The sequence below is a fragment of the Sminthopsis crassicaudata genome, chromosome 1 (assembly GCF_048593235.1).
Source record: "Sminthopsis crassicaudata isolate SCR6 chromosome 1, ASM4859323v1, whole genome shotgun sequence".
Classification (NCBI taxonomy): Eukaryota; Metazoa; Chordata; class Mammalia; order Dasyuromorphia; family Dasyuridae; genus Sminthopsis; species Sminthopsis crassicaudata.
This window is the reverse complement of record NC_133617.1, coordinates 701485669-701612719: the sequence shown is the minus strand read 5'-3', so window position 1 is coordinate 701612719 and position 127051 is coordinate 701485669. Positions and strand designations below refer to the sequence as shown.

The window sequence follows — 127051 nt, the reverse complement described above, 5'->3', positions numbered from 1 at the left end:
CACTGCAATACTCTATATACAAACACAACAATGCAAATTCCCCTTCATGTCTGAAGACATTGATTAGATATAAAATTCAGATAAAAAAGAACATGCTATTATTTTTTTAGATGCCATCACGCATACAAAGTCGATTTTCTACAGAGCTGGGAGAAAGCAACAGCCTCCAGCAGGTTTGAAACCTGGAATTTAAATGTAACGGCATAAACAACACTTGCTAAGGATGAAGAGCAGAGGTTACAGAAAAGGTCCCATGGCAAACGACGCCTGATGTCTGGAGGAGCACTATTTCCTGAGACTGAAGATGCAGCCTCGGGTGCAGCACAGCTAGCAGCAGGGGGAGGAGGCCAGGATGGGCCTACAGAGTGCGGGTTGTCAGTCCGAAAACCAAGGGGAAAACAGGTTGACAAAGCATTCTGGAGAAGAGCGGACTCTTCAGAGACAGTCCAGTCCTTGAATTTTATGTGGCAGCAGCATTTTTTTTCATGGTGTTATGGTAATTTAAATGATTATTCTACTTCTCCTACATAAGACCTCTGCTTAAAGTGAAAGCTCTCCATTTCATTGTTAACTAAAACACAAAATAAACATTCTGAGAAAGCAGTAATGGCAGATCATCTCCAATATGGCTTCCTAGGTGCTAGGTGTATGTAAATATACAAAAAAAGGTCTTCACAAACTTCCTGGGTTAATCAAAAATGTATCTATGAATTAAAAAAAAAATATACAAACAAAAGCCTTGATACACTCTTCCTTTCCTCACCCATCATACCACTCACTATATGAGTGCCTTTTCTTTAAAATCCAGTTTATCTTTAAAATGATGTCAGTCAGTATGATCAATGTACTTTTAAGGAAATTTGATATTTTAAAAAATTATGTTTAGTCATCAAAACTTCATTTTTTGTACCTCTTTTTTCTTTTACCCTCCCTCAGAAAGAGTCAATGGGATGATTGTTATTAAAATGTTATGATAAAACCTAAAATGCTGAAAAGCAGTAACTCCCACAGCCTATTTGATTAGGGAGAGCCATCCTTTATTACTTTTTCATAAATGTCGAAACAATTCAATAATCTCTGTGGTAATTTATTTTGTATTTTTAAAAAATCCTATTGGATTCTATCCTTATTTCCTTCAGTCACTAAAATTGTTGCAGCATACCCTTTTTTGTAAACCAATTTCCCACAAGGGAATTCTTCCAAAATTGTTGCCTTTTTTTTCTTTTTTTAAAAAATTAAACTGTACCATGGTTGATGTGGATAATAGTTTTCTCTTTAGGTGGAACTTCTAATTGTAAATCCAAATAACAGTTTGTTTTAAAAAAAACTAAACAAAACAGAAAAACATCAGTATGGAATCTAACAGGAATGGTTTTGCATTTCTCAAGAGCCATTTGTAGCCCCAAAGTTGAAAGTAAGCATAATTATGGGCAGTAAACTCCCTCCCCGCTGATCAAATGACTAAATGTAATTTGGCTAAAATAAGTGCCACATAAAAGTCAACAATAGTAAAAATATTCATACATTTTTTTCCTCTTTCAAAAATGAATACTTGATTTAAAAAATTACATATCACCTTCCAGAACTGCCCTTCCCTATAACATCTTTTGCTTTGTTGGCTCCCCTTTAACTCAACTCCCCAAGCCCATCCCCACCAGGAACCTTAGAAAACAGCACCCCTCCCACTACCACCAACAGACATAGTTAACATCCTTCTGACTGAGGCACCAAGCAGAGTGGAAACACCACACTGGGAAGCTGAGTCCACATCACTGAAATAACATTCTTCATGTCTGAATCTGCAGTGGGACAACTAGGTGACAGTGGGATATTCCCAGTGTGCTCCGAGAAATTTGCACTCCACAATGTACTTCAACTTGAGCACTGAAGAAAGCAGGGAGAATGACCATATTTTAAACACAGTGAATTAGAATGCCCCCTGCCCCAAGGCCCTCTGAACTCAAGCCATTATCCTCTTCTACATAATTAGGGAATAGATGGACATGTGCATTCTACTGGAATAGTTTTTATTTCATCTTGTTTTCCTTTTTTTTCCTCGTACAGTTAGGACTTAGCTAACTTTTCTTACCCTGGGTGTGTATTGCCCCCTACCCCCAATCCAACCACCCAAATAAGAAAAATATAAAAAGGTTTAGGAAACCCTCCAATGCTGAGGGATTGTATAAACATTGAGGACACTTTAGCTCACATTAGCAACTCAATCATAAACTCTCTTAAACATAAAAATGTTTGAATACATGGCTACATAACTGTATACATAATATACATATATATATAAACATACACACATATTTACACTGTACATATATATAAGATATAAACACTTATAAAGTCATTCATTCATACACACGTACATACAAATCTGTACACGTACATAGTTGAAGTGATTCCTAATACAGGACATGCAGAAATGCACAATTTTGGGAGGCACAAAAAGAAGATATTTATAAACCTGCATATAAAACCCACCCCCCCAAATAACCCCAAATCTATTAGGGTTTTCTCTCTTTGTCTTTAAATCTTAGTTGAGATATTTCTTTTAAAAAGAATCTCCCATAATCCAAAAGGTTTGAAAAAGTGAGATCAAAGGAAGCATGTAGAGTTGAATATTCTACTTTGCCAACTGGGACCAACTTCATAATGAACTGAGAACCTGTTCCAATTTAAGTTGATTGTAATGTATCTACATGAGAATCTGAAATGGAAAATAGGGATGATTCACAGCTAGACTCTATTCTGAGTAAGAGGTCTGTCTACCAAAATGGACAACTTTCTGAACTGGAGCTGTCCTAGCTTCAAAAAATGACTACAATATGCACATGTGGTATGGAACAAGTGTTGGATCTTAAGATGGATCTGTAATATAATTCTGCCAGAAGGACAAGGATTTCTCTTCTTTCCCTCTCCCCCAGTCTAATGTACTACACATATCCAGCCAAACGGTTATAAAATTCTATCTCTATGCATCAACCCCATAAGTAAATTAAAAATATAGGTCTGTAGTGTGGACACAAATAAATTATATAAGGGGTTGCTAAAATATAAAAATGCTTGTAAGAGAGCAGATGCAGCTATACTGTCATTAGCCTGGCATCTAAAACATCATGAACCCAAAGTTAATTACACTGACTCTGACAAAACCTAAAAAAACAACAACAACAAAAAAATCCCTAAATTGGAGAATTATACACCTAATACACAACAATTTACCTTAAAATGCAAAAACAAAATAAAACAACAAAAAAACCCCACACAAACTCATAACATCACATTCTTGGAAAAGAATTGGACAATAAATAATATTTAAAAAAAAATCTTCAGAACCACAAATTTCACAACTAGAGAAATGATATTTACTTTAAAAAAATGCTCAGTATTGTTTGGAAATTCTGATCTTTGTAAACCTAATAGAAATCAGAAAACGTAATTCTTTTCTTATATGATTTAGACTATTCCAAGTGTCAAGTCACTGTCTTCTAAAATCCACTGGTTTTACAGAAGTCTTCAAAGCAAGGTTTTATTTAGCAGAAGTAATAAAGGGCATGTGTTTGTGAAGGAAATGAAGGCCTTGAGACTCTGGAAACAATCTCTTTCCTGACTGCCATCTGAGGGAGGAGGGCAGTAAGTGGAAGCCTGGCTGAGGGACAGCCATGGTATAAATATCACAACAGATTTCAACTTTTTTTGTACTTTCATTGAGCACAAAAGTGTTCAGGGTTAGGTTTCTTTTGAGATTCTTTCTTAAGTGTATCCGCCTTCTCCCTCTTCCTCCATTTCCAAGTCAGAGAACCAAACAGCAACCTTTTCTGCATTCAGGTTTTAAGAAAATATCTGGAAGCATTCATTCTCCCGGACCAAATATCTTCCTGGCAATTTCTATGGACTGGTTTAGGATATAATCACTTCTCCTATCACCAAATGCCATATCTTTCTTTAAGTGGAGGTACTGAACTTCTGAAGTAGGTATTTTTTACTTTTATTCTTAAACTTAAGGCATACTCTTTTTATCAGTAAAGATATCAGCTTAATGTTTCCTGGATGTATGACTGCACTACAGCAGAATGTTATGTGTAAAGCTGGGGAAAATGTCTCATAAATTGCAAAAAAAAAAAAAAAAAAAAAGAAAAAAAAAAAAAGAAAAAAAGAAAAGAAAGAAAGAAAGAAAGAAAGAAAAAAAAATCTAAGTATTTATGGCTCTATCCCAGGAAAATAGGTAACAGCTAAACTATCTGGCCATTGTTAAGAGCACTCTCCATCTTGAAGTCATTCTCTTTATGAATGTAGACTAAAATAACTCACTGTCTAAAGATAACTTTTGTTTCTACCATTCAGATTATTTAGTGAATAGAGACCCGATTTCTCTTCTTGCTATATTTAGTATTTCATAACTTAAGGCTTAATCAAAGTTTGAATTCAACCTTTTGGAAGGAATTCCTTTAAAGAAGTCATGATTCAAGAGTTTGTTTTTCTTTGTCCAATGGCCAAAAATAAAGAGGCTATAAAGGCTATCCTAAGCTCTTGACAATTTCTGTCCTATTCACTTGCAATAGTCCTTACAGAAAATTATTCTTTGATAAATAAGCCAAGAAGAACCTAGGCATCAAGGAGAATATTTCAAAAACTTAAAATATTTTGTTTCCTTAAAAGCAGTTTGGTGAGCGCTGGCAAGGAAGTTTAAAATCATGTAAACAAAGAACCAAAGCTGACTTGTTTTCTTCAGGCACTGTGAAGTCACTGTAGCAGAAATCCTAATCTTTCTTAAGGTTGAATCTTTACCAAAGTGTTAGCATTTGAGTAATTAAAGAAAAGAAAGATAAATTTTATGGTGATCTCTCTGTTCCATTCTTCTAACGTATCTGAAATAATTTTGTCTCTGAAGACATTATTCTAAGTCTTATGATGACCTAACACAATTTGATAAGATAGTTTAAATCAAAACAACATAATGAACATGGAAAGCATCCCCCACCTTACTCCTCAAATGAAATGGGACTCAGGTGAACTAGCATGCCATCACTGATCAAAGGCACTCCCAAGAGGGAGCTTAGCACCATCATGGCTCCTTGAAAGACAACAGAAAAGATGTTCTTCTAAAATTACACCACATGATCATCAACGTGCCTGTTTTTAAAAAGGGTATTTTTTTTTTTTATAGGACACCTACTGTTTACAATTGACATTTATCCACATTCTTTGAATTGTTACAGATAGCCATCAACTCCATTATTTTGGCCAAATTTCTTTTTTCCTTTATCATTCAAAGCATAGGGGAGGAGTCAACAAAAAAAAAACAAAACAAACCTTATCCCCAAAGAGAAAAATAATATTGTTTTTCTTTATATTTACATAATTTAAAAATGCTCAAATTTAAAACCATGAGGTATTCCATCCACCAAAATTGAAGTTCAGAAGTGGGGGGGCTGATGTCTTAAGTGAACGAGCTTCCCACTAACAATGGCTGTCTTAAAGAGTGACTAATACTGGTTGATTCTGAGCAGAGATTCCAGAAAGCTTTGGCAGCTTTTGCTTTCAGTTCATTTAACAAGGTGGCACAGGGAACTACAGGCGCATTTAGAGGGGTGATGAGTTTTCTCTGGCACCTTGTATATAATACTGGGCAGTTAATTTGTCCAATTGTTATGAAAAGAGAGCTATTGGAATGTGGCAGACCAAAATGAGGAAGAAGCCGTACCCATAAGGCAAAGGACAAGTGTGGCCAGGGAAAAAGTCTTACTGTGAATGGGTAATGTTGAAGCCTGTACAGCCCATTTAGCTACCTAAAGAAAATATTTGTTACTTCCAAACAGCCACTTGCAATAGCTAACAGACCCTTCTGCCAAGGGATGCAATAATGAATTCCACATTATGGGATGTTTTTCTTAATCTGCATGAACACATAAAAAAGGAACAGTGGTGAATCTAGGTTCACTTTGGACAAATCACTTTGCCCTTATTTACATATTTCTGAGTTAATTTAAATGCTCTATGTCCTATCATCCAGGGCTGCTCATTTTTTAAAGTAATAGTGGACATATTCTTTGTTTGAATCCTTATACCCAGGAGCCCAAGGTGTGAAACTGGTCATTATAAAGGTAGATGAACAAAATTGCACATCAGGTATCTGTGCCCTCATCTTCGTGACTGGCCTTACAAACAGAAAAGTTACATTTTATCAATGCAGTTTGATGAGGACACAATAAAAACAATATGACTGGTGTCTGAATGACAACAGAAAAGAATCCCCAGTCACACATTCTATTCAGTTTAAAAAGGAACTTTTATCAATACCAAATCAATACCCTGATACTGTGAGTCACTTCTCCAGGACAAAAGCCAAAGACATTAGTAACCTCAATACAATTAATTAGTCATTAACTGCAGGAGCACATGATTTTTTTTTTAATAGAATATAATTCTGAATGCCAACCCAAGTGGGACATCAATGTAAAATGAAACGGGAGAATTCAGGGAACTAATGCAAGCAATGGAAAATTTGTACTTATCTGGGACTGATCAAAGCAGCACTACTGTGGGCCTGCAAAAGCCAACAAAATACCCACCACTATGGGAAGCCAATAGCAGGAAGGAATAAACTGGGCATGTGTTCAGTTACTGGAAGGCTGGATGTCTATCTTGGCAATTAATCACTGACTAATTGCACTGCAATTTAGAGTCAGCTATTAGAACGAGTCTTGGTTTTCCATGATCATATCAAGAGCTGTCTGGGGCATCCATGATCACTGACTGTCCCTGCGTGGGCCATGGCTGTGGCAGTTATTTAGCTGCTAATTGTGCTATAGACATGCTGCAAAGAAACCACATCCTTAGTAGTTTTGAGGACTCTAAACGCGCACACCACCAACATGTGCATACAAACTCACACTGCCTATCTGCCTTAAGTAGAAGTGATTGTCTCTTTTTTTCTGTCCCCCTTTAAGTTTTCATAGAAATCATCATTTTGGCCAAGGACACAGAATATTTTCTCCTTGCCTATTCACAGGCAGGATACTGATAACATTATCAAGTGGACAAGAAGTTCTTAGAAAGTGCTCATGTCATTACCCTGGTAGTTAATTGCTAAATATTCCCAAGGACACTGTCATATATGTATATACAGATACTGTTTTTAGTATTCTTTAATACTAGTCTCTGACATTATAAAACATTTTTTTTTTGCCCTTTGTCAACTTCTAAATACAAAGTAAGTTAAAAGGTTGCTCAGAAATCTGACGCCTTGTGTTTTTTTTTCTTTTTCTTTTTTTTTTGAAATCAAAAGTCATTAAAATATTCCTTGTGGCAGAAAAGAAGCCTATGCTTTCAGTAGCTAGTCTTGGGGCCTCCTAGATGAGAAGAAACCAGGTAGGAAATGGTTAACATACGGGAACTATCTGTACATACCAAAATATCGCTATTTTTTATTTTCTCTCTATCTTAATGGTAGTTACTGGTTCTATGAAAATGAGTTTGATCCACGAAGCTGTGTTGTTCCCACTATAAGTTCGTCCCTGTTATCTGGCCATTGTATTCTGCAGTCTCCATCTTCAGAATGTAGGGGATTATGCTGTCTATTGAAACATTGCCAATAAGACCAGTAAAAAAAAGTTCTTCAGTAATACTGGAGCTCATCAGCCTGAGTGCTGGGAGACGAACAAGAATCCGAGCCAGCCTGAAAGAGAAATGCATAACATTAGGAAAATGAAATTATGGAGCCTGTTATAACTGGAAAGGGACTGTCCTTTCACTTTAGGGTCTCTTCCTCCTGAGTGTTTTGATTACTGGGTTGTTGCTTCTTTTAATGGCATCACATCTTCATTTTAATACATCAGGGGAGAAGTGGACATCTGCTCTATTTTCACCCACAGCAGATCCTCTTTACCCAAGCATAAATCATGGATTGCAGTGGCTAAAAAAATACATCAACTGGTGGCCAACCTTTCAATGACTGGTCTTAGTTTGATTCTTAGACGACAATCACTTACTGAGGCTTGTTAGAGAGAAAAAAATGCCCACATTTATTCACCAAGTTAGATGTCATAGACAGGAGCTAGAGCATGGGGAATAAAACTGCAAAAGAGATGGGAGAAATTCCTAAGAGACATGTGTATATACAAATGTAGAAATATAGATTTAAAAAATATGGGCAGTGTGACCAAGAGATCCTAACACCAGGAGACAAATTAGATAGAGTTATTGCTAAGGTTGGTGGGAAGGGACCTGGGATTGGAATATGAATCAAGAAGAGTATATATTATCCCAAAGTTTCCTATCAACAGGCAGCATTATATATTAAAGACATATAGTTAGTAAGGAAAACTAGGAACTGGAAGGTATTTTAGTGAAGATCAATAGGGGCAGAAACAGACCTGAAACTACAAATCACCTGAAGTGAAAGAGGAACTAGATGAGGGAGTTGGGAAACAGAGATCACAAAAGCAGATCAGCTAACTTAATGACATGCATTGTTGGTAATTCAATTTTTCAAAACTGGAAGGACCAATAAGACAAACTTAATCCTAAACCTGATGCCTACCTAGAAAGATTAACTGGTTGTTAGGGTAGAAATGATGAGAACTTTGAAAAAAGTGGACATGATTGCCCCATCTTAAGAGTCTGTGATGGGTTGACTGTGATGTGCAAATCAGATTTGGGGAGCACAGGTTTTTAAAGTTTCAGAGGAATGGGGGCCTAGGATAGATGAAAAATTCTCAGTAATGAAAATATGAAGACATAAAGAAACAAATTCCAAATAGGAAGAAAAGGGAGGATAGTCTAAGGAGTATGGTGTGGATATATAGCATATAATCAGTCAGCTAAGATTTTAAAATGATATGTGCATCATATACATACAAGGCTGGTCAACAAGAATGAATTCTAGGTCATGGGCTGGTTCTGTAAGAATAGTGTCCAGACCAGCAGGATGATTTCAGAGAGGCTTGAAGAGACTTACATGAATTGACGCTTAGTGAAATGAGCAGAACCAGGAGATCATTATACATGGCAACAACAAGACTAAATGATGATCAATTTTGACTAATGTAGCTCTCTTCAACAATGAGATGATTCAAATCAATTCCAATTCTTCAGTGATGAAGAGAGCCATCTACACCCATAGAAAGAACTGTGGGAACTGAGTGTGGCACACAACTTAGCATTCTCACTCTTTCTGTTATTGTTTGTTTGCTTTTTGTTTTCTTTCTCTTTTTTTTTTTTCTTCTTGATCCAATTTTTCTTGTGCAGCAAGATAACTGTATAAATATATATACATACATTGGATTTAACACATTTTAACATATTTAACATGTATTGGACTACTTGCCATCTAGGGGAGGAGGGAAAATTTGGAACAGATAGCTTTGCAAGGGTCAATGTTGAAAAATTACTTATGCATATATTTTGTAAATAAAAAGCTTAAAAAAATTAGTGTCCAGAGGGCTAAAATTCAGAATGAGCTGAGGCTGATCAGGAAGGGTGAGGCAACAAAAAGAGACTTTTTAAGTTCTGGAGAAAAGAGGCCATCAAAATAGGGACAGGAAAGAATGATGACATTAGACAAATGATGATTCTGTTTCTATTTTCCTCTACCAAGTATATGGACCAGAAAAGACTGAAAAAAGTAGCCGAGACCCAAGGAAAGAAGAAACTTTTTAAAGAATATTTAAGCTGCTCTTGATGAATGCAAGGTGCCAGACCTGAATGAACTATATATCAGGAGTGGCAAGAATTGGCAGATAAAGTGTCCAGTGACTATCAGTGATCTTTGAAAAACTTGAAGGAAAAAAAATGCTGGACTAGAAAAGGACAAACATGATAAAAGTTTTCCCAAAATGCAGGTGAATGGAGGCAACAAAAAGGCAACAAGATGTAGTAGATAATTCTTGGATTTGGACTGAGAGAATCGGGATCAAATCACCCTTTCCTGGGCAATCAATCTCAAGGGTCTCATCAATAAAGTGTCCCTTTACCATACCAACCGGTCAAAAGGAATATTGGGTCAAAACAAAAGTGAAAAGTCTTACAACTGGGTGGAATGTGGTTATTATAGTTTATTTAAAAAAAAAGAAAAAAAGATAGGGAGACAGGAGTTTAGGGCTCAAAGCTGAGCACGAATTGACATTGTGGTATGGGAAGTGAGGGTGTATATAAAAGCCACAGTGGCTATGGCTTGAGAGTTCCATCCCCAAATACGTAAAGAGCTTTGACCCTGGGCACTGGGGCTACAAAGAAAAAGTGACAACCCCGGGCTTGAGAAGTTTTCATTTTTCAAGGGGATGATGTGACAAGTTGGATTTGAATCTTCCATGCTTTACTAAGGCAACAGGTGGACTTCAGGGAAAGGTGCACTGGTATCTGATGGCACTTTCTCATCTATAAGCAAGCTTCCTGAAGCCCCTGGTCAAGGGTGGTGGGGGAGCTTGACAAGTCACCTCTCTTTCCAAGATCTCCTTTGTAAAATGAATAGGCAATAAGAGTGCCCAACTTGAAATCCTTGGAGCCAACGGGATGCTGCCTCTTTGAGACTGTCTGTAAAACGGAACAGCGGCCCCGACCTCAGAGAGGCATTATAGAAACCAAGCGAGCAAGGACTCAGTCAAGTCTACCGAGTGAAGAGCATTGGACTATTTCTAAGTGACTAAATATATCCTCCCATGATGACATCTGGCTACCATAGAGGATATTAGAAAGGACGAGATTGAAGTTAATTTCCAGTGAAGAACTCCAGTGATGCTTTGGGAAATATGGAAATAACCAGAATAAATTAGTTTCCCAATGGGAAAAAACATTTGAAAATACAAGTTCTGGTGATTAAAAAAATTTTACTTGAAAATCACACCCTATATACAATGATCATAGTTTCTATATGATTTACATTTGGCAGAGAACTCAGATATTATCTATCCAGCCCAAACTTTTCATTTGCAGATGAAGACAATGAGACCCAGAGAGAAGTAACTTGCTCAGAATTACCCAGGTAGGAAGAGGCAGTCAGGCTAGACTCTCTGGCTCCAAATCAAGTCCCTTCCCATCAGTGTATTGCACCCCCACAGTTCACCTCATTTTCTTCTGGACAGATTTAGAACGAGGGGCCAAAAAGCATAAGGAGTGCCATGAGTGAGTGAGACTATAGGAGGTGCTACCAGGGAGGGGAAGGCACCTTCCACACTCTCCCCTGCCCAAGACGGGCACATCCCACACTAGCAGGGCTACAGCAATATGGGTTCCACTGAAAGCCTTCTTGGCCCTCATGACAATGACATTAAGACCTATGTTCAAGCCTATACCAAGATCAGGGATATATAGTGACTGTAGAGAGACAAGCGTTTATTCAAGTGTCTGCTCTATGCTAGACAGATCCAAACCAGGGGATAGAAAGATCCAAACCAACAGTCCCTACTTTTAGGGGGCACGTGGATGCATGCATGGGTGTGTGTGTGTGTACATACACAAAAAATGCATAGAAATATATGCAAAATAAAAAATAAAAGGAAAACTTTTTTTTTTTTTTTTTGGTGGCAAGGGGATGGTGCAAGTAGCTGGAAGGATCAAGAAAGACTTCATGAAGACATTGGCACCTGTACCGTGGGTGCATTGTGGCAGTGGGGTGCAGTCAGTGCAGAGACCGGGAGGAGGAAGATCAGAAACTTTGGGCAGGACTGAGGAGGAGAGTTAAAAAAGCACAAACCTAGAGAGGCAGGTGGCAGCCAGGCTTGATCATGGGAGTAAGAGGAACCAGGGAATTGACTGCCCCTGGGGGGAAGGGAAGTGACCATCGCTTCCAGGAAATCACTCAAGCAGCTGTTTGGAGAATGGATCTGGAGGTAGAGAGCTCCATTAGGAAGCTCCTTACCCAAGTGAGAAGCAATGAAAGAAGCTAGTAGAGTTCATACAAAAAATTTAGCAGCTCTTTTTGTTCTGGCAAAGAAATGGAAAATGAATAGACACCCATTAACTGAAGAATGGCTGAATAAGCTGTGGTATATGAAGGTAATGGAATATTATTGTTCTATTAAAAAATGATGAACAAGCAGATTTTAGAAAGGCCTGAAAAAATTTACACAAACTGATGCTGAGAGAAACAAGCAGAACCAGAAATACATTGTACACAATAACATCAAGAATGTGTAGTGATCAACTATGAAAGATTTACTTCTTCTCAATGGTTCAGTGATCCAAGTCAATCCCAATAGACTTTGGACAGAAAATGAACTATGGAGATTGAATGTTTATCAATACATGCTATGTTCACTTCTTTTTTCTGTTGTTTTTTTTTTTTTCATCTCCCATGGTTTTTCTCTTTTGCTCTGGTTTTTCTCTCCCAACAATGATTTATAAAGGAATGTGCATTAAAGATAAATTTAAAGAATGAGGAGGAAGAGGAGGAGGAGGAAAGAAGTGGAGAAGAAAGAAGAGGAAGAAAGAGGAAAAGGAGGAAGGAGAAGAAGAAGAGTATAAACAGGGTCCCAATTCTAACAGCAAATCCCAACTTATAATTTGTCATTTGAACAATTTCAGAAACTTGTATGTGAGTGAGGTTACTATTATTTCGTTTTTTAGACCCCTAATTCCTTTAGATAGTAATGATCTCACTTCTTTCAGTGAAATACATCCATATATCAAAAGATGCTGCCTTAAGACCATAGCTCTTCAGCCAGTCACCCTCTCTTGAGAAACTTTATTAAAACAGCCTTTTCTGAGCAAATCTTCTCATCATAATAAAATGTTAGTGTTGGGAAGAAACCTCAGAAGGAATTCCCTTTTATCTTCTCATTTTACCATTTACAAAACTAAAGACCCATAGCTAGCCTGTGGTGAATAAAGAACTAGAACTCAATTCATTGATTATTGTACTAAATCACACTGCTAAAAGCATATTATCATAACAATAATGAATACAATTATAGTTACTTAATCATGTTCACCATTTGCTAAGCAACTTTAATTTAATGTACATTTATAATGAAACTAAATTATCCATAATTACTAAAATTATCCATGAATTATCAGATTTTCCCAGTCAAGCATTTAATATTTACATACCTGTATGTGTCTTCTGAATAGGTTTTCTGTACATAGTCCTGTAACTCCATCTGTGCCTTCTCTTGGAATTTTTCTATTTGACTTGTACTGGTCAAACCTGGATGATCTGAAAACAGAAAAGACTCATATTCTTAGAGCTTTTCTGTAGAATAATTTAAAATATTTTCAGTCCAGTTTATTATAGGGAATATATTCTGAGACATAATAAAATACTAGATGCTGAAGATTTCTGAGATAAAGAATATAAAATCTGTGTCCATTTGAAAAAAAAAACAAACTACATACTATTAGACATTAGCACCTATTCTGAACATATTTGATCACATAATTTTCTACTTCCTTCTTTTTAACAATATTTTACTATTAAAGAGGTAGAGAGCAAGAGTAGGGGGAAGGAAGAAAGGGAGAAGAATCACTTTAGTAAATTGCTGTTAACTGCTGTGGGAAGAAAAACCTAATCATCGCAGCTTGAAATATCAATTCATTTAATATCAAAAATGTTTATAATTTTTGTAAAATCTCATTCTTTATCAGAGAAAGTTTCTTTGGTATAGGCCTCATTTCATAAGTATACAGAGGACTGAGTCAAATTTATAAAAATAAGTACTATTCCCCAGTTGATAAATGATGAAAGGATATGAGTAATCAGTTTTTAAAAGAAGAAATAAGTTATTTATAGTAATATAAAAAATGCTCCACATTGTAGTTGATTAGAGAAATGTAAATTAAAACAACTCTGAGGTATCACACTTCATATCCATCAGAAATGACAAGTAATAGTGGGAATATGAGAAAATAGGGACAGTATTGCCTGGTTAGTGGAACTGCGAATTGGTCCAACCAAATAACCTGGAGAACAATTTGAAACTATGCCCAAAGGGCTATCATACTATCCACACCCTTAGATCCAGCAATACTGCTATGAAGTCTGTACCCCAAAGAAATCAAAAGAAAAAGAACAAGAACCTATAATACAAAAATATTCAGAGCAATTTTTTTTTTTTTTTGAGTATAGGCAAAGAATGGAAATTGTACAGGTGCATTGGGGAATGGTTAAACAAGTTGTAGCATATGATTGTGATGGAATTTATTGTTCTCTAAGAAATAACAAATAGTATAGTTTCAGAAAAAAACTGGGAAAAACTTATATGAACTGATGCAAAGAGAAATGAGCACAACCAGGAGATTATTTTGCATAGTAACTACAATACTGTAATGAGATCAATTGTGAAAGACTTAGCTACTTTGAATAAGACAATAATATTAAAATAATTTCAAAGAACTCATGATGAAAAATACTTTCCATCACCAGTTTGAGAATTGATGAACTTTGAGTGCAAATTGAAATATAATTTTCTCACTTTCTCTATTTTTCTTGTTTTTTTTTTTCAATATGGTTAATATGGAAATGTTTTCCATGACTTCATATGTATAACTGATATACTGCTTGCCTTTTTAGTGGATGGGAGAGGGACAGGAGGGAATATAAAACTCAAATTTTAAAAAAATGCTAAAAATAAATACATTTTTGAAAATGAAAAACAAACAAATATCATTTCACTTGAAACCACAAAACCTGACGAGAGTAGCTGAAGCCAGGTGAATAGTGATTAAACACATGCAGAAAGGGAAGAGGTCACTTAAGAGTGTTGCTAAGGAGAAATGGATTCCTAATTTGGTAAGAAGGTAATACCTTCCTTACCAAACCAAATCTTCCCATTCTCCAAACTGGGTCCCTCACTTCCCTTAACCTGCTTTTACCAATCCTTCAGCTCTTGATGTTATTAACAGGCACAATAACACAGGACAGGGTAAATTATGAAGACAAAAAATGTTGCATATTTCTTCCTCAAAATTTTTTGAATTGAATCTGTGAGGGAATAATGGGAGGGGGGAAGGAACGATGAAACAAAAACATATGGAATTCCTTAACATGTAGAGAATCAGCCCTTGTCTATCCCTGTATTCTATAATCCTGTTTAGTCACCTACATGTATGTTTTAGAAAGTAATTTCAAGGAAAATACTGATTTACACATGCTAATGAATTCTTCTTCTTCTTCTTTTTTTTTTTTTTTTTTTGGAGGAGTCCAGAATTATTGTTGGTTTTTTTTTTTGTTTTGTTTTTAATTATTATAGCTTTTTATTTACAAGATATATGCATGGGTAACTTTTCAGCACTGACAATTGCAAAAGCTTTTGTTCCAACTTTTCCCCTCCTTTCCCCCACCCCTTCCCCCAGATGTCAGGTTGACCAATACATATGTTAAATATGTTAAAGTATAAGTTAAATACAATATATGTATACATGTGCACACAGTTATTTTGCTGTACAAAAAGAATCGGACTTTGAAATAGTGTACAATTAGCCTGTGAAGGAAATAAAAGATGCAGGCGGACAAAAATAGAGGGATCGGGAATTCTATGGAGTGGTTCACAGTCATCTCCCAGAGTTCTTTCCCTGGATATATGCTAATGAGTTCTAAAAACAGATAAGGAAAAAAGATCACAAACATTTACCTATCAGAAAAGACTCTATAATGTAATAAATAATGTAACAAAGAAAATGACTGGACTTTGTATATTCTTGTGCTTTAGGTGTTTTTTCCCCCTCTTCAAACAAATTTAGGGCATTTGGGAAAAAAAATAAATGTTGCAAAAAAAAGAATTTATAGACAGACTGGTATGGCTTCTTGGCTGATGAAATCATTTGATATACATATTAAAAGTTTGATGGAAGTCTTGTAATAACTCTTACATGTCATCTTACCTGGGCTAAAGAGTACGATAGCCTTAAGATATGCATATTCATACCCATCGATATCAAGCTTAGCCATACTGTTGCAAAACTCCTGGAGTTTCCATATATGTTCCATGACTTGTTTTATTCTGTCTCCGGAAAGTTTATCTAGAAAATACAAACAAATAATAATGAATGTTGGAGGGGCTTTGGGAAAACTGGGACACGGATGCATCATCGGTGGAGATGTGAAAGAATCCAACCATTCTGGAGAGCAATCTGGAATTATGCCCAAAAAGTTATCAAACTGTGCATGCCCTTTGACCCAGCAGTGCTACTACTGGGCTTATATCCCAAAGAAATACTAAAGAAGGGAAAGGGACCTGTATGTGCCAAAATGTTTGTGGCAGCCCTTTTTGTAGTGGCTAGAAACTGGAAGATGAATGGGTACCCATCAATTGGAGAATGATTGGGCAAATTATGGTATATGAATGTTATGGAATATTGATGGACAGAATCAGCTACACCCATAAAAGGAACACTGGGAAATGAGTGTAAAACTGTGAGAATTTTTTTTTTTTGTTTTTCTTCCCAGATTATTTTTACCTTCCAAATACAATTCTTCCTTTGGAACAACAACAACAACAACAACAAAATTCGGTTCTGCACATATATATTGTACCTAGGATATACCATAAGATATTTAATATATATGGGAATGCCTGACATCTAGGGGAGGGAATGGAGGGAAGGAGGGGAAAAATTCGGAACAGAAGGGAGTACATGGGATAATGTTGTAAAAAAAAAAAAATTACCTATGCATATGTACTGTCAAAAAAATGTTATAATTATAAAATTAATAAAAAAAAAGAAAAAGAAAATACAAACAAAATCATCTAAAAAAGGCAAAATGAATATACCCAATGAAATACTTTTCTCTTCTTTTATGAAAAGTTCAACAGAAACTAGAAAATAAAATAAATTTTAATTTTAATTCTAAAATTTCAACAGGTTCAAATTCTAATTTTTGAACTGAGACAAAATGCAAGAGAAAAAGTGATAATTCAGAATGCAAAGAATTCCTGTCTTGCAAAGTAACTGCTACCATTCTTGCCAAACCATTATCTTAACATCTAAAATTTCCCTCATCCTTATCACCTTGAGGAGTTAACAGGCTTTTCACCATATTTTCTTTAGTCATCAAAAATTCACATCTATTTTCTCTGATTCTCACTCTAATAACATTAACATACACAATTCTATTATTTTTATTTTGTTCTCAAGTTCCAGAAGTATTTGTCTACATTGATGTCACCTGTTTTAATTTGTAATTTCTCAAGAATGGCAATCAACTATGTAGAGTTCTTTTAGTCCTGGGATCTCTACTTATATCTCACTATAATCTGACTTAAAGAGCTTATCCTTTCTTAAACACACCAGCAAAAGCAAACTTTCCTTATTTATTCAGCTTTGTCAAATGAGATAATATGGGTAAAGCACTATGTAAATGTTAGCTCTCTTCTTCTGCCTATATTCTGGGTTGATGCCCTCAAAATTATTTCTTCTAAAATTTTAGTGCCACATGTGATGATTTTATAGCATCAGAAGAGTGAGGTTTGGAAGGGATCTTAGATATGATTTAAATTAGCTTCTTTTTTTCCATATTTAAAGAAGGATGCAAACTTAAGTAAGTGTTCTCATTTTAAATCAAGTACTCTTCATAGCTTGCTATTCTTCTCACACCACTAACCTGCCTTTTATACTACTAATGGCAAATTCTCCCTTTTACACAAGCCTGTTTATGCTATTCCTTTTCTGATTAGATGTTTTCAATTTCTTGTGAACTAACTCTACACAGTAGCAAATTTCTTGTTTTGGAATTCAAAATGTGCCACAATCTGAAGACACCTTTCTTTTCTCATCTCATCTTAATCTTTATCCTTTGTACCAAAATGGACCTGTGTTCTGAACATCTCATGCCTCTCTTATCTATGGAGACATTAGTTATGCACTATCCTATTAGTGTAACAGACTCTCTTCCCTTTTTACCACATACTGAGTAGACAGTTTTATGCACTGTGGTCCAATACAAAGAAAATGGAACTTGAAGGCATGTAGAATCTGAGCCTTAAGCTCCTCAAGTGAAAAAAATGGAGATAATGTAGGCTACTATAGAAAAGTTGTCAACTAGATTGTCAACTATCAATATTATAGGTTTTACCAAAAGTTCCATCACTATAACTTTTAGTGTCACTATTGAATTGAGCATTGAAAGTTTTTTTCACTAATAATTTTCCACATTCAGAGGAAACTAGAACAGTTAATATAAAAAATTCAATGTATGGACTGGTAGCATTCTTTCCTGATTAAAATAGCCAAATTAAATTATTTTTGGCTTAAAGAGAAAAAAATTAATAACATACTATAGAATTTTAAAGCAATGTTATTAACAGGTAGCAATTCTTGAGTCTGAGAAGCTGTACCTTCCTTAGAAGTTGACCTTACCACAAAGATATGCATTATTCTAGGGCCATCTTTTATCTGTGAAAATGACTGGAAACTGAGAAGCCCAAATGCAAACATTTCAGAAAAGCTGTAATGACCCCACTTACCTTCCTGTATGCTGTTCTGTAGGTGGTTCACAATAGCTGCTAGAATAGTGGAAAGGCTCATCACTTGGGAACATTGGGCTAGTCCCAAGGTGAAGAGCTCATTCCAGCAGGCACGTACCAGGCTTGTATTACAGTCCTGACTAGAGAGAAAGATATAAAAGTTATTTTTAAAGGGCAGATTATGCAGTTTATATTTTCCAGATATTTCTTCAAATATCACTATTTTAATGATCAACACAGAAGTGTTTCATTTATAACTCTCTTTTCACGTCTTTAAAAAGAACTTTATGAATTTACATATTCTCTCAAGATGTGTTAAGAGGAACTTCTCTAATAAGATAATCTGGGTCAACTTCCAATGTTTTGTATTCTTTTAATTATTAATACTGACAACTCACAGTTCCTTGCACTTTATAATTCCTTTTCTTCACAAAAATTCTGTGGGTTTAGTACTGAAACTACTTTTAGCTCTATTTTATAGATGTGGAAACTGAGGCTTATAGTGGGTAAAGTAAGTTGTCATCAGCCTACTAACAGTAATGTTAATGACAATGATAATAATAATAATAATAACAATGACAACAGGAGCTCATAGCACTTTCTTCAAATTCAAGTCCAGTGATCTTTTTGCTACACCACAGCTAACCAGACCCATGAGGTGACTCAGCAAACCTAGGCCAGGGTAAGTGGAAGGACCATCATTCACATGCAGTTTCACAATGATGTTCACCTTTCTCAAATGTCAGAATAAGTTTAGCATTTCAATCCTGCATTTCAATTCTTAAAGACAGATTTCATATTTTATGTGAGATTTTAAATAAGATAGGTTCCAGATAATACAAGTAAAATCATACATCCAATGAGAAATCACTCTCCCTCCACTTTGAAAAGTTCTTTAGCAATGTCAGATGTGAGCAATCCCAGCCCCTGGGGAGGCTGAAGCTGGGAGGTCTCAGTCTGAGCAGTCATGGGCCACACAGCTCAGAGGCCCACATCAAGTTTGGAATCAATATGCTCTCAGGAACAGAAGGGGCCACCAGATTGATGTAGGAGGGTGAATTGGGCCAGGGTAGAAACAAAACAAGTGAAAGGTCCCATGTTAATCAAAGCAGTACTGGGAAGACCTATGAATGACCCCTATCTGGAGCTCTTAAAAACTCTTCAAGAATAGTTCTCAATATCAGTGACACTGAGGTTATGATAGCAAAGCCTGGGGCCACTGGCAGTGTGTAGATAGATCTCCTTTCACCGACTAGATACAAATTTGGTCATCTTACTATCACCAATTAAGAATTATTTTAGTAGTCACTGGCTACTATCTGACACATTCTGTATAGTTTACCTTAGAAGATATGGACAACAAATCTCTTTCCTCCTCCTATTAAAGAAAATGAATCTGCTGTCTTCTCACTATAATCCTCCTCGGATCATTTCCATTCTGTTGGAAACTTGGGACCTCCATGACACTTGCCAGTCTTGACTCCCCAAGGGCATCGTCCTGTCCCTTCCCTTTTACTCCAAGCCTGGCTCCCTCTGCTTTTCAATTTCCCTCATTAGAAAGCAAGATCTGTGAACTCTCAATGCTGCTTTTATTGCTATTCCCAGCACTAAATATTGAATAAATGCTTGCTTTCTCTTTCTGAAAGCTATCCTAACAACTGAAATGCTCAATCATCTCTTCCTTCTTTGCCTCTTATAACCTATCATTCACTCTATTATTTATTGAGTCCTCATGTTATATGGCTTTGTAACATTTAGAGACAGAATGTTTAAAGTGGAAGAGATCTTGGTGTTTCTACTGATCTGTTAGAAAGCACGCTCTTGACATAGGCTTGTGCCACTCTTGGTCCTGAGATCTGCAGAGGTTAACACCTGGCTAATAGCCTGGCACAGAGGAGACACTTAATACATACCTGTTGCCTGATGCCCTCATTTAAAAAGAAGGAAACTGAGCTGAGAAGTTCGTGGCAGAACGAAGATCGGAAGAGTCCTAACTCTAAGATCTCTTACAGTAAGAGTATAAGAAATCATCTCATTTTTGATGTATGTATAACCTCCTTGTTCTGTACCTTTTATATGTTTAGCAGAGTGTTTTGCAAAGGGGAGAACACGAATTCTTAAATTAATGGAATCAGGACCTCTCTGTCCTTTGTGCTGCCACTCTCCTCTTAGGGTTCCTTGATTTATGACACCCAGTGATTAAATTACTCATTCAGAGAAGAGGTTCACTTACCCAAGGGCCTGAAAGGCAGGAATGGATCTGGCCCAATGCATTGAGAGGAACAGCAGCCGTGATGCTGATTCACAGATGTAATGCACATTGAGGTACTCTGGCATCGGGCTGGGCATTGTGAGCTGGGAAGGAAGGAGGCACAAGGTGTGTAGTGTCAACAGCAGACATGTTTGTTTTTTTTTTTTAAAACTTATATAGTCAGAATTAAACAACCTTAAAGCCAGATTTTATTCTGAAGGTAGTACTTCTGACAGTAATTAGTAAGGTCTGAGCTTCTCCAGGATGGCTGATTTAACTACACTCCTCTGCTCCCTCTCTCTAGGGACTGGAGGTTTCTGTATGTGAATTAAATGGCCAGGTCATGCTAGTTAACCACACGGCACCAAGACCTGGCTCATTAAGGTCTCCTCCTCCTCTTCCTCTTCTTCCTCACCACTATCACTCCCACCACCACCATCTCACATTTATGTAATGCTTAGGAGTGTAGACAGCACTTTTTTTTGTGTGTTGTTCTTACAACAAACCCATAAAGTATTGTTATTTCCATTTTGTAGAAGAAGAAGCTGAGATCTGGAGAGGTTCTGTCTTAAAGTTAACCAGCTACTGGCATAGCATAAGCTGTTCTATGTCAACAGCTCATGAAGATGTGATGAAAATCTTTATTTAAGATAAAAGAAATAGGGTAAAATTCACTCATAACAGTATTAATAGTACTCATTGGCAATGATATGAAAGAAGCTTTATAATTAGCTATGAGATAATACTGAACACAAATTTAGGAAAGACAAATAACAAAAAATTTCAATTTTGTCTGGGAAAAAGTCTGGGAACTCTGATGGATAGAGGTCGCTAACAGGTTCTATAATAAATTCTGGGACTGAATGGAAGATATGTCAACTCAAATGACAGGAAGAAAAGAGGGACATATTTGTAATGTGGCTAGATCATCATCAAAAGTTTATAAAACCAGAAAAATCAGTTGTTAATGAAGAAAAGGAGTTTATCAGGATTTAATGAAAGGAGCAGACTTTAGTCACTGAAGGTTGTGGTCTAGAGAATCTTGGACTAAAGAGTAAACATATGGAAGACATTCCTAAAACAAACCTTTTGAAGCAAGCATAAAAATGAAACGTCAATTCACTAAAAAGACCTAACTTCAAGATTGGACCAACAACAATTCAAACTAACCCTCATTACTTCATTATTATGACATCATAAATGAGGACAACACAACAAAGAAGGCACATACTTTAAATGTGACATGTGTATCTGTAAGTAGGGGTCCCTCTACTTCGATGATGGGTGTTGACTGATCTCTACTGATGACATGAATGTTCCCTCCTCCTGTAGGATCCATCCCATCTGCTAAGTTTGGTGGTGAAGAGCCATCTGTGGTGTTAAGTGCTTTTGCCAAGGTATCAAATGCCCTTAAAGCAAAAACAAATCATATACAAGTATGTGAATCAATAATTTCCCAGAGGGAATAAAAATCATAAACTTTGGGCAGCTCCAGGATGACATGACACTTTTCAACATTTTACACAACATAACAGAGAAAATAATCATCCTGAATTTTAATGCAGCTTTTTTTTTTTCCCCTGAACAACTAAAGATACTTAAAGATTGGAGTCTTGTTCAAATATACAATATACTTTTGAAGTAGGGAAAGGACAATGAATTATACCAACTGAATGAAGCCACAACATGAATTCTAGTTTTCTACCTCAGGCTGCAAGTGAATGGGATCCCAATCTAGTTCTCATTTTTCCACTTAGAAAATACAGCAAATAACAAGGTGGAATTGACTTGGTTACTCTTAAAGAAAGCTGATGACAAGAATAATCTGGTTGCAAAGCATTTGGTATAACATATAACAGTGGAATTTTGGGAGGGAAATAGCTACTTTTTCTCATTTATAGAGGCTTGGAACCAACTGATGCTATTAGTCTATAGTTACTTAGGAAAAAGAAAAAGGAAAACTCAACGATAAAATTATTAATAGCAAAATACAACAAAAATGCTGAATAGCATGCAACATTCATTTAGTAAAGAAAAATGTTAGAGTTGGGGTTTTTTGGTTTTGTTTTTTTGTGTCTGTCACTAATTGCATAATTATGCAATTCTGTTACTGCAACCACTTTTGATTGATTTGCTCACATAGTTAACGATCTTAATAATTATTACGTAAAAAAGAGACAGGCTCTGGTTTCACAGTGACAACTTCAAAGTTATAACATGACAGTCTAAAGAAGAGCAGAAAAATCCAATCACCACCTTCATGCACACTGCTACCCTGAGTTCCTACCGAGTGATCTCACTTGCTGATTGGTCCTCTTGTTGGATTTCTGAAGGGTCACCATTATTCAGAGATTCATTGAGATTGGCAAGGGATGTCACTACGTTTGCCAATGTGCCTAGAGCACCCTGGCTTGTCTCAGCCTAGAAAAAACAAACACATGAAAACCACATGGTCAAATGCAGATACGTGCTCACTCTGTGGCATCCATACTGCTTGAACCGCAGTTAAAGAGACAGAGAGGATGTAAATTGTTTGATTTCTCTGCTCCTTTCATTTGAAAAAGGATCCAAAGTCTTCAAATAGGTCCTCTTGCTCAGGGGAGCCACACCACATTTTCTGAGGTAGATTAGTGAAGGAGGAAGCTGAGATGAAGTTAGCTGGGACTAGGTCTGGGGTCTCCAAGCTCACATTTTGGTATTCATTAGTAGAGTACCATGAGACCCTGCTGTGGATTCTTCAAAACCTTGACACAATCGCTTACCTTCCCTCAATGGCACATGGTAGAAATGCTACAGTTTTACCTACCTACAATCATAAACTTACTCCCTGCCAAAAGACCAAGAGTTTGTTGCACAGCAGAATAGACCACCTCCCCCCTGCAGGCAAGTTTGTAAAGAACCCTCACTTTTTGCTTTCTCTTAAAAATGATTTTTCTGAGAAATGTTCCTTGGTGAATCTGCAACCCTTCAGGCTTTTCACTGAATGTGAGACAAACAAAAACTACTAAACAGATACTAGAAGGAATCTTTTTAGGTAGTATCAAGGACAGAATTATTTTAATCACACAGTCACCAACTTATGTTCCATTTAACATAATTTACCAATTATACTAAAAGTCTAATTTTAGTTTATTATTTTTACACTGCAACACCAGAAAATACACTGGTCAGACGGCTGGGTATGCAGAGTGATGTGTGATGTGGACAGGATAATCTCTAAGGGCCCTCCTAGTACTGCAAGTCTCTAAGGTCCACTGTGAAGGGTGACACAAGAAGAAAGCTGTATCAACGTAATAACTGCTATGAAAAAAGCAATTTTGCAATCCAGTATCATTTAGGATACTGTCTTCTCATGGGATGAAACTGTTTTTACTTTTCCCTCTGAGTATTTGTTTTCCTAGGCCTTTACTTTAGCTGGTTTTAATTCAGACATGTCTCTCAAATGATACAAGTACCATTTTAGTTTTGTGTCTTGCCTTGTATTCAATTTCAAACAGCTAACATACCTACCACCAAGTTCATAATTTTTTTTTTTAGAAACCTAGGTGAATATATGATCCTAGAGCAATTTTATAAAAAGGTAATAATAATGGGTTTTTTCAAAAGGAATTCTGAACAAGTGAACATAACTACTACATAATAAATGTCTATCAATTTGTGTGCTAGAAAGCAAATTATTTTCATCAGAATAAAGCCATGGCACTTTCAATAAATAAAATCTACATAATAACAAGTTTTAATGATTATGAGATGACAATAGTAATGCAGACACACACAAAAATTGACTTTTTCTTAAGATAATTTACATTTTCATGAGTAGTACTGAATTGAGAGATGCTGGTTATTGGTGATGGGTACTTATTATAATCTAAATAAATAGCAAACTATTTCAGTGAGGACAAGAAGGTGATAATTTGTTAAAAATCTGTGATATATTTATTTCAAGTAAATAATAACTCCCATTTTTTATTGTTGTTTATGGCTACAAAATACTTTCACATGCTTCAAATCATTTGAATGTCCCAATAACCTTGTAAAGTTGGCAGTAAAAATATTACTTCTATGTTATAAAGACATTCTGACTTTTTTGGATACTGAGACTAGAACTCAAGACTGGTAAACTGTGGCAATTTGCCTAGACACTAAGGATGGATGCAGAGCCAAATTACAAACCTGATTCTCCTGACTACAAGCCTAGAGTTCTCTCAAGGAAAGTTAAGTTCCAGGGGATGGCTGTTACCTTGGAGTCAGCAGCAAGAAGGACTGTGCCATCATCACGGATCAAAGGTTGCTGGATATTGACAAGCATTCCTGGGTCAAGGAGACCTGTTTGTCTAATAGAGGCATAAAGACAATGAGAACAGTTTCTGGTGTTGTGTTAGTTACACTATTAGGATTTGCTTATGTGATAAACTAAAACTTTCAAAACTCTTAGCAATAAGGTTTGGACTAAGATGAAACATCTTGACAAAAATCTCTATAATGAATAGATGACTCTCCTTTTCTTGGGATGTGGATATCTGAGGCAACAATCTACAAGACTGCTTTGAAGTGTTGTGAAGTTTCTAATTTGGCTGTAGTTTGCAGAAATTCTGCAAGGAAAGGGAAGTTCCCTTCAGCATATCACAAATTTGGTCTCAATTCTATCTTCCTCTGTATCAGGGATTCTTAAACTTTCTCGTATCTTAGACCCCAGGTGAAGCCTGACTTTGGACCCCTTCTCAGAACCAATTTTTAAAAATACATAAAATACATGAGTATGAAATGTAATTATTTAAATAAAAATCCTAAACCAAAAATAGAAGTTCATGGATACCAGCTCAAGAACCAGTGCTCTCCATAGATCTTTGACTTCCTTGTCTTTTTTGAATCTTTTAAATTGTTTGACACAATAATTAATTAGACTAGTCAGGTGTCACTATATAATTTACTAGGTATCCAATCTGATCTGGAAGGAACTCAGCAAAGAAAATTATTTTAGTCTATACTTGGTGAAAGTCTCAGATATTGAAATGCATGTAGCAAAAAGTTCTGATATTAAAAAAAAGAGAGAACAGCCAAATGATTTCAAAGTTTTTTGTTTGTTTGTTTATTTTGTTTTGTTTTGTAGAGGTATTATGACTGTTACAAATAAAACATTTTAGGCACAATTCCTTACCTCATAAAGGTATAACTGGGAGGGTATAATGGGAATCAGTTGAAGAAGAGATAGGACAGAGAATGACAGAGCTCATCTTCCATTAGTCAGCAAGTGGAGACAGTGAAGCAAGAAGAAGGTATGATATGATCCATTTCAGGAGGTCTGACTCCTCAAGTATCCTGAGCCTCCTACCTCTGGCATAGTTTTATACCTTCATTCTTATGTCCTGCAAAGGGGCAGGGGGTTCAACTGACCTTGTTCCATCTTTGTCTGCTACAAAAGTTGGTGTGGCTATTAAGGGACTTCTTAAGTCTTTTCTGATGTAGATTTTTTCTGTTGAAGCTGCACAATTGGTTGGTTTCTCCCGTTGCACATCAAAAGGCTTCCTTTCACTCTGAACAGCTTAAAAAACATAAACATGTGTTTATTTTTATTTTTTTATTATAGCTTTTTATATGCAAAACATATGCATGGGTAATTTTTCAACACTGACCCTTGCAAAAACTTCTGTTCCAACTTTCCCCTCCTTCCCTCCACGCCCTCTCCTAGATGGTAGGTAGTCCCATACATGTTAAATACGTTAAAGTATATGTTAAATATAATATATGTATACATATTTATACAGCTGACTTGCTATAAAGAAACATTGGATTTTGAAAGAAGGTAAAAATAACCTGGGAAGAAAAACAAAAATGCAAGCAAATAATAACAAAAAGAGTGTAAATGATATGTTGTGGTCCACACTCATTTCCCAGTGTTCTTTTGCTGGGTGTAACTGGTTCTGTTCATCACTGATCAATTGGAATTGATTTGGATCATCTCATTGTTGAAGAGGGCCACTGCCATCAGAATTGATCCTCATATAGTATTGTGTATAATAATCTCCTGGTTCTGCTCATTTTACTCAGCATCAGTTCATGTAAGTCTCTCTAGGCCTCTCTGAAATCATCTTGCTGGTCATTTCTTACAGAACAATAATATTCCATAACATTCATATACCATAATTTACTCAGTCATTCTCCAAATGATGGGCATCCATTCAGTTTCCAGTTGCTAACCTCTATAAAAAGGGCTGCTGTGCCAAAGCAGTAATAAGGGGAAGTTTTATATCTCTACAGGCCTACTTGCATAAAATAGAGAAAGAGAGGGCCAATGAATTGGGCTTACAACTTAAATTGCTAGAAAAGGAACAAAGTAAAAACCCCCAGACAAACACAAAACTTGAAATTCAAAAAATAAAAGGTGAGATTAATAAAATTGAAAGTAAAAAAACTATTGAATTAATTAATAAAACTAAAAGTTGGTTCTATGAAAAAACCAACAAAATAGACAAACCCTTAGTAAACCTGATTTAAAAAAGGAAAGAGAAAAAGCAAATTGTTAGTCTTGAAAATGAAAAGGGTGAACTCACCACTAATGAAGAGGAAATTAGAACAATAGTTAGGAGCTACTTTGCTCAACTTTATGCCGATAAATTCAATAACTTAAATGAAATGGAAGAATACCTTCAAAAATATAGCTTGCCCAGATTAACAGAGGAAGAAGTAAGTCGTCTAAATAGTCCCATCTCAGAAAAAAAAATAGACCAAGCTATTAACCAACTTTCTAAGAAAAAGTCCCCAGGACCAGATGGATTTACATGTGAATTCTACCAAACATTTAAAGAACAACTAATTCCAATGCTATGTAAACTATTTGAAAAAATAGGGATTGAAGGAGTCCTACCAACTTCCTTCTATGACACAGACATGGTACTGATACCTAAACCAGGTAGATCGAAAACTGAGAAAGAAAACTATAGACCAATTTCTTTAATGAATATTGATGCTAAAATCTTAAATAAGATATTAGCAAATAGACTTCAGAAAATCATCCCCAGGATAATACACTATGACCAAGTGGGATTTATACCAGGAATGCAGGGCTGGTTTAATATTAGGAAAACTATTAGTATAATTGACCATATTAATAATCAAATTAATAAAAACCATATGATCATCTCAATAGATGCAGAAAAAGCATTTGATAAAATCCAACATCCATTCCTACTAAAAATGCTTGAGAGTATAGGAATAAATGGACTATTGCTTAAAATAATAAGGAGCATATATTTAAAACCTTCAGTAAACATCATATGTAATGGCGATAAACTAGAACCTTTCCCTATAAGATCAGGAGTGAAACAAGGTTGCCCACTATCACCATTACTATGCAATATAGTACTAGAAATGCTAGCCTCGGCAATAAGAGCCGAGAAAGAGATTCAAGGAATTAGAGTAGGAAATGAGGAAATCAAATTATCACTCTTTGCAGATGACATGATGGTATACTTAGACAACCCCAAAGACTCTGCTAAAAAGCTATTAGAAATAATTCAGAATTTTAGCAAAGTTGCAGGATACAAAATAAATCCACATAAATCCTCAGCATTTTTATACATTACCAACACAATCCAACAGCAAGAGATACAAAGAGAAATTCCATTCAAAATAACGGTCGATAGTATAAAATATTTGGGAATATATCTACCAAAGCAGAGTCAGGAATTATATGAGCAAAATTACAAAACACTTGCCACAAAAATAAAGTCAGATTTAAATAATTGGAAAGACATTCAGTGCTCTTGGATAGGCCGAGTGAATATAATTAAGATGACAATACTCCCTAAACTAATCTATTTATTTAGTGCTATACCAATCAGACTTCCAAGAAACTATTTAAATAACCTAGAAAAAATAACAAGAGAATTCATATGGAACAACAAAAGGTCGAGAATTTCCAGGGAAGTAATGAAAAAAAAATTAAATGAAGGTGGTCTAGCTGTACCTGATCTAGAACAGTATTATAAAGCCACAGTCACCAAAACCATTTGGTATTGGCTAAGAAATAGACTAGTTGATCAGTGGCATAGGTTAGGTTCACAGGGCAAGATAGTGAATAAAAATAGCAATCTAGTGTTTGACAAACCCAAAAGATCCCAAATTTTGGGATAAGAATTCATTATTTGACAAAAACTGCTGGGAAAACTGGAAATTAGTATGGCAGAAACTAGGCATGGACCCACATTTAACACCACATACTAAGATTAGATCAAAATGGGTCCAAGATTTAGGCATAAAGAACAAAATCATAAATAAATTGGAGGAACATGGGATGGTTTACCTCTCAGACTTGTGGAGGAGGAAGGAGTTTGTGTCCAAGGGAGAACTAGAGACCATTATTGATCACAAAATAGAAAATTTTGATTACACCAAATTAAAATTTCTGCACAAACAAAACTAATGCAAACAAGATTAGAAGGGAAGTAACAAATTGGGAAAACATTTTTACAGTTAAAGGTTCTGATAAAGGCCTCATCTCCAAAATATACAGAGAATTGACTTTAATTTATAAGAAATCAAGCCATTCTCCAATTGATAAATGATCAAAGGATATGAACAGACAATTTTCAGATGATGAAATTAAAACTATTTCTACTCATATGAAAGAGTGTTCCAAAGCACTATTGATCAGAGAAATGCAAATTAATTCAACTCTGAGATATTATTACAAACCTGTCAGATTGGCTAAGATGACAGGAACAAATAACGATGAATGTTGGAGGGGCTGTGGGAAAACTGGGACACCGATGCATTGTTGGTGGAGTTGTGAAAGAATCCAACCATTCTGGAGAGAAATCTGGAACTATGCCCAAAAAGTTATCAAAATGTGCATACCCTTTGACCCAGCAGTGCTATTACTGGGCTTATATCCCAAGGAAATACTAAAGAGGGGAAAGGGACCTGTAGGTGCCAAAATGTTTGTGGCAGCCCTTTTCATAGTGGCTAGAAACTGGAAGATGAATGGGTACCCATCAATTGGAGAATGGTTGGGTAAATTATGGTATATGAATGTTATGGAATATTATTGTTCTGTAAGAAATGACCAACAGGAGAAATACAGAGAGGCTTGGAGAGACTTACATCAACTGATGCTAAGTGAAACGAGCAGAACCAGATCATTATACACTTCAACAATGATACTGTACGAGGATGTATGCTGATGGAAGTGGATATCTTCAACATAGAGAAGAGCTAATCCAATTCCAATTGATTAATGATGGACAGAATCAGCTACATCCAGAAAAGGAACACTGGGAAATGAGTGTAAACTGTTATTTTTACCTTCTGAATCCAATTCTTCCTGTGCAACAAGAAATTCGGTTCTACACACATATATTGTATCTAGAATATATTGTAACATATTTAACATGTATGAGACTGTAGGGGGTTGGGAGAGGAAGGGAAAAAATCTGAATAGAAGTAAGTGCAAGGGATAATGTTGTAAAAAATTACCCATGCATATGTACTGTCAAAAAAAAAAGTTATAATTATAAAATAAAATAAAAATTAAATTAAAAAAAAAAAAAAAAAAAAAAAGGGCTGCTGTGATGGTGATGACCACGTTAGCACCCTGGATACGTTAGAATCAGCCGGAGTCAGGAGAAGCAAAATCCCTGGTCTTTATTCTTGGTCTTTAGCAGTAGAAGTGAAGGGGATGTGTAAAGGGCTAGAACTGAGCAAATGCACTTGGATAATGGAGCATGTGAGACTAATTGCCAATTGGACGTTTCTCTATTAGTTTGAAGGTTGACCCTCTTCAGCTGTTCTGTGCTGACTTGATTGGTGGGACAAAGAGAGGGAAGTGACTTGTGTGGGGAGAGTAGGAGGAGGAAATTGAGGCATTCTGTCTCATGGCAGTTGAGAGAGGAAGGTGGTATGGAGATTACTAGATCTAATCCCCTGACAGTGACCTCAAGAGACCAAGAATAAAGACTTTTTGGTGATCCTGACTCTGGCTGATTTCTGGGAAGAAAGAGTTCCAACAGGGATGGGTCCAGGATCTCCATGACCTCACCTCTTCATCTCCATTTCAGAAGTGACTCTGCTAGTCTTACTCCACCCCCTAGTCCCTCCTACAATTCTCTGTACACACCAAATGATTGGGCCAGCACAGGATAGTGGGAAGGGCGATTTTCCAAGCATATTCTTATAGTGTATGTCCAATGGGTAATTAGCCTTAAGTGCTCTATTGTCCGACCTCAGTGCACTAACTCAAGAGTTCTAGCTCTTTACAGGCTGCCACAAACATTTTTGCACATACGGGTCCCTTTCCCTCCTTTAAGATCTCTTTGGGATATAAGCCCAGTGGAAACACTGCTGGATCAAAGGGTATGCGCAGTTTGACAACTTTGAGTATAGTTCCAAATTGCTCTCCAGAATGGTTGGATCCGTTCACAACTCCACCAACAATGCATAAGTGTCCCAGTTTTCCCACATCCCCTCCAAATTCATCATTATCTTTTCTTGTCATCTTAGCCAATCTGACAGGTATGTAGTGGTATCTCAGAGTTGTCTTAATTTGCATTTCTCTGATCAATAATGATTAGGAACACCTTTTCATATGGGTAGAAACAGTTTCAATTTCATCATCTGAAAATTGTCTGTTCATATCCTTTCACCATTTATCAATTGGAGAATGGCTTGATTTCTTATAAATTTGAGTCAATTCTCCATATATTTTGGAAATGAGGCCTTTATCAGAACCTTTAACTGTAAAAATGTTTTTCCAATTTATTGCTTCCCTTCTAATCTTGTTTGCATTAGTTTTGTTTGTACAAAAAGCTTTTTAACTTGATATAACCAAAATTTTCTATTTTGTGATCAATAATGATCTCTAGTTCTTCTTTGGTCACAAATTCCTTCCTCCTCCACAAATCTAAGAGGTAAACTATCCTATGTTCTTCTAATTTATTTATAATCTCATTCTTTATGCCTAGATCATGAACCCATTTTGATCTTATCTTGTATGGTGTTAAATGTGGGTCAATGTCAAGTTTCTGCCATACTAATTTCCAATTTTCCCAGAAGTTTTTGTCAAATAGTGCATTCTTATACCAAAAGTTGGGGTCTTTGGGTTTGTCAAACTCTAGATCGCTGTAATTATTGACTATTTTGTCCTTTGGACCTAACCTATTCCACTGATCAACTAGTCTATTTCTTAGCCAATAACAAATGGTTTTGGTGACTGCTGCTTTATAATATACAGCTAGGCCACCTTCATTTGATTTTTTTTTTTTTGTTTCCTTGAAATTCTTGACCTTTTCTTCTTCCAAATGAATTTTATTGTTATTTTTTCTAGGTCATTAAAATAGTTTCTTGGGAGTCTGATTGGTATAGCACTAAATAAATAGATTAGTTTAATATTGTCATCTTTATTATATTTGCTTGACCTATCCAAGAGCTCTTAATATTTTCCCAATTGTTTAGATCTGACTTTATTTGTGTGGAAAGTGTTTTGTAATTTTGCTCATATAGTTCCTGACTTTCCCTTGGCAGATAGATTCCCAAATATTTTATACTATCGACAGTTATTTTCTCTCTTTGTATCTCTTGCTGTTGGACTTTATTAGTGATGTATAAAAATGCTGATGATTTATATGGATTTATTTTGTATCCTGCAACTTTGCTAAAATTGTGGATTATTTCTAATAGCTCTTTAGTAGAATCTCTTGGATTCTCTAAGTATTACATCATATCATCTGCAAAGAGTGATGATTTGATTTCCTCATTACTTACTCTAATTCCTTTAATCTCTTTTTCATCTCTTATTGCCAAAACTTGTGATAGTGGGCAAACTTGTTTCACTACTGATATTATTGGGAATAGTTCCAGTTTATCCCCATTACATATGATGCTTACTGATGGTTTTAAATAGATGCTACTGACTATTTAAAGGAAAAGTCCATTTATTCCTATAATCTCTAGTGTTTTTAATAGCAATGGTTGTTGGATTTTATCAAATGCTTTTTTTGCATCTATCGAGATGATTTTATGGTTTTTGTTAATTTGGTTATTGATATAGTCAATTATGTTAATAGTTTTCCTAATAATGAACCAGCCCTGCATTCCTGGTATAAATCCTACTTGGTCATGTTGTATTATCCTGGGGATGATTTTCTGTAATGATTTTGCTAATATTTTACTTAAGATTTTTGCACCAATGTTCATTAGGGAGATTGGTCTATAGTTTTCTTTCTCAGTTTTCGATCTACCTGGTTTAGGTATCAGTACCATATCTGTGTCATAAAAGGAATTTGGTAGGACTCCTTCATTCCTTATTTTTTCTAATAGTTTATATAGCATTGGAGTTAATTATTCTTTAAATGTTTGGTAGAATTCACATGTAAATCCATCCGGTACTGAGGATTTTTTTCTTAGGGAGCTGATTAATAGCTTGTTTTATTTCTTTTTCTAAAATGGGACTATTTAGCCAATTTACTTCTTCCAATGTTAATCTGGGCAACCTATGTTTTTGAAGGTATTCATCCATTTCATTTAAGTTATCAAATTTATTGGCATAAAGTTGGGCAAAGTAACTCCTAATTATTGCTCTAATTTCCTCTTCATTGGTGGAAAGGTCTCCCTTTTCATTTTTAAGACTAACAATTTGATTTTCCTCTTTCCTTTTTCTAACCAAATTTACCAAGGGTTTATTTATTTTGTTAGTTTTTTCATAGAACCAACTCTTAATTTTATTTAATTCAATAGTTTTTTTTATTTTCAATTTTATTAATCTCTCCTTTTATTTTTAGAATTTCAAGTTTAGTATTTGATTGGGAGTTTTTAATTTGCTCTTTTTCTAGCTTTTTTAGTTGCAAGCCTAATTCATTGATTTTCTCTTTCTCTATTTTTTTCAAGTAAGCCTCTAGAGATATAAAATTTCCCCTTATTACCACTTTGGCTGCATCCCACACATTTTGGTATTATGTCTCATTATTGTCATTCTCTTGGGTTAAATTATTAACCTAAATTGTATCTATGATTTGCTGTTTTACTCATTCATTCTTTAGGATGAGATTATTTAGTTTCCAATTACTTTTTAGTCTATTTACCCCTAGCTTTTATTGAATATAATTTTTATTACATCTTGATCTGAAAAGGATGCATTTAATATTTCTGCCTTTCTACATTTGAATTTGAGGTCTTTATGTCCTAATATATGGTCAATTTTTGTATAGGTTCCATGAACTTCTGAGAAGAAAGTGTATTCTTTTCTGTCTCCATTTAGTTTTCTCCAAAGATCTATCATACTTATTTTTTTCTAGTGTTCTATTTACCTCTTCTTTCTTAATTATTTTGTGGTTTGATTTCTTAGAGTGCAAGGTTGAGATCTCTCAGGATTATAGTTTTGTTATCTATTTCTTATTGCAGCTCTCTTAACTTCTTTCTTTAGGAATTTATATGCTATATCACTTGGTGCGTATATGTTTAGTATTGATGTTGCTTCATTATTATCTATACTGTCCTTTAGCAAGATATAGTGCCCTTCTTTATCTCTTTTAATTAGATCAATTTTGGCTTTTGCTTGAACTGAGATCAGGATGACTACCCCTGCTTTTTTGACTTCACCTGAAGCATAGTAGATTCTGCTCCAGTCTTTTATCTTTATTCTCTATGCTTCAAGTAAACATGTGTTTAAAGAAAATATCAAAACTAAAGAAAAAGTACCCAGGGAGAGTGTATTCCAAACACCTAATCATTACGAAGAATCCAGTTACTAGCAACAAGATTACATGAAGATCAATTCTGATGGCGTGGCTCTTCAACACCAAGATGATTCAAGCTGTTCCAATGAATTTGTGATGGCAAGAGCTGTCTGCACCCAGAAAGAGAACTGTGAGTGTGTGGATCACAACACAGTGGTATTTTTTTTTTATTAAAGCTTTTTATTTTCAAAACATATGTATGGATAATTTTTTAACATTGACCCTTACAAAACTTTGTATTCCAAATTTTCCCTTCCCTTGGATGGAAAGTAATACAATATATGTAAAACATGTTTAAAAAATGTGTAAAATCAAATATATGTATACATATTTATATAATTACTTTGCTACATAAGAAAAATCAGATCAAAAAGGGAAAAAAATGAAAAAGAAAAAAAATGCAAGCAAACAACAACAAAAATAGTGAAACTGCTATGTTGTGATCCATACTAAGTTCCCACAGTCCTCTCTCTGGTGCAGATGACTCTCTTCATCATAAGATCACCGGAACTAGTCTGAATCATCTCATTGTTGAAGAGAGTCACATCCATCAGATTTGATCATTCTATAATCTTCTTGTTGCCATATATAATGATCTCTTGATTCTGCTCATTTCACTTAGCATCAGTTTTTTTTTTTTTAGCTCTCTCCATGCCTTTCTAAAATCATCCTGCTAATCGTTTCTTATAGAAAATAATATTCCATAACATTCATATACCAATGATGATATTTTTCAAAACGAAAAGAATAAGAAAAGAAGCCAGATAATGTATTACTAAGATTGTATCCTAAGTTTGCTGCTACATCTGTTATTTGGAATGTGTTAACTCTGGCCACTGCTGTTGCTGCTGCAAAGTAATAACGACTAACTTAAAGGTGACACTTAGGTGATCTGGGCCAGGTCCCTGCTTCATCTTTCAATTGGTCATCTCTTAGGAATGCCTTCAATGGGCAACCTTCAGGTTGGTACCTCTCCAGGTACTCACGTTCATTCTCCTGAGTTTATGTGCCATTAACCAGCTTTCCCAGAAGACTATATAGGAAAAGGTGAAAGCGAGCCCATTAAGTAGTTAAGTCTATGGAGTGATCATATGCAAAATGATTACTAAATATATTAATATTTATAATATATAATATAATATATTACTATAAAATAAATTACTAAATGAACTTAAAAAAAAATTTCTGGTCCTATGTATAATATACCAAGTATTAGTACAGAGATGGTGACTGGTTTCTTTGTTAATCATTTCTGAATTTGCCTAGTTAAATTTAAAAAAGTTCATCATCAGGATGACTGTTGGCTGACTTTTTTCGACTGTAATAAGAAAACACAGATCATTCAATTATTTTGGTTCACTGTTGGAGAACTTACCTGGAAGCATGAAAGTTTCTTCCCTGAACAACTCCAGAATAAGTTAGCCCTACACAGCTGCCCCTCTTTTACATATAATTCATATAACTTGTTGTTTCCACTGGACTAGAACCAAAGACTACATTTCACATAATTATAACTCTGAATAGTACGAATTCAAATACATGTGACTATCCTGCAGTTTCATTACGTACATAACTCAGGACTTAGATGTAGTAGAAACCCACCTCCTTTTTTCATGGATGAAAAGTATACTTTTGCACTGCTTAAAAAAGAACACAAAAGATGTTGATATGCACTCAAACTGTCAATGTATCTCTTTCTTCCCATATTTAGAGAAAAGCACTGATGAATAACTCACTACAGAGATTTAACATTTTTCTAAAAGACTGATAAGCCCACAGCATGAATGTTATGCAAGACTACTTGAATAGAATCAATCTTCATTATCGCTAGTCTTAGTTCTTAAAGAATAAGAAATAATGTCTAAAACAGAATTTCTTTTGTTAAATCTCCCTAAAGAAACTAGGGTAGTGTCCTATCTATAATGAGTGCTACATACGATTACTCATTGATTCAGTGCTTCAACTACCAAGTTAATTTTTAAAAATACCTACTGCTTTAACTACCAAATATATACTGAAAGTAAAATGAAGTGGCTGCTGTTTTTTTCCCCCCAGAATGTTTTAAAAGTTTTCATTTTCTGAATAGGACCATACTAATTTTTTCTTGCAGCAAGTATACCATTAATTTTTAGTGCTACTCATTACTCACATTCCATTTTCATTCCCATCTCTAAGCACTTTTTAAGTCTACAAAATTGGCAGCGATTCCGATGATGTTTATTGATGATACAGTCTTGGTTGCTTCGGCAACTGTAAGTCAAATTCTTCCTTACACTTCTTTTAAAGAAACCTTTGCAGCCTTCACAACTGACAGCCCCATAGTGACGGCCTAGAGAGAAAAAAAACGAATGAGAGTTCACTGAAAGAAAGTTAAGTTCCACCCCCACACCCAATAATATTTCTATGTTAGGCTTTGAAGAGCCCCACAGTTAAATCATTTAAAACATAATTTCCAACAATGAAGGAGAGAAGTTTATTAGTTTCAGACTATGTCTTTGATCACAAATGCATATAACTTTTCTTGGAAGAAGTAGAATGCTAGATAAGGACATGATGTCACCAAAGACTTTTTGACAAGTGTTATGGCTAAGTGGCCCCCTTTTGTTCTGGGATTCTGAGGAAGACAGAGTTGCTGGGGTTCTGGTCATCCTAGAATACAATTATGAAATGCAATTCAACATCCCAATCTTTCCCCCCCCCCACTTCCTTCCTTAGTTCCCATCCCCAAGTTTCCTTCTATAATTCATCCTGCATATCTGTCCATGGGCTGCTTTTCCTGATCCCTCACTGTTTTTTGAATGAGATACAAATTTCTTGGACTAGCAGTCAAGACCCTTCTTAATCTTTCCCACTTTATTTCACATTACTCTTTCTGCCCCACTCCACCCCCAGTGCTTTTGTTACTTGATATTCTCTCCCCATCTCATCCTGCCACCATCGAACCCTGTGTCTTTGCTCATGCCACTGGTCACACTACACTCACTATTGTCCCATTCCTTTCCTTTTTTTTTTTTTTTTTTTTTTTGCTGAGGCAGTTGGGGTTAAGTGATTTGTCCAGGATCACACAGTTAGAAAGTGTTAAGTGTTTGAAGCCGCATTTGAACTCAGGTCCTCCTGACTTCAGGATTGGTGCTCTAATCCACTGTGCCACCTGGCTGCCCCATCCTATTCCTTTCTTCCAGACTCATCATCTCTTCCATGAAGGCCTTTTCTGAACCCTTGGGCTATATGGAATCTCATACCCCAGCCCTACTTTCCCAAATCTCTCACCATCATTTCTGGGTACCTCAGATACACTTACTAAAATGGGCCTTGTAAGGTTCTTCGTGTATCTTAAACCCTGACTGGAACTGTGAACTTCCTGAGGGCAGGAAGGGTACATTTTTATGTACCCAAGGTCTGTCTAAAATTGTATATAGCACATAGTAGATATTTTGGTACTTTTTCTGAGTGAATTTTTATACTTCAGTAATATGTGAAAGTACCATTAATACCTTACATTGAGTTTTTTTGCTCTTGTATAAGACCAAAAAGAGAACTGTGAAGATTGGAAACTTCTGATCATTTCAAACTTCTTGCTATGCCACTTTTTCCCTTTTACATGAAGACACCACAAATTTTATGTTGTGCCTTGAGTTGTTTTCTTTTTCTAACTTTTAAATCTAAAAATATATTCACAACTTTTGAGAAATTAATATCACTCCTTCAAAAAATTTTGTAATATGGACAAAATGCCAAGAAAAATTAGACAGGAGCCAAAGCTGAAACAAAAACATTTGCTTGACATATACAAATTTTAAAAAGCCTATTATAGGCAGTATAAAAGTAGATTACATTTAAAATATTTAAAATGAGATAGCTATAAATTAAATTATGGCAAGACTGTTAAGAATAACTATAACATTCACTTTAGTGAATTTTCTTTATACATATATTCAATGTCTGGTTTTGTAAGATAAAAAATGAATTTGCAAATACCCTTGCTTATTATACAAATTAAAATATTTTTAAAAGCCACATGATTTGTAAAAATACAGAAAGAACTTACATCTCTACTTGTATCTTGATCTTCCTAGGGTGCTGAGGAAGTACACTGCCATTGTTGTTAGAAAAAAACTACTAAGAAAACTAGACAACAATTTGGGGACTGAAATTATACTTGATCCCCAGCAAAACCAAGAAGTGCAATCGAATTTAGGGACATTTTGCTCCCTTGGCCTTTATTCATAGCCTTGAATTGTTTTCCCAGAAGCAAGGATGGATTTGCATTTATCTATCCACATTCTCTCATCTAGTCTTCCTTAAGAACAATAGCATACAACAGTGAGCTTACTGGGCAGAGTTCAGGGCATGGTCTGTGGAAATGAAACAGAGTGAGGTTAAGTGGCACCGTGTTCTAACCACTGATAAAACTGGTCCTAGATCCTAATGTAACTAACATATGTGTGTTTGATAATCACAAAAGAAATATGGAATTGCTACTACTAGAAGCAGTATCAGAAATTAGGCAAGTCACCCAACAGTGGCAAACACTGTGGCTGTGTTCACTCGGTGTTTTGGGGATTGAAAAGAAACAAGGACAGGTCAAGCACTCTTAAAAATGGCTCTGACGTTAATATCTATTTTCTATAAAGTAGACTCAGGCAGGGCTGTGTGCATAAGTGATCTGGAAAAAGGAATAAGATGTTTTCTGGGTCACAGGAACACATATTACTAGCTTGCCAGGTTTCTAAGTGATGGCAAAAGACAAATCAAAGAGAGGCTAAGTCCAGGAGGTGAGTCTGGGCCCTATTCTTGTCTGAGTGATAGTGCCAGAGAACCAATCCCTGCATCCACATGGGCATAAGAGCTGGCTCATCACAACTGGTTTGTCTACCTCCCTTTCACTTTCTCAGGGTCTGCAGTAACTAGGAAAGTTGACTTTGTATTTCAAAATACAAAATGAGAAGTTTCCTAGTTTCTTTCTCTGAACTCTTACCAAAATTTGGCTCATTAGCTTTTTTTTTTTTGCAAGTTTTCCTACAAAGTCCTTATTTTCAGTATATTTACCTGATGCTTTGTCTCCGCACACCACACAATATTCTACCACCTGAGGCCGCTGGACATCTGCTTTTCCCAATAAGCGCTCAACAGAAGCAGAATCGGTTACAATCTAAGAAGAAGTTTGGAAACAGTTAAGTTGTTGATTAACAACTGAATCACCTAGCATATAGGACTATTTAACCACAAAGTCCTAATCCTGTGTGTCTAAACAAGGGGCAGTCGATATGAATGGCTTTAGAGGTTTAATTTTATACTGTTTCCTCTGACCAGTCATCAATAAGAATGGGCAGAAAAGGAATATATGCACACCATCTTTCTAACTGTTTCTGTCTGACAAGGTCGCTGCAGTCACCAAAGGCACACACTTGTAAGATGAGGGTCCATAGAGTGGAATGGAAACCTGGTCTACATGAGGGCCAGAACCTGGCGGCTACCAAGATCATCCACATGAGAGACACTTGCCAAGTACTCCTGATAGCTTTCCTTCTTTTACTGTATAATATCTTATTAGTGTGCAAATAAATACACTTCACAAAATACTGAGAATTCTCTCATCGATAAATTCATGGAAATGAAATGCCTCCAGGAGTCACTTGACAATAACAACAATAGTACCTTATATTTTTCTATGATGCTTGTAGATCATAAGAGTGTCTTCCCTTGATTAACAGTGTGACCTGGATAGCACAAACATCAGTACTCTTTTTGAATACCAGGAGACCATGACATGAAGTGTTATGGTTACCCAGTCCCACAGATTACAAGTGCTGTAACTCAGGTCTTCCAATTGCATCCATTGCGTCCTTCTAGGGTGTGATGCTGTGTCCAGTAAACATTTCTACCACTCATGCTTTCTGGATGATAACTGCATGGAAAACCTCCGTGACAAAATCCTAGGCAAGCAGTGGCCTTCTGGCAGGCAACCCTACAGATGTGATTACAGGTTACATGGCAAGTTCAGTACTCTTTTTTTGAGGAGCCACATTACTTCTAAAACCTGCTATCTTTGGCTTTCTTTTTAAATGCACCAATAATATATGCAATCAACTCACTGTATTGACAGGATAATGCAAAAAGGGATCATGTCATACCCTTGATTGTGGCTACTGTTAATGCTGACAGTACATACATTTAAAAAATCACTAATAATTCATTTGGGGGGAGTGAGATTTATAAAAAAAACCAAATCATCAAAACTATATAAGCAAATAATTTAGTAAGACAAAAATAGCTGATGGATTTCCAATGAAGTGAAAATTCTCTGAAAAAGAAAGAAAAAGATTAACTAATTTTCTAAAAGTGAATCTGAAGTAGATATTTTACAGCTTTGAACTCTGGTTCATCCTAATATGTCATTCCTACTTTTTCTCTTAGTGCTTACTAAAACCAGAAATGGTCTATAGAGACTTATGCTGGTTCTGACCTCAGGAGCTCTATGGTATACTTCATGGCTAGGGGTGATGGAAGTTTCTGAATGTTGGGGGTTTTTTTTTTGGAAATCTCCATATTCTGGTGTTAGATCATGGGGGGAAATGAAACAGTTGTCCTATTTCCTGTAATCTAGGTCCTTGAGGGGAGGGGGTTCTTTTTTTGTCTTTATTAAGCCTAATCCAGAGCACAGTGCCTTACACAGAACAGATTCACAACATGCATGTGCTATTGAAATGACTTCTGGCCCAACTCTATTGACAGTTTTCTTTCCCCTAACATTTCCACAGAAGTCTTTCTTCTGCCTCTGCCTACAGATGCTTTGAAGCTTCCAAATACTGAATTGCCTAAGTAAGTCTAATAAAGAACTAGGTGGTAAAGACCTAATGGCTTTTGGGCTACATGATCTTTCAGGACCCCTCAGCCTATAAAACGTACGAATGTACACCCACTCTCTAGTAGTGCTCAAATGGAACGGTACAGAGATAAGCAAGCATGCCAAGTACTGGGATACATGGTAAAGGAGGCTGGGCAAAATCCACTATGTGGACATTCAGCAGATTTGGAATCAGAGGCCCTGGGACTTGCCACCTTTGTGAGCTTAAGTATGTCACCAACACAATTGACTCATCAGGTATATACAATTGGGGAAAGGCTAAGACCAAAGCCTCCCTCAAGCTTCAAAACTATAATCCTATGCTTTTAGACTGAAAGTGAAAATTAAGACTGAAACACAGGATTGAAACTAGCAGAAAGCAAAGAGTCAGTGGTGGAAATCAAGATGGAAGTGTGATTAAGTGAGGAGAGCTGAAATAAATAGAAGGCATCTACAGATAGAACATGCAGCAGACAAGAGGACTTGGAAATGAAGCTAGTCTATTTCTGGCAAGAAGGTTTAAAATATATTTCAGCTAAGGTAGGAGCTAGTGACTGGCTGGAGCTCAAGGCCTGGGGCGCTAAGGGCTGCTGCAGGACAGTAACTTGCTAGGCCTGTCCCTAGTCCTACTAGAAGGGGTCAGCCCGAAGCCCTCGTCTAATGTCTGCTCACATGATACACCCTGGTTCCTGCTGACTGTGCTTACTTGGATTCTGCCTGGAACCAGGTTGTCCGTGGTGGTGAAAATAAGCTGCTTGGCACTGGATGTCTCAGGTGATGCCAATATCACCTTTCCTGTTCCAGTTCCATCTGGACTGGTCAAGATAAATTGCTGTTTCGGGGATACGGAGGAGTCCACTGCAGTCACTATCTGGATTTTCTGTCCTGTTTGCTGATCTGTCACAATCTACAAGATAAAATGCAGGAAGGAGGGTTTTGAGAAGCACAAGATGACATTGATATTTCTAAATGCTGCTACAGAAGGGAGATGGGTTTGAAATGAAACAATATAAGTAACTGAGGTTTTGGCTACTACCGTGATGGCAATAATAACTTACCATATAAAAATGTAGAATGCTTTAGAGTTGTCAGAGCAGTTTAGCTCACATTACCCTAGCTGATCATCATAACATCCCTGGAGGCCAACAATATTTTCTCTATTTAATAGATGAGGAAACTAAGGCCCAGAGAAATTAAGTGACTAGTATAAACTTAACACCATTGGATTAAGAACTGGATCCCAGGGTAGAGCTCAGGTCCAGTTCTCTCAGTCATGGATGTGGAGATCAGGGTGGCCCAGGAGGAATTAGGAGGACCTCAATTCCAGGTACAACTGGACACTAGTTAACTGGTGGTGTGATCCTGAGGAAGGCACTTCACTTAGCTTGTAGAACAGGAATAATGGATACTGGCACAACCCACTTTCTAGGGCTGCAATCATAGTAGGATTGGAAAGTGTATAATGACACAGAAATGGAAATTATTATTGTATTACTATGTTTCTCAAGTGAGAACAGAATTATACATATATATATATATATATATATATATATATACACACATATATACAGAGACAAGCATCTATGTGTGTGTGTGTATACACACACACACACACACACACACACACACACACATCTTTTAAAAGGGACCATTTTCCTTGAATACAGATTAAATAGTTCCAAATGTGATCTAAAATAATAAGTGTTAATATAAAATATGTGACTAGTAAATGGCCCCAGAATCTCTGTATGGACAGTCCTAGCAGTCTTATAGGTCAAAAACAAAGAGAATTTGAGGGAAGAGGGAAAAAACCAAAAATTTTTGGTTTTGTCTTGAAATAATACTTGTTATAAATACCGTCCCCCCCCCCAAAAAAAATCCAGAAGATAAATGTATAACAAGGACATTTTAAGATATTTCTGCTTATAAAGTTATAAAATGTTTAATTGGAAATGTTCAAGCTGAAGCTGCTGACCTCTTACCAGATATTTTTGCTTGGAATGGAAGGTGAACTAGATGACCTTTTAGAGATTTCTCCCATCTCTGTGCTTCTATTACTCTCTCTTTTTTTTTTTTAAATAAATACATACACAGATAGTTATAAATTTTTCCTAAAGTAATTTCCCTGTTAAGAAATTCAAAATAGGGTATAATTTTGTGACAAGGATTTTAATGTATAATTAATTATCAGCTTTAGAATACAGTCAAATGTTCACATTTCCACCAATTATGTCTTCTTTCCATGTTTATCACCAAATCCTTAATTTGCTGGGGTCTTTTATTATCCTAAAGCTTAAGAGTTAGAAGGAACTTGGGATCATTTACCTCATCACATGTTTATTAAGCGGGATAGTGCTGGGAAAGAGGTACACAAAAAGGATTCTGGGTAGCTATGTATACTACTCATGGAGAATTAAAAGTTAATTATACTTGGCAAAGGATAGATACATGTAGTGTTTTCTAGATGGATATGACAAGTTATTTCCAAAAACAGTAGCATGATGCAGTAATTTGTTTTACTGAACCATGCATTTTTATTATGAAAAAAAAATTCTTTTTTTTCTTTTCTTTTCAGTAGGAGAGAGGAATTAAGGAGAGAAAAAAAGTAAAATAAAATAAAAGTTACATGAAAAACAAAACAAAATGAAGCCACTGGCAAATGTTATGGGATTTTTGCATGCTTCTTTTGCAAAAAGCACCTTAATATGGAGCCTGAAGTTTTAAGTATACTGTATTGTGTTGACATGTAATTGTTGTGATTTATATGCCAGTCTAAAACTACTTAAGTAACTACTCTCTAAGAATATCTATCATTCATTGTAAATACAAATAAATAAAATTCTATGGTAATGAGTTTGCTAAAATATCACAACTGCTAAGCTTTATCTAAACCTCACTGAAAATTTGAAGGGCTATATGAAGAATAATGAGTTTGTAATCTGAACTCTGTTTTTTCTATTTATTAGCTGTAGAATCTTGGCCAAGTCATTTAATTCCTGTAAATCTCAAAATGGGGACTCTGCCTATTTTACCTAATTCACAAGATTGTCAAGATATAATACCTGTAAGAAAGCTTTGTAAACTAGAAAGCTACACAAATGTAAGACTACTTCTGGGAATCAATCCCCAGCTTCCTCCAAAACCAAGGTTGGGGTCTAGCTCCTGCAGAAGATTATTTTTTATTCTATCAGCACTTCTTTCTTTTAAAATTACTTTCTATAAACTTCATATTTAATTAGCTCTTTTTAGAAGTGTGCAAGTTTCTTGAGAGCAGGCTAGTTTGGCACATTATAATAGTCAGCATAATAAACATTTGTTGAACACATTCATTTCCACAGTGAAAAATCTTTATATATTTACTCTGAAGTTGTAAACAATAAAAACCTGGAGTGGAGTTAAAAAAAAAAAAAAAAGATATTTGACTTCTGGGGTCTTTTCAAGGCTACTCCAAAATCTGGTCCCACCTTTTTAAAATCCAACTTCTTCTGACTACTCCACATTAAGTGCAATTCATCTAGATAAGGGTGGTACCTTTACTATTTCACAATCATAATATATTTACTTCAGTCCTAAAACCATCAGTCAGTTTTCAAGAGGAACAGTGGCCTTCTGTCTTCCTATGTAAATTCTTATCTTTTAAAAGCCAAATAAAATTAAACTTGCCCTGTAAACCCTCTTTGGACAATACTACAGTTCATTAGTTTTCTCTTTGGAACTGCTATGGAATACAATCTGTACGATACAAGTGCATATAATTGCAAACTATATGCTTTGATTCTGATAAAATCTGCCATGGAATACTTTCTACATGCTTTTTGTATTAATCTTTTCTCCAGCAAGAATGACCTCTACAAGGACTGGGAGTGTCAATAAATACTTGTTGGCTGACTGATTTGGGGGGTTTAAGAACAGTAGTGTTAGAATAGGTAAATACTGCCATGCTTATATTTATCATTTCAAATTAAGATTGTCCTAATAAAAAGGTAATTTGCTGATAAAGGATCAAAGTTGATGATTTTGGCAGGAAGTAACAGGGAAAAGAAAGAACAGAATGAGGAAAGAAATCAGGAGCTAATCAGTTCACAGGCTGAGGGAATGACCACAGGGTGGAGAGGATCTATCAAGGTAGTGTCAGACCATGAGGTCTATAAAACAAAAGTTTCCCTGAGAAATGATTCTGACTAAAAAACCTAAAGATATATTAAAACAACAACAACAACAAAAGAACAAACTCCACAATCCAAAACCAAACAATCTCAAGAAATTAAAATCTAGACTGAGGAGAAGAATGGCAGTTTTGAAGTTTACAACGAGAAATCAGACTCTAGTACATTTGAAAGGGATTTTCATTATCCCTAATTCTTCCTCAATCCAATCAAATTCAAGTCATGGAAACCCCTAACTCTTTCATCACTAGACTCACCCTGCAGAGACTGCCAATTCTCTTCAAATGAATTGGTACCAGGCACATAATGACTTTGGGCCCTTCTATATCCCCAATATCACACCTCCATCTCTCTAACTTCGAACTTTGCTACCAGGACCAGGTACAAGAGGACATTCTTTACCTCAATTTCCTAGCCTTAACTCCTGAACGGTTGTGGCCTCCTAGCTGAAAAAGGCCCAGGCTTCCCGCTCCATCCAGGGCCATCTCCAGTCCTGGTCTGTATGGGCCATGAGGAGGAAGGGAGACGCCCATGACACTAATTAAGTCCAATTTATTTGCATATCCCGGCACCCCCTCCCTGCTATCTTTGAGAGGGAATCTGGTGAGTTGCCCTGCTGGAGTAGTGGCCCCTCCGACAGCTCAGAGCACTTCTGGTACCACAGGAGAACATCCTGATTTTAAAGGCATAGGATTCCTGCCCTCCAAATGTGAGGATGAAGAAATAGTTCTTTCAGTAATTATTACTTCACAGAAAAGTAATACACCACAGTAATACACCATGCTTCTCTCTTTTGTAATTGAAGTAGCACTAAAACACAAGTGATTCGTTCTCCTGGTTCCTGCGGCTGTAATTTTCTGAGTCTGGAGCTCGCCACGCCAGCCTCGAGAGCAGGACGATGTCCTCGGTGCGACCAAGTGCTAGAAATAGAGTTAGAAAACAGGGCTCCTGAGGCAGACACATTGCAGCCATGGCTGAGACTTTGTGACCTCATTTTGGATTTTCTTGGCATAGACACGGAAGCGGTTTGCCATTTATTTACAGATGAGGAAACTGAGGTAAGCAGGACTGAGTGAGTTGCACAGGACCACCCCCTAATAAGTAAGTGTTCGTGGCCGAATTTGAACTCAGAACGATGAGTCTGTCAGACACCAGGCCAGGCCCTCTCTGAACTGAGGAGCGCCCCCTAGCGGCCCCAGAAGCAGTCACCCAGGGGCCTCGTTTTCAGGCCAGGACTCCCATTACTCCTCTCCAGGCAGGGGAGCCTCTGAACAGCCAGACGACACTCCAGTCCACCGATCTCCCCCATTCCCATGACCTTCATCTTACAGACCTGACAACGGCAGCTAGCACCTAACACACAGCTTTAAGATCCGCAAAGCCTTTTGCAATATTCATTCATATTTTGCCGACAACCCTGAAGACAGAGGCCATTTTGAGCCACAGAAGAGGGAACACGGGGAGTGCCCGGGTCAGGATGCTAATGGCTGGCCGCGGCGCCTCCGGCTCGGCTGCAGCCTTTCCCAGCGATAGTGTACGCTGTCTCCCGCCTCTGGGCCCACATCCCCCATTCTGCACCTCTCCTTGGGTACGTTCAGCCTGGTCACCTCTTGGCCCACCTCCGCTTTTTGCGGCTCCATTTCTGGGGAGGGGCCCCCAGGGAGCTCGGCTGCCTCTGCTGCAGTCAGGCTCTCTCCCCCCCCCCCCCATCGCTCTCTGAGGTCAGGCGTCTTTCCTCAGTCCTCGTGTTCCGTGCCCTCTCTGACGCCTCTCCCCTTCTGGATCCTTCTTCCCTCTGGGCTCTCTTGGGCTGGCTCCGCGCCCGCCTCTCCGAGGTGCCTGGCGAGGACCACCCTGCTCTGACTCCGGAGAGTCACAGGGTCCGTGCTGGGTCCCGACCCTCCCTCCTCCACCGGGTGCTCTCACCTGCTCCCATAGATGCAGGGATGACATTAGGGTGAGGGTCCTCAGTTCTCCTAATGCAGCCCCAACCTCTCGCAGCCTCTACTTTCACAACTGCAACTTCCTCAGTTACTCAAACCCTCTGGCCAAAACGGAGCTCTGACCTTTCCCCCCTGAGCGCCTCCCCAGTCCCGCCTCGGGCTTGCCGCCTCGGGCTTGCCGCCTCGGGCCATGGGTCACCTCTCTCCCGCTCCACATCCTCTGCTGCCATAACCTGCAGCTTCGGCCTTTCCTTTGCTCTCCCGAGACCTCCCCATCCAGGCTCCGCACTGGATGCTCTCTCGTTCCTGGCTCTAGCCCCCCTGATGAATAAGCTGCAGTGGCTCCCCATCACCTCCAGAAACAAATATAAACCCCTATGCCCTTCCCCCACACCTCATTCGCCACCGTGTCATCTTCCTTCCAGTGATCTGAGGACCAAAGACCCTGCCATCTCCTAACTCGGGACATTTTTGGAGCATCCGGGGCGCACGCAGTGCGCTCTTTTCTGGCCTCCCGAAGATCCCACATGACATCTCACCTGTAGAGGCGGCCTTTCCTAGCACCATTAAAGCCAGCACCTTCCCTCTTCTGATTACTGCCTCTATATCCTTCACAAAGCTTGTTTGTGTGTCCCTTCCCCCATTAAACTGTCATCTCCCTGATAAGCTCACTAGCTTTCTCCTTTCTTTGTATCTCCAGGGCTTAGCACAGGGCCTGGCATATAACAGGCACTTAAAAAATGCCAGCAATTGAGGCAGATGAAGACACGAAGACACTGTGAAAAGAATGTTAGACTTGTGAGTCAGGGGGCTGGAGTTCAAACCCCAGCTGCACAACCCATCCTGTATGGACTTAGGCCTCCACTTAACATTCCTGAACATCCATAGTGAAGCAGGTAGATTACAGGACCAGTGAGACACCTTCCAATGCAGGCAGCCTATGTCTTTGCTCCTACCCCATGACAAAAACCTGAGTTTTTCCCTCTGACCAATAACGGACCCCTTAAGGAACTTTATTAAAGAGAATCAATCAGACTACCAACAACCAGGAAAAATTGTGGGGGTTTTGGTGTTTGTTTGGTGTTTGTTTGTTTTGTTTGTTTTTTTTTTCAAGACAAACATCAACAGTGTATAAAGTTTTATTAATGCTTAATAGACATTCAAATATTATTATTGTAATATTAACACCAAAAGGACACTGAATACACTGCTCAACTATGGACTAGTCTAAAAAGCACAAATGGCAGCTGACCTCACCCTTTCTCACACAGAGCTGCAACCTCTTCCTTTCAAATCCCATTTCTCTTCTTTGTTACAACTCTGTAGCACCAATAAGTTGCTGTGCCCTCTCTGCCAGCCTTGAGAGTACTTATGGGTAGAGGCAAGGCCATTTGGCCTCTGATTTCCCTTCTAGTTCTAAAAGGTCACAATTTTATGATGTGAAGAGAACCACCCTGCTCTCCTTAATTTTAATTTCTCTGGAATAAACAAACCCAGATCCTGAAAAACAACGTTCTATATAGTCTTTAACATCATGGTTGTTCTCCTTCGGTTATGGCCTAGTTTGCCAAAGTCCTTCTTGAAACACGGGCCAGAAATGAACATTATACTTCAGATGCAATCTAGCCAGCAAAGAATACAATAGGACTACTATTTCCCTTAATCTGGAAACCATGTTTTTATTAATTCAGCCCAAGATTATATCAACTTTCTTGGCAAATGAGCCACACTTTTGATTCACATGAAGTTTGTGGTTAACAAAAAACTCCAGTCTTTTTTCATGAATTTCTATCCAGCCATGTTTTCCCGAAACTATATATTTCTGAACTTCACATTCATCCAAGTTAACATTTAACTTATTGGTTTGAGATCATCATTCTACTTTAATGAAAACATTTTAAATTCTGATTCTGTGTTTCAATATATTAACTATTCCTTCTAACTTTGAGGTATCTTAAAATCTGATAAGTATACTGTATATTTAAGCTACTGACAGAAAAATGTCAGAGTCAAGAAGAAACAGAATTCAGTGACATATCACTTGCTATCCCTTTTCAATTTGATATCAGTATAGCTATTTTACTCTGAAAAGTCCACATTATAAAATATTTTTACTTTGTTAGAATTTTGATAAAAACTTCCTCTTTGGAAATAAGTAAAAGGAAACAATTTTTTGTGGCAAGTTTCTCTGATAAAGGTCCCATATCCAAGATATAAAAGGAATGATTTATATTTATAAGACTAACAACCATTCTCAAATAGATAGACAAAAGACATGAACAGTTTTCAGGTGAAGAAATCAAGCTATCCATAACCATAGGGAAAAATGCTCTAAATCATCAATAATTAGAAAAAGGCAAAAAACTACATCTGAGGTTCTATTTTAAAAGCCATGCAAAAATGCTAAAAGCAGAAAATATTAAATGTTGGAAGCTACAAGAAAATAGACACACTACTGGCTCTCAGTCATTTCAGAAAGCAATTTGAAATCATGCCCCAAAGGTCACTAAACTGCTCCTATACTGACCTAGCAATATCACTACTGGGCCTATATCCTAAAAGGTCAAAGAAATAGGAAAAGAACCTACAAATAGTTAAATGTTTATAGCAGCTCTTTTTGTAGTAGCAAAAACATTGGAAATCCTACTGTAGAATTACTAAACAAATTATATTTTATTAATATAATTATTACATTATAATTGAATGTTATTGTGCCATAAAAAATGGTGAAAGTGACAGTTTTAGAGGCAAATGGGAAAGTATCTATGGACTGATGTGGCTGAAGTAAGCCGAAGTAGGAGAATAATTTATACAATGAACACAAACATCATAGAGAAAAATCAACTATGAGAGATTAAAATTCTCATCAATGAAATGATAATACTTGAGTCCTGAAGACTAGAGATAGAGAATCACCTAACTTTGGTCAGAAAGGAGATATAATGCAGAACAAGACATATAATTTTGACCATGGGCAATGTAAAATTTCTTTCTTTTTAAAAAATATTGTTCAATGGGAGGTGGAGGGAAAAGGGATGGGGTATGGAAAGAAAAGATAATAAATGATTCAAAAGTTTAAAATAAAAAAAGACATCTTCCTTACATTTTGAATTATGAGGTTGTTCTGTTCTTGATCACTAAGAATGGAATAATCTGTTCAAATCTTTAGCTTTGGGTTACATCTAGAGAAGATTCTAGTATATAGAGAGCCACTAAAAGGGAAAGATTACCCCAGGCTACAAAAAGAAGTGAATTACCTGAATGCGTTGTGGTGAAGCAACTGAAGAGTCTGTAGAGATTATCTGGATGCGCTGTGAGGGGCTGGTCATTACTGGAGATTCAGAAAGTGATGTCTGCACAGTCTGTACCTGTTAACAACCAAAAAGTCGTTTCACTTTGTGTGAACAGTGAAACAGGAAACTCAAACAAGAAGGATAATACATTTAAAAGGATTTTGTTTTTGACATGAACAGTGTGCCATTTCTCCATCCTCATAAAGGATAGTCCTTTCAGAACAAATATTCATTACACATACAGCAGGAAATATTTAAAGCCCATTCGGATTATGTTGAAAATAAATGCTTGATGATATGATGGTATACTTAGAGAACCCCAAAGACTCTGCTAAAAAGCTATTAGAAATAATTCAAAACTTTAGCAAAGTTGCAGGATACAAAATAAATCCACATAAATTCTCAGCATTTTTATATATTACCAACACAATACAACAGCAAGAGATACAAAGAGAAATTCCATTCAAAATAACGGTCGATAGTATAAAATATTTGGGAATATATCTACAAAGGAAAGTCAGGAATTATATGAGCAAAATTACGAAACACTTGCCACAAAAAATAAAGTCAGATTTAAATAACTGGAAACATTAAAAGTGCTCTTGGATAGGCTGAGCGAATATAATCAAGATGACAATACTTCCTAAACTAATCTATTTATTTAGTGCTATACCAATCAGACTCCCAAGAAACTATTTTAATGACCTAGAAAAAATAACAACAGAATTCATATGGAACAACAAAAGGTCGAGAATTTCAAGGGAAGTAATGAAAAAAAAAAAAAATCAAATGAAGGTGGCCTAGCTGTACCTGATCTAGAACTATATTATAAAGCAGCAGTCACCAAAACCATTTGGTATTGGCTAAGAAATAGACTAACTGATCAGCTAGGCATGGACCCACATTTAACACCACATACTAAGATCAGATCAAAATGGGTCCAAGATTTAGGCATAAAGAACGAGATCATAAATAAATTAGAGGAACATAGGATAGTTTACCTCTCAGACCTGTGGAGGAGAAAGGAATTTGTGACCAAAGGAGAACTAGAAATCATTATTGATCACAAAATAGAAAATTTTGATTACATCAAATTAAAAAGATTTTGTACAAACAAAACTAATGCAAACAAGATTAAAAAGGAAGTAACAAATTGGGAAAACATTTTTACAGTTAAAGGTTCTGATAAAGGCCTCATCTCCAAAATATAAAGAGAATTGACTCTACTTTATAAGAAATCAAGCCATTCTCCAATTGATAAATGGTCAAAGGATATGAACAGACAATTTTCAGATGATGAAATCAAAACTATTTCCACTCATATGAAAGAGTGTTCCAAATCACTATTGATCAGAGAAAGGCATATTAAGACAACTCTGAGATACCACTATACACCTGTCAGATTGGCTAAGATGAGAGGAACAAATAATGATGAATGTTGGAGGGGATGTGGGAAAACTGGGACACTGATGCATTGTTGATGGAGTTGTGAAAGAATCCAATCATTCTGGAGAGCAATCTGGAATTATGCCCAAAAAGTTATCAAACTGTGCATGCCCTTTGATCCAGCAGTGCTACTACTGGGCTTATATCCCAAAGATATACTAAAGAAGGGAAAGGGACCTGTATGTGGCAGGATGTTTGTGGCAGCCCTTTTTGTAGTGGCTAGAAACTGGAAAATGAATGGATGTCCATCAATTGGAGAATGGTTGGGTAAGTTATGGTATGTGAATGTTATGGAATATTATTGTTCTGTAAGAAATGACCAACAGGATGAATACAGAGAAGCTTGGAGAGACTTACATGAACTGATGCTGAGTGAAATGAGCAGAACTAGGAGATCATTATACACTTCAACAATGATACTGTATGAGGATGTATGCTAATGGAAGTAGATATCTTCAACATAGAGAAGAGCTAATCCAATTCCAATTGATCAATGATGAACAGAATCAGCTACACCCAGAAAAGGAACACTGGGAAATGAGTGTAAACTGTTAGCATATTTTGTTTTTCTCCCCAGGTTATTTTTACCTTTCGAATCCAATTCTTCCTTTGCAACAACAACAACAACAATAACAAAATTCGGTTCTGCACATATATATTGTACCTAGGATATAACATATTTAATATGTATGGGAATGCCTGCCATTTAGGGGAGGGGGTGGAGGGAAGGAGGGGAAAAATTCAGAACAGAAGGGAGTACAAGGGATAATGTTGTAAAAAATAACCTATGCATATGTACTGTCAAAAATATAATTATAAAATTAATAAAAAAAAAAGAAAATAAATGCTTATGAATCTCAAACTGGTTAAGACTCAGCACACAGAATTAGAACACAGGTTTGTTACTAAAAAACATGATCTCAAAACAATTCATTGGATTACTTTAAAATTTAGGAATGAGAAACAGAACATTGCCTCTTTCATCTAATATCAGAATAAAGGTAAAGAAATACTTTTTCAGAAATAGTCACCTAATTTTCTCACCAATCTTTGATAGACAAGTAGAGATGGTAGGCTGCTCATTCATCAGAGGTTGCTGATTTGACATGAAAGATGTCAACAGTTTGGTATGGTAAAGTAAATTAGACATTTAAAATACTAAATAGATGCTTGCACACAAATCAAGAGTAGCTCCATGTGGATAAGCTGTGGCAATTAATCACAGAGAAGTCTGGAGGCTTCGTGGAAAACCAATCTACAGATACAGTGCAATCCAGGTGCCAGGTACAGCCAAGACAAAGAGAGCTAAAAGATATATGGGAAGCAGATTATGATCAGTCTGGCTAGATGGTAGCCTCAGAAGGGAAGTGATGTTCAACATGACTGTAAAGTTAAGTTGGAGCCAGCTTGAGCAGGGACTTAAAAGCCAAATAGAACTTCTATTTATATTTAGTCCTAAAGGCAACAGGGCCCTTGGAGTTTATTGAGTAAGATTGTTAGATTTATGCTTTGGGAAAAATCACTATAGCAAACAGGAAGACAATGGATTGGAATGGGGAGGAGAATGGATAGTATTGGACTTGGAGTGAGAAGAGAACAAAGTTCAAATTTTACTCCAGCCCATAGCCTCTGAGTCTCAGTTTCCCCATCTGAAAGATGAAGCTAATAATTTTTGTACTGTCTATAACAATGGGTTTGTTATGGGAATTATGAAATAATCTTTTTAAAGACTTTGTACTTTAAATGTTATATAAACACCTACTATTATTTTTAATGAATATTTGTTTAAATTGATCCCTATGATAATTTTTTACGTGACATCACATTACAATTAGAATTAAAATATAATAATCCTCAATATCTTTCTCTATATATGAATTTTTAAAATTTTGTTAGCTTTATTTCTAATAAGTAATAAAATATGAATATCTTCCTGACAAAACACCTAATAAGCCCTGTTTAAAATTATGATTTTTGAATGAAGCTATTGCTACTTTGCAAATCAATCAGGTAGCTTTTGACTCATATAAAATGCCAAGATGATTCTGAATTATGTGCAAAATTTCTGGTTTAAACTGTCACCTTCACACAATCAGACTTGTAAATCAATAAAGCAGTATTTACGAAGTGCCCATTATGATACTTGAGTAGCTGCTGAGCTAGGGATAAAAATCAAGATTTTCCTAAAAATATTTCAGTTCAATTCAATGAGCACATGCTGGAGACATATAGAGGTGAAGTCTCTGTTTGCAAAGAGCTTACAATTCTGTTGTATGCAACATGAACACAGTTTATTAAATATAATATAAAAAGTAAATAAAAAAACTATGGGGGGAGTATCAGGGTAGGAAAGTTCTAATAATCAAACATTATGAAGAAAGCAGTGTTTGGGGGCTATTTTGAATGCAGCTAGAAATTTCAAATGGGGTGAGGTAAGAAGGCATTCTTAACAGAGTAATATGTCTCTTCAAAGGCAAGGAAGGAGGCACGAGATTGGAACAAGTGGGTCATTCTGGCTAGAATGAAGGCTATGTGAAGGAATGCAATATGAAAAAAGTATGGAAAGATAAGTGGAAGCCACACTGGGAAACAGTTTGTCTTGTCTAAAATGTAAAGTGTCTAAAACTGGTCTGCTGCTATGCCCAAAGGGCTACCAAAATGGGCACAGCTTTTGATCCAGCAGTGTCATTTCTGGGCTTATGTCCCAAAGAGATCATAAAGGAAGGAAAGGGATCCACATGTGCAAAAATCTTTGTGGCAGCCATTTGTGTGGTGGTGATAAACTGGAAAGTGAATGATGCTTATCAGTAGGGAATGGCTGATTAAGTTGTATATTCTACAAGAAATAATCAACAGGATTATTTCAGAGAGGCCTGGAGAAACTGATGCTAAATAAAATGAGCCCAATCAGGAGAACACTTTATACAGTAACAGCAAGATCGTGATCAACTATGATGGACTTAAGTCTTCTCAGAAATACAGTAATGCAAGGCAGACTTGAGATGGAAAATGCCATCCACATCCAGAGAAATAATTATGGAGACTGAATGCTAATCAAAGCATACTATTTTCATCTTTTGTTTTTGTTTTTTCTTTCTTGTGATTTTTCCTCTTTTATTTTAATATTTCTTTCAAAACATGACTGATATTGAAATATGCTTAAAATGATTATATATATACACATATACATATATACATACACACATATGTATACACACACAAAAATATAAACTTGTATCAGATTGCTTGCTGTCTTGGGGAGGGAGATGGAAAGGAAGAAGGAAAAAAAAATTGGAATTCAAAATCTTACAAAAGTAAATGTTGAAAACTCTCTTTACATGTAATTGGAAAAAATAAAATACAATTAAATGGGGGGGGGGAGATAAATTTGTCTCTTGTACACACATTTCTCCCTAAGCCCATTCTTCTTCCAGGTTTCCCTCTTTCTGCCAACTATCCTTCTAGTCACCCACGTTTCTCCCTTAAATTTGTCATGAACATTTCACTCACTCTCAATACCCTCCTGACCTCCTGACAATTGGGTGCAAAATTATATCTATCTCCATGACTTCTCTTTCATCCACTCCCTTGTCTCATATAGCCATTTCAGCTGGACTATTACAATAACTTCCTAATGAGACCTCAAGCCCCTTTGTCTTCTAATCCATCTTCCAAAGTAATATCTCTAAAGCATAGATCACTCAACTGCTCAAAAAGCTTCAGTGGACTCCTATTGCCTTTAGAAAAAAATATACCCTATCATTTGTTTGTTTTTGTTGTTGTTGTGTTTTTTTTCTGAGACTGGGGTTAAGTGACTTGCCCAGGGTCACACAGCTAGGAAGTGTTAAGCTTCTGAGACCAGATTTGAACTCGGGTCCCTCCTGAATTCAGAGCTGGTGCTCTATCCACTGTGCCACCTAGCTGCCCCCCACCCTATCATTTGAACCCCTTCAGTGTGACTCCAACCTCTATTTGCAGATTGTCTGTTCACTACTCCTCACATTTCAAGTGAGTTGGCCAACTTACTTTCCTTGTACATGTTTCTATTTTTTTTCTCTATGCCTTTGCCCTGTCCTCACTGGGCATGGAAAGCTTTCTACCTTACCTCTCTTTCAAAAGATTTCTAGCTTTCTTCCAAGTTCAGTGTAGGTGGTACCTCTTAATAAAAGCCCTTTACCCATTCCTGTAGTTGGCATTCTGCATACCTCCCTTTCCTATGCTGCCTCCCACCCTGATATTTTGTATTTATTCTATATATATAAGCATATCTAACCCATATACCTGTTATCTCTGTCTCCTCCCAAATAAAATGTAAACTTCTGAAAGTAAGGGGATGCTTTCCTTTTGACTTTCTATTATTGTCAATTAGCACAGTACTGGCACTCAATAAATGCCTGTTAAATTTATACCAACTAAATGACAGGGAAACCATACTAGTTTTCCTTTAGGCTACTGGGTTACCTACTGGGGGCTTTGGATTCTAAATCTATAATCCCAGAATCCAATTTTGAAAAATTACCCTGCCAGGTCCTCCTCCCACCCAATTAAATTAGATTATTTTTTATTTTTATTTTTATTTTGCTATTTTCCCTGGAATTTCCCTGGAAATGAGTATTTTCAGGTCTCTAAGCTGAAAGGGTTGCTAATTTGGAATGATCAGTAGTCACCTTACTGATGATCAGTGGTGTGTGAGGGAGACAACTGGGTGGGGTCAGTAGTAGCTCAGTCACTCACTCACTGTGTGGGCTCAGGCAAATGATTCCATCGGCCTGATCCTTTTCAAATGGCGAGACTGGGATAACACTCATGAACCACAGATTTAGGAACTACAAGAGACCTTCGAGGTCATCTAACTAATTTTTCCATCTTATACCTGAGGAAACTGAAGCCCAAAGAAATTCAGTGATTTTCTCTGGGTCAGATAAGATCCCCTGCACATTCATTCCTCTGACTACAAACCTAGTCAACTTTCTATTGATTCAAACTACCTACATGATCTTTGAGTTCTAAAATATGCTTTACACTATCTATTCAATCTATTAATGGAGAGGCAAATAAATGGTAGGTGTGAGCAGGGTACATTATGTCATAAATAATAACTTGTGTAAAAAGTGTTGTAAAAGACATTCAAGAAATGGGCAGTCATGTGGCAAGAAGGAAGGAGAAGGGCTCCCCAGGCATCTTTCTAATGTAGACAGAATACAAGGGAGGGAGCCCCCAGAATCACTAATGGTGCCCCATGATGACTAAGAGAAGAACAAACATCACCCAGGTTGGGCAGGCATGGAGGATCTGCAATACACATCATGAGCAGAGAATATTCCATTACGAAGGTACTGATAAAAGGAAAAAAAAAAAAAAATCAACAAAAAACCTCCAAGGCAATGTGGGTAAATGCTGACTCATGAGAGATGGCACCTTGCTAGTTCCAATTAGACTGGGAGGGAGGATAGTCTTCATTTGCCGGGTTGTTTCTAGGTCAATAGAACTATATTCAAAATTGATAGATAGGTGGCGCCAAGATGGTTGACAGTAGATAGACAGGACATTGCCTGAGCTCTTCTTACTTTCCCCCAAATCAACACTAGATCAAGTCTCTGAACGGATTTTGGAGTGACAGAATCCACAAACAGTCGAAATGTAGTAATTTTTCACTTAAGATATTTTGGAAGGACTTCATGAAAGGTCTGTCTCACCTAGGTAGAGGAGAATGCGGTGCAGCACAGGTGCAGTGGGAGGAGACACAAGGCATAGAGACTCTGTTCAGGAAATTAGCCAAAATACAGCAAAATTGGCTACTCTATCCTGCTTCAGAAGGCCAGTGGGCCAGCAGACCAGCTGTGAGACCTCCAACACAACTACAGAAGGCAAATAGTGGGCCCCAGCATAATGCAGGACTTGGCCAGGCCCACCAAGCGCAGTAGGGAAGCCAGCAGCATTACCAGCCCCAGCCACCCTGCAGAGGAAGTTCAGGACAATTTCCCCAATGTCCTAGGAGCAGACTTCAACCTTTAAAAGTGAGAAAAAAAGCAAAAAAGACCTCTGACCATAAAGAGCTACTACAGAGGCAGGGAAGGACAGAATATAAACCCAGAAGAGGACACTAAAAATAAAAAGCCTGTAAGGTGAAGCTTCAAAGGAGAATATGAATTAGTCTCAAGCTCAAAAAGCTCTCTTCAAAGAGTTCAAAAAAGATCTTATAAAAGAAAAAGAAGAAAAATGGAGAAATTAAATGAGAGCTATACAAGAGAATTATGAAAGTTTGGGGGAAATAGTCAATACCGTGGAAAAAGAAGCACAGAAATTGACTGGAGAACAATTCTTTTGCAGAATAGAAAATACATACTGATGAAAAGAACTTCTTAAAAAATAAATTTAGCAAAATGGAAAACATATACTGAAGAAAACAACTCCTTAAAAAAAAGTTGGTGAAATAGAAAAACAACTCCTTAAAAAACAGAATTGGCAAAATGGAAAAAAATTCCACTGAACAAAAGAACTCCTTTAAAAGTAAAATTGACCAAATACAAAAGGAGGTAAAAAAGCTAACTGAAGACAACAATTCACTAAAAATTAGAATTGGACAAATAGAAGTGAATGACTCAATGAAATATGCAAAATTAGTCAAACAAAATTTTTAAAAATGAAAAAAAAAAAAATAGAAGAAAATGTAAAATACCTTAGTGGAAAGAGAACTGACCTGAAACAATAGATCCAGAAGAGACAATCTATTATTGGACTACCTGAAAGCCATGATGAAAAAAAGGGCCCAGATGACATCTTTCAAGAAATCATCAAGGAAAATGCCCTGATGCCCTGAAACCAGAAGGTAAAATAGCCACTGAAAAATTAATAGCTACTAAATACTGAAATGGGTCCAAGTTACCTAACAGGATATCTTTTTATTGAGATCTTTAGAAAACTGAGTTTAGGATAAAAGAATTTTATATATAGTTCAACTCCATAATTTTTATAGGGGAGAAATCTGAAGCTAAGATCAGCTTGTTAAGTGGCTCATTCAAATTCTTAAGTGAAGTAAAAGGCAAAACTGCTCACCCCAGTTTCACGTTCTATATCCAGCATACTTTCTACAACACCACATTGCCTCTAAATGAAAAGGGCCCAGAAATAGGGTAAATATCGGTATTAATTGAAAACTCTCTTTTAGTCTTAGAGGCTGACTGAAAAATGTGTTTTCCACATAATCCATGTGAATTAAATCCACTAAACTTTGGAAGATAAGTCAATTCAAGGCTGGCAAAGTAAACTTTTGGGGTGAGATACCTTAGTAGTATTGGTAAGAGAGAGTACATTTCTGCAATGATCCATATATCTATACACATATATGATAATACATATATGAGATACAGTATATATGAATGAACATCCTCACTGATAACCAAAGCAGACCTCTTTACCTCTTAGTCGCCCCCAAGCAAGACCATAAGACTCAAAGGCAGCAAAGGTTGCTGATCTGTATAGAGGGAGAGGGGATACAAGGGGGAATTTTCAATAACAATGAAATCACAGATCCAGATTACTCACTATTCCCTTATATCTATAAGAAAATACTTTGTAAAGATACTGTCTCCTATAGGATCAGCTCACTGCACCTCATGTGTCTCTTTAACTCCTAAGTCCTCCCTTCTGTGGCCTATGTCCTCCTTCCCTCTAGGGCCATTATGCTCTCTGCCCTCACATCCTATCTACCCAAAGCTACTTCCTGCTGTCAGGGGAAATGATGTAAAATAAAGAGGGTTATACTAGAGGATCTGAAATAATTTTTAACTCTCTGTTAACTGGGGCAGTTACATAAAACAGTGGATAGAGTGCCAAGCCTGAAGTCAAGAGAGTTCTGAGTTCACATCTGCTCTTAGACACTTAGCTATGCATTGCTGGACAAGTAATTTAATCTTGCTTGCCTCAGTTCCCTATCTGTAAAATAAGCTCAAGAAAGAAATGGCAAACCACTCTAGTATCTTTGCCCAAAAAATCCCAAATGGGGTTATGAAAAGTCAGATATAACCAAAACAACTAACTGAACAACCATTACCTCCAAAATAAGTTAAGTTGTATTACATTAGAGATTATTGATACCTGCTCAATATCTATTATCCTTCCCAAGGGTTTGTAGGACCATAAAATAAGAGCTGAGATAGATTTGAGAGGTCTCCTAGTTCACCACCTTAATGAGAAAATTGAGACCTAGAGAAATTAAATCACTTGCCCAGGGTCACAAAGTCAGAAAGTATCAGGGATTCAAGATAGGTCTTCCTGAACTCTAGTTCAACATTCTGTTCACTCCTATTCACAATCTGAGAACTAACCCTTAATCCAAAGGAATAAACCTCCAATATAAAATTTCCTAGTATCAGTAAAAGAAGACAGAGAAGACATATGCCAGAAATCTTCCTAGGTGTCCCTCTTATCATACTATATTGGCAAAGTTGGCATTGGTCATATAAATGAGGTAGGACTCCTAGGCTTTGGAGTCGGCCGTGATGCTTAGTAGTTATGTGATCTTGGGCAAATTACTTCTGGGGGGCTTCAAATCTCTTATCTCGAAAATGGAGGTTCTGCCACTCACTCTATTTACTTCCTAAGATTATCATAGAAAATAGATATGAAAATTGTTTGAAAAACAAAACTCTATTGTAGATTTAAGTATACATTATTTTAATTAAGTAATGTAGTCAAATAGTTTGTACAAAATACAAATATTTAATGTGTAAGGTATTTAATAAAAAATCTTACTTAATAAAATTCTTAGAATCCCTTTGTTCAAGAAAATCTACTTACTAAAAGTCAAGGCATATTGTGGCATATTGTACTGTAGAAAGAGCTAAAGTGAAAAAAGTGGAAAGGATCTGGAATCAGGAGATTTGGTGGAAAGTTTGGGTGTTGTCAGTAACTCTATGATTAGCCCTGGGTAAGTTTATTACTTTCTTAGTGTCCTCATTTTAAAAATGGGAATATTAATATCAGCACTACCTACCTCATAGAATTATTGTGAGGAAACAACCTTGTGAACTTCAAAGCACTGTTTATATTTCTTAGTACTAATTATAGGAAAGATATATCAACTAACATTTTAGTTTTCACTGGGGAAGAATGGAATAAAAAATACTGCTTTTCACTTTTCAAAAGAAACGTTTAGGAAAAGATTTTTGTACTATTTATGTTTATATCTATCTTTCCTTCATAGATGGGCAAAATGAGGAAAAGCCCATCACATCAAGTCTATAAAACTTTCACTATTAAAACCATGTTAGTTCCCAAATATATAATGATGTGCTTTACCTATAACAATGTCTTTTTGTTTTTCAGGACAGTGGATGGGTTCATAGAAAGATAGTTATACTCAGATTCTATGGCAGAATACATCATTACACTGGCCTGTGTGGAAGGTCAAAACACTCTAATAGCCCCCAGACCCACTTCCCCCAGCAACAGGCTTATGTTCTCTATAACATTCCCAGACTGAAAGAATGATTTAAATGCCTCAGTGGGGTTAATTTTTTCAAGTCGGAAACATATGCAGCAGTAAAACTGGCATATACTATAACTTCCTATCATATTGAGGTTAGTAGAGAATTAAACTCCAGTTACAGTGAAAGGTCAGTAAAGAGAGGAAAAGCTAAACTTTCCAAGCCACAATTTGCATCTTAGAGGAAACAGGAAAATGCATATCACTCTCACTTAAAGGATTATAAGGTATAAAATCTAATTTATTTCAGGTGAGACTATTTCTAATATAAAATGGAAAAATAACACAAATCCAGTAAGTACAGGTTTGCATTTTTTTAAAATTTCAAACAAAGTAGAATAGATTGAGATTTGCTTTTCTTCACAATAAAATGGGAGAGAAAACATTTTTTAGACAATGACCCAGGTTAAGGAAAAAAACAAAATCCTGCCAACTTGCCTGCAGAAAACTTAAGTAATCACAGCCATCAAGAAACATTCAGATGGGTGCCCCTAATGAGACAAAGCCTTATGAGATGGGTACTGTATCTTTAAGAGTAAATTTTTTTTAATTCATAAAGAAAACCTTTAATATTCACTTATATCTATTGTAACTGGGTAGACTAAAGGCTAATAGTAGATTTTTAAAAATAAAACTTTCATTCCTAAGCTGAGGCTCAATTCTACTTTAGTCATTCAAACTTACAGCTTTAATTAGAAATAACTTGGTAAGGCAATAAGAAAAATGGACCTCCTAACAAATCTTAAGGCTGCATCATTTAAAACATACTTAATATTTCTTTGAAATGTGTACTCATTGAAAATACTGCTTTCTTAATACTGTTCCCTTAAGAAAAAAGCAGCAAATCCATTCTAGTTCAAAAAAGAAAGAAAATCTGCTTCAAAACCCCCTATATTGTTTGCTTCTGGAAACAGCTATAAAGCTAGATGCTATAAAACTCCAATACTCACAGTGTTAAATTCTTCCTGCAGCTTTATTTACATTTTTCTTCAGCAACCTCTTAAACCAAGCCAATCCACTCAAAAAAGTAGTGAGTTTTTTGTTTTTGTTTTTAGTACATTCAAAGGCATTTGGATATGGGCTCTAGGAGGGCAATTCCAGTCCCAGAATTGAGAGGATTGTTTAAAATTGCCCTTTGGGTGACCCTGCTCCTCTGAAGGTCAAGTGCGCTATCCCTTGTAACCAAGGAGGCAGAGCTGCCTGCTGGGCTCCTGCTTGCTGGCCAGCTGCTGGAGCAGTTTGTCTAATAATGCGATTAATTTCTTCTGGAGGAGCAGCTCTTCTTGCAAGCCTGCTCCTCACCTGCCCTCCTGCCTCTACCCGGAGAGACATCCCTCAGACAGCAGCCCTTCTTGGCACAAAGAAGGTGGAAAACAGAAGGCTATCCTAGGGAGGCTCTGACTAGCTCTTCATTATTCTGGGACACAATAAGGAAGAAACAGAGTCACCAGGTTCCCCTCAGTGCATCTTTATCTGAATAGTTCATTAATCTAATGGATTTAAAGAAACACAGTCCCTTACAAATCCCAAATCCCTTTCAAAGATGAAGTCACAAAATCAGCTGCATTACTACAGAGCCACCTATACTGAGAATTACAGAATGGGAGAGCAGAACATGACTTCAGAGATCAGATTACAATAATCCTCCAACATAGACATGTGAACAGACACAAATGCACACACACATACATGAACAAACACACACAAACATGCAGACACATACACACGCACACACACAGACCCAGAACAATAACAACTTGTCACACACTGAGTCACAGCAGAGCCAGAGTTGGAAGCAAGGCTCCCAGAGCAGTGGCCTTTCTCTTACCCAATGGATAGCAGCCTTCTCCTGAAAAGGGGTGTGTGTGTGTGTGTGTGTGTGTGTGTGTGTGTGTGTGTGTGTGTGTGTGTGTGTGTGTGTCTATTTGCTTTATTATGAAAAAATTTGGTTTATCACAGTATTGGAAAATTATAAAATTAAATGACCCCCCCCCCACAGATATTTAGATTTATGCTTGGATTATATGGAGGGGCTTTAGATATATGTAATTTTGTATGGTTTAAAAGTAAAAAGATGAAAGCAATCTGATTAGGAATGGGAAACAATAAAATCCCTAAATTTTCTGCATGTAGTCTACATTATGATCACTTAATGGAAAGAGATAGAAAAGTGATTCATGCCAATGCCGTGAGATGCAAATATTTACAATTTACTAATACAATCTTTTAGATGGAAAAAAAAAAGGGGTGGGGAGGTGAAGACAGGGAGAAAAAGTGTTGGTACCAAAGTGTTTTAATTTGTATATAAAATGTTTCAAAGTACAAATGCATTTGAAATCTTTTTTTCCCTTATTTTCAAAGAAAACTGTAAGTCCCTGTCAAAAGGAGGGAAGGTTATATTTCCTTCCCCCCCCCCCCCCCCCAGGGAGAGAATGTTCTACTTTTATTTAGTACCATTAAGATCTCAGGCTTCTTTTGATATTATTATTTTGATGATGGATGCACGACTTCATTGATATGGGTATTCAGAATCTCTGAGGCCATTTAGTTCAATCTATGCGGGAACTAGAATTTCATCTAAACAAATCCTAAGTGGTCTTTAGTCAGGGGTACCAGAGAACCACTACCTTTTGGGGCAGCCTATTTCAGTTCTGGGAAGCTCTAACTGTTAGAAAGTTTTTCCTTAGGCCAAAAAGCTTATGGATCTGTGGTCACATTGATATTAGTAATACCTCCCAACAACACCAACTGTGATCCAATGATGCTTAAAAGATTTCAACTCACGTATTCATTTAATGTGACTCCTCCATTATCCTCCTATGAATCTATCAAAAAAGTTCCATCCAACATTCTGGGGGCTTTCTTCCTGTTCTTTTCACGTTGTGTGGATTTCAACAGAGTATTCACTGATTCTTCCTCACTTGTACAATATGACTGGCCCATCTTTCTTACATACCCAATAAGAAAGATTGCTTTGATGTTTGATGACATCCTTTATAATGCTTCTCCAGGGTAATTTCTCATTTGTAATGTTTTGTTTATACCCACCCTGAGCCTCTTCACTGTACTTTGTATGACATAAACTTCATTTCTTCAGAGGCTGAGTTATTCCAAGATACCCAGTAATATAACACCATTAGAAGAATAACTAGTCTTAAAAACCAGGTCTCATATCTTAGGAAGCACAGAGTTTTATTAAGATAATCCAGCTTGGTCTCTTTCTGTCCAGTTCTGGCCCCAGCTCCCCAATTCTGTACATATATCTATCCAAGCTCCATGGATGGTCCGTACAACTAGTGGTGCAATGGAGTTTCCCCAACTGCAAAATGGGAATCATAAAAGCACCTACCTCCTTGGGAGGATCAAATAAGACAATATCTATAAAGTACTTAGCACAGTGCTAGGCACATGATGAATACTGCATGACTGTTTTTTTCCTTCTTATTCCAATGTGACCATGATGTGTTGCTAGGTGGTGCAGTGCATAGAGAACTGGACTTGGGAGCCAGCAAGATCTTCATTCAAATCCTACCTTACTTTTTTAGCTGTGTGAGTGGATAAATTATATGATCACTGTCTGCCTCGGAGTCTTAATTTGTAAAATGGGGTTAATAATTATAAACATCTACTGAAAGAACACGTAAAATGATTTACCAAGTTAAAGACCTACATATGCTAACCAGGGAAGCTAGGTGGTGCCACAGTACACCGAGCACCAGGCCTGGAATCAGGAAGACTTCACTTCCATGGTTTAAATCTGGCCTCAAGACACTCACTGGCTGTGTGACCCTAAGCAAGTCACTTCACCCTGTCTGCCTCTGTTTCCTCATCTGTAAAATAAGCTGCAGGCGAAAATGGCCAACCCCTGTGCACCTTTGCCAGGAAAACCCCAAACTGGGTCACAAAGAGTCAGGCATGATTAAAATGACTGAAAGACAACATGAACACCAGTGATTCTTCTTCATCTCTTTGCCCTTTCCTCTATGGTTAGGCTGAATTTTCTTAGTGACTATGGACCTCAGGAAGCTGAAGAAGGCAAGACTTACCAGAAAAGATGGTTGCTTTTTTGGGACTGGTGGGAGTAATTCCCAGGTTGCAAAAGGGCACATTTAGACTTGAGGTCAAGAAAAACTTCCTAAAAATTAGAGTTATCCAAGAAGAAATAATGTGGCCCCAAGCCAGAGGCCCAGTTCTCCCAGTGCCACAGTGGAGCTGCCAGCCCCCCAAGCCCTAGCATAGAGGGCCAATGATCAGACCCTTGACTCACAGCTCCAGAAGCTTGGACTATGATCCCTGCACCCTAGAAGCAGAGCTCCACTTGAAAAGTGAGGAAATAGGCTGAAAAAGTAAGCAATTAAGAAATAAAAAAGTTCTAACTATAGAAAGCTATAATGGCAACAGGGTAGAGAAAAACACAAACTCAGAAGAGGACAAGTGTCAGAATGCTTCCATGCAAAGTATTAAAGAGAAATATGAATTTCAGATAAAATATGTCCTGAAAACTTCAAAAAGGATTTCAAAAAATCAAATAAAAGAGATTAAAGAAAAAATGGAAAAAGAAATGAGAATTATGCTAGAGAATCAGGGTAAAAAAAGTCAACAACTTGGCAAAGGAAGCCCAAAAATGGAAGAAGAAACCAATTCCTTAGAAAGGGCAGAATTGGCCAAATGGAAAAGGAGGTACAAAAGTTCATTGAAGAAAACAATTCCTTAAAAAAAATAATTATTCATGGGGGCAGCTAGGTGGTACAGAAGATAGAGCACAAGCCTTGGAAGTCAGGAGGATCTGAGTTCAAATTTGACTTCAGACACTTAGCAAAATTTCCTAGCTGTGTGACCCTGGGCAAATCACTTAACCCCAATTGCCTCAGGGGAAAAAAAGAACAATTGTTCAAATGGAAAAGGAGGTAAAATAATTCCATAAATATTAGAACAAGTAGAAGCTAATGATACTTTGAGACATTAAGAATCAATCAAATAAAATCAAAAAAATGAAAAAAATAGAAAAAAAACTCGCTGGAAAAACAACTGATCTGGAAACTAGATGCAAAGATAATTTAAGAATTACTTGACTACCTGAAAGCTATGATCAAAAAAGAGCCTTGACTATTTAGGAAAATTGCTCTGATATCCTAGAACCAGAGGTAGGTAAAATAGTAATTGAAAGAATATACAATCGTCTGAAACTGACCTTAAAATGAAAATTTTAAAAAATATTATTATAGTCAAATTCTAGAACTCTCAGGTCAAGGAGAAAATACTACAAGCATCTAGAAAGAAACAATTCAAATATCAAGAAGTCAGTGAGGATTAAATTGGATTTAATAGCTTTTACTTTAAAGGATTGGAAGGTTTGGAACATAATATTCCAGAAAGCAAAGGAGCTTAAGTTACAGCCAAGAATCAACTATCCTGCAATGCTGAGGCTAACCTTTCAGGAGAAAAAAAAATGGACATTCAATGCAATAGGGAACTTTCAAGCATTCTTGATGAAAAGATCAGGGCTGAACAGAAAATTTAATTTTCAAATGCAAGATTCAAGAGAAGCATAAAAAGATAAATAAGGAAGAAAAAAAACACCAAACATAAATTAGCAATAAGGTTAAACTGTTTACATTTTTACATAGGAAGATAATATTTGCAACTCGTTAAGAATAGTATTCTTTAATGTTAAAGGAAGGAAAGGACCCACATGTACAAAAATGTTTGTGGCAGCCCTTTTTGTAGTGGTAAGGAACTGGAAACTGAGTGAATGCCCACCAAATGGAGAATGGCTGAATAAATTGTGGTATGTCAATGTTATGGAATATTATTGTTTTATAAGAAATGATCAAGAGGATTTTTAGAAAGGTCTGGAGAGACTTGCATGAACTGATGCTGAGTGAAATGAGCAGAACCAGGAGATAATTGTACACAGCAACAGCAAGATTATACGATGATCAATTCTGATGAACGTGACTCTTTCCAACAATGAGATGACTGATGCCAGTTCCAATGATCTTGTGATGAAGAGAGCCAGCCACACCCAGAAAGAGGACTATGGGAAATGAATATGGATCACAACATAACATTCTCACTCTTTTTGTTGTTGTTCGCTGACATTTTGTTTACTTTCTTTTTTTTAAATATGATTTTTCTTGTGTAGCAAGAGAATTGTATAAATATGTTTATACATATTGGATTTAACATATATTTTAACATGTTTAACATATATTGGATTCCTTGCCATTTAGGGGAGGGAGTGAGGATAGGAGGAGAAAATCTGAAACACAAGACTATGCAAGGGTCAATGTTGTCAAATAATCCATACATGTTTTGAAAATAAAAAGTTTTTAAAATTTAAATTAAAAAAAAAAAGAACAGTACCTCAAATAATACAATCAACTAGAAGGAATATACATAGAGGGTATGAGTATAAACTGACTTTGTTGAGATGATATTAAAAATTAAAGGGGCGAGAAAGAGAATTATGCTGGGAGGAAAGGAAAGGGAGAGGGCAGAAAGGGATAAATTATATGACGAAGAGTGGATGGAAAAAAAGGAAAGGAGTGAGTATTGTTTGAACCTTACCTTCACTGGATTTGCTCAAAAAAGGAAATAACACACATATTCAGTTGTCTAGAAATCTATCTTATCTTTAAGTAGGAGAAAGGAGGGACAAGACAAGGAAGGGATGTGAGAAGGGAGAGCAGAATGACATAGGCCTAGATTAGAAGGAAAACTTTTGAGGAGGGACAGAGTAAAAAGGAGAGACCAAAAAAAAAAGCATAAATAGGAAAAATAAGATAGTGGAAAATACGCATCAATCATAACTGGGAATGGGATCATTCATAAAATTGAATGGATTAAAAACCAAAATCCTAAAATATGTTGTTTACAAGAAACACATCTGTGGCAGAGAAACACACACACACACACACACACACACACACACACACACACACACACACACACACAGTAAAAATGAAAGACTTGAGTGGAATTTATGATGCCCCAGCTGAAGTAAAAGGAGCAGGGATAGCAATCGTAATCTCAGATAAAGCATAAGCAAGAGTAGATCTAATTAAAAGAAATAAGGAAGGAAACTACATCTTACTAAGATATTAATACTAAACATATATATACCAATGATGTAACATCCAAATTTCTAATGGAGAAGTTAAATTAGTTACAAGAGGAAATAGTAAAGCTATACTACTAGGGTTTCTCAACCCCACCATCTTAGAACCAGATAAATTTAATCACAAAATAAACAAGAAATTAAGAAGGTGAATAGAATTTTAGAAAAGTTAGATATGCTAGACCTTGAGAAAACTGAATGGGGAGAGAAAGTACTAAAGTACTGAATTAAGTACTATGAATGACATCATTTTCTTGGGAAAAATTCCCTAAAATAAGATTTGTAAAATATATTAACTGTTCATTTTTTGTTGTATTACGGCATTTTAAAGTATTAGTTTATGCTTTTTTTTTTATAAACACAATTATAGACAGCCTTGTACACTTTGAACTGTTTCTATACCTTTGCATGTAGTTTACACGACATTATCATGCTCTAAGGCTAATTTTCAGAGAAACCCCAGGAGAAAAGAGGCAGTATAAGGTTAACAAAAAACACACAGGAATGTATAGAAACTGAGATTTGCAATTCCATGTGAAATTCGTTAGCAAGAAGTCTTGGAGCAATCACTTAAACCTTCGGGGTTCAATGTTCTTATCTAGATTACCTCTAACAAGCAACATAGTCTCTTTGAGCCTCAGTTTCTCCATCTGTAAAAATATATCACAGAGTCATTTTGAGACACTTTTTAAAAGACAGTGTTTAGGTAAAGAACTATACACTTATAACATATAAAGGGTAAAACAAAGAAATTTCATGAGGGAAACTAGGTGAGAATTAGGAAAGATCTCCTGAAGGAGATGGCACTTGAAGTGAGCTTTAAAAAGAGAAACGGATTCAAAAGGTGAAGATAAGAAGGAAATACAGAATATGCATGGAGGAGAGACTGCTCAAAAAATGAACTTGAGAGATGAAATCTTATCTAAAAGGATTATCAAAAGCCAATCAATTTAGCTATAAAATGAGGTGGGGAATGATGTGTGATAAATTGAGAAAGGTGAATCAACCCCAGATCATGAAGACCTTTAAATGCTCAGAGGAGCTTCTATTTTATTCTAAAGGCAATAAATAGAGAGCCTTAAGAACAAGTCACATGTGCTTATTAGATGGGAGTTTTCTGTAGAGATCACTGTGTCATAAAAAACTTAAAAAATAAAACAAAAAAACAAACCCAAAACAACCCAACAACAAACCACTTCTCTGAAAGTAGAGCTCTGTAGAGTAGGGAGGGAGGAAGAGAATTCAGATGCTCAGCATGTTGGAGGATTCTCAGGATATTCTAACTGAGATCTAATAATACGGTTTAATGAATAGGTTTTGAACCTATTAGTTCAGTCCTATCAAAGCCAATCCATTGTCATTTCTGACTAGAGAACTTAGGCAGCCAGAGAATAAAAAGAAAACCGACACATCCTGGATCACACTAGCCCGCACAAGGAGAGCACATACTAAGAATGAACAGGAGGAGGAGACGTAGGAGGAAGAGCAGAGCCCAGACAACACCTGCAGTATTAGGGTCCGTATGGAGGAGGGTTCACAGGGTCAGCACCAGTCCTGGGTCAATGAATGTGCTGCTCCAGAACCCATGCCAAGTATAATTTCAGATTCATTGTCCCAGCTGTCTTTAGAGAACACAGACTTAAGTACATGATACTCGTAGGAAATTATAAGAGCTCAGGGACATGAAAATAGCACATGAGATGTGGAGCTTGGTCAAATTATCAGTGTGTCTTCTCTGTCAAGTGTCTAAAGTTGGGTTTGAACTCAGATCCTCTCCCTTCCAGGACAAGTATTCTATCCACTGCCTCACCTAGCTATCCCTAATTTGAAATGTTTTGGGCAGACTCTGAAAATTACCTGGCAGGATAAGATATCAGACATTGAGGTTCTTTCTCAAACTAAACTGCCCAGCATTCCAATTCTTCTGCAGAGAGCACAACTCTCTGGCCACACTGTTTCTAATGCCAAATGTACACTTGCCAAAAAAAATATTTTATGGATAACTCACACAGGAAAAGTGCTCACAAGATGGTCAGAAAAATCGATACAAGGACACTCTCAAGGTCTCTCAAGAAATTTAGATAACCTGATTGTAGATAAATCTACAGTTTGGATTGTATGACATGGGAGACACTGACACAGGACCGTGCAGCAAGGTGTGCCTCATCAGAGGAGATGCTGTGCACCATGAGCAAAGCAGAACGGAATTAACCTAAAGGAAACACAAAATGCAAAAGACTAGAAAAGCTATCCCCAAAGGTCCATAGGGAGCGCTCTGAGCTCATATGGTTCTGATCAGACACATCAGACACACTGCAGCACAACTCTAACATAGTGGGGTCATTTTGGTCCTCTGAGAACAAAGGGCAACAACCAATAGTGGCTTCTCCAGGGGAGTATTTTTGTTGATGTTTTGACTCCATAAGAACTTGTTTAATAGAATTACATCCAATGAATTCCATATAATCAATATGTATTTGTCCAATTGATTAACCCCAAGTATACAGGACAATTGTAATTGAGAAGAATTGGGAAATTAGCTAGAGTTTTAAAAAGTACAAAAATAATAACAGCATCTTCTAGGCTAGGATTTTTCAGGCTAGCACCCTTGTCACTACTGGGAAAGAGAGGGTTCCTCATTAACAGAATTTGGGAGAAGTTGAGGTTTCCTAGCCACTGTGGGCTCTCTTTCATCCTTGGCTGTCGTTTCTAGGGTTTGGACCACCCTCAGCCTATTTCCACATATATAAAATTAGGAAAATGCTAATAGCTCACACCAGGTGATGTCAGATGACAGCCAGTATAGAGCTTAACCTCTTCCACTGCCGAGTCTAGAATCAGCTTAGCAGCTCTCTCTTAGAAGCTAGAAGGTCTAGCTTTCCTCCTTTTCCTCTCTCTCAAAAAGCCAAAGGCAGGTGATAATTTTTTTTTTTTTTAAAAGAGCTTTCTGTGCCTTCACTAGATTAAACTTTTAAGGGGTAAGAGAGGAGAAAAATGCATAGTCTGAATAATGATATGTATCCCTATTTAATATTTCTTTGAATCAGGTGTACATTTTAATATATCACTTTGATATTTAAAAAGTGCTTTACATATGTGTACATATCAAATGCACATATCCGAACTTCACACCAATCCTGTGATTTAGATGTTATTATTATGTACCCATTTTATAGTTGAGAAAATTGAGTAATTTACCCAGTCACACAACCAAGTAAGATCTGAGGCAGGATATAAAAAGTGAGATCTTCCTGATTTCAAGTCCAATACTTTATTCACTCCTCTCCTTCCATTAGTGTTCATTGATTCACTTAACGTTCTCTATGTAGACAACTATCAAATCTATACATAAAGTCTTTACCTTTCTTCTAAGATTGAGTCCCATGTCACCAATTATTAAAGATGGACATCTCCACTTGGATATTCTTTAGATGCTTCAAACTCAGCATGTCTAAAATAGAACTCATGATATCTCCAAACCTTAGCTTTACCTACCTCTTCTTCAAACATCTCTATTTCTGCTTAATAATATTCACAAACAACTGAGTTCATGATTTCCTAGTTGTCCCTAACCTTTTCATAGTTTGTCAGTTCTCAAATCTTGTCATTCATTCCCTCTACAACTTATCTCTAATCACAGTCATTACCTTCATCCAAGTTCTCATTATTCCTTGTCAAGAATATTTTAAAAGTCCAATTGGTCTGCATGTTTACAGCCTTTCTCCTTTCCAATCAATCTCTTCATACAGCTGCAAAAAGAATCTTCCTAAAGCAGAGACTTGAATGTGTCACTCCCCTTCTCAAGAAGCTTCAGAGGCTACCTACTGCTATTCAGTTAAACTCATATGACATTTAACACCTTTCAGAGGATAGATCCAACCTTTTCAGACATTTCACATCATTTTTATGCAAAGGAATTACCATTCTTCCACTCTTTCAGTTTTGTGATCTTGACACCATCCTTCACTCCAGGAGCATGATGGCAAACACTGAACAACTAGAAAGGCCCCTTTCTCCCCCCATGTAGAAAGAAAAAAGACATTCTTAAATTTATCTGCATTAACATTTTTCCCCATTACTTTCTTAAGTCTAGACAATCAACAAAACAATAACCAGAATTAATTAGGGAGAGCAGGGAATAGAGTGCTAGGCCTGAGTTCAAATGCAGCCTCAGACATGTATTACTTGTGTGACCCTGGCAAGTCACTTTATATGTTTGTCTCAGTTTCAAGTGTTAAATAAGCATAACAGAACCTACCTCATTGGATTGTTGTGATGATCAAATGAAATATTTGTAAAGTATTTAGCACCTTGTCTGATATATAGTGGGCACTACATAACTACTCATTCTCCTTCCCTTTACAAAATAATAAACCAAAACCTGACTTGTAGCATTTTCCAATTTTGAAAATGCTCACAATGGCCTTTTTATAATCAGTATGTCAGTAGGAGCTGGGTTCAACATACTAATTCAAGTGGCTACTCATCCCATATATCAAATTAATTGTCGAATGCTATTGTTTACTACTTTTTACAACATTCTTCACATCCAAACTCTTATATAGAGCTGTATTCCAGTTTAGGATCTGGTTTATGACAAGTTTCCTCCCTTCTGCCTCCAAGCCCCTGCAGTCCTCTAGATTTTCCTTAAGTGCAGATGGAAGTTACTTATCTTCTCAATCCCATCAGTAAAATCAATTATAAACTCTTCTGTTTAGGTTTTATAGCCAAATCCTGCACAACTTGGCCCCAATCTATCTTTCCAGCAACCTCTTTACATATCCTTCTTCCTCTTGCACTCTACCTACCCCTAAATGGATAGGGCTCACACAACGCTCCATCTCTGGCCTTTATAAAATTCAGTTTCTCTCTCTGTAGAGATCATAATTACATCATAGGGCTGTTGTGAGGAATAAACAAAATAATGAATATAGAGGTGCTTTTACTTTAAAATGCTATATAAATATAACTATTGTCTATTTGTTTAGAAAAGGTTAGTATGTTTGTCCTTGTACAATTACAATAAAGATCTCCAATCTCTTAAAGACTCCAGTATAATCATAGAAAAATAATGATAAATCACTTTCATTTCAAATTATTAATGTCTCATTTTATGAGTCTGTGTAACAAGAGTTTGCCAGTTAATACAGGTGGAGTTGCTGAAACCTCTCCTTTGATCTTTTAGCATCTCTAACTTGTAACCACTGCTCTAGTGGTTTTTTTTTAAGGGAATTATATTAAAAAAGATAATAATTCAATGTGAATATACTGGATTACAAAGTAGGACACTGATGTTAATTTTTATTTTGCCACTAGTTAGCTGTGTGACTTTGGTTCAAATTAGTTCATCTTTATAGGCTTCTTTCTTTCTCTGTCAATTGAGAAGGGTATAGTAGCTGCCCTCAAAAAAAGTGGCTACTATGCTAACTATATCCTGCGAAGAGAGGGCAAACTTTGGTTGCTGAGGAAAGTTTGCCTTTTTAGACAAGACAACTGAATAATGTTTTTGATTATCCTTATTTATTATGGTTTAGTTGTGGGGTTTAGTTTCTCTTTTAAGTTGGGAATGGGTCTGAAGGAGATTGGATGCTTGTTAGTTGAAGAAAATAAAGTAAAAAAGTTAAAACCAAGTCTATGAACTCTGGCATCTGTTAAATCTAATCATTCTACCCAGGCCAAAGTGACAGTCATCTGTGACTCCCTTGAATACCTCCAATAATGGGATATGACTATAATATGATCTATTACATTTTTTAAAAATTAGCTCAAGATCACAGTAGAAACTCTTAAGTTTTTAAAGCTCTTTTAAACTCTGCTCCAACTGACTTTTTTGGTCTCATTAAACAATAAGAGATGCAATGGATCTTACTTTCTTCAACTAACAAGCATCCAATCTCCTCTTCTGCCATTCTCTCTTCCCTGACTTGGCCCTCTTTTTTGAGGAAATGAAAGTTTCCACCTACACCTACATTCATTCCCTAATAGTGTTCAAATTCCATCTCAGACACTAGGTTTGATTCTGTGCAAGTCATTTAACTTCAACTTAAGTTTCCTTACTTATAAAATGGTGATAATAGCACCTATCTGTCAGGGTTGTTGTGAGGATAAAATAAGATAATATATATGGAAAGTGATTTGTAAATCTTTTAAAACATTTTATTAATGTTAGCTATTATTATTTGATCATTTCCCCCTTTGTTTTATCTTTCCTCTGTACAGATAGTTTCCCATTTGTTTTCATATGCAGATCTTCCCAGACTGTAATATCTTCTTTGACTCTCTAATCTATGGATGGATGCTATTGTTCTTGTCCCTTTATTGCTAGATTCTCACAATGAATAGTCTATATACTGAACTACCTCTACTACTTTCCTATCAACTCATTTCTTATACTCCAGTAGTCTGTCTTCTATTCTTATCATTCTTCTGAAGAATTTGGTCTATGTAAAGTATATCAATGACTTCCTGATAGCCAAAGCAAATGGCTTTTTCTTAGTCCTTATTGTCTTTGGCTTTTCCATATTTTTTGACAGTTAAATATCTATAATACCTATGAATCTATGATTCCTCTATTTCTTGATCCTCTTTCTCTCCCCGATTTATTATAATGTTGTTTCCTCCCAGTTCTCTTACCATCCCTTCATTTCCTTTATTGTTTTTTCTTCCTTTTGCTCCCTTCTGTGATTGGCAGCATATTATTAGTGAAGTGATAGATACTGGAGTTAGAGGACCTGTGTTCCAAATCCAGTTACTTATGTAACCTTGAGCATGTTACCTGGACTATTTTTACTTCATTTTTGTCACTTGCAAAAATGAGACTGTGGGAAGGGCAGGAGGAAGAGAAGGGATATTGAATCATATGGTATTCAAGGTCCTTTCCAGCATCTTAAACTACAGTATCTCCTAAATGGGAGCATAGTGTAAGCCTCTTCTTATTACATCTTTCTCAGTAGCAATTTCATCAATTTTGGGGGCTTCAATAGGCAAATGACTTTCAACTGGTCTAATTCCCAACTCTGGTCATTCCCCACAGTGTGGGTTCAGTTCTTATAGGTTCACTGACCATCTCTATACAGAGGAATCCGAATCTGTATATCTAGCCCTGGGGGTCACATCACAAGTTTTCCTATTAGTGGTCAGGAGTCAGGGCCTAATCTGAATCTAACTGTTCTTATGACTTGAAATAAGTCCTCCTAATTTTCATGAGGTGATGGACCACCCAGCCTCTGAGTTCTCTTATACATACAGATATGCAATCTTCCACATACCTAAGACACAACTCATTATTCCTCCCTTTCCAGTTCTTTTCTTTCTTATATCTGTTGAATTGCTTTCCAGGTTTCCAACCTCAGTCACTCTTGATTCTGTGCAATTCCTATAACCTCATGAGAGCCAATAATTCTGCCTCCACACTTCTCATTCCCAGCCCCCTCTCTCCACTAAATTTTATCTGTACCTTTGTAATAATCTCCATATTGTTTTCGTGCATCTAGTCTCTTTCCCTCTCCAATACATCCTCCAAATAACTGCTAAAATAATCTTCTTTCAAACATAGTTTTGACCACATCATTCTCCTGTTTAAGAAGCTTGCCATTAGGATAAAATACATACATACTCTTTGAATTTTCACTTAAAACCCTTCACAATCTGTCTCTAACCTGTCTTCCTAGATCAACTGCATTCTATTCCCCCTTAGGCTATCTATAAATTCAAGACAAACTGGAATACTTACTATTCCTAGTACATAATATTCAATTCCCTTTGTACTTTAAAACAGTCCATGTACAACCATTTCCCCACGTCTGGAATGAATGCTTTCACTCCTTACCTGCTTCCCAGAATTAATTTCTACAACATCTAGTTGAGATGTTAACTCCTATAGGCGTCTTTTCTGACCCTCCCTTCCCCCTAAGTGGAGCCTTTCTTTTATCCTTTGTATATATTTTATATTGAATTATCTGGGTACAAACTGTTTTCTCTCATAGACAATAAGTTCCTTTTGGACAGGGACTGTTACATTTTTGTATCTGAACCCAGAATGCTTAGCACAGTTCCTTTTAAACACAATGTACTTAAATAGTAAATAGTTTTTGAATGAATGAAATGCATATTTCTAGGCCTGACCTTTCTTTGAACTCCCTTTGATTTAAAGTTGCTTATTCAATATTTCTACCTAAATATTTGTCCAATACCTCAAACTTAATTATGTCCCAAATAGAGTTCACTCATTTTCCAATGATTAAACAAATATTTGGTATACTGAATTCTCTCTAAAATCTGCCCTTCCTAAATTCTCTTTCTTACATTTTTCTAAACACCCAGGCTAAAAGCTCTGGAGTGATCATTGACTCTTCCCATTCATTCATCTACACTCTTTATCCCATCACCCCCTGCCAACTGGTTGCCAAGCCCTGTCATTTCAAAATGTCTGTGGCATTTATCCCTTCCTTTCTATTCCCACTGTAACCACCATCTTTTACCTGTAGTATTATAATAGTTTTCTGTTTTAGTTTTTCCTTTGTTCAACCCATTCTTCATATTCCTACCCAAATAATCTTTCTAATGCTCACATTCATTGCATCATGTCCCTAAAGTGTCTTCCCATTTCTGATTTGGCTAAGTGACAACTTATTTGAGTCTGTTTCTTCATCTACCCAATGCAGATAATAACCTTTACACCATTAAATTCCTAGGGTTTTTGTAGGTAAAGAGCTTTCTAAAATTCACATTGCTATTTGAATGTAATCCATATTATTATAAAATATCAACTCCTTAGTTTGGCATATAAAGCTTATTAGTCAGAACTCCAAATTACTCTTTCTAACCCTATTTTATGGTTCTCCCTTCTTGAACTCACTATATTTTATAAACTTGCTGTTTCCAGATCTCAAGATTTTGTGCATGAACATGGCAATCAGAATGGGAATGTGCCTGAATGTTCCCCTTGCCTAGGAAAGATTTAATCCCCAAATCTATCTATTAAAATCCTTTCTCCTTGTGGTCAGATGCAATGACACTACAGAATAGTGCATAGAAGGGGGGAGAAAGGGGGGAAAACACAAAAACAAACATATGTCAATTATTCTGGTTTGCTGAGTATATTCTTCATCTCCCTACTATTCCTTTAGAAAAACATCCATTGATAGAAAATTTCTAATTTCCTAGATTGATATCCCCAGTTCCCAGCACTTGGCCTCATAATTTAGTAATTCCTTAATAATCCTTGTTCATTTCAATTTAATTTTATAAAAGTTTTATAGACATGTACAATTTTGTCATGATACAGTATATGGAAATTAATCATGTAGAAGTAGCCAACTATCCCTTTCTCCTGTCTTCCCTTCTTGAAATGCTTTTTCTTTTCTCTTCTGCTATCTGTAGTCTTTTCCCCTGTTGTCCAAAGGTATTGTTCATATTCTTAGCACCCCTAATTTCTGCTGTTGCTTCTGTACTTTGCTGCTTTCTTCTTTATATTTCTTCTATTTTTCCAGTCCCTGCTATTATTTTTCTGAGCTTCTGAGTAGCTAAGCAGTTATTTTTATCAACAGGCAAAGAGAAGTGTCAGGTTAAATCTCTGGGTCCTCAATTCTTTACTCCTTGTTCTGTTCTCAGGCAGGGCATATTTTGCTCCCCAAGGTCATTTGATCTCCCTATCCCCTCCCAACACTCACTTTTTTCTTTCTTTCCAATTTCTGGGCTTGACACCATCAAGAATGCTTAAGGTTTCAAGAAGTCTGATCTCCAATTAAACTAGAAATATCACTGTAAAACTAAGGCTTGAATTATGCAATTCTTGCACTGCAACAGAGACGGTTGGACTATATTCTATTACTTGCATTTATAAAAAAAGCAAGAAAGGATCAAGATTTCAATCAATTGTTTTTCCAGCAACTCAATAATCTTTTTTTTTTTAAGTTTTAAATTTTATTTCAAATAAATACAAAGGAAAGAAAAAAAAAAACATTGCCATATACACAGCAGAACATGAGAAGATTCAATATAAAACAATAAGTTTCCATTTCAAGAAAACTTATATTGTTTTCAAAACTGTCCACTTTTTCTTTGCTTCCTTGTAGGTTTTCTGTTGTTCTCTGTAAACTTTTTACTTTAATTTTTCCACTTCCAATGACATGATGGTATACTTAGAGAACCCCAAAGACTCTGCTAAAAAGCTATTAGGAATAATTCAGAATTTTAGCAAAGTTGCAGGATACAAAAATAAATCCACATAAATCCTCAGCATTTTTATACATTACCACACAATACAACAGCAAGAGATTGAAAGAGAAATTCCATTCAAAATAATGGTCGATAGTATAAAATATTTGGGAATATATTTACCAAAGGAAAGTCAGGAATTATATGAGCAAAATTATGAAACACTTGCCACAAAAATAAAGTCAGATTTAAATAATTGGAAAGACATTCAGTGCTCTTGGATAGGCCGAGTGAATATAATAAAGATGATGATACTCCCTAAACTAATCTATTTATTTAGTGCTATACCAATCAGACTCCCAAGAAACTATTTTAATGACCTAGAAAAAATAATAACAGAATTCATATAGAACAACAAAAGGTCAAGAATTTCCAGGGAAGTAATGAAAAAAAAAATTAAATGAAGGTGGTTTAGCTGTACTTGATCTAGAAGTATATTATAAAGCAACAGTCACCCAAACCATTTGGTATTGGCTAAGAAATAGACTAATTGATCAGTGGCATAGGTTAGGTTCACAGGGCAAGACAGTGAATAAAAATAGCAATCTAGTGTTTGACAAACCCAAAGATCCCAATTTTGGGGATAAGAATTCATTATTTGACAAAAACTGCTGGGAAAACTGGAAATTAGTATGGCAGAAATTAGGCATGGACCCACATTTAACACCACATACTAAGAAAAGATCAAAATGGGTCCAAGATTTAGGCATAAAGAACGAAATCATAAATAAATTGGAGGAACATGGGATGGTTTACCTCTCAGACCTGTGGAGGAAGAAGGAGTTTGTGTCCAAGGGAAAACTAGAGACCATTATTGATCACAAAATAGAAAATTTTGATTACACCAAATTAAAAAGTTTCTGCACAAACAAAACTAATGCAAACAAGATTAGAAGGGAAGTAACAAATTGGAAAAACATTTTTATAGTTAAAGGTTCTGATAAAAGCCTCATCTCCAAAATATACAGAGAATTGACTCTACTTTATAAGAAATCAAGCCATTCTCCAATTGATAAATGGTCAAAGGATATGAACAAACAATTTTCAGATGATGAAATCGAAACTATTTCCATTCCTATGAAAGAGTGTTCCAAATCACTATTGATCAAAGAAAGGCAAATTAAGACAACTCTGAGATACCACTACACACCTGTCAGATTGGCTAAGATGAGAGGAACAAATAATGATGAATGTTGGAGGGGATGTGGGAAAACTGGGACACTGATGCATTGTTGGTGGAATTGTGAAAGAATCCAGCCATTCTGGAGAGCAATTTGGAACTATGCCCAAAAAGTTATCAAACTGTGCATACCCTTTGACTCAGCATTGCTGTTATTGGGATTATATCCCAAAGAAATACTAAAGAGTGGAAAGGGACCTGTATGTGCCAAAATGTTTGTGGCAGCTCTTTTTGTTGTAGCTAGAAACTGGAAGTTGAATGGATGTCCATCAATTGGAGAATGGTTGGGTAAATTGTGGTATATGAAGGTTATGGAATATTATTGCTCTGTAAGAAATGACCAGCAGGAGGAATACAGAGAGGCTTGGAGAGACTTAAATCAACTGTTGCTGAGTGAAATGAGCAGAACCAGAAGATCACTATACACTTCAACAACAATGCTGTATGAGGATGTATTCTGATGGAAGTGGAAATCTTCAACATAAAGAAGATCCAACTCACTTCCAGTTGATCAATGATGGACAGAAATAGCTATACCCAGAGAAGGAACACTGGGAAGCGAATGTAAATTGTTAGCACTACTGTCTATCTACCCAGGTTACTTATACCTTCGGAAGCTAATAATTAATGTGCAACAAGAAAATGGGATTTACACACACATATTGTATCTAGGTTATATTGTAACACATGTAAAATGTATGGGATTACCTGCCATCGGGGGGAGGGAGTGGAGGGAGGGAGGGGATAATTTGGAAAGATGAATTTAAAAAAAAAAATTAAAAAAAAAAAAAAGAAAAGAAAAGAAAGAAAGAATCCAGCCATTCTGGAGAGCAATCTGGAATTATGCCCAAAAAGTTATCAAAATGTGCATACCCTTTGATCCAGCAGTGCTACTACTGGGCTTATATCCCAAGGAAATACTAAAAAAGGGAAAGGATCCTGTATGTGCCAAAATGTTTGTGGCAGCCCTTTTTGTAGTGGCTAGAAACTGGAAAATGAATGGATGTCCATCAATTGGAGAATGGTTGGGTAAATTCTGGTATATGAATGTTATGGAATATTTTTATTCTGTAAGAAATGACCAACAGGATGAACACAGAGAGGCTTGGAAAGACTTATATCAACTGTTGCTGAGTGAAACGAGCAGAACTAGGAGATCACTATACACTTCAACAATGATACTGTATGAGGATGTATTCTGATGGAAGTGGATATCTTCAACATAGAGAAGAGCTAATCCAATTCTAATTGATCAATGATGGACAGAATCAACTACACCCAGAAAAGGAACACTGGGAAATGAGTGTAAACTGTGAGCACTGTTTTTTTTTGTTTGTTTGTTTGTTTGTTTTGTTTCTCTTCCCAGATTATTTTTACCTTCTGAATACAATCCTTCCTTTGCAACAGCAACAACAACAAAATTTGGTTCTGCACATATATATTGTACCTAGGATATACTATAAGATATTTAATATATATGGGAATGCCTGCCATCTAAGGGAGGGGGTGGAGGGAAGGAGGGGAAAAACTCGGAATAGAAGGGAGTACAAAGGATAATTTTGTTAAAAAAATTTTTTTTTACCTATGCATATGTACTGTCAAAGAAGATGTTATAATTATAAAAATTAATAAAAAAGAAAATTTTTTTCCACTTCCCCATCCTCTCCAACGAAGGCTATAATAACGCAGACATATGGATAATACACACACACACACACACACACACACACACACACACACACACACACACACACACTTATATACACAGATGTCAAAATATATATACTATATTTAAGCATACCCACATATTCATATATATATATATATATGATAGATATATATATATAAGGTCATACAATATTTATTTCCATTTGTCATTCATTTTTCTGATGGTAGACAGCATCTTCCTTCATATATCTAAGCCTTTAAATGCTTTTCTAAATTAACTAGCTCATCATTTCTTCTTCCACAGTAATATTCCAAACCAATCCCATTCTATTTAAAATAATATCTATGAAAGTCCCCCCCCAACCAGTTTTCTGCATTCCTTCTATTCTTGTTTGTTTAGGTTTTATTTACACAAGATAATTTTAATTTAAAATACACAAAATCACACATTTTACACTTCAACAATGCTCTCACATTATAATATGGTTTAAGGTCTTATACTTTTGAATCTACTTCCTTTATATCTTTTCCCCTCCTGAGTTCTTTGAAGTTCCTGCCTTTTTGTTCTTCCAAATGAACTTTATTATTTTGTCTAATACAGTAAGATAATTTTTTAATAACTTGAGATGGAATTATATAGTTTAGTTTGGAAAAATTGTCATTTAAAAAAATTATATTGGCTTTACCTACCATTAACAATAATTACTACTTTAATTATTTAGACCTAATTTTTATTATATAAAGAGTGTTTTATGTTTATATTTATATAGTTCCTGTGTCTGTTTTGTCAAGTATATTGTTAGATGTCTTATATTGTTGTTATTTTAAATTATCTAAAACAATAGGTTTTCCTATTTTTCTCTTTTGATTAAATCTCTTTTAGCTTCAACTTTAACATCATGATTACTACCCCTTTTTTTCCAGTTACTTCTACTCCTGTTATTTTATATTTGTGCATACTCTAATTTTTATAGCATTTCCTGAAAGTAACCCTAATCCTCCCTTATTCTCACCCCCCAAGCTATCCCTTACCTTCTTGTTTCTTTCTGAATTATGACTTTTATACATACATTTTTTGTATGTATGTTGTTCCCTCCTTAACCCATTCCCAAGAGTTTCAGCACTATCCACTCTTCCTACTAGCTTCTTTTGTATCAATTTTTCTTTTTTTGCCTCATCTGTATGAAATAATTGTTCCTTTTTATGTTTCAACAGTTCTGTTTTTTAAGAATCAACTCATCACACTCAACTCAACCTAAGCCTTTCTTATAATTTCATATGTAAGTAAATGATTTGCCCCTATTGATTCTCTTATTACTGCTTATATTTTATATTATATTATATATGTCCCTGTTTGATTTATATTTCTCTGGGATGTTATGTATCATTTTCCCTTAAGTCATTCTGTTTTCATCACAAATACCAGAAAATCTTTCAGTTCATTAAAGTCTTTTTTTTTTTTTTTAATAGTTAACTTTGCTGTTAATACCCTTTTGGTCATAACTCTGGTTATTTTCCTCTACAAAACATAGCATTCCAAGGCCTATAATTCTTCAGTGTAGTAGCTTTTAGGTTTTGTGTTGTATTTATTGTAGCTCTCTAATGAAATTTTAATTTTCTTGTTGCTTCAAAACTTGGCTGACATCCTGTAAGTTTTCTTCCTGAGATCACTTTCAGATTGTAGTGCCATAGTAGATTTTTTCTATTTCTACTTTGCCTTCTTGTTCTAGAACTGCAGGGCATTTTTTTCTTGATAATTTCATGTAATATTGCAGAAAGTTTCTTTTTCTTAATCATAATTTTCAGGCAGTCTGACTATTCTTACATTATTTCTCCTCAATCAGTTCTCCAGATCTGTTGTTTTTTTGATGAGATGTTTTACAATCTCTCCTATTTTTCATTCTTTTGATTTTATTTTATTTCTTTGTGTCTTAGAAGATCACTAGCTTCTCTTCGATCAATTATAGTTTTCAAGGAATTATTTTCTTCCTTAAGTTTTTGATTCTCTATTTCAAGGAGGTTGACTTCCTTTTCAAAATTTCCTTGGATTGATCTTATTTTTATTTTTCTTCAAATTTTTCCTCAGTCTCTCTTATTTGGTTCTTAAAGTCCAGTCTGAGTTCTTCCAAGAAATCGTTTTGTGCTTGGGACCACTTGATGTTTCTCCCTGAAAAAGGAGCAGCTTTTTTACTCCATTATCTGCCTCTGAATATGAACTCCATCCCCATAGTAACTATGCATAGTTAAGTTCTTTCTTCTTTGCTGGTCATTAAAAAAAAAAAAAAAAAAAAAAAAAAAATTAAGCAGCTATTATGTTAGGATTACTAGGTGAGAACTACCAAAACCCTTACCTCTTTTGGCTATCCATCTTGGCTTGGCCACCCAGGCTGGGAAGCCAGGGTGAAGAATGCCAGGTTAAAGAGACCGCCTGCTGCCTGCAGTGGGCTTACATAGGGCCTGTGAGGTCTCACACACAGCCAATCAGCGAGAGAGTCACCCATTACGAAGCTATCTCAATATGGCCAGGATCCCGCCCAAGGGCAGTCCTAATATCCACAGAAATTACTTCCGGGTCTCAATGATGCGCTGTGGTGCAGCCCATTTAAAGGCTCCTTACACTGTTCTCTACTCCTAAATCATGGTGTAATCCCAAATCCTGCTGTCTTGCAAATGATTTTATTTCCTGCTATCCCTCTAGTGGTTGTAAACTATAGCCATTCTCTCCACCCTAGAACTGACACCAGTGACTGCTCACCTGCAACTGTCCACAACTAGCAAAGTCCATTTCTCCCTCCTCCCCCTCCTGCTCAGGTATGTGCTAGTTCCTTCTCCCCTCCAGTGGCCCAGCCAGGATCATTTGGTCAGCAAAGCTGTACTTGGTGTCCTCATGACTTCAGGACTGGTGCTCTATTCATTCGCCACCTAGCTCCCCTTTTTTCTTTTTTGCCCTCTGACTTCTTGGAGGTCATATATATTTTATAGGCTTATCTCTCTTCATAAGAAAGCTTACAGAACTAGCTCTGAAGAGAGCTGCACAAAAAACCTGAAGCTTTGGATAGTGCCCCCTCCATCCTGGAAGCAGAGCCAAATTTTAACATAAATTATAAGTCAAGAAAAAGCACAAATGAGAAATTTTGGTCCTTCCATTTCTCCCAATTTATTCATGACAGATGAAATGACTCAATACCACTCATTTATTGTTTTAATCTATTTCAAAGAGAAGGCTTCCCAACAGGCTCAAGGGGGAGTATTTCTTTTATAAGCTATACTACATTGATTCTCAGACAAGAATATATTGAAGAGATTGTAGAAAGACAATTTTAGCTCTTTGGAACAGAAGTACAATTAGATAGTAATCACACACTATTCAGAAGAGCCATTTATAACATTTTAGTAAACAATGTGGATGCATACTGAATTCATTAATCTATTTGGATTTTTAGAAGGCATATACTAGAGGTGGAAGAAGGGCCACATAATGGAAGATGAGTATAAAAATATAGTACAGCCTAGTCCTCTGAGAAGAATGTCAGAATTCTAAAGTTCAGAATGAGCAGAAATGGATAGGGAAAGTTAAAGGGGAAAAGGTTATTTTTTGGTATAGTAGGAAAAAAGAGGACCAAAGAAAGAACAGGATCAGAGGCAGATGAAACAATATTGGGAAGTGTGAACTGTCAAGTCCTCAGAACCTTATTATTCTCTCTCCTGAACTATTCAACCTTCTTGCTGTGAATTTTTCCAATCCTACTTGGGCTGTAACTGCATGGAGTGTTGCTGCAGCAGTGAAGTAGATACTTTTATTGGGAATAATAAAAATTTTATATGACAAACATCTTTCAGATAAAACCTATTCTATGATATCACTAATAATATATAAATAATGGATATCAAATTAGGATTAAAGCCTGAAACATATGGATTCATGTCTCTATTTTTCTCTTTCATTCATTCATTAATGGTAAACTGGTCTTGGTAGGTCAAAATCTGAAGTAGTTGAAAAGATCTTCATTAAGCTAGTGCTTCTCAAGTTGGGGTTAGCAACTCACTTTCCCAATGGGAAGAGAACTCTGTGATGTACTGCAGTTTACAAAGCTACTCAACTTTTATTTTGTTTCCAATTTCTCTGCCAAAGAGAATAGAGCTTTGGGAGAAGGCAATGACTGGTAAACAGGGAGACAGTGAGAAAAGATCTAGCTATCAATATATTCCAAGACCAGGTTTGTATTTATTCTAGCCTAAGGCATTAATTAATATATTCCAATCACCAGGTTTCTATTTATTCTATCCTAAGGCACTAAAATAACTGACAGATGTAACTTCTGGGCCACCATCAGCCAATACTGAAAAGATTAAAGAGAATGGAAACTGGAGCACTGTTAGTTAAGAGGCACAGTAGATAAAACACTAGGTCTAGAGGCAGGAAAACCTAAGTTTGAATACAATTTCACACATTTATTAACTGTAGGCAAGTTATGACCCTCTGTTTGTCTCATTTTCCTCATCTGTTTAAAAAAAAAAAAAAAGAAAAAAGAGGACAATAGCTCCTACCTAGTAGGGTAAGAGTGTTGTGAGGATCACCAAGGTAATAATTATAAGGTCATTAGCACAGGGCCTGGCACATAATAAGGGTTTTATAAATATCAGCCAATATTATTGTTATTGACTAAATCAGGGGGTTTTTTTGGTTGAAATTTGGCTAATTAAGTTTCATTTTTCCTAATGTTATTCAGTTGTTCTCATAATTAGAAGGTACTACATTTTAAAATGTTTTAACAAATGAGTTCAAAACTTACCAAAAATTTTATTTGGAAGATTCATAAAAAGAAAATTCTGTTTCCTAAATTTTCAAGTGTAAAAATGTAAAAAATTTTTATTCATGACACAAATCATTTTCAGGAATAAAAACTTAGTTTCTAAATGTCTTGCTAATCATGACAGCTTTAAATTATCATTGGCTAGTATCTCAAGCCACAAAATAAACTTAGAGGAAAGTTTATTATTAAGGACAATGAATATAAATCCATTTTCAAATAATCTTGATAACTAAAATTTCTCTCAAACATACTTCTTGTTATCTGATTAGTTTGTGATCATTTTTTTTTTAATCTCAAAAGATGGGTGACATCTTATAATAGGAATAGAAATGTCAACTCTATTTTCTTGCTTGCTAGTTGTTTAGTTGTGCCCAAATCCTTAAGATCCTGTTTGGTGGTTTCATAACAAAGATGGTAGAGTAATTTTCTACTTCCTTTTCCATCTCATTTTACAGATGAAGAATTGAGGTAAATTGGGTTAAGGGAATTTTCCAGGGTCACACAGCTGGGAAGTACTCGAGGCCAGATTTGAATTCAGGAAGATGAGTCTTTCTGACTCCAGTCTTGGGCACTCTATCCATTGTGCCATCTAGTAGCCCTTGTTTGCTTATGTTCACAATATTAGTAATATCATTAATCCATGATTTCTTTTCAAGAATCTTTTAAAGCTACTTGTCCAACTGTTAGGGTTGGTTTGATTAAAACTAGATAATACATAAATCAACTTAACTGGGCATATGTAAACTGCATACATCACAGAGTTGTCTTTCCATTCAGAAAGGAAGTGAGCATCTTGGGAGGAGGGACTGCCCCTGTTATGCTATTTGTATCCTCAGAGTTTAACAGAGTTCTTTGCACACTGATAAATGCTATTTTCATTCATTCACTCACTTGCACCGGGGCCCCTTCTCCACAAATGCTGCTCTAGCCTGGATTCTTGTCAGGGTTAGCTTGATCCAGTAGAACAAACACAAGACAACTGTGTTCCATCACTATTTTTGTGACCTTGGATATATCACTTAGCCTCAGTTTCTTTTAGCCCCTGTTTCTCTGAGTTTAGCACCAGTGGCCTTAAGGCCATGTATAAACTCGTCTTTCCATGTCTTTCTCCAGCCAGTCTCACATGCCAGCAATGTTCTTTTTCCTAACCTCCTCCTCCTAGAAGAATTCCAAATTTTTTTCTAGATTCTTCTAGCTGCTTATTTTTCACAAATTATTTTGTATTTATTTATTTTTTAGTTTATTTGATTTACTTTCTTTTAAATTTAATAGTACTTTATTTTCCCAGTTAGACATAAAGACAATTTTCAGTTATTATTTTTTACAAAATTTTGAGTTCCAAATTTTTTCTCCCTCCCTCCCCTTTCCTCTTCCTAAAATGGTAAGCAACTTAATGTGTGTGTGTGTGTACACACACACACACACACACACACACACACACACACACATATATATATATAAATAAAATCACATATATATATAAATAGTCACTTATAAAAGAAGAAACAGACCAAAAGGAAATAAGTAAATAAATGAAGAAATTAATAAATCTATTCTTTGATCTGCATTCAGTGTAAATCAGTTCTTTATCTGGATCCACAAGAGTCTTGGATCACTGAGTTGTTGAGAAGAGCTAAGTAATTCAGAGTTGATCATCACACAATGCTACTGTTATTGTGTACAGTTTTTTTGGTTCTCGTAAATTTACTTTACATAAGTTCATACAATGCTTTCCAGGTTTTTTCTGAAATCTGCCTACACATCAATTCTTATTGCACAATATTTTCCCATTCCCCAGCCATTTCCCAGGTGATGAGTATTTCCTCTATTTCCAATACTCTATCACCACAAAAAAGAAGTGCTATAAATATTTTTGCATATTTAGGTTCTTTCCCTTTTTTTATGATCTTTTTGGGATCAAAGGTTATACAAAGTTTGGTAATCCTTTGGGCATAGTTCCCAATTGATGGTTCACAATTTCACCAACAGTGTTATTAGTGTCCCAATTTTCCCACATATTCTCCAACACTTATTATTTTCCTTTTTTGGTCATCTTAGCCAATCTGATAGGTGTAAAATGGTATCTCAGAGTTGGTTAATTTGCATTTCTCTGGTCAAAAGTGATTTAAAATACTTCTTTATATAACTATAGAGCTCTGATTTCTTCATCTGAAAACTACCCAATTTATCAATTAAGAAATGGGCTATATTCTTGGAAATTCAATTCTGTTCTCTATATATTTGAGAAATGAGGCTTTTATCAGAGACATCCATCCATCCTGTAAAGATTGTTTCCCAGATTTTTGTTTCCTTCTAATCTTGGTTGCATTGATTTTGCTTGTGCAAAAAAAAAACCAAAAAACAAAAAAAAAAAACCAACAACAACAAAACTTTTAACAAAATATATTTTAATTTAATATATTTTATACATTATATAATTTTATATATTTTACATATTTTAATTTTTAAATTTTACTTTATAATTTAATAAAATTATCTAATAATTTTATATAATAAAAAGTATCTCTTTTATATTATGTAATGTTCTCTAACTTATTTGGTCATGAGGTCTTCCTTTCGCAGATCTGGCAGACTATTCCTTAGTCTTCTAATTTGTTTATGATATCACTCTATATGTCTAAATCATGTATCCATTCTGATCTTATATTGAAAAATGGTATGAAATCTTGGTCTAATCTAGTTTGTACTTTATTGTTTTCCAGTTTTTCTAGCAATTTTTATCAAATAATGAGTTTTACTTTGCATACACACTTATAAGCAGACATGTTGTTCTTCCCTGTGGCAGATACACTTTCATTTTTATCTTTATGGATAGCATAGAATCTAGCACATACTGGCTGCTAAATAATGCCCTCTGAATGAGAACACATAGATAAGAGCATTTTAAAGTTTATATAGAAGTTAATACTTTGTTGTCATGATATGTGGATCAAAAAATCTAACTAAACTCTCAAAATATCTTTTATCCAAATGAACAAGTGATAATGCTTATTTAAAGTACATTTAAGTACTGGAGACACAAATAAAAAACACAGTTTCTTCTCTCCCTGGACCTCACATTCTAATAGGGAAAAATGATGTAAATAGGACATTTTTTACTCCTTGTGAAGATGGAAGGTTCCATGACCCTTAAAATACAATACATTTTCTCTAAAGTTATATTCATTGATAGAACAATATCCTTTTCTGATGCTCAACCATTTGGCAGGACTTTGATGTCAAGAACTTTTTTTTTTTAAATCATTGGTAGAAGAGGTTGGCAAAGAAGGTAAGGAAAGGGACTAAACACTAATATAGCGCCTACTATGAGTTAGGCATTGTGTTAAGCCTTTACAATTATTAGCTTTATACAGATGAAGAGACAGAAGTTAAGAAAGGTTAAATGACTTGCCCAGGGTCATATAGCTGGAAAAGTATCTGATGTGGTTTTCAAACCCTGCTTTTTTGTGACTACAATACAGCATTCTATCCACATTGCTTCTCAAAAAAAGAAAACAAAAAGTTGGTATGTAGGGTTTGAAAAAAAAAATATCTTAATGCCTTTCGTTTTTAAATTTTGAGTTCCAAATTCTCCCAGCTTTCCACCACCCACAGAGAAGACAAGCAATATGAAATCAATTTTACATATGAAATCAGGCAAAACATTTCCATATTGCCCCCAAAAAACAGAAAAATACAGAACATGAGAAAATTATGCTTCAATTTGTACTCAGTGTTCCTCATTTATCTCTCTGGAGGCAGCATTTTTTTCATCTTGAATCCTTTGAAATTGTCTTGGATCACTGCATTGATCAGAGTAGATTAACTCCTTTATAGTTAATTATTACAACATTGCTACTCCTGTGCACAATGATCTCCTGTTCCTCTCATTTCACTGTGGCTCAGTTCATATAGGTCTGAAATCATCTCACTTATCATTTCTTATAGTAGAACAATACTCCATCACAATCATAGTTGTTCCTCATCATTTGATGGGCATCTTCTCAGTTTCCAATTCTTTGCTACCACAAAAAGAGTTGCTATACATAGTTTTGCATATATAAATCCTTTCCCTTCAATCTTATTGGAATAAACATCTAATAGTGCCATTATTTTGTCAAAGGGTATGGACAGTTTAACAAAACTTTGGGAGTAGTTCCAAACTGTTCTCTAGAATGGCTGGACCAGTTTACTAACTTTGCATTAATGTATCTATTTTCTCCCATCCCCTTCAGCATTTGTGCCATTTCTGTAGATGTGAGCTGTTACCATAAAGTTAATTTGAATTTCTCTAATCAATAATGAAAGAGCATTTTTTCATAAGAGTAGAGATCCTTTTGATTTCTTCTTCCAAAACCTGCCTTCTTACATTGTCTTATTTTTTTATTATTTTTATAAATTTGACTCTGTTCTCTCTATCTCTGAGACATGAGGCCTTTAGCAGAGATACTTGCTGTAAAAATTTCTGATATTACTTTGTCAATGGTATCTTTTAGCAAAATGTAGTTTCCCTGATTATCTCTTTTAATTAAATCTATTTTTGCTTTGTTTTGTGTGAGATCATGATTGCTACCCTTGCTTTTTTTGCTTTAGCTGAAGCATATCAGATTCTACTCTAGTCCTTTCTGTTCCAAGTATCTTCTGCAAATAACATATTATTTAATATGGTTTCTAATACATTCTACTATTCACTTCTGTTTTATGCGTAAGCTTATCCCATTCACATTCATAGTTATGATTTCTGTGTATTTTTTAAACTCATTTTCTTCTGTTTATTCTTCTCTTTTTATCTTGTCCCACCTTAAAAGTCTGCTTTGTTTCTGATCACTGCACCCTTCTTTTTTATCCTTCCCCCACCCTACCCTTTTTTCTTCTCCTATTCTTTCCCAATTGGATAAAAGATATATAGTGTATATATAAATTCTTTTTCCCTTTGAACCAATTTCAATGAAGCATTGCCTGCCACCTTCTCCCCATTTTCCTCTTCACTGCAAAAAGCTTTTATGTGATTAAAAATTCCCCACTCTGCTTCTCCCAGGACATCTTTCTTTCTCACTTCTTTTTCTTCTTTTTTATTTTGGAGATCACAACATAATCAACTTATTTATATATTTAGAGACTTCCTCTAATTACCATGAAAATGACAAAGTTTTTAGGAGTTACATGTATCATCTTTCCATAGGAATATAAGCAGCTTAACTTTATTGATCCCTTATGATTTCTCTTTCAAGTTTAATTTCTGGGGCAGCTAGGTGGTGCAGTGGATAGAGCATCAGCCCTGAAGTCAGGAGAACTGAATTAAAATCTGGCCTCAAGCACTTAACACTCCTAGCTGTGTGACCCTGGGCAAGTCACTTTAAGCTCAAATGCCTCAACAACAACAAAAATTTGCTTAAAGCTTACTTTCTTATGAATCTTTTGAATATTGTGTTTGAATGTCAAATTTTCTATTTATTTTTGGTCTTTTCATTAGAAATGCTTGAAAGCCCTCTATTTCATTAACTATCCATCCCTCCCCTATCCCAAAAGATTATACTAAATTTTTCTGGATAATTGATTTTTGGTTGCAATTCTAGCTCCTTTGCCTTCCATAATATCATAGTTCAAGCCTTCTGATCCTAACAATTTAAAAGTTGATAAATCTTGTGTTATCTTGACTGTGGTTCCATAATATTATTTCTTTCTGCTGGCTTGCAATATTTTCTCTCTGACCCGGAAGCTTTGCAATTTGACTATAATATTCCTGGGAGTTATCATTTGGAGATCTCTTTCATGAGGTGGTCAGTGGATTCTTTCCATTTCTATTTTATTATCTTGTTCTAAGATATCAGAGTAGTTTTCCTTGAGAATTGGTGATAATTTCCTTGATAATATGGTGTCTGGTTTCTCCTCTTTTTTCCATCATGGCTTTTTAGATAATCTAATAACTTTTATATTCACTCTCCTGGATTTATTTTCCAAGTCAGTCATTTTTCTGCTATTTTATACTTTTTTCTATTTTTTCATTCTTTTAACTTTTGTTTTGTTATTTCTTGATGTATTGTGGAATCACTAACTTTCACTTGCCCAGTTCTAATTTTTACAGAATTTTTTTCTTCAGTGTGCTTTGTCTAGTTGGCCACTTCTGCTTCATTCATTCATTCAGGAACTGCTTATAATCTCTTTTTCCATTTGATCTATTTTGCTTTTTTAAAGAATTCTTTTCTTAAGTGAGTTTTTGTGTCTTAAAACAAACAAACAAAAAACAAACACCGAACTGTTAATTCTCTTTTTTATAATTTTATAATTTTCTTATACCACTCTCATTTCTTTTCCCAATTTGTCTTTTACTACTCATCGTTTTCTTTAACTCTTCCAGGGAATCCTGTTAGGTTTATGTCAAATTAGCATTTTTCTTTGAAATTTTGTTTGTGGCTGCTTTAGTCTTTTGAGTTTGTCTTGGTCTTCCTTGCCACCCAAGTGTTTTTTTATGACCAAGTTTTTTTCTTTTGCCTGCTCTATTTGCCTATTTCCCAACTTTGAACTTTATATTAAAGCTGGGCTCTGCTCACTTGGAGGGTGGGGAGCGCCATTTGAGAGTCCTGTTCCAAATTTTAGACTTTTTTGAGCTAGTTCTGGGAAATTCCAAATTATTAGTATTTCCAAGGTGGTGTGATCCATTGAGAAGTGTGGTCACTGCTTTCTTGGTTTGTGCTGTGGTCTTTGCCCAGGATCCTATTCCCCTATAGCTCTAAGCACTAGTGCTTGGCCCTAGGGGGTGGGGAAACTTTCATGCAGAAGATAATACTTGAAGGGCATCTTAAAGGAAGTCTCTAAGCCAGATGCAAAGAAGAAGTGAATTCCAGACATTTGGAACAGTCAGTAAAAATGACAAATAATGGCATAAAAAGGGAGATGGAGATGACCTCTATGAGGAGTGAAAGTCATTTTGGCTATTCTGGAGTGCTGAAGGGGAAATCCAGTGAGACAGGAGTCAAATAGTATAGGATTTTGAAAGAGAGTAGTGTATATTTTAATTTAGGGAAAATAGGAAATCACTGAGTAAGGGAGCTATATAGCCTGCTCTGTATCTAAGGAAAATTACTTTGACAACAGCATTGTTGGATGGACTGGAGATGTAAGAGATTTAAGGCAGGGATACCAATTAGGAGGCTTCTTGCAATAATCTAGGTGAAAAGCAAGAAAAAACTGAACTAAAGTGGTAGTTATGTGATTGCAAAGGAGTTAAATGCAAAAGATGTTGTGAAGGTAGAAAAGGAAAGAAGGAAAAGTAGAAGTGAACGCTAATATCTGAGAGACTAAAGGATGGTGATACATTTGAAAGATATAGGAAAGTTTGGGAAAGAATCTGTTCAGTTTTGGTTATGTTGATTCTAATATGCCTCTGGAACATTTAGTGTAAGATGTCCAAGAGGCAATTGGTGATGAATTGAAGACTAGGAGATACTGGGGTGAAGGAATACAAACATACAGGTATATCTGTAAGTCATCTAGAAACAAAGTTATTCTTAAAACTTTTAATTAGATTAGATTAAAAACCCTCTTCTAGGAGGTATATAGCAAGAGAAAATAGATTGCTGTCCAACCTTCTCTTATTAGAAAGGATATAATACCATAGCAGAAGAAATGATTCAATTGGATATGCTATATAAACTAGACTCTTGGTCTTTTGGAGGAAGTGACTATCATTCCCATGAGAAAAAAAAAAAAAAAAAAAAGATTCCAAAATCAGGATCTCTCTGAGTTGGTATAGCTATGGGGAAATTTCAATGAGATCACCAATATTTGAAAGACTCAAAAGCCATGTGAAGGTAGCAGTGAACTGCAATTAAGTTGATAGGATGAAATGGTTTATTTTGTTTTTGCTATATTCCCTCCTTCTTCAGCTTCTCCCATCTACAATAACAGGAAAAAAGGTACTGGAATTTGAATAGTTTGAAATTGTTGTTGAGTGGTTTGAGTATGTGCAAAATCAATCACTATTATATTTTATTCACATCACATAAAGACATATAAAATTCATATCCTAGAATTTTTAGTAGAGTCTGTGGACAGATTAATGAGTATACTCTGGTTGATAAATGGTTAGTTCTTTCTCTTTCTTCCATCTAGTTATTTTTAATGAATGATAAGGGGCTTCCTCAAAGATGCTGGTTTTAAAAATGGTATTTACACATCTTTAAAACTCCCATTTAAAAAAATCAATCTTTTTTTCTTCTTTTCAAGGATTAATTTGAATACAAATACCTAATATTTTTGGAAAAGGCTGCTCTTTTGTTGAATTTTTTTTTAAACAGTATTTCATTTTTCTCCAGTTATATGTAAAAATTATTGCTAACATTCAAAACTTCTGAGTTACCAGGCCTCCCTCCCCACACTGAAAATGCAAGCAATTTGGTATAGGTTATATATGTAATAAGGCAAAATATTTCCATAATAGTCATGTTGCAAAAGAAAACATAGAACAAAAAAAAATTATACTCAAAAAAAAAAAGTAAAAAGAAGCAAACTTCAATTTATATTCAAACACTATCAGATCCCTACTCCCATCCCCTCCCTCACCCCCAGAAATAAATAGCATTTGTCATTGTAAGTTCTTCAAAGTAGTCTTGGAACACTGTATTGCTGAGAATAGATATGTCATTGAATTTTATCTTTTAAAAGACATATCTAATCCAACATGGCAGCTAATATAAAAATAAAGATTGATTCTTAACATTGTCTTCACATCCTTTTGTTAACCATATATTTGGGTCTTCCCTATTTGAGAACTACCAGAATCAAAATATGAAGCCTTTACATAATTACTAGGAGTAAAGCACAGGATTTTTCAAAAAAAATCATTATAATTTGTAAGTTCTTTGAAATTTATTTGCCTATAGATGCATAAATGTCACATATTAATTGTGCATAATATCAAGCCATAGAGGAAGTTAAAAATAAGATACCTCATTTTTAACCCTTAAAGATAAAATAAACACAAATGAAAATATATCACATATAAATAATCTTTCAAGTTTATTAAATAAACATGTCAAAAATTCTTTCATGGGTCCTTAGCTTATGTTCAAAAGTGTATTTCATAATGCTCTAAGAAGGATTTTTAATTAGATTTTCCATTCAAAATATTTTTGTGTTTTTAACCACTGATGCTCTAAAATTAGATTTTCCTAAGAAATTAAGTTCTTATTAAAAAAAAAAAAAACTGTCGTATAAGAATTCTAAACCTGAAGCATATAAAATGATCTACACCTCTAATTCCTGTAATTATACTGTTATTTGTGTAGGTGTTTTTGGGGGGGCAAGGAGTAAGGGAGAGGGATTGGGAATGAAGGCCTACAAACACTCTACTAAGAATGAACAAGGTTACCAAGAACTTTGTTAACTACAACTAATCTATCATAAAAGTAAATACTTATTTCAATTCTTTAGGTATATGTCATTCATAGGCTCACAAAGAAAAGGCAGCATATTACAAACTTTCGCACATATTAGCAGCTGGTTGATAAAATGGTCCATTTATTCCACACTAATATACCTTATCAGTTCTGACTCATTACTGATAATGTAACAAAAATTGGACAAACAACTATTTGTGTAGTTTGGGGATTCTTCATCTGTATGTTGGGGATAATAATAATAATAATGATGATGCCTCACATAACTGAAAGAAAAAAACTAAACCATATGATTCACTCATTATTAAGCAAGTATGGTATGGAAGTCATTGTGCTAAGTGTTGGGACTACAAGAACTACAAATTGCACCAAGCTCAAGAAGCTTACCTATTGGGGGGAGGGGAAGAGAGAGAAACAGCAGGTACATTAATGTGTACAAAATAATTGGAAGAGGGAAAGAACGCTAACTACCAGGAAGATCAAGAAAAGAGAGTATTGGCTCCAAGAGGTCATAATTTCAGATCCCACTTATGATGTTTCCAGCTTGTGTGACCTTGGACAAAGCAACCACTTCTGGCTTCAGTTTGCTCATCAATTTAATTAGAAAGCCTCTAAGGTCCTTTCCCAGATTTATGACTTAACAAATTCCAATATGAGGTGGTACCAGAGTTAAACCCTTGAAAAAGCTGGGTAATCTTAAGAGGCAAAGATGAAGAGGAAGCAAATTCTAGGTCTGTACTAAAGTAAAGGAGATAGTTAGAAAGACAATTTTGGAGAATAGAAAGAAGACCAGTTTGGCTATAACATAATAGCAGGGTGTGAGAAGGAGAGAGAGAATAGGCATTTATCAAATTCCTACTATGTGCCAGGGACTGAGCTAAACATTTTACAAATATTATCTCACTTGACTTAAAGATCTATGATTGTGTACTGACAAAGTAAGTGATATAAACATAACTGTGTTATAATTGGTTTATCAAGTAAAGTCAAAAAACAATAGGATCTATTTTATCTATTTCTGAATCACTTTAAACAAGTATTCTTTCTAGGTCTTCTAGGTTTTCCTTTGTTAACTCTCAGTTGGAAATTGTAAAATTTGCCAACTACTGAGACTAAAATATTATAAATGAACCCTCCTGTCCCTCTCCCAACCCCCCTAAAAAATAAGCTTGAATAATGAGAAAAAAATTGAAAGAAAATTAAAAGTTTGGAGGAAAATTTAACCATTTTTGAATAAAATTTTTCTTACATTAAAAATCATTCATACAATCCAAATTGTGAATATAAAAATAAGCTACACACACACACATACATACACACACACACGTTTTATATAAAAATAAACAAAAATTTTAAAGCATTTTTATAGTGCTTTACAGGTTTACAAATCATAGATGATCTTATGTGATCCTCAGAATAACCTTGGAAGGGAAATATAATTATTTTGACCATTTGGAAACTGAGATTAAGAGAAGTAAAATGACTTGCTCAGGGTCCCACAGCTGGTAAATGTTAAAATAGCTTCTTTTGCTTTATAAACCTAGAGATCTGAATTTTTGCCAAAAGAAATAATACTGGAATCAAGACAGCATGCTAAATAAATTCCCCCTTGGGAAAGACACAGTGTATAAACACATAGAAGCCATAAAGTTGCAAAGCAGAATCCACAGGATTCTTCAGGTGCCAATTTTCTGAATGTAGGTATAGCATCAACCTCCATTAGTTCCCAAGGTATCTGATGCCCCAAAGAATGACCCATAAAATAAAGTTTCCAAATCAGTTCCCTAAATAAACTTTACTAACTATAAAGTAAGCCTAGTGGCTCAACTTACTCTCCACTCCTGTTTTATATTTGTACTATAGTCTGTGGGGATTCTGAAGGCAATTACTCTCTCTTATCAGTTCACAAGCAAAACATAAAACAGGAAATAAGTACACAAATTTTACAAGATTAAATATTTTTACAAACCTGACTTTTTCATAATATGGTATACAACTACTAAGTTATATGAAAAGTTCAATATGTTAATGAAGTGAATTTGCTTTGATCTCTTTTATTCCCAGCTGATAGAAATCATTATTTATAGAGTAAGTGAATGATTTCTTTAAAGCTAATATACAATCTGAATGATCTATATTTGTTGCTTTAAATGCCTGTGTGTTTAATTTCTAAATCCCTTAAAATTTTTATGCTTTACAAGTTTCAAATTTGTACTTTTGTGTATTTATTTTGGAAATACATCCTGCAGTTCAAAAGAAGTTGGTCTTCAGTAATTCCACAGCATTAGCTTGGTATCAAGTGTGAGAACTTAAAATGGAGTTCAAGTCAAAATGTAGCCCTCTTATTTTTAGAAGCATCAATTTTCTCACGGGGTTGGGGAGTAAGAGAATTAAAGTTAACATTTTTGAAATAAGTTTGATTTTAGAATAGCTCACCCTACTTCTCACATAATCTACAAAAAGAACGGGATGACATATATTATATTGACACCTCATCTATTCTACAACACAAACAGAATCTGCCCAGTAAGGATGCCTGACCTTGTTTCTATCACTTAGAAACAACAGCACACTGACATATTTCTTTTTGCAAAAGCAAGTGTGCCAGCTATTGGAAGAGCATCTGTCACTCACCTCAGCCACCTGCTGTGTCTCCACTATCTGCTGAGCCAGCACCTCCATATTTGTTGCCATGGTGAAGCAAGATCATTAGAGAACCTGTTTGGAAAGATGCCAGCAACTTCCATCAGGCAAGAAGAAATTAGGCTACTTGAAAATTATTAATAATCAAAATTAATCTCTGGCATAATATAATGTGAATTTACCCTCTGCTGGAGACATGGCAGCAAGCAAGCAGTGTATTATGCTTACTGCACGTCTGGGGATACTGTTCATTAGTAATATCTTCTTTAATTATCTACAAGACTTAAAAAAAATCCAAAAAACAAAAAAAACCCAAAGGCAAAACCAGATCAACAAAAACATTCCACATAAGAAGAAAAAGACTTCCAGTCTGAATACAGAAAAAACCTAATTTGGAACTGTAACTGCTAATGCAACTTGCAAAATGCTTAATCAGGTAGATATCACACCTTAAAGGGCAGCTCCTATGACAGGTATTGGATAAGCGTGTGGCTATTTGAGAAAGGCTTGAGATCAACTCTGGCTACTCCTGAGCCTTTAAGCTGCTATCATCAACTCTACTTCTGGTATTAGTGTTACTGCAAAGGAAAAATTCTTTAGAGCTGCTGATGCAACGGCTATCACTAACAGAAAAGGAACAAATGTATATATAAAACCAACAACAACAACAGGGCAACAAAACATTAACAGTATTAAAGCATGCTAAGAATATGTTCCTCAGGAAATTAATTTTTTTAAGTTTTCCCTCGAAAATGACAATTGTGAAAAAAATTTAATTTAAAAAAGAAAAAAAATGGAATTTAGCTATTGTGCTAGTGATAAAGCGCTAGATTTGGCCTCATCAGTTTTCAACAGCATGAATGTTTAGAAACTCCTCACGGGCCAAATTCATAATGTGTAGCCTGTTAGTGTGTGTCACTTAGTCCAATGCCAAGCTGCTTATGAGTCTAATTAAAACCGTTTATGATGCTCATTGTAACAACATTACAGTCTCATTATAATTACAACAGCACAGATATGAAGGAGCTAGCTATGTGATGGGACTATATTACTGGCAACTAAGTGAGGGATTTGAGGCCAAGAGTGTCAAAGAGAGATATCCAAAGTTATATAATGAATCAATGGTAAAGCAAGACCTAGAATCCAGGTCTCCTGCCACTGTTCTTTTCTACTATACTAGAGAAGGTTTTCATTTTCTTGGCTTGACCATAAAATTATCATTTAGCATCATAGGAAGATTCTACTGGTTTATTTTTAGTCTTCATATATGCAAATGAGATACGGGATCTATGTGGTACACATAATACAAAAATCCATTTATCTGATTGCTCTAAGTTTTTAGTTACCTGTTATAGTTTGGTATACAAACTTATAGAACCCTCCCCCTCTCTCTCTTTCTCTCTCTCTCGATCTCTCTCTCTCGATCTCTCTCTCTCTCTTGATCTCTCTCTAATTCCTCCTTCCCTCTATATATCCTTTTACTTCAACAAACATAACATAAAACAAACATAAAAATAACTTATATGTGTGACTACCAGAAAAACCAGCAGAATTACTTTTCTCCAAACCAAACATTACAAAAACACATTACCATTATTTGCAAAAGCCCTGTGAAGCAGAAATCTAACCTTTTCCCCCTGAAAGGGTAAATAATATCTTCCAAATAATATAATGGATAAATATTGCCAATGATTTGTTATATACAATATGATAAAAAAAAAAAAGTCCTACCTTGCTTGGTGTTTTAACTTCTAATTTTTATCACCTTTGGAGGATCTACTGCTGTACTACTAGTACCAGACTGCTGCACTACTAATAACAGCAATCTGTTAGAGGAAAGGTGAAACTAAGAAAAATACATGCATAAAGAGCGGAAAGAACAGCACTAGAAGTTCTTCTTCTCACTTGAAAAAGTTGCTTAAATGACTGGAATTAAATGTTATCTCTGATCAAAGGTAGTACTTTATGTACATTTAGATAACTTCCCCAAACTTTCAGTAACTATCCATTGATTAACTAACAACTGATCCACTATTAGATGCCCATTAAGTGCAAGATGCTATAAAAGAGGAAACATCGCCTGGCTGATCCACACTAAAGCTGGGGGTTCTTCCGACTTTTTAAACTGTTGTCTAAAATGGCACCTTGAGGAATGGATGCCTCCATCTGTTGGAGCTTCTTTCTCCCTTGGTAGCCACCAAGACAGATCTCTATGTTCTCTTATTTATATACAATTATCTACTTTAGAAACAATTAATTCCCATTAATTCAAGGTCAAACGAGTCCAATTAAGAGGTCGTAGGATGCTATTTTATTCAAAGATAGCTTTTAGAAAATTTTTATAGATCACTAGTAAAAATATTAATTTTCAGTCAAAGTCAAAAATGTAAATAGGATGGAGGAAGGTCTGAAAACGTTCCAAGACATATTAATGGATTAACTCTATTTATAGATCATGCCCAGTTGCAATTATTCTAAATAAGTCGATACTATAACATACTTTTAAATACATGTATTAGCAGAATATCATCTCAATCATTCTATAAATACTATGCTATCAAACATTTATGAATTTTCACATGCAAAAACTGACAAACTAACATATGTCCTGAACAGGATGGACAAGACAGAATGATTTCACTTTGGAGACAACTAAGAGAATACTATTTAAAAGGTTTCCTCATCAGGTTTAACTGTTAGTTTTTCCTGTTAGTAGGGATATTTTGTGCAGAGGATAGATGATTATCTGTAAGATATAATAAATCAGAGATTCTTTTCCTCATTTCCCACAAGACTGAACTAAAATATCTGCTAAAGCCTTTCCTAGTGCCATGAGCTGCTAATCACCATCATCATCAACATGTAGGCATTCCTATCTCACTGAGGCTAGAAGTACAGAGGCTACTCATTAGGCTGATCCTACCTATTTCATCAAATTAATGTCAAATGTTCATGAGATCGGCATGGTCCACTGCTGCTCAGAATGCAATCAATAAACACTTATTAAGCAAATCCTATGTGCCAGGAACTATGCTAAACTCTGAGGATACATGAAGGATCTTACAATCTAATTGCAAATATAGGGAAAATGGGAAATAATTTAAATAGGGAAGGCACCAGAATCAAGGTGTTTTGGAAAGGGATTCTTATGGAAGGTAGATTTTAGTTAGTACTCAAAGGAAACCAGGGAGGTCAGTAATTGGAGAAAAGGAGGGAGAGTGGCCAAAAAAAAATTCCTAGAGCTGAGAGATGGAATGTTGAATTCATGGGAGGCTATATTATGGACTGAAGAGTATGTGTTGAGGAGTCCAATAATAAGACTGGAAAGGTAGGAAGAGGCTAGATTACAAATGGCTCTGCTGAACACCAAAGAATTTTGTATCTGCTTCTGGAAGAAGTGACATGATCAGACCTGTGCTTTAGGAAAATCACTTCAGTGGCTGAAGGCAGGATGGATTGGGATGGGGAAAGACAGGCAACCCACTGCCAAATATTGAAACTATCCAACTGTGAGATAATGAGGAAATGCTCAGAGGAACAGAGAAGTTCAGAGGAAAAAAGGGAGATGTTGCAGAGGGGAAACTGATAGGCCTTGACAATAATAGCTCGGGCATAGGGTCTCCGATGAGAGGAAGTGAAGAATTCTAGGTTTTTGAGCCTCAAGGGCCAAGACAATGGTATTGCCTTCCATAGGAAGAAAAACAACGAGTTGTTTTGAATATGTTTAGTTTAAGATGCCTACTGAACATCCAATTCAGAGTGTTTGAAAGACAGTTGGAATTGTGAGATTGGATGTCAATAGAGAGACAGGGCAAGAAAGATAGATTTGAGAATCATTAGTGTACAAACAGTAATTAAATCCATGGGCACTAATGAAATCTTCAAGGGAATTGGTATGGAGGACTCAGGACACAGCCCAAGCTCAAGAGATCTTCTAACCTCAGCCTCCTTTGTGATAGGGATTACAGTCCTGTGGCACTGTATCTGGACCTGTATATGCTTTCACACACACACACACACACACACACACACACACACACACACACACACACACAGACATACACTCTTTGTGGGTATATATAGATTTATATATATACATGCATACATATATATGTATATATATATTTACAAAATATATTTCCATACATGTTTGTATGTATGTGTGTACATGCTCATATTTGTTTTTTTTTTAATTATAGTTTTTAATTCTCAGATATATGCATGGGTAATTTTACTGCATTGACAATTGCCAAAACTTTTGTTCCAATTTTTCCCTTCCTTCCCCCTTCCCCCTCCCCCAGATAACAGGTTGACCAATACATATTAAATATATTAAAGAACAAATTAAACACAATATATGTATACATGTCCAAACATTGCAAGCTCATGTTGTCTCTTCCATTAGAATATAAAATCACGAAGGCAAGAACCATTTGGCTTTTGTCTCTGTAAGCCCAGTGCCTAGTACATAGAGCAAATGCCCAATAATTGCTTGTTGGGTTACATTATCTTTTTCTATTCTCCCTATTGGAAAAATTATTGACTAAAGTAAACCATATTAAGATATATATTACATATGCATATATATATTATAATTCAGATTCTAATCTTAAACTAACTATATATCACTCACACCTGTATGAACTAACAACTTAAATTCCTAACTTCTATTTTGTACGTGTTCCCTCCACCAAAACCTAATCATTGGCCAACTCTCTTATAGTGATATCATTATTCAACTATTCATACATGTTTGATTGGTGCTGTCTTTGATTTTTTCCCCCTCTCATATCTTTCACATGCAACCAGTTCTTAAATCTTATAGGAGCTACTTCTGAAATATTTTTGGTACATATTTTCTACGTTCTATTTCCAGTGTTTCTATATTATCACAAAAGCTCAGAGTTGGACAAGATGTCAGAGGCTCCACCTGGAGCATTGTAAAAAAGGGATTTTGCCATTTCCAATCTTTCTCCTTTTTAATCTTCCTTGAGGTTAGAGCCAATCATCTCATCGTCAACCCTGATCAAGGACCTTTACAGGCTTTCTGTTGCTAGTAAACAAAATTCAAACCTAATCCAGTATTCCTAGTTCCAGATAGACCATTCCAGCAGCCTTCCTCCCACTCTCCCACCAAACTATGCTATATTTATTACATCTCCATTTACTCAAGCAACATATTCACTCCATCTAAAATACTTTCCCTTCCATTCCTGGCTGTAGATATCTATATCTTTTCCCATAACAATTCAAATTCTGACCTATTTTTTCATGAAGCCTTGCCTGATCATCTCAGCTAGAAAGACCCTCTCCTTACTTTTAACTCCCATCTACACAATATTTCCATCAATATAATACAAGAAATTCAACTCGAAAACATTTATCAAATGCCTACTGTGTACAAAGCACTAGGATACAGGGGATAGACATCAAGACATATATACTGCTAAGGCTTTGACTCTTAAGGAACTTTCAAGCTACTAGAAGGAAGAATAAATATACAAATAACTACCACAAAAGGGAAAATGAAAACAATCTAAAGGAGAGAGCTTTAACTGCCATGAGAAATATGGAGAACATGCTGTGTTGTATTAGTTTTTTGTACATGTAATTTCTCTTACCTAATTGGTTATAAATCTCGGAACTCTGACACTCTGTACACTTCCTGACTAATGTAAAATATCTGATATACTATTTTGCATACAGTGAGTGATAAGATATTTAATTAATGGACTTAAAAGAGAAATTCTTCTATAGATCTGCACAAATAACAGAAACAATAAAAACAATGTTATAAGGCAACAGTTTCTCAAAGAAGCAAAATCTTTTCAGTAGAAAGTGCATTTGCTATATAGTTTTATAAATTACTCTTATGTTGTGGAAATAATCAATTCATTCTACAGCTATATATTTAATATGAAAGTAATTTTCCAGTTTAAGTATAAAATGAGGAAAGGATCTACTTACATAGCTGAGTGGAGAAAAATGCTCACCAAATTAATAAAATTTAAATCATCTTATATAAGTTAATTAACCAATTTAATAGAAAAAGGATCATAGTAAAAATGACAAAGTGAAAAGGCTTTGTCAACACAAAGGTAAACATTGACCTCAATGCATGGGGTGAGCCAAACTATTGTTTATAGTTTCATAATGAATTTCTTCAACATAGGAAAACAAACAAACAAAAATATAATCTAGTCTAATTACTTTTTAGGGATTTTTTCTTTTAAAAATTATCTTAGTAAGAAAAGGAATTAATCTTCTTCCCTCTTGTACTTCTCCCTTCTTTTCTCTAGTTGCCTTCTGCTAATGATAAGACACTTTCTTCACAAGGGTTACCCATAGGAATAAGCTGACCTTCCTTTCCCATGATTATGAATGATACTAATTTCAATGATGACTTTTCTGCCTCTAACATCAGCTACAGGCATTAACAGTAGCAACTCTAGAAGCAGTTTCAAAAATAAACAATGAATAAATAGGAAGATCCATCATCTAGGTGATTTTTTAAAAAGGGTAAACTTCTATCTATAGTTAAGTCTTTCAACAAACATGTTTAAACCTTTACCAACTGAGTAGACTACAGTAATTTCCACATTTATTTTCACATGTCACAAGTCTATTACATCATCTTATAAAAATAAAGGATAGAATATTCTTCCTCAAAAGGATCATTGTAGAGGCTGAAACTCTGAAAAGGTGTGCTTGAATTAGCCAGCAGAGCACTTAACGCTACCTATTTGATATGAGATAATGGCTCTATAAGTATATACTTAGATGATATGGTGATGTGATGGCTCTTCTCTTCATTGGCACTTGCTGGATGTGTGGTGGTGAGGTAATTGTAGGCAAGGATTGCAGGGCTGAGGGAGAGAGGTCAGGGTCACTTAGCGGCAGGACGAGGAGGAGAAGAGAGAGACTCCAGAATCCAGGATACATCTTTCCCCTCTGCTTGTCTGCATCCTTCACTTCTTTCTCTAAAGACCAAGAACTTAGACTGATCCTGTCTCTGATTGATGCTGCAGCCCTCCAGGGAGAAAGCCTGGACATTATATTTGTCATCCCACTGTGGACTAAGGACCTGCATGAAGCTCAATCGTAATATCAGTGATGAAGTCCCTGTGACCAGGAAGTAGGTTGAGTATTAAAATAGACAAGCAGAAAACTTTGTTAAGGGCTGAAATGGGTCAGATATTAGAAAAAGAACCTTCCCCCACCCCCCACCCTCACCCCAAGAGAGCTCTATAGAAAGCATATTTAGGTTAATAATGAGGCAAGGTTTGCTTGTAACTTGGAAGCAGATTGGTGGACTCTTGGATACATTGGAATGCATTTCCCCTTGGTTCTTTAAGGAAGGAATAGAGGCAGAAAATTGGAAACTAGTAGGAGATCAACTATGTGAATATTACAATGATAATGATCCTGATTCAGTCTCTAAGGAAACATTCTATATATACAGCATAATACAATTGGCCTTAAAGAATCCCACATGTTCTAAGAAAAAGAAAAGTTTTAAAGAGAACAGCCAGATGAGGAAACCTGAGGAGAAAGAAGATAAAATAGCCAAAAGGCATGGGGAGTTAAGTGAATTTGAAGGGGTTAGTGATTCTCACTCTCACTTCCCAGCTTCACCTCCCCCTATACCCAAGCAGGCTATTGACCCTCCCTCATCAACTTCACCTTCCTGGGAGGAATGGAGGAGGAGTAGGAAGGGCAGTGATATCATCAGCACCTCCCCCAGAGCAACTACCCCTATCTATGACTAGATTGCAAAAGGCACTACTTAAAGCCACAGAAGAATGGCAAAATACAGCTGATTTGAGAATAGAAATTTATCCTGTGATTCAGCAGCTTAACTCTTCAGATCAAGAAAAAAGAAGATACACTCCTTTTAGTCTAGAAATTATCAAAGACCTGAAAAAGGCTTGCTGCACTGTTTATGGGTCTATGTCATCTAATGTTAAGATGTTATTACAGAATTTGGCTTATGAAATTGTAACTCCTAGTAATTGGAAATCTACAACAAGGACATGCTTAGAACCTGGGCAAAACTTGTTGTGGCTTTCTGAGTACAGGGAACTCTGTAGGACACAAGCCCAATGAAATAGGCAGACTGGAATTAATACTCCAATCACCTGTGACCAACTAACAGGTGTAGGTCCTTATGCAGACACTTCACTACAGATTAATTACCCCATAGCAGAATATGAGCAAACTGCTTCTGCTGCTATCAAAGCATGGGGCACCCTTTTCAGGAAGGCAAGATAGAGGGGAAAAGCCTTTAAGAAAATAGAACAAGATCCAAATGAACCCTTTGCTGATTTTGTGGGACATCTGCAGACAGCTGTCATACAAACTATTGGTGAAAATGTAGCAACATAATGCAATAGAGGCTTCCATGGAGCATCAGAATGTACATTGATTCAGGGAAACAGGAAGGGGGCCCAGCCCCAGGGCCCAAGACAAAAATACTTGGGGCATGATGGCAGCTGATGCTACACGCAGTCTTTATAAGTTCAGTACTCAGACATGACCAATCAGCCAAGAAGCAACCTGATGGGAGAAAGGAGTTACAAGTGGGGAGAATAGAGTTGTATGGAGCTGGTACAACTGAGACACCCCCTGGAGAGATGAAATCTTTTCCTCTCCAGCCTCTGGATCCCTTGCCTCCAAGAACAGTAGGCTTGACCATTTCACTTCCTGTGAGTGCTTACAAAACAGTGTTCATACACACTGATGTGGGAAACTAGGGAATGTGTAGATAATATCCCAGTCACTAATACAGGTAGACAATGTGTGACTTATCAACCAGAAAAAGTAGTAGCATCATGTTTACTGATACAGACTCCTAATAGGCAATCTGGTGATAGTTGCCCATATTCTGACTCCAAGCAGCAGAATCCAGGAACATTCTGCACAGCAGCTGTTACAGCTAACCAACCATCCTATGCTCACTATCTATACAAATGGCATACCATTAGAAGGATGGATAGGCACACCGGTACAGATTGTACAGTCATTAGAGGTGCCAACTGGCCCAGTCACTGGCCAAAGATTAAGGCAAACACTTACATGTCTGGTGTAGGAGGATCAATAGTAGCTGAAGTTAGTGCTACTCCTTTGAGATGGACATATGAAGGTGAAACAGGAGTTTTTACTCCTTTTATAGTTGAAAAAATCCCCATCAATCTGTGGGGAAGAGACATTTTACAACAATTAGGATTACAAATGAGTACTTCGGTTTTTTAGGCAGGGTTGCTGTTGAAGGCCTGACAACACTTTCACCTGTTCCTATTCAATGGAAAACTGATATACCAGTGTGGCTAGAACAGTGGCCCTTAGCTAGTGATAAAATTAAGGTCTTATTAGATATAGTACAGGAGCAACTTGACCAAGGATACTTACAACCTTCTCTTAAGTCCATGTAATTCCCCTGTATTTGTTGTAAGAAAGAAATCTAGAAAATGGAGGATGTTGACCAAGTTAAGAAAAGTAAATGAACAGATGGAAACTATAGGACTCTTCAGCCTGGACTTCCATCTCCTACTCAGTTGCTGAGAGAATGGCTTCTTTGGGTTATAGACATTAAGGAATGTTTCAATTCTATCCCTCTAGGTAAGAAGGATATGAAAAGATTTGCCTTTTCAGAGCCCAGCATCAACTTAGCTGAGCATTATAAAAGAGATGAATGGACAGTTTTGCCACAGGGAATGAAAAATAGCCCTATTATGTGTCAAATGGGTGTTGCTGCTGCTCTTACTCCAGTAAGAAAAACATTTACAAAAGTTATGTTGTTACATTACATGGATGATATATTATAGTGTGCACCTGAGGAGCAAATGTTAGAAGCATACAAAAGACCATAGAAACACTAAGGAACTACAAATGGAATACAGCTCCAGAAAAAATTCAAAGATATGCTTCTTTTCAATATTTGGGATATGAAGTATACCCTAAGGTGCTTACAGTACAAAAGATTTCTTTAAGAACAGAAAATTTGACTTTAAATGACTTTCAGATATTGATAGGGGATATCCAATGGATGTGTCCAGTGTTAAGCTTGACTACCCATCAATTGCAACCATTATATGACATTTTAAGGGGGACAGACAGTGCTTTAAACTCACCACACCAGCTTACAAAAGAAGCTCAAGAGGCTTTGGGAGAAGTTGAATTGGCTTTATCCAATGTGGTTGAGTCACTCAAAAACCCTTGGAAATATCAGTTTTTGCTACACAAGAAGCACCCACAGCAGTCCTTCATCAAGGAGACAGTGTGATAGCATGGACGAACCTCCCAGCATAACCAGAACAAAGCCTTACTCCTTACTCAGTGCTTGTGGCTAGTATTTTATTACAGGCCATTAAGCGTACAGTTATCTCGGATAAGACTTGACAAGATATACATCTTTTATACCAATGCACAAATTAATGTATGCTGTGAAACAACCCCAGAGTGGCAAATTTTATAGGCCACGGCTCCAAATCTTATACACAGGTCCCCATTAAAGATAACCTGGCTATTACATAATTGGCAATGGATTCTTGAAGAAAAGGTTTCTAAAGTTCCTCTTGAAGGACTAACTATCTTTACAGATGTAGTCAAATAACATTTGTGCTGTATATTCTCGTGACTTAACTATAAAGAGTAGTCAGAAAGAACTCCTTTTCAGTCCACTCAGCAGAATGAACTGAATGCAATCATTCTAGCTCTTATTTATTATCCAGGAGATATAAATATAATATCTGATTTGGCCTGTTCAGTAGGTATAGTATAAAGAATTGCCACAGCCCAAATAAAAATTGTGGCTTCCAATATATATCAGCTCTTTAAGGAACTTCAAGAGCAAGTGAGAAAGCATCCAAGTAAGATTTATATCTTGCATGTCCATTCTCATAGTGAACTTCCAGGTCCTATTTTTGATGGTAATTCAAAGGCAGATAGCCTTCTAACTATGTTGGCTAATACTCCTTTATTTCAAGCAGCCCAAGAATCTCATTCTAAATATTATCAGGCTGCTAAAGTTTTACATTTGCAATTTGGGATAACAAAAGAGGAAGCTAGGAGCACAGTAAAAGCCTATACAGCTTGCATTCCTTTCCACACTCCTATGCTTTCTCCAGGGAAGAACCCTTGTGGTTTGAGACTCACTTTTGCAATAACAGCAGCAAAAGAGACAGCCCGAGTGGTCACTGAATTCCTTATACAAGCATTTGCAATTATGGGTGTGCCACCAGCAATAAAAACAGATAATGGATATGCATATACATCTAAACATTTTGCACACTTTTGTGCACAGTATAAGATTTTACACACCACTGGCATACCTTTTAATTCTTAAGGACAGGGAATAGCAGAGAGGAAAAACAGAGACATCAAAACATTCCTCCAAAAACAAAAGAAAGGGGAGCTACAGGTAACCCTAGAGAACTTCTAAATTTAAGTCTTTATACAATTAACTTCTTGATTTTTGGCAAAGATGCACTGGTTCCAGCAGACAGGTTTTATAACCCACTGGAAGGGCAGTGTCCAGTGCGAGCAGCTCCACTATCTTTAGATAATCACCAGATGATATGGAGAGATCCAGAAAGTGGTGAATGGAAGGGATCAGATAAGATAACTGCTTGGGGAAGAGGGTTTGCTTATATTTCTACAGATGGAGAAGGAATCAGATGGGTGCCAACAAGCCATATTCACCTCATCCAATGGAGACAGACTGAGCAGACCCTTGAAATGAAGGAGCAGACCCAATAAACATCAGGTGGTTCCATAGCTAGCTGACTGTGCCCACTAGTGAAAAACCATGGCAGTTTATAGCAATTGACTCATGAACATCAAAAATTGTTAATGAGACTGATGCAGGACTTGAAAACCCTCAGGAATCACTGGATTCTCGGACATGTGATGAGATTTGCAGGACTTCAGAAACTTGCAGGGATCATTGGATTCCCTGACACATGGAGTATGGATTGGTTTTGAACTATTTCTTGGTTGCTGAAGGAGGCGTATGTGTGATTGTTATTTACATACCCTCCTTCTAGGACTTCTGGAAATCTTTTAAAACACTATGTTGATTCATTTTGTTTATGTCACTTCTTGCATGTACAATTCATGTTTGTTATACACCACATTGAGCCTGTCCGGTTGTGGGGAGAATCATCACAGCCTGTGCATTATTGCTATGTGCTTGTGTAATACCTTCCATGCTGATGGGTTTGTGAATACCTGTTTCAAGTAAGACCTCCAGCCCAGAAACCCACTAACAATATCTGGCTTGACTCCCCACTTCCCTTTGGTGTTTTCACCTTCTTTCCTGAGAAGTCAGGGAGGACATGACCACCTTCTTTTTGGGGTTCTCACCTCCCTGAGAAGTCAGGGAAGGCGTGACCACCTGTGTTCTAAAACAAAAGAAAGCAGGAAATGTAGAGGACTGAAACTTTGAATCAGACAGCAGAGCACTTAAGGCTAATTACACATTCAATGTGAAATAATGGCTCTATAAGTATATACTTGAGATTGTGATGTGGTGGCTCTTCTCACCATTGGTACTTGCTGAATGTTTGGTGGTGAGGTAATCCTAGGCAAGTATTAGAGGGTTGTGGGAAAGAAGTCAGGGTCACTTGGCTGCAGGATGAGGAGGAGAGAGGCTGAAGATTCTGGACTTCAGAATCCAGGATACATCTTTGGCAAGTCTTAGGGCAGCTTGCCTGCCTTCTTCACTTCTCCTTCTAAAGACCAAGGACTTTGATTGTTTCTGACTCTTACTGATCCTGAGGCTCTCCAGGGAGCTAGCCCAGACAATATAGACCATGATGGATAAAATAAAACATAATACTAGGGGGTACGATTAAAAAAGAAAGAATGGAGTCAGTTCTCCATCGAGAGCCTCCAAAAGAAGGTAGAATGTTGACACTGATAATAGTAGCCACTGACTTTCAGAGGTTTTCTTCAATGCCTGGAAAATATAAGAATATGGGAGATAGAGAAATCTCAAAGTAAAGACAGACAGATCAGGCAAGCAGTTTCTATAGAAACTGGTAAAGGTGACAGATACTTTCTTGAACTCCCTAAAATGCAAACACTTTTAAGTAGACTCTTAATTCTATGCAGATTTGAAAACCACACTTTTGCAGAAAAAAAGGGATAGATTTCCTTAATTGCTCTAGCAGCTAAACAAAGGTAGAGGGGTGAGAAGTATCTGGGAAATAACTATCCTTCATTCCCTAGATTTTCATGGAGACATTTAATACTGCACTATTAGACTGAGATCAAAGGTGCAAAAAATCAATATTGGCCACATAATAAAGCAAAAAGGAATCAGAGAAAATTGTGGGAGAAGCCCACTTGAAGATATTTTACCCTTCTTCCATTTGTAGAAGTTCCTGATTCTTTTAAGCTGGAAAGGCTTTCAAAGAAGGTCAGATAATGCACTGACTGAATAGGTGTGGATGGAGGACCAGCCTAGACAGAGGCTTTTTTAGCCAGAACAGCATCCAACAACCATTAGCTAAGAGAGAGATGTGGGAATGCTATGCTCTGACAATAGTGGAGAGAATATCTCACTTATACTCATGAAATAATAAATGCATCTATTTTTACATACAAGGAGAATACTGTTGAGAAGTGTACTTATCTATCAAAACTGGTACCAACCTTGCTATTATGGGTAAATTTTGTCAGGAAAAAAGATTTAGATATCTATGCATCAGGTAATCTAAAATTCTATGAATATTTCATAAGAAATAAACTGAGGCTAGTAAAAGATACTTTTATCTCAATATCAAAGTATTTGGTCACCCTCATGGGTCTGTGAGCAAACAAGTGGTTTGGGACTTAACTCTTTTCAACTGATACCAAAATACTTATTTGGATAAAATTTGTCAGTGTAGCAATGGGATTGTAAAAGTCAAGCAAAATAAATAAATAAATAAATAAATAAATATGTAAGCAAGGGCTCATTAAAAAAATTTTTTTTATTCATTTTAAACTTAAATACAAAGACAAAAAAAATTCCACTTACATAGCACAACATAAAGATAGGATTCGATTTAAAACCATGAATTTCCATTTCAGATGGTTTACTTTTTTTAAAAAAATTACATAACAAATATTATACCTTGTTTTCAAAATTATTCTGCTTTTCTGTGCTTAAGTTTTCTTCTCTGTTGTACACTTTTCTCCCTCCGTCCTTCTTCACCCCATCCCAGAGAAAGCTACAAATAAACATATATGTGTGTGTATATATATATACATAAATACATATATATACATAAATACACACACACATACATATATCATACTATACATCTATTTATCAGTTCTTTCTCCAGAGGTAGATAGCATCTTCTTCATTAGTCCTTTGTAGCTGGCTTCAATATTTATGATACTCAAGATGAATCAGCCATTCAAATTTGTTCTTAGGACAAAATTTTTATTACTATATATGTTTACTTGGTATTATTCATTTCTTTTCATTATTTCATGCAAGTCTTTTCATGTTTTTCTTTTTTTTTTTTCCCCTCTGAGGCTGGGGTTACGTGACTAGCCCAGGGTCACACAGCTAGAAAGTGTTAAGTGTCTGAGACCAGATTTGAACTTGGGTCCTCTTGAATTTAAGGCTGGTGTTTTATCCACTACGCCACCTAGTGGCCCCTTTTCATGTTTTTCTAAACTCAACCAGTCTGTCATTTCTTATAGTTCAGTTGTATTCCATCAAAATCACTTAATCACTTTAGCCATTGCTAATTGAAAGACGGCAATCATTTTAGTTAATCTAATTGTTTATTTTCTGTTCATAAACTTATTTAAAGCATTTTATACAATTATATATAGTGTGAATGGCTCATAAATTTGATGAAGTTTTTTATATATTTGAGAAAGGAGACCTTTATCTGAGAGACTGAAATTTTTTCCCCGGAATTTTCTGCTTTCCTTCTAACCTTGGCTACATTAATTTTATTTATATACAAACTTAAAAAAAAAATAAATTACCGGTTTTACATCTGACAATGGTCTTGTTTATATATAAAATTGTTCCCCTATCCAAAAATCTACTAGGTAATATGTTCCATGTCCTCCTAATTTTCTTGTGATATCTCCCTTTATATCTAGATCATATATTTACTTTGTCTTTGTAAGTGGTTTAAGATACATTTTATGTCCAATAACTGTTGGACTACTTTCCAGCTTTCCCAACAATTTTCACCAAATAATGAAATCTTATCCTTCAACCTTAAAATTTTTACATTTGTCAAACACAAGGTTACTATAATCATTTACTACTGTAAATGTGTACTCTGAGCTATCTTTCTGTTCTTAGCCAGTGCCAGATGGTTTTGATAATTAGGACTTATTTTTAATGTGAATAGAACTGAGAGCTTTCATTACCAACTATTCTGTTTTCATTGTGACACAGCAACTGTTGGGGATGAAGGAACCTCTGAGAATATATAGTCCACTCTTTCCCTGTTAAGAGGAAGTGACAACTAGGAGCCAAGAGGCTGGAATCCAATCTTCCCCAGGCCTAAGTCTGTTCCAAATGCCACAAATAAGTTCCTCTTATATTCAAGTTATTAAAAGCCTATTATGTTCATGTGTTGTTATAAGACATGACCATTAGAGCTTTAAAACTCTAAAAGAAAATAAAAAGAATTTTTTCCAATTACATGTAATAATAGTTTTCATCATTCACTTTTTAAAAGATTTTGAGTTCCAACTTTTTCTCCCTCCTTCTTTCCCCTTCCCTTACCCCAAGATAGCAAGAAATCTGATAAAGGTAATACATGTACAATCATGCTAAACATGTTTCCAAATTAGTTATGTTGTATAAGAATCAAAACAGAAGAGAAAAACTACAAAGAAAAAAATAAAAGTGAAAATAGTATATGTAGCATATCTTCTTCTTTTTTTTTTTTTTTCCTGAAGCTGGGGCCACGTGACTTGCCCAGGATGTTAAGTGTCTGAGACCAAACTTGAACTCCGGTCCTCCTGAATTCAGGGCTGGTGCTCTATCCCCTGCGCCACCTAGTTGCCCCCATAGCATATCTTCTTAAAACATTTTTCAGCTGAGCAAGTAAATGGTACTTTAATCAGGTTTTACTATGTCCATACAGTGTATGTAGCACATGGTGATGTGACATAAGAAATAGTTACATTTGCTTGCAGAATGACAAAAAAATTACAATTGTTTGGAATGTTATGATTATGAGTTTCATAAACATTTATTTTAACTAAGTAGGGAAGATCTACCATATTCCCTTTTTATAGTAAAGAAATTGAGAATTATGTAATAATAAACAGCATTTTATATAAAGAACTTTGAGGCCTGTAAAGCATTTTAGATGTCATTTGCCCTTCATAACATTGAGATAAGAGGTATCATCCCCATTTTACAAATGAGAAAACTGAGGCTTAAAGAAAAGTGAGTTGCCCAGAATTACACAGCCAGCAAGCATCTTAGGGAGGATTTGAATGACAAATACAACATTTTTTTTACCATGTTCCCTGGTTACTTAGAGTACCTAATCAAGTAAATAATAGTCTAGTGTCACAGAAAGGAAGAAAAAAATTAAGTTTACAATGATCATAACATCACAATAAATTTTTCATCTTTGAAACGGCTACAGAATCAGTGATCTAGCCTGCTTATTCAGTTTAACTATGCTATCTCAGTAGCACTATGTTCAGGATCCATAGTCTCTAATAAAAATAAACAAGTCCTAAGACAAGGATGCTTCTATCTTCACTGATGGCAACCAATGAACAATTTCTCACAACTGTAACAAACTAATTTAAATCATCTAATATACCTAAACTGTATTGTTCATATTTAATTAACATTCAGTTATATGTCTTCTTGGGAATTTCTACTCTATGCAAGCATATTTAGTAATAACAAAGCAGTTTACTTTGTTTTTACTTAAAGAAAAATTTGAGATCAGTATCTTGCATGAATTATAAAAAATGAGGAAAACACTTTACGTTTAAAAAAGCACTTAATTTCATTAAAAGTATTTGCAAAATTCTGGGTGACTCAAAGGACAATAGATAGATGAATAGTAGATAGGTATAGATTGCAAAATACAATTAAATATTATGCTAAGCACTGGGCATACAAAGAGTGGTATGACAATTTAGGTAATCAATAGATGGAGGCACAAGAATTAAGGGGGAATCAAGAAAGGCTTCCTACAGAGGGTAGGATGTTAACTGAGACCTCAAGGAATTATGGAAAACCAGGAAGCAGAGATGAGGAAAGTGAGACTTCTAGGCTTAGGAGACAGTCAAGGAAAATGCCAGGAGTTAAGAGATGGACTATTTTATTTGAGGCACTGAAAGGAGGCCCATATCAGTGGATCAAATAATTCATAAATAGAGAATATGAGGTCTAAGAAGACTGGAAAAGAATAAGGCAGATGATAAAAGGGCTTTGAATGCTAAACAGGATTCTATATTTCATCTTAGAGCTAAAAGGGAGCCAATGGTGGTTATTGAAGAGGGGAGTAACATAGTTAGATCCATGCTTTAGAAGGACTCCAAGAGAGAAGAGGTTTGTGGTAGGCTGACAAGGTTATTCTAACAGTCCAGAACTGAAGTAATGAGGACCTGGTGCATCAGGATGGAGAAAGCATCAAAGAGGACATATATGAGATACATTGTGAAGAAAAATCAACAGGGCTTGGCAACATTTTAGATAAGGAGAAGAATGAAAAGTTTTAAGGTAACACCTAAGTTCTGAACCTGGGCAGCTAGAAGAATGGTAATTACTCAAAAGTAATAAGGAAATTAGGAAGAAGGGAAGATTTGGGGAAAAAGAAAATAAATTTTGTTTTGGACATGTTGACTTTTAAGATGTCAATGGGATTTCCTGGAGATATTTAATAGTGACCTAAAGTGTGATTCTGGAAGTCAATTAAAGCATCAGAGCTGGATGCATAGTTGTAACAATTATTACTATTAGAGATGATCATTGAACCCATGGAAACCGATGAGATCACCAAGTGCAAAGAAGCCAAATCAGGCCACAAATCTCTATAATTAGCATAAAATTTGGCCCATAATAGACACTTAAATGCTTACTGTTTGTCTAGGGTCACATAGTCCATATCAGGAGAACATGAAGGAGCCATGCTGCCCTTCAAACAACAATTACAACTGGTATTTAGACAACTAAGATTTACTGAGCCCTTTAGTCAAAAATCTAATGGAAGATTCTGGTGAAAAGGGAAAATACAGGAGACAGAAATACTCAATGACCATTTTTTTTTTTTTTAAGAACTTCTTGACGTCAATAACTCATTATGTTATTTCAAATATTGTGATTGTTAGTGCCTTTTCATGACCCTCTTTATAAACATTAAATATAAGTAATGTAATCATTAACAGTCATGAAAAGGAAAAAAAGGAACCTTAATTTTTATATTTGAAATTTTTACATATTTTGTTTTTGTTATATTCAAATTATTAAAAATAAAGTTAAAAACAGGATGAGATTTTCAAGAATTTATCTTGTCTAACTCCCTTATTATTCTATAAACAAAAAAAGTGGTCTAGATAGTTATCTTAAAACCACCTTTAAATGCAATTACTTTAATCATAATTGTATAATTTGAAAGCCTGGTTTATGTAACCAGTGGAGTGGTTATTCCTGTTTATATTGTGTCAGGTATCACATGCTTATTGAGACAAATGATAAAATAATCTACAAAGTGAAATATGGAGGGAAAAGGATGCTAAACATATTTAAAATAGATAGCTTCTGAAAAGTTAAATGAGCAAAACCAGAACACTATACAACAGTAACAGCAACACTGTAAAGATAATCAAATCAACTTAGCTACTCTAATCAAGACAATGACCCAAGACAATTCCAAAGGACCCATGATGAAAAATGCTATTTACCACCAAAACTGATGAATTTTGAATGCAAATTGAAGCATGATTTAAAACAACAACAAAAAAACCCAACAAAACACTCTATTATTATTATTGCTTTGTGCTTTCTTTTGCAATATAGAAAATATGGAAAGATGTTTTGATATGACTTCACATGCATAACTGATATCAAATTGCTTGCATTTTCAAAAATGAGAGGTGGAAGAGAATTGAAATTCAAAATTTAAAAAAATATATATTGTTAATTTTTTTACATGTAATTGCAAAGTATTTAACAATTATATATATATATATATATATTCCACCCCCACCCCCATCCCCAAAGAAAACAATCCTTGGGGCAAGCTATATAACATCTTGCTCAGGTCTAAGGTTTGGGGAATAAAGTCAAAAACCCAAAGAATTTTATAGGTACCAAAGGCCTTGGAGATTTTCTAATTCAGGAGTTCTTAAATTGAGGTTGGAAATCTCACGTATTAAAAATATATATATATTTTAGCACCATTTCAATATAATTGATTTTCTTTGTAATCCTGTGTATTTTATTCTATGCATTTAAAAATGTTACTATGAGGAGACTGCCTAGCCAGACCAAGACAAAAAAAAAAAAAAAAAAAAAAAGTTAAGAATCAGTAATCTAATTCAGCCTCCTTTGTTTGACATAAGAAATAACAGGTGAAAGTGGTAAAGTGACTCACCCAGGGACACACTTGAGTTCTTTTGTTACAAAACAAATTCAGTTAGCCAAATAAACCAAGGCCAATTCAAAATTGGACTGTAGGAAAATTTTTTTAAATATCACAATAATTTCATTTTTATTTATAAGAAACAAGATTTGTGCTGTACCATTTCAATAAAACTGTGAATTTATTACTTTCTTTAAAAGAACCTCTATTTTCTAAAATATTTTGTAATGTGATTTTTGTATGATGATAGATATGATTTTGCAAGTTAAGACAAATCTGATTAAAAAATATAACAACAAATTACAGCTTCAGATTACAGCAGATATATCCTTAAAGACAAAATCTACATTTGCAGTTTCAAATAATAAGCTCTGAAGTCCTTAAAGTGAAGACAACTTTTCATGAGTTGGGAAAGGGTCACAACTTTTTATACAAGCATCAGGACTGAATGGAGGGATGTACCCTTTATTTCCAGCTATTCTTACACTGAACTTTGTGGACCAATAAAAAAAAAAAAGTCCCAACAATCATAAAGAATAGCTCTTTCTCTTGTGGTTTAAAAGTTTTGTTTTCCCTGTGCCAGTCTAATCTCATTGGATGGAGAATAAAACCCAGATGTTTTAAGAAAGATGCATTATAACCTAGTATTGTTTCTACAAGTGAAAGTGATATACTATTTGTATCATAAACTATCAACTAATATTATTCAAATGTAAATTTGTTCACTTGTTTCTTGTTATCTTGTATTGAAATGAGGAAAAACAAATATAAATTTAGATTTATAGATTTCCTGACCACCCTCTGCCTCAAGGAAGAGTTAAGTCATACTGGATCCATCTCCAGCTGACTTCTACAACAACAAAAATCAGTATGTAAAACAGAAATGAGTAATTTTGCTATGCCAATTCATCAAGGATCTGTAATTGTGCTACAATCAATTACAAATTATGAACTACAGCTATCCCTCTAAGAAACTCTCCTCTCTCTCTTCTCTCCCTTCCCTCACTACCTATATGATCATAGGTCACTTTGAATAGGAAGGGACCTTAGCTAGGCCATATAATCTAACCTCCTAATGTTGTATAGTTCAGAGGAGTGATTCAATTATGGTAGAAGGTGCAGTCAGGATTCAAAATGCAGGTTGTCAGATCTAATCCTGTGCTCTTCATTGTTCTATTCTGCCTCTTTCATATGATTTAAAATCTTTACTCCATACTGGTAGTCAATTTGTAGAAAACAAGATAGGGAGCATAGCATACCTATGCTGGCATCTCTCAGATGCAGTTTAACCAGGCCAGACCCAAAATTTAGGTTAGATTTTTTTTTCCTGACAGGTACTGGCAGCTGATCTGTGAAGAACTAATCCTTCTTGCCAAGAACAACTCGTCTTTATGCATGTTTGATCTCATCTCATTGGCTCCATCTTCTTCAGACTGATCTCACAATTATCCCTGTTCTAATGTTTATCTTCAATCTCTCTCTATTGGCACAAAACATCCTTTAAAAAATCTTCACTGGATCATATTATCCTTTTGAATTATGATTCTTTCTATAGCTCTTTTTAAACACAGCTAAATTCTCTTACAAAAGCTCTTTGTACATTGCCTACTTCTTTTCCTACTCAATTCTTAATCATTTAAAGTCTAGCTTTTGATCTCACATTACAATAAAAATGCTCTCTTCATAAACAGCATTGATTTAATAATTACCATATCATACGGCCTTTCCCCAATAGTTACTCTTAATTTTTTTGGTAGCATGAAATGGGAGTCCACTGCCTTGAAGACTGAGCAAAAAAAAACCCCATCTTCCATAAGATTTTCCTAATTTTAATTTTCCTGTCGTCTATTTTCAGTTTATCCCATATAGTTTATTTGTAGTTGTTGGCATGTTATCTCTTCTATTAGATTGAGAGAAGGGGCTGTCTTTTACCTTTCTTTGCGTCCCCAGTGCTTAGCACCAGGCACTTACTAAATATTTGCCGATTGCTGGTTGGTCCTGTCTGTCATTGGGTTTGCACTGAATTATCAACAATGCTTCTTGCAATACTAGCTTTTATTTCTATTGCATTTTAAAATTTTACAAATTATTTTTTCTACAATGATCCCTAGAACAAATAAAAACTCTTTGAAATAGATTCCCAGCTACTGACAGATTTTGCAAAACGTTGAAAGCTCAGATTTAAATTCAGAAACACCACATCTAAATGAAATGCTCTTCTTTATAAACTTCTGAGAGTCAACTCTTCTGTTTATTGGTTTTGACTGAGAATAGCACTGGTTCCAACTTTCTAAGATTTTGAACTACACAATCACAGATTTAAAATTTGAACGGCTCAAAGAGGTCATCTATACAACGCCCTCATTTTAGAGGTGGGAAAACGGAGGCCCAGAAAGGTAAGAGGGCCTATCCTGGGTCACTAAGTAGCTTGTGTGATAGAGGAGACTAGTTTCTCTGACTCCAAGTCCTGTATGCTTTTCACTAGGCCAAACAGAACTGCAGAACACTGAAAAAAGACCAAAACAGGGAAGCTCTTTGGAGAGCAAACTCCCAGAATGTAGGGCTCCAAGGTTCTGTCTCAAGAGAGAACAGGGAAACTCTAACTATCCTCACTATTTTTGGAATGACAAACCACCACTTAAAGCCTGAGAACAGGCTCCAGGAGAGGAGGGAAGGGTCCTGTAATCAACGGAAGATTCAATGAATTAGGTTTTGGTCTTTAACACTAAACTGCAAACTGTTTGTCTTGACAAACTATAATCACCGATCGATCACCAGTTGTCATTTCACTAAATGTTTCCACACTTTACTTGGTTTCACAATAACTTACAAGTAAACCTTCCGTGTAAGACTTATACCAGACCTGGAAGTTTGCTTCCTCTCAGGGTCCCTAAAATGCACGGCCCAACTTGCAGCCTCATGCGAGACAACACATCCAGACTCATCGGAATGCGCCCAACCAGTCAGCTTCCCAATGAGACAAGCCCAGAGCAGGGACAAGGTGCCTGGAGACGATGCCAGAACCACAGCCGCCTCTCCAACCCCACGTCCAGGACATCTTTCCCGGTAACAGGTGGTTGCCAATCCAGTCACACCCATAAAAAAGCGCGAGGGCTGGGGAGAGAAGTCTCCTCGATTAGTGGGCAAAAGGAGAAAGGGACCTTGTTAAGTGGAGCTCCTCTGCAGGGTCGGAAGCCGGGAGTGTAACAAAGATCTCTTTTCTCAGTCTCTGCGAACCGCCAGGCTTAGAGCAGGCCGGGCCGGGCCACCCATCACCAGCCCCTGCCCCTCAGGGAGCTTCTTGTTTAGCAAGAGACACCTAGGGCACACAGAAAGACCCCGCCCCCAAAGCCACGCGCGGGATACATTAGGAAACAACAGAGAAGGTTCAGAATCGACACACATCAGGAACAAACATCAGGCTGACAGCGCGAACCCTGAGGACCAGAAGACTTCGAGGGCGGGAATACCATGAGGGACCTGCTTCTTCCCACAGGCGCGCCTCTACGTGGTCCGGGAGCACCGCTGCACGCGCACCGAACGTCGCCACCTCCCCGCCCCCACACGCGCCCCTCACTGCCCCCAGCACGTTCTGTCCCACGCGGTGCGAGAAGCCAGAAATCCCCGGCCTCCCCGCATCCTGCTTGACCCGCCCACCCCTCCGCCCGAGGCCAATCAGCTGCACCCAGGGCGGGGGAGGTATGGGCACCTGCCGCTCCCCTCCTTCAGGAGAGCCGCGATTGGCCCGTCACGCTGCCGGTCACACTCGAGCGCCCCGCCTCCCTCCCGCTTCTCTCTCCTGCCCGGCCGCCTCTCCCGCCCTTTACAAATCGGCGGCAGGGCCGCCTACCCCCAGGCCGGTTCTAGGCGTGGGAGCACGCCGGGGGCGAACGGCAGCGGGGCGCAGGCGGGCGGGAGGCGGGGGCGGGGAGCCACACACCCCAGAAGCCATCTCCGCCGAGGACAAGATGGCGGTGCTGGCGGAGGGCCAAGTGTGAGGCGGAGCCGCGGCCATTCCCCCGGCAGTGCCCACCCCCCGCGCCGGCCCGGCCTGGCCGCAGCGACACTACCGCTTGGCCCGGGCCCGGCCCGGTTGCGGGCCGGCGGGCGAGGCCTCGGCGGGAACGAGCAGCAGCCACCCAGCCCACCAGACCAGGCGCGGGCCGGCCCACTATGCAAAGCGGCGGCGGCCGCCGCCCGCCCGCCCGTCCGTCCGCCCGCCCCGTGGCAAAGGTAAAGGGGTCGGGTTCAACCGCCGCCGTCGCCGCCTCCATCTTCCAGCGCGGGGCGGCCCCGGCCGAGAGCCCTCCCCTCCCCTCTCCGCCGCCAGCGGCCTCGGCCGAGCCGAGCCGCGCCACCGACCCCGACCGTTTACCTCAGGATTTGGCGCCAAAGCGGCTTCGAATCTGACCCCGAAGCTGGTCCCGTGTCTGCGGCGGGGGCGGGCGGCGGGCGGTACGGAGGGCTGGGGAAGCCGCGTCCCGCGGGCGGCGGGCGGGCAGGCGAGGGACGCCGGGGGGAGCAGCTTCTCTTGGCCGCGGGGAGCGGGCCGCCGCGGGGGAGTGCCGGGCTGGGGGGGGGCGGAGGCTCGGCCGAAGCTCGGGAGGGGGGGGTTTGTTATTGTTTTTGTCAGTGAAAGGTCAGAGTTCGTGACCCCGGTGCCGCCGCCGCCGCCCGCCCGCGCGCTGGGAGGAGGAGGGTGAATGTTCTTCTTCCTCTTCCCACCGCCAGCCTCGCTCCGGCCGCGGGGGGCGGGCGAGCACGGGATTGGCTGAGGCGCGCACACTCACACCGGAACGTTCCGGCGCTGGCGTTCCATCCGGCCGGACGGCTCGGGCGTGGACGCTCCCTCCTCCCGACGGCGGCGGCCTTCGGGCCAGGCTTGCCGGGCGGCGGGGCGGGGGCGGCGCGGACTCGCGAGGAGTGGGCATGGGCCCGGGCGGACTACGGCGCCGCTGGGGATACGCTAGTGTTCCGGGCTTGCTCCCGAGCAGGTAAGTAGGCCTAGACCCCCATTCTCGGCGCCGGGCTTCTTCCCCGGGAGGGTTGGGGATGGCACATCTCCATGTCGAGGCAGACGTGCGTGTTCTCGCGTAGATGGGGGTGCAGCGGCATCCTTGGAGGAAGGGGCGAGTCTGTGCATCCTCTTAGACCCAAGCTGTGATGCCGAGGGGCCCTCGAGCCCCCAGTCCAGTCTCTGTGCACACCCCCTCTTCCGCGCAGCATATTTCTCCGAAAATTTTTGAGCGTTTTAAGTTCTCTTGTCTGGAGGGATCGACGGGCCGGAGAAGTGGTGGATCGAACACTAGGCCTGAAGTCGGGAAGAGTGATCTGGCTGCATGGCCTTGGACCAGCGCCATCACGGCGGCTTCTCCCGATTTCCTCATCAGTAAAATGGGGAGAATAGTACTCCCTGCTTCACCGACTTAAATAGTTGATCCAAATGGGAGCATGGTGGTTGTTATTGCAGTTTGCTTGTTGTGTCTTAATTGTAAACTCCTTGAGGGCATGGACCGCTTTGATCGAGTTTGTATGCGTGTCCAGCAATTTAAGCACAGTTCCTGGCAATAGCAGATGCTTAATAACTTTGCTTAAGTGCCACACATCTGTTATGAAACATTTATAGCCAAACTTGGGTGGCAAAGTTGCAGTACATACTGTGTGTTAAAGCCCCAAGGCAAGACAATTTCCCAGGGTTTAGGCAGCTCTCAGAGGACAGAGGAACACCTGGTTGGCAAGGTTTCCTCATCAAGGAATTGCCTCTATCAGTAAAATCAGAGGCCCAGTTCCTGAGACAGGTTCCAAATAAGAAGTATGACAGTTCTGTTAATGTTGCATTATCAAGATCTGAATCTAACCTCTTAATCAGTTGTTTTTTTCTTCCAAACTTTTAAATATAGTTGATATTTTTGACTTTTATTTTAGGTTAGGTTAAATCCCTTTGGGGATTAGCCCTTTCTTTTTCCCATTCCATACCAACGGAAAGAGACTTTTTCTGCCAATTAATGTTATTTGGTTAGCCTCTCATCCAGATAAATATTCCCATCTTTAAAAATATATATACTATTTCGTTGCACAGCCTTATTAATTTCAAAATAATATATTTAAAAATATAATTAAAATAATTTCAAATTGAGGGATGTATTTTTTTTTGAGACTGGTATTTCTCATGAAAAATTAAAGTTGTAAAGGATGCTATACACCACCTTGCTCAGCCCTCTGAAGCTTAAGTCCCTTCTATATAGTGTCCCCCAAAAAACTTGAGGGAAGTTTTAATAACTGAAGAATTATAAATGCTATAAAACTAATAATTACAATTTTTCCCTGTAGATCTTCTGATTGAAGATGGCATACATTGAAGAAAAAGTCAACTGTGTTCTCTGGTTAGCTGAACTCAAGTCCACAACAGCAGTAAGAAGAAAATTTGCCTCTCATTATAAGAGGGAAGCTCCCCACAGAAATTTAATTAACAACTGGATGAAGAAGTTCAAGGAAACCGGCTCAATTCTTGATAAGCCAAGGTCTGGGAGACGCAGAGCAAGTGAGGAGACTGTGGCTGAAATTGAAAGGGCATTTGAACAGAATCCCCAAAAATCAGTGCGCCGGGTATCTGCCGAATTAAACATTCCAAAGACAACTGTGCACAGGATATTAACTGTGAAGCTACACAAGTATGCTTACAAGGTTACAACTATACAGATGCTGCAAGAAGAGGATTACTATGCAAGGTTAGATTTCTGTCAAGTGATGAAATCAAAAATTGAAAATTCTAGGGACCTTCTGGACAAATTGACCTTTTCTGATGCAGCCGTTTTTCATATAAGTGGCATAGTTAACCGTCATAATTGTCGTATTTGGGGTACAGAAAAGCCTCAGGAAGTCTGGCAGCATGAGACAGATTCTCCCAAAGTTAATGTTTGGTGTGCCATCAGGAAGACATGCATTATTGGCCCTTTCTTTTTTGAAGAGTCTGCAGTTAGTGGCGAATCTTATTTAGCAATGCTTCAGAATTTTTTCATTCCTGAGCTGCAGAGATTACATCTGTTAAATAGCACCATCTTGCAACATGATGGACCACCTTGTTACCATACATTACCTGTGCAACAGTTTCTGGATGATACATTCCCAGATCAGTGGATTGGTAGAGGAGGTCCTCTTGATTGGCCACCTCAGTCACCAGATCTGTCTCCTTTAGACTTTTTCTTGTGGGGTTATGTCAAAACTGTTGTGTATGCATCAAAACCTTGTTCTTTGGATGATCTTAAGGCAAGGATTACAAATGCAATTCTCTCAGTCACTGAACAGCAGCTGATGAAAGTTTTCACAAAGTTTGAAAATCGATTGGAGCAATGTATTGCACAAGATGGTGGTTATATTGAATTTTAATAAGCATCAGTATTTTAATGTTGTAAATACATTTTCAGTTTTTTTTGTAAGTATGTGGCATGTATACTTCTGAAGCTATTAAAGCTTAGAACAGCTCTAAGGTTTCTGGGACAACCTTGTATAATACCTCTTGCATGATGAATCATCCTGTACTTCCTGGCTGTATCAATGAACTCATTAGACTTATCTATGTTAACCTCCCTTTTATCTTGGGTCTTCTCACCTGTGATCTAGAAAATAGGCTAATCCTTTTCTTTAAAACTTTTAAATATTTGAAGACCCCTATCATGTGCTCATAATTTGTTTTTATTATGTAATTTTGTGTTAAATTGGCTTTTCAACAGCCTGAGCAATGAAATACATTCATTTGTACCATTTTATATATTTTAATTAGGTAAAAACTAAAACATGTTTCATTTTGATTTGGGTACTTAAATAGGTAATAGCTCATGCTTTTGTGTGGGGTTGGTTTGCATATGTGTATATACTATTGATATGTGGATGTAATTATAGCCTTTCTATTTGTTTACATAATAAACCTTAAGAAATTTGTATTAACCGATTTCTCTTGTAAAAGATGGTGGTGTCTATTAGTGAGGGTCTTTGTTCATTCTCATTTCCCTTGTTGAATATGTTAAAGTGCACCATCATAAATTCCAAGGAGTCTTTCCACTAGAATTGTAAGTACAAAAACTTAATATAAAGTTCTTACTTGTTTTCTGTGAATAAATCCTAGTGAGTTGGCAGATATTCCCTGATTGCTACATCAATTTGTCTGAAACTATCCTGGACTCCTCAGATGGTTATATAGCAATTTCATAGGGGAAGTTGCTGTGTGAGTGCTAGTGCTCTAAATTTAAAGCAAGTAGAGTTGGGATTTACTTTGTACTGACTGACAGTATAGGGGAAAGGGTTCTGGAAGGCTTTCATAGAGAAGGCTTGTATATTCAGGCTTCTTGTGATTTCAATTTGGCAAAAGGCAATGCTTCTCAAAGTTGAGTGTGGGGTATGTGAGAAGGGGAAATCAAGACCAATCACATCTGTAGTATTGGAGTAATGCTGCAGACAGACTCAAGAAAGAGTACAAAAATATAATGAATGATGATGGGATCCTTATTTGATGTACCCTGTTAAATGTAAAAATATGAGGCTCAAACCAAATTACAATGTAATTGGGAAATTTATTGAACAAAATAGAGCTTCAATCCACTCCCCAACCTCCTTTGTCTTTCAGGGCATTGCAACTTTTCTTTTGGCTTTACTACATTTAGACTTCCATAATTCTAAATTTGGTGTTAGGTTGTTACTGTTGTTACTACCTAGATATTCATCTTAATCTTTTACTGATTATATCTTAAACTCAGTGACCTAATAATCCAAGCAGCTCTGAAATTACATTCTCTCAAGATCTTTGTCTGCAGTTCTCCAACACTCTTAGGCCAGTAGTGCTCAAACTTTCTAGTCTTTGGATACG

At 36.5% G+C, this 127051-nt stretch overlaps 2 protein-coding genes across 7 annotated transcripts; one reads left to right on the top strand and one right to left on the bottom strand.

Annotated features, from left to right (window-relative positions):
- Nucleotides 1-7254: 7254 nt before the first annotated feature.
- Nucleotides 7255-122963, bottom strand: NR2C2 (nuclear receptor subfamily 2 group C member 2). 6 transcript variants are annotated; one of them, XM_074283832.1, is made up of 15 exons: nucleotides 122567-122935; nucleotides 98600-98683; nucleotides 50599-50709; nucleotides 41939-42139; nucleotides 39435-39537; nucleotides 36535-36714; nucleotides 26053-26200; nucleotides 24899-24992; nucleotides 22946-23079; nucleotides 21890-22067; nucleotides 20641-20762; nucleotides 18408-18547; nucleotides 15826-15963; nucleotides 13057-13162; nucleotides 7256-7687 (listed from the first exon to the last, which is right to left on the bottom strand). In XM_074283832.1, the coding sequence occupies exons 2-15, from the start codon at nucleotides 98657-98659 to the stop codon at nucleotides 7513-7515; spliced, it is 1890 nt and encodes a 629-aa protein (XP_074139933.1). In that variant the 5' UTR covers nucleotides 98660-98683; nucleotides 122567-122935; the 3' UTR covers nucleotides 7256-7512. The 6 variants fall into 6 exon arrangements, with proteins under 6 accessions (XP_074139938.1, XP_074139933.1, XP_074139934.1 ...); XM_074283833.1 differs by lacking the exon at nucleotides 122567-122935 and adding an exon at nucleotides 100340-100357; XM_074283836.1 differs by lacking the exon at nucleotides 98600-98683 and having other exon boundaries at nucleotides 122567-122963.
- Nucleotides 121087-126139, top strand: LOC141551355 (uncharacterized). Its single transcript, XM_074282901.1, has 3 exons — nucleotides 121087-121257; nucleotides 121688-122424; nucleotides 124522-126139. Exons 1-3 carry the CDS (start codon nucleotides 121087-121089, stop codon nucleotides 124532-124534), a joined length of 921 nt encoding a protein of 306 aa, XP_074139002.1. The 3' UTR covers nucleotides 124535-126139.
- The last annotated feature ends 912 nt before the right edge of the window (nucleotides 126140-127051 follow it).

Coding starts and splice junctions, on each gene's coding strand:
- NR2C2 (XM_074283832.1), bottom strand. CDS start 98,659: ATGGCAACAAATATGGAGGTGCTGGCTCAGCAGATAGTGGAGACACAG. Junction 22,068..22,945: donor TCAGCAAGTGAGATCACTCG/GTAGGAACTCAG, acceptor TTTTGCTTTAAG/GGCATTTGATACCTTGGCAA. Junction 18,548..20,640: donor CCTGCCTTTCAGGCCCTTGG/GTAAGTGAACCT, acceptor CTTTCTCTCTAG/TCAGGACTGTAATACAAGCC.
- LOC141551355 (XM_074282901.1), top strand. CDS start 121,087: ATGCACGGCCCAACTTGCAGCCTCATGCGAGACAACACATCCAGACTC. Junction 121,258..121,687: donor CGTCCAGGACATCTTTCCCG/GTAACAGGTGGT, acceptor TTCTTCCCACAG/GCGCGCCTCTACGTGGTCCG.